A 144,179-nucleotide genomic window follows, 5' to 3' on the forward strand; every position below is an offset into this window, starting at 1 on the left:
GGGCCAAAATACATGGAAATACAGTTTTCACCAACAATAAATAAAATATGATTCCATAAATATGTGTTTTCTTGGATTCCGATCGATCCCTGCCAATTCTTCTGTGTTTTTTTTGGCCGATTCTGACCGATTTCAACCGATTCAGATTGAAATCGATACTATCCGATTCGACCCTCGATTCCATTTTTAAAACCTTGGATGGGAGAGGGAGGCGGCGAGCAGCAACACAACGATTGTGGTGATGCAAAATTTTTTGTAACTAAGTGATAGGAGGGGGCAACGGTGATAGTTTTTTACTCTAATACCAATGTAGTATCTATACTTAGGTAGGAGATTCCTTAGAAGTAGCGCTGAACGATTCTTAGAGTGCGTTTGGTAACGTTCAGAACAGCGTTTTGAACAGTTCTTTTGTTCAAAAAGAACAAAAAAACATGAAAAAGTGTTTGGCTTTGCGGTTCATTTTTTCGTTCTTTTAGAACGAACCGGAGGTCTTGAGCACCAAAAGAAAGAACGACGAGCGACGGACAAAAGTCACAAAACCCGTGATTTTTTGAGAGAAATCACGAAACTCATCTCTTGCTCTGCTAGCATCAATTTGAGAGACGACGAAGGAAGGACTCGCTCTGCAACCCTAGGTGAGATCTCTCACTCTCTCTCGCTCTCTCTCCCTCTCTATCTCTCGCATGCTCTGGTAACGTTCGTTCGCTGTTTCCCTCTCTCTGTTTCTGTCTCTCCCTCTCTATCTCTCGCACTATCTGCACCTCTCTCTCACTCTTTCCCTTTCTCCGTCTCTCTCTGTCCTTCTCATACTCTCTGTGTAGTTTTTTGGCTCTTTCCCTCTCTCTGTCTCTCTCTCTCCCTCTCATCGTCTGTGTGTGGAGATTATGGAAGATTGATCCAATTTGTTTCCGATTTTGTCTCAGGAAGTGGATCAGCACCCCTTTAATCAGCAACCTACAACCGAAAAGGTATGGAGAACAACCCCTTTGTTTCCCATTTTGTCTCTGCAGAAATCGATCCTCTATTGGTGTCTCTCCTAAGTTTTGTTCTGTACAGGATTTTGGGGTTTTATTTCACCCTCTAAGAGGGCTGCTCGAACTCAGTCTTGGCTCCTTTTTCCCATTGCTGCTGCTACTTCTGTTATTCCCCTGTGGTTATCAAACGTTTTCTCTTTTTAGCCCTAATGTTCAGATTTTGGTTGATTACTTCTTCTAATTAAATCTTAGTCTGTTCTTCCTAAGTTTCCTAATAATGTTTATGACTCTTTCCAACTTTGTCAGATTGAGAAACAGAAGCTGGTTACATCCAATATTGGTTCAGATATACTTCTTTCAGATGTAATTTCTAATTGCCTCACATCTATATAGTGTAGAAACAAAGGAATTCATCTTTTGATCAAAATTCAAATACAAGGCAGTTGTAAATCATTTCCATGCTTAAGGTAATTGGGTTTCAGCACTTGAAATTATTTATTCTCCATAAACCACCGAATACTCAACACAACTCAACTAATCTTTGACCCAACTACAACTACTTTTTCCTACATGAGTACTGTTGTGTTGGTCCTCTATTTAGCACTTCAAATCATAGGCACACATGTCCTTTCTTACTATTGCAGCCCAAATCATTTTTTCCCCTGTACCCATATTAATATAAGAAATTCCAATTTGCCCTGTAGCATAAATCTACTAATAATACTTCCAATTTATCCTTTTGAGATGACTGCAGCCCAAGTAATTTTCGATTACCCCCTTATCCTTTTAACACTTTCAACCTTCCTCTTCTCCTAATGGTTACAGTGGGGTTCAAAGTCACCTGAGGATTAGGGATCAGAATATCCAATAAAATTCCAGAATCTTAGAGATAGGAACAACCAGATTTCAGGAGAAATTAAACATCAGAAAATCAAAGGGTCTGATCTAGTTGATAAGCTGTTCAAATTCTGAGATATGAAAGAACCGTACTAAGGTTAGGTCTGTTGGATATTCAAAAACAGAATTCTAGAACCAGAACTCGATAACAGGAAACAAGGAAATCAAAACTGAATTATTACGAATGTCATAAATTGAAGCATGAACAAATAGCAGAAGTCATATTTCAATAAACAAACCCAAAAACCTGATAATTATACTAGAATTAGGATAATTTGGAATTCGATGGATGTGCAGGCCTAAGAACAGATCAGAACTAATATTCAGATGCAGCAGGAATAGCAGAACAATATTATGCTACTGTTCAACATGGAAAGACATGTCTGAACAATATTATGCTATTGCCCAGTTAGAGCTGTCCAAGTAGCATAACATAACTTTATAAGTCCACGTGTGCAAAAACTGATTTACAGTCTAAATTAGGGACTTCTTTTGATAAATTTATATATTCTATATGCTATTAATCTGTTTAGTAAATGATGTACATGGTTGCTGCATAATGAATGTATATGTCTCTACTGAATTTTTGCAAATGAACACCAAAAAGAGTGGTTTAGTGCTCATGTAGTCAATTTAACATCTCAAAATGCTTATTATGTATCAATAGTTTCCTTTTGGTTTCACCCATTTCCTTTTTAAACATCCAATCTTATTCAAGTCATGCTTCTCATGCAGCACTAGGACTTTCCTTACACAGCACTGAACCATCTCAGTCAACTTCCTTCATCTTACCAATTGGTGTTAACACTAGGTTCCAAGGAATGCATTCAGTGTCAGTTCTATGCTTTATAGTTTCACCCTTGATCTGTTTAGCCTTTTTCAGCCTTGGGGTGGGTTTGCATTTTGAGTGAAAGTGAGTGAAAGAGTGAGAGAGTGAAGGAGAGTTTTTTTCTTAGTAAATATTGTCATAGTCTATGGCATGAACTATTTTCAAGTTGGCAAGGTAGTCTTGAACAGATGTGTTTTTATAAGTAGTGGTTTTCAACACATCAAGCCAAGAAACTGGTGGGCCCATGATCGGAAAGGCACTGTGTAAGACCACCAATGTGAATTGCTGGTCTACTTTTCCTTCCATTCCAGCATCTCTCTCTCTCTCTCTCTTTGGGGGGTGGAGAGGGGGGGGGGGGAAGGGTTGCAGGGAAGTGGAAGGAAAAGTTAGGGAAGGTGGTCATCCTAGTCAAGTCATTTTCTTCTTTTTGGTTTCTGCTAACTCCCTCTCTCTCCCCTGCCATGTGTATGTGTGTTTGTCTGTGTGCATGGTTGAATGATGTAAATTGGAATCTGCAGTCTTAGAGGAGTTTGGTGTCATTCATCCACAAGTTTTGATACTTGGGTTTAGCTGGATTGATAAACATTTTTTTTTGGGGGCGGGGGGGGGGGGGGGGGGGAGAAGGGTTTCTTATTTTGTTGTCAATTGATTTCAGGTTGTTATAGTTAGTAGATTGAGTTGCAAAAAACATGATTTATGATTACCTTATATGAGTATGTAGATAGACAAACAAAATACAAAGGAAAGAAAACTGGGCTGGTGGAGTTGGGAGTATAATAATGATGGAAGAAAGAAGAAGAAGAAAGGGGTTGCACTCAGTTTTGATGGGTCTTTAGCTCAAATTGGTAGAGCACTTGGAACATGAGTATGTTCCAAGAGGAGGATGGTGGTTCGAGTCCACCAAGGCCCTCTTTATTCAACTGTTCATAGCATAGTCAGTTATGCCACTAATCCACACAACAACCCAATTTTAATGGCATCTTTGAAATTTGACATATTTTTATACTTACTTTGGATATGTTAATGAGATATTTTAATTTTATGCTAAGGTTGGTAAGAGAAAAGGATTTTACAAGTCTTTTTTTTGGTATAATTGACAAAGAAATGACATTATTGTAATTAATATCAAATAGGAAAGAATAGGTTTTACCAAACACCATTTTCGTTTTGAATGACGTTCTTGAGACCGTTATCAAATGGTCATTTTTGGTCTCAGAACGTCATTCTAGACCAGGAACGCAAAAGAACGTTTCTAGTCAAGAACGGACCTTCTTTGTTCAGACCGTTACCAAACGCAGCCTAGTCATCTCTTTGTAGACTCATGTTTATAGCCGTTGCATATATTGTTGTTATATAACTGTTGAATTACCTTTATTCCCTTTGACCAAAAAAAAAAAAGATTACCTTTATTCCGTAGTGGCTATATGTTTTTTTTGATAAAGCCCTAGTGGCTATATTTCACAACTAGGAATTGCCCTCCCCTTTTATGTTTATTAAATAAAAGATCCATTAACCCATTTCTCATGGAAAGTGGGTGACCCCTCTCTTTCTCTCTCTCTCTCTCAAAAGAGGAAACCGTCACTCATGGAAAGACCTCGATTCGATTATCGGGGGGTATTAAAATCCTCTATAGTACCGGCGGGGCGGCAATGCACATTCGACGGCACAGCAGAGGCCATATGTGCCACTTGGCCTCTGCTGTGCTGTCGGATGTGCACTGCCGCCCTGCCGATACTGCAAAGGATCCTGGTCCGGGGGGGTGTTCCACTGTTTCACCCCCTTTGAAATGATTCCCTACCCCTCTTGTATGACACCCCATCCCACACCCCCATTGGTGCCACACATTAGTTTACTGCACTGCACATGGGCGGTGTGCTTATCCCTTTCCCATTGCTTAAAATAAAGATTCGGTGGTTAATTTTGTAAAGTGATTTTTTTTAAGGCCGAGTTTCCCTCTGCCCTTGGTGAATAGGGGCCCATGGTGAATGGGATCCTATTCACCAAGGGGTTGGAGAGGGCAGGAATAAGTATCGAGAAGGTATTTTTGAACATAACAAAATCCTAGGAGGGGTTTGTGAACCCTAGGATGATGGGTGAACCGTCCTCTATAGGTGGAGGAAAACTTTGTCCTAATTTTTTTTATTAATCTTGTAAGTTTCTCTAATTGTTATCCCTTTTATCAATCTCAACATTTTGATTCCTACTTCTTTTCTCGACAACCAAACAACATGTCAAACTTCACTTTCCCTCACTCTCTCACCAAGCAAACACAGCTTAACAACATCTTTCTAGAAAATTCTAGTCCTAGACTCCGACTAGTTCCATCCTCTATTCCCAAGGTTTTAAGAATCGGGAATCAGATCAGTGAATCAGTTGATTCAGATTGGAAAAAGATTGTGACTGATCTCGATTTCCACTGATCTAACACATCTGATTCACAGCCAAAAACCCTAGAAATTCTTTGTTTTTGAATATGAGAGACCGATTCTAAGGTTCTTAAGCACCTATTCCAACCAGGGTTTTGGTAATCGGTATTAGTTTGATACCGATTTGATGTCTATCTAGATCGGTCTGGATCAGTTAAGTGTTACCCCTGTTTTCTTTAAAAAATTAATTTTTTTTTTTATATTTTCGCCCTTGTCCATCTGATACACCGAAACACGATCGTCCTCAACCAATACCGATACGAATTGGCCAATTTGATACCGATTCCTTAAATCATGGTTCCGACTTCCGACTGATTCTTATCCGGATCGGATCGGATCGGCGTTGCCGCTGACCGATTCCGTGTTTTGAAGCCCTGTCTATTTACTCTCTATCTTAAAGGATACACTTTTATCGTCAGATCGTCTTCTTATAGATCCCCTCAAAAGCCTTATCTGTTTGGGCCAATAAAAAGAACTCCGAACCAGCAAATGATCTCTCTGTTCTCGCAACCCAACGATGTAGGAAGAGGTAAGGCATGGAAGAAACCTTCCATTTCTCCCATATCAATGGCCTCCGACGCATCCCCAGACCCTATTTTCCCTTTTCCAACCTTCAATTCTCCTTTGTTTCCCGAACAGTGCCTCTTCACTGTCGCACTCTCTGCTCCAAAACTTCAATCTCCCTCCCCAACAAGCCCTCCAAAACCCCCAAATTCCCTTCCTTAATCCCTGAACCCCAATCCGACACTGACCCCAACTCTCAGTTCCGAGAGAAACTTCTCTACTTGGAGTCCATTGGCATCGACCTCTTCTCCCTTGTCGACGACTACCCTCCTATCGTCTCTTCATCTCTCGACGATATTAAATCCACAGTCGATTTCATGAGCTCTATGGGTTTTACTCCGCCTGAGTTCCGTCGAATCTGTGGTATGTGCCCAGAGATTTTGAATTCCAAGGTTTCAGATATCATTCCTGTCTTCACATTCCTCCTCAGAGAAGCCAATGTGAAGGGCTCTGATCTCCGAAGAGTCATAAACAGACGGCCCAGATTGCTCGTCTGCAACGTCGAGAAGCGACTCCGTCCGACCCTTTACTTCCTTCAAGGGATCGGTATTGCAGAGATGGATAAGCACACGTCGTTGTTATCTTGTAGTGTCGAGGACAAGTTCATTCCGAGGATCGAATACTTGGAGAAGATTGGGTTTTCTCATAAAGACGCCATTTCTATGGTGGCGAGGTTTCCGCAGCTGTTGTGTTACAGTATCAGAGGAAATTTCGAGCCAAAATTCGATTACTTTATGGTAGAGATGGGGAGAGATTTGAAGGAATTGAAGGAGTTTCCGCACTATTTCTCGTTTAGTTTGGAGAGAAGGATAAAGCCGAGGCACCGGTCTTGTGTGGAGAAAGGGGTTTTCTTTCCTCTTCCTGTGATGTTGAAGACCAACGAGAAGCAGTTTCGTGATAGGTTAGAGGTATGTTGTAGCTCTTCGCAACCGTTGAGAATTTCTCCTTTATGGTGTACAAATTTGGATAGTAATTCAATGTCGATCTAATTTGATTTCATACCTGAATGGGTCTTTACAAGTGATTCAGGATTTTCCCCTGTTTATTTGGTTATTATTAAATGTATGTATGTGCATGTAAAGTTCTCAAGATTTTGTAGATGTAAATGCATACCAAACCAGTTGGAATGTAGATTACATGACAAGGTTTTCCGATACGTATTATTGATAAACATAAGTTAAAATTGTGGGTGGGAAGTCTGGCATTTCCAAATGCAATCTTACCTTGGAGGCTCTGTGAAGTGTTCTTCTAGTTGTGTTTGTCTGAATTAATTTAGGTTTTGTCTCATAACTTTAGTTTTGGAATACCCCATGTGTACATCCTGACTTCTGAATTGAAGTTGGTTTTGAAGCTATCTTCTTACAGAGCTGCTTTACAGTCTCTTCAGAAATATGTTTGACCATAGTGCAACATGAGATGTTTCTGGGAAATTTTGAGGAGAATGTTGCAGACAATTTTATTTTGTTTCTCTTTCTATTGTCAAAGAACTGTAAGAAAGAAAGAGGAGCAATCAGCCAAACATTAAATTGGATTGTAGCTTCTGGAGCTCAATTTTATTTCACCTTGAAAGTCAAGTCTGTCCATGAGTGTGGCTTCTACATAATTAACTCGTCACATAAAGTTCATGTTATTTTGCGAGTTAAGCTGTGAATGCATGTTGGGGATCGGGCTCCTCTATGATGCACCCCCAAGCTGGAGGATGTCCGGTGCGGCACCGGAGCTCGACACGTGGCCGAGGTGCTGTTCAGATGGCGGGGATGGATGCGCATCTCTAAGCGTGGTGCACATGAGATGGAGAGAAGGACTTCCAGCTCGGTGGTGCTCATCCATCCCCGCCGTCTGAATGGCACCTTGGCCATGTGTCGAGCTGGGGTGCCACCCAGACATCTTCCAGCACATCCCGAGCCATAGAGGAGCTCGATCCGCATGTGTGGAGGTTGATTGCACTCCTTTTGCTATAATGGCACCAAAAACTCTTTTATAACGTTGGTATGTTGAGGCTATTTACTAGTACTGGTGAACTTTTTGAGCTTCCTTTCATGAGATGTGTATTGGGGATAGTTGAGATCAATATATAAGAGAACTTATAGCAAGTGTAGCAAAATTTGCTACTCAACAATCAGTCATTTGGCGGTGACAAGGCTAGTCATTTACTGGGCATAATCACCAAGGCAAAAGGAATTAATGATATTTAATAAATAACTAAGAAATTATATATATTTTAATAAATATACATTAAGCTATAAAAGAAATGACAAGGTCATGAATATAACACTTTCAAAATATTATCTTTAATCATTTGAGGCATTTTTTATGTTCGCTACTGCAAAGTTGTACATTGATGTAAAGATATATGACACCCAAAATGCCTTATAACAAAGAGCAGCATGATATATACAATAGGATGACAGTATTATGTAAAACAACATTCAAAGTACTTGGTGTATATTAAAAGAGCAACACCTTATCTACATCATGCGGTGTAACAAGTAGCTACCTTGAAAACATATGAAAAATAGTTGACCTAATCAGCAAGGTTTTAGATCTCGGTTTCGCCACTGGTTTGGCCGATTCGAGATCTTGTATTTTTTTTTTCTCAACTCGATGGTTGGTTTCGGTGGCCATATGGCCAAGATAGGTCTTGAAACTTGACATTCACCTTATTTTAGGCCTTTTAAACACAGTAGAATCATTAGTTTTTACAAATTCAAACCCAAAATGGTACATTGACTACGGACCCTAGGTTTGTAGTCTACGGCGTGCGTGAGATCTACCCTAGGCTATTCCACACAATAGTAGAACTCATATAATTAAAGTAGAGGTGTAAAACAACTTATATAAGCATTAAGAATTAAAATACATCAAACCATAAACCATTTAAGCATTCGGCATCATATTCATATTTCATTATCATACATAGTGATGATTCGACTGTTTGTTCATAATTGTTTGAAACTTGGAAAGAGACATAGTCACATAGATTAAATAAATACAAGTTAGTACTGAAACGAGTGTCGGGCCGCATAATAACCACGTTGTTGTTGTTGTTGTCGAATCAACCTCAATCAATAGATCGGTGGACATTGTATAACATATAATAATTTCATAGTCAACATTACAAGGTTAGATCATGTTTCTATGAAAAAAATTGTTTTTTAGAAGGAATTTTTACCTAAAAGTGTTCTTGAGATGCAATGCAACTCCCAAGAGAGATGTTGAAGCTTCAATCTTCAGTTGGTAGTGAGATTTGCCCCAAAAAGTCACAAAACTTCCACTTTGTATGAGTTTTCCCTTCACAGCAAACCAACAGAGGCGAGATTTCGACTCCAAGGGGGGATTTTATAAGACTTAAGTTGTTTTGGTTCAACCGAGTTGAACTGAGACCGAGATATTTGGCGAGATCTCGGCTGAGATATTGTAGTATTTAGGTATCGACTGTGATCTCGTCTCGAGATCCATCTAAACCGAGATATTAGCGTCTCGGCGAGATCTCGGCGAGATCTTGTACCATGCTAATCAGTCAAAATAAGACTTTTTACTGTTTGATGAATTGACAGATAATACACTGTATTGAGGTTACGTGACTGGGCTCTCTCCTACTTCCTCTCTATTTGTTCGATTTCAGAAATCCCCCCTCCTCCAGGTCTGTGTACATCTGTCTCTCTCATTATTCTTCTTCCTCTGTCTTGTTATTATTTTGTTTATTTATCCCTTCCTGCTACTGTTCCTTTTCTTTTCTTGCTAGTGGTAGCATATGTTGAGTTGAGTGACTTGCGGATCTGTCATAACAGCCCCGTTGAACCTGAGATTCTAGGCATAGGGTGTCCTCCCTAGGATGATTCAAGCCTTTCAACCCCTCAAATCTTACTCATTGAATCCCCCTTTACTAGGAGTTAAAAGACCTGCAACTGAAATACCTCGTCTGAAACTTCCGCCAAGTTTGATTTCAGCAGCTTATTTTCAAACTAATCTTTGGTTGTTGGAACTGTGATTGGCTGGAATCAAGAGGGATTTGAGTGATGATTCTTCACCCAATGCTTCATTTTGATTGGACTTCTCTTGAGGGAGATCTCCTCTTTGAAACAAACTCCTCTTCTGCCGAGAGGTTGAAGATAGCCTCTCTACGATATGATTTAACACTATTGTGTCTAATTTACATAAAACCCCCTTCTACTTCTTTATCTATTGTCTTCATTCCATCCTTTTGTTAGTTCCCAGGAATAATCCATACCTAATTATCGGATTCCAGATAAGTCCATGTCACCCTTGAACTTCAAATTATTTACAGCTAGCAGGATTGTTTTGATAAAGTGCCAACCGAAGTGCCCAATCTTGATAACTTAAATGAACATCCGAAGCAGGCAACATAGAATTGCACTACTTTCTTATATTTGGATTGATTCATTCTTGTGGGTCCATAGCGATCCAAATTTCAGGGTTTTGAAACCCAGTATTGCATCAGAAACTCAGATTATGTTCTATTTTGAGTGCTAACAAAGGTTCTTGTGGCATTGTTTTCTCTCAAGCAAAGAAGTCACAGAACTTGGTTTGCTAACTTCCAGAACAAAAAAGCAAGGAAGTAGGTGATGGTATCTCAATTTACTTTCCAACTGAATTGGGTTTATCTTTTCTAGCTGCGGAAAATTCGTAGTATTTGGATAATTAGGAGAAAAAAGTTACATTAACAGGATTGATTGTTTGAGATTGAATAATCACCTTGTGGTGTTGTTCTCCATCCACTGTAATTTTGACAGGATTCTATTCTTCACAGCTCAATCCTGTTTCCCTATTAATTTTGAGAGTCTTCAATATCCCTTACTTGGTATTCAGGGTACTAGGTTCACTACTTCACTCTCAAAAACTATTATCATTCTATTTAGTTTGATATTATTTATTTTCTAGGTCAGTTTCTTGATTTGTTTTTGGTTATCCTTGTGCTTGCCATTGCTAATATTCTCTGTACGATTCCAATTTGTAACCATCATTCTTAAAACTTTTTTGCCAAGTGATTATCCCTGCCACATGGAGGGCTAATTCAGTCATTCTGACTTAGTAACCTTTTGATTGGGTACCTGTCAAACTTACTGGCGCTAGAGTACCACGTCTGCGAAATTTGGGTTCAACTTTGAACCAAGTCGGGTTGGGCTTGGCTAGGCTAAGGCTCAGTATGGTTCGCAATAGGCACCAGACAATGAATCGCTTCCTTCTCTACCTGAGGCTCCCTTACCATTATTGTTATTGTAATTATGATGATTATGCTGGTTGATGATTCTAACTGGCTCAAGACTCTGGTACACAGTAGCTAGCTGACACAGTGGCTTTTCTGGACATCTTGGCAAGTGTTATCCCAAAAAGTTTTTCATGTCAAAATAAATAAAAAAATAAAAAAGTCAGAAAGCGAATTTAAAAAAAAATAATAATTTGATGGCTGCAAATACAAGGAGAGAGTAGTCAATACTAAGTGGGCCATCTCTCTCTCTCTCTCTCTCTCTCTCTCTCTGGGGGAGGGGTGAGGGGGTGGGAGCCTAGCCTTATGGGGAAGTTGGGTGGCTGCTTCAATGGTTTCTTACCTATCCATTGATTGGAATGCTTTTCTTGCATTCTTTCATGTATGTAAAATGAACCAGAGGAATTGAGACTTACGATGTCTCATTAAAATCTAGAATTCAAGACTCATAAGATAGCTTAGATTTTGGAGTGGATGATGCACTAACTACTTTGATTCATTTTCAATATGTGACATAGCAATTTCTGGTTAACATTGATTATTGGTGGATTTGTGCTGAAAATGTTTTTTTTTTTGTTAACTTATTTTGCTCATTTAGGCTGTATTTGGTATGCATTCTTGCAACGCATTCTAGGTCAATTTTGCATTCATCGATCCAATTCTGGTTTTTAAATCCATGGTAAGGATCCATGGAGAGTAACGACATTTGTATTTAGGATCGGCTGAATCAGAATTGGTCTGAAAAAGTGCTGGAATGGATTTATTCGAGGAATATTCCAATGATTCTGGTGTTATTATCTAGGAATTACCATATCGTCTCGTTAAGAATCTGGATCGGTGACTACCGATTCCAATCTGACTCGGACGATTCCCGATTTGATTTGCCGAATCTTGAAACCCTACTTATTAACCCAATTAAAAAAAAGGGTTGAGGGTTTTTCATGTTGCCAGTGTAGGAAAATCTCTTACATCGCACCATTGGGATCTATATAGCAAGAATTTTTTAAAAAAAATACAGTTACAGGGACATACAAACATATCTAGGTTTACATGGAAATAAAGCATCATTTAGATATGGCCTGAGTGATCATTTCCACCAAGTCCATGTCCTTCTCCGTCTCACACTGCAACTGTGAATCCATATCAAATGGCAATTCCATCTCGAAATTTGTATCAATGATAGATGTGCCTGGCATCTCATCAAATATAGATGCGAGACTGTCCCTCTTCGTCTCACACTGTAACTGCGAATCCATATCAAATGGTAATTCCATCTCGAAATTTGTATCATCAACAACAGATGCGCTTGGCATCTGATCAAATATAGATGCAAGACTGTAATTCTCAGGAAACGTCTGTGTACTGACGGAAAAAAAATCTGAGACGTTGCTAAAATCATAACTGGGCACTAAGCCATCACTTGCAAAAAATTCAACACTATCTGCAAGCTGAGTCGAAGGTCCAATCATGGCATTAAAAGTATGCATGTTGGCATCGGTGCATGCATTGCTTTCATTATTTGTTCTGTTTGAAGCTTCAATCAAGCTGTTGATGTAACTTTCCAGGAGAGAATTTGATTTTTGATGTTTTGAGCTTCGGAATCTTTGACTTGATAATATCTTTCTTTTAACTGCATTCCAGTGGTTCTTCAAGGAATTTTCAGTCCTCCCTTCCAGTTTCTTTGCAATTTCTGCCCATTTATTTCCTAATTCACCATGAGCCTTAATTATAATCTGGTCCTCCTCCTCACTCCATTCACCTTTCTGCAAGTAAAATACAATTACAATTTATAAGTATGTATGTTACCACGTAAAAACATGTTTCTATACATTGATGAGATGAAAGTACATGGTGTAAAACCACCAATTTTGGACTTTTACTTTGTAATAACATATCTATCCATAAAGAATTAACACGTAGACAAACGACTGAGTGGTCAAGGATTTCATATGTACATTCTATAGTGCGCGGCTGTTTGTGTATGCACTTGAAATGCATGGGTGTGTTGGATTCAATGAATTCCATATACAGAAAATAAAAAACAAAGAGGTAGAAGAAGAAGAAGAACCGTGATGTTCGGCTTCAGATGATTTATCCATCTTTCCCTGCATTGTTTTCCTAATCTTCCTCTAAACTTTTGAGCAATTTGAGACCAGTTTTTCAATCCATGCTTCCCCACCAAGTGCTCTAAAAATCTGCACATAAACAGTTTTGTGATCAATATTTGTTCTTGAAGAAGAAAGAAGGAAAGAAAGAAACCAATTTTTATTTTTTTAATGAAAACTAGACATCCTATACAAGATGGTTTATCATTCATGGTAAAAAAAAAAAAAAAAAAAAAAAAAAAAACAAAAAACAAAAAACAAAAAACTTTTTACTTGTCTTCTTCAGCTGTCCATCTCCCTTTGATCTGATTAGCCTTCTTCTGCTCTTTGTCTGTCCTCATAATTTGAAAATTCTTTCTAACCATGTCGATCTTCTTGCAAAACCTATTTTTTGAAGTAATGGATGCCATCTGATCAGGCGAAAATGGCAAGTTAGGCAACCCGAGTTCTTGAGAATTCAAAGAGGGGTTCCTATCTTGGGCAATCACGACCTCGGACGTGATTCTAGGGGGGAAATTCATGAAGGCTGAGTTTTTAGATTTCTCCATGGCAACGCCTTGTATAGGCAGCATTTGGTCAAAGATATTAAAATTCGAAGAAGATCCATTCGCTAAAGTTTTGAATTGATCGAAATAAGGACTGACCCCGGATTCTGAATTTGGCAATAAGCCATCAACATGAAACTGATCATTTTGGTGGAAATCTTGGAGATATCCTTTAGATGAGCAAGCATCTAAGGGAAACCCGTCTCCAATCACGACCTCGGACGTGATTCTAGGGGGAAAATTCATGAAGGCTGAGTTTTGAGATTTCTCCATGGCAATGCCTTGTATAGGGGGCATCGGGTCAAAAATATTAAAATTCGAAGAAGATCCATTTACTAAAGTTTCGAATTGATCAAAATAAGGACTGACCCCGGATTCCGAATTTGGCACTAAGCCATCGACATGAAACTGATCATTTTGGTGGAAATCTTGGAGATATCCTTTAGATGAGCAAACATCTAAGGGAAACCCGTCTCCAAATCCCAGTTTCATGTAATTTTCTGACAAAGTTGTCGGCCGGAAAGTGAGATCATTTATGTCTATGGTATCAAACTCCATGGGAGAGAGAATAGGAGAGATATTTGATGAGAGAGCAACAAAAACCAAAGAAAATAGCTAGAGCGGTGTTGGAGTTGTGGGTTGTCTTTAGTTCCTTCTTAGTACTTTATAGGAGGGAGTGGGTGTCATTCACAACTCTTTTCTTAGTACTGTCAAGTGAAATAAGGGCAGTAATGATTGCGTTCTTTGGAAGATTTTATTTTTGGAAAGTTTTTAGTCAAGGGATTCCACGTGATAGCTGTACAAAGATTTTTAGGAAATATCAAGGTAACGATGTACGGAGAGTTATTAAACGATATTTAAATTAGTTTTTTAATTCAAAATTGGGATATATTTAATTAAAGCTTTGCTGGCAAGTGAGAAGAATACCCAAACAAGCTTCTAAAACGATATGTTTTTCCAAATGAATAGTTTGACCAAACCTAAAAACTAATAACTCTATTTGCTGGTGAATTTTTAAATTATTATATTTTGGAGCAATTAAGACCCATTTATTGCTACCCTTTTTTTTGTTGGAATAACAAATGAGTAGTTTGACCAAGCTCTCTCTCTTTCATTTTTTTTTTTGGTTCCATAGCTCCAATTATGGAAGAAAGTTCTATTTTATGTGAAAGCACAAAGGAAATAAAGTGTGGAAAACCCAAAACATGGTCTTTTTTTTGTTTAAACCAAAAACATGGTATTGAGACTGTAGCATCAATGACTAATGTTTTTGGTTGTAGTATAAATATGAATAACTTATATTGAGAGAACCAAATTTTGTTTGTAAGGTTAGTCAATCAGAATAGTATTTCATCGCCAAAGTTTAAGAACTCCTATTATGAATTCGGTGAAACTACAATAGGTATACATGTCGAAGTCGTAGGTGGGTTAAGTTGTGTCAGTTGACATTGTTTGTAAGACCAATGACACTACTAATTGTGCAACCGGGAAAAGCATGAATGAATCTCCAATATAAAACAACCCTATAATATTCACTAGTAGTTTCGCACTTACCTCTTGTGCCCATTTAAGTACTTCAGAGTTGTGCTCAAACAAAAATTTTTTACAAAGGGTAATCGGTAAACAAAGAACTCTTGTACGTTTCTTGAACATACACACTCACTAATGAGAATGTGAGAGATTATGAATGTTGGATGAGAGAGAGTTAGGAGAGAGAACGAAATAGAGTGATAAAAATGAAGCCAGACAACCCTTTTATTTATAAATGATAACTACCATTGTAGATACATGTTTGAAAAGACCACACCGATCGATGTCTCACAATCTATCTAATGTTCAAGTCCATGTCCGCGCCGCATCAAAAAACTCTAACTTGATGTCGAATAATCCTATCTAGACGTTGGACAAACAGCATTCCACACAATGTCGAACGTTCAATACAATTTTGCCGACATTAACGACGCATGAAAAAACTCTCATTTGGCGTCAGAAAATCATGTCCAAATGTTGGATAGAGAGCATTCCACACAGTATAACTGGTGTTCCGTGCAATTTTGCCAATGTAAATGACATATCAAAAAACTCTCATCCAATGTTAAACAATTCTGTCCAGAAGTTGGAAAGAGAGAATTCCATGTCACGAGAAGATTTTTATAAAATATTTGGATAAATGCCAAAAGGCCTTTGCTCGATGTCCAACAAACAATTACCAACTTAGTGTAGATGCTGAAAATTTTCACCCTCCTCCGGCGATGACAACAACCGGACCTGGATGAAGGATGATATCTCTCTCATAGTTGCTCAGAAATTCGCGAAAACACACAAGAAACCTATAAATAGCATTTCAAACCCAATTGCACTAGAGTGTACTCCAATTATGCGAAAACCGATGTATGGTGCCGAAGACTAGTACCTTAAAACTGCGCGACACTCACTCAATGGCGTTGCTGAAGTACCACCTTACAAAGGCGGCACCAAGGAGCTCAATGGTGTGGACGTCACTACCCGGAACCGCTTATGGTCCTGGGCTGCGCCCCCGAAGCTTGTAGAGGACCCCCTCCCCATTGTGCCATAAGCCTTAGGAGGCGTGCCATAGCGTCCCAAAGTCCGTTTTCCTCTTTTTAGCTCCCCTAGGCCAGTTTTTTTATCCATTTTGACCCCTATTGTCCTGTCATTTCAATACCCGCATCACCATTACTCTGTCCGCTCCTCGTCTGAGCTTTTGCCCTCCTTTTTTCATCTATTTTTATCCAATTTCCATCACTTTCCCTACCCATATCCTTTTGGATAAGCCTTCTTAGTCCAATGTGACACAGTCATTCTGTCCGAAGATCGATCAATAGGCTCCCTAAGTCCCTAGTAATGCTGTTACTGTGCCGAAGTTTGAGTAACAAAAGTTCATTTTATGGTCGTTACTCTATCAGAAGTCTGAGTAGCAAAAGTCCATTTTACAGCTATTACTATACATGAAGTCTGAGTTGCGAAATACTCATTTTACAGGCATTACTCTGCCTGAAGTCTAAATTGTGAAATTCCCTCTTACATAGCTGTTACTCTGTCCGACAAGAGAGAGGTGGGTCGTTCATCCATCTCCACCTGAGCTGGGGAGAAACCTCACATTTCACATTTTCCTTTACTTTCTTGATTTCGTTGGTGAGGGTGGGCCTTGGTGCAACAGTAAAAGTTGCTCCATTGTGACCAAGTGGTCACGGGTTTGAGTCTGGAATCAGCCTCTCTGCAAAAGCAGAGGTAAGGTTGCGCATGATTGTATCATGATTGCTCGTCTGCAACGTCGAGAAGCATCTTCGTCCGGCCCTTTACTTCCTTCAAGGGATCGGTATTGCAGAGGTGGATAAGCACATGTCATTGTTATCTTGTAGTGTCGAGGACAAGTTCATTCCGAGGATCGAATACTTGGAGAAGATTGGGTTTTCTTATAAGATGCCAGTTCTTTGGTAACGAGGTTTCCGCAGCTGTTGTGTTACAGTATCAGAGGCAATTTGCCAAAATTTGATTACTTTATGGTAGAGATGGGAAGAGATTTGAAGGAATTGAAGCAGTTTCCGCACTATTTCTCGTTTAGTTTGGAGAAAAAGATAAAACCAAGGCACCGGTCTTGTGTGGAGAAAGGGGCTTTCTTTCCTCTTCCTCTGATGTTGAAGATCAATGAGAAGCAGTTTCATGATAGGTTAGAGGTATGTTGTAGCTCTTCGCAACTGTTGAAAATTTCTCCTTTGTGGGGTACAAATTTGGATGGTAATTCAATGTTGATCTAATTTGAATTGATATCTGAAATGGTCTTTACAATTGATTCAGGATTTTTCCCTGTTTATTTGGTTACTATTAAATGTATGTATGTGCATGTAAAGTTCTCAAGATTTTGTAGGTGTTAGGATGTAAATGCATACCAAACCAGTCGGAATGTAGATTGCATAACAAGGTTTTCTGATATGTATTATTGATGAACGTAAGTTAAAATTGTGGGTGGGAAGTCTGGCATTTCCAAATGCAATCTTACCTTGGAGGATCTGTGAAGTGTTCTTCTAGTTGTGTTTGTCTGAAGTAATTTAGGTTTTGGCTCATAACTTTAGTTATGGAATACCCCATGTGTACATCCTGGCTTCTGAATTGAAGTTGGTTTTGAAGATATCTTCTTTCAGAGCTGCTTTACAGTCTCTTCAGAAATATGTTTGACCATAGTGCAACATGAGATGTTTCTGGGAATATTTGAGGAGAATATTGCAGACAATTTTATTTTGTTTCTCTTTCTATTGTCAAAGAACTGTAAGAAAGAAAGAGGAGCAATCAACCAAACATTAAATTGGATTGTAGCTTCTGGAGCTCAATTTTATTTCACCTTGAAAGTCAAGTCTGTCCATGAGTGTGGCTTCTACATATTTAACTTGTCACATAAAGCACATGTTATTTTGTGAGTTAAGCTGTGACTGCATGTCAGAGGTCGATTGCACTCCTTTTGCTATAATGGCACCAAAAAACTCTTTTATAATGTTGGTATGTTGAGGCTATTTTCTAGTACTGGTGAACTTTTTGAGCTTCCTTTCATGAGATATGTACTGGGGATAGTTGAGATCAATATATAATAGAACTTGTAACCAGCATAGCAAATTTGCTACTCAACAATCAGTCATTTGGCTGTGGCAAGTCTGGTCGTTTACTGGGCATAATAGCCAAGGCAAAAGTAATTAATGATATTTAATAAATATCTAAGAAATTGTTTATGTTTTAATAAATATACATTAAGCTATAAAAGAAATGACAAGGTCATGAATATAACACTTTCAAAATATCATCTTTAATCCCTTGAGGCTTTTTTTTTATGTTCCCTACTGCAAATTTGTACATTAATGAAAAGATATATGACAACCAAATTGCCTTATAACAAAGAGCATGATATATACAATAAGATGACAGTATTATGTAAAACAACATTCAAAGTACTTGATATATATGAAAAGAGCAATGCCATATCTACAGCATGCAGCATATTATCAAGTAGCTACCTTGAAAACATATGAAAAATAGTTGGCCTAGTCAGTCAAAGTAAGACTTTTTACTGTTTGATGTCTAGTCAATTTTAGTTGACCGAGTTAACATTCCCAACTTGTACCTATGTATGCATACAAAACCATAAGTAAATTTTTTAATAGAGTGCTTGTAGTTACAATCCAAAAAGAAAAAAAGATGTACCCTGGTGCTTTGAAGGGAGGAAAAAGACCAAATGACTGGAAGTAAGTCACTTCAAGGTTTGATGCAGATTACAACTAGGGATGGTTAGGGGTTATCTAGTTATTTAGGGTTATTGTAAATTGTTGTTTATTTATTTATTATTGGAGATAACCATATGTAGGAGAAGAGTCCTATTTGTTTCGAGTTTTTGTTTCAGTTTGAGATAACGTTAGGAATTTGAGTTGGTGTCAAAGTTTGTTTCAGGTCATGGTTGGGATTAGGATTTCTTTTGTTTAGTCTATATATTTGATGAGGGAGGCTGATCCCATTCAGTTGGGACAAGGCTGAGTTAAATTGAGTATATATTTGATGTAATCCATTGATGGATGATGAATTTACACAAATCCCTCCTCCTCCCGGTCTGGGTATGTCCGTCTCTCTCACTATTTTTTCCTCCCATTTATTCTTCTTCCTCTGTCTTCTTATTATTTTGTTTATTTCTCCCTTCCTGCTACTGTTCCTTTTCTTTTCTTGCTAGTGGTAGCATATGCTGAGTTGTGTGACTTGCAGATCTGTCATAACAGCCCCTTTGAACCTGAGATTCTAGGCATAGGGTGATTCAAGTCTTTCAAGCCCTTGAATCTTACTCATTAAATCCCCTTTTACTAGGAGTTAAAAGACCTGCAACTGACAAACCTCATCTGAAGCTTCCGCCAGGTTTGTTTTCAGCAGCTTATTTTCAAACTAATGTTTGGTTGTTGGAACTGCCATTGGCTGGAATCAAGAGGTATTTGAGTGGTGATTCTTCACCCAAACTTTCATTTTCTCTTCTGCTGGCCTGCCGTCGAGAGGTTGAAGATAGCCTTTCTATGATATGATTTAACTTTATTGTGTCTAATTTATGTAAAAGTCCCTTCTACTTCTTTATCTATTGTCTTCATTCCATCCTTTTGTTAGTTCACAGGAATAATCCCCACCTAATTATCTGATTCCAGTCAAGTTCATGTCACCCTTGAACTTCAAATTATTTACAGAATTGCAATACTTTCTTATATTTGGATTGATTCATTCTTTTGGGTCCATAGCGATCCAACTTTAAGGGTTTTGGAACCCAGTGTCGCATCAGAAACTCAGATTGTGTTCTATTTTCAGTGCTAACAAAGGTTCTTGTGGCATTGTTTTCTTTCAAGCAAAGAAGTCACAGAACTTGGTTTGCTAACTTCCAGAGCAAAAAAGCAAGGAAATAGGTGATGGTAACTCAAATTTATTTTTCCAACTGAATTGCGTTTATCTTTTCTAGCTGTGGAAAATTTGTAGTATTTGGATAATTAAGAGAAAAAAGTTACATTAACAGGATTGATTGTTTGAGATTGAATAATCACCTTGCGGTGTTGTTCTCCATCCACTGTAATTTTGACAGGATTCTATTCTTCACAGCTCAATCCTGTTTCCTTATTAATTTTGAGTCTTCAATATCCCCTCCATGGTATTCAGGGTACTAGGTTCACTACTTAACTCTCAAAAACTATTATCATCCTATGTAGTTTGATTTTATTTATTTTCTAGGTCAGTTTCTTGATTTGTTTTTGGTTATCCTTGTGCTTGCCATTGCTAATATTCTCTGTAGTATTCCAATTTGTAACCATCATTCTTAAAACTTTTTGGCCAAGTGATTATTCCCTGCCACATGGAGGGCTAATTCAGTCATTCTGACTTAGTAACCTTTTGATTGGCTACCTATCAAACTTACTGGCCCTAGAGTACTACGTCTGCGAAATTTGGGTTCAAGTTTGAACCAAGTCGGGTTGGGCTTGGTTAGGCTAAGGCTCAGTATGGTTCGCAATAGGCACCATACAATGAATCGCTTCCTTCTGTATCTGAGGCTCCCTTACCATTATTGTTATTGTAATTATGATGATTACGGTGGTTTATGATTCTTACTGGCTCAGGACTCTGGTACACAGTAGCTAGTAGGCACATTGGCTTTTCTGGACATCTTGGCAAGTGTTATCCCAAAAAGTTTTCCTTGACAAAATAAATAAATTAAAAAGCCAGAAAGTGAATTTAAAAAAATAATAATAATTTGAAGGCTAAAAATACAAAGAGAGTAGTTAATACTAAGTGGGTCATCTCCCCCTCGGAAAATAATCCTCTCCAATTCTCTTTGGGGGAGGAGGGATGGGGTGGGAGCCCAGGAAAATTATCACGCCAAGTACTTGACGCGGTCAAGTGCGCATCGTGCGCCTGGGCACCACCCATGTGCGCATAGTGGGCCCCACCGTGTACACATGGGCGATGCCCAGCCGCACGATGCATACTTGACCGCGCCAAGTACTTGACGCGATAATTATCTTGGGAGCCTAGCCATATGGGGAAGTTGGGCGGCTGATTCAATGGTTTCTTACCTATCCATTGATTGGAATGCTTTTCTTGCATTCTTTCATATATGTAAAATGAACCAGAGGAATTTAGACTTGCGATGTCTCATTAAAATCTAGAATTCAAGACTCAAAAGATAGCTTAGATTTTTAAGTGGATCATGCACTAGCTACTTTGATTCATTTTCAGTATGTGATGATTATTTGTTAACTTATTTTGCTCACTTAGGCTGTGTTTGGTATGTATTCTTGGAACGCATTTTAGGTCGATTTCACGGTCATCGATCCGATTCTGGTTTTTAAATCCATGGAGAGTAACGACATTTGTATTTAGGATCGACTGAATTGGAATCGGAGTTGGTTTGAATTGGTCTGAAAAAGTCCTGGAATGGATTGATTTGAGGAAAATTCCAATGATCCTGGTGTTATTATCTAGGAATGACTGTATCATCCTGTTAAGAATTGGAATCATTTACTGTCGATTCCAATCTGAATCGGATGATTCCTGATCTGATGTGCCGATTTTTGAAACCCTACTTATTAACCCAATTAAAAAAAAGGTTGTGGGTTTCCCATGTTGCTAGTGTAGGAAAATCTCTTACATCGCACCAATGGGATCTATATAGCAAGGAAAAAAAAAGTGAAAATACATAAAAACATTTCTAGTTCTATATGGAAATAAAACATCATTTAGATATGGCTTGAGTGATCATTTCCACCAAGTCTATGTCCCTCTTCGTCTCACACTACAACTGCGGATCTATATCAAATGGCAATTCCATCTCGAAGTTTGTATCATCGACAGATGTGCCTGGCATCTCATCAAATATAGATGCAAGATTGTCCCTCTTCTTCTCACACTGCAATTGCAAATCCATATCAAATGGCAATTCCATCTCGAAATTTGTATCATCAATAATAGATGTGCCTGGCATCTCATAAAATATAGATGTAAGATTGTCCCTCTTCGTCTCACATTGCAACTGTGAATCCATATCAAATGGCAATTCCATCTTAGAATTTGTATCATCAATAACATATGTGCCTGGCATCTCATCAAATATATTAGATGCAAGATTGTAATTCTCAAGAAACGTCTTTGCATTGACAAAAGAAAAATCTGAGACGTTGCTAAAATCATAATTGGGAACTAAGTCATCACTTACAAAAAATTCAACACTATCTGCAAGCTGAGTCGAAGGTCCAATCATGGCATTAAAAGTATGCATGTTGGCACTGATGCATGCATTGCTTTCATTATTTGTTCTGTTTGAAGTTTCAATCAAGCTATTGATGTAACTTTCCAGGAGAGAATTTGATTTTTGATGTTTTGAGCTTTGGAATCTTTGACTTGCTAATATCTTTCTTTTAACTGCATTCCAGTGGTTCTTCAAGGAATTTTCAGTCCTCCCTTCTAGTTTCTTTGCAATTTCTGCCCATTTGTTTCCTAATTCACCATGAGCCTCAATTATAATCTTGTCCTTCTCCTCACTCCATTCACCTTTCTGCAAGTTAAATACAATTACAATTTATAAGTATGTATGTTACCACGTAAAAACATGTTTCTATACATTGATGAGATGAAAGTACATGGTGTAAAACCACCAATTTTGGACTGTTACTCTTTAATAACTTATTTATCCACAAAGAATTGACACGTAGACAAACGACGAAGTGGTCGATGATTTCATAAGTACATTCTATAGTGCGCGGCTATGTATGTATGCACTTGAAATGCATGGATGTGTTAGATTCAATGAGTTCCATATATAGAAAATAAAAAACAAAGAGGAAGAAGAACCGTGATGTTTGGCTTGAGATGGTTCTGCCATCTTTCTCGGCATTGTTTTCCTGTTCTTCCGTTAAACTTATGAGCAATTTGAGACCAGTTTTTCAATCCATGCTCCCCCACCAAGTGCTCTAGAAATCTGCACATAAACAGTTTTGTGATCAATATGTGTTCTTGAAGAAGAAAGAAGGAAAGAAAGATATATATATATATATATATATATTTTAATGAAAGCTAAACATTTCATACAAAATGATTCATCATTCACGATAATAAACCCAAATAAATAAATAAAAGTCTTTTAACCTATCTTCTTCAGTTGTCCATCTCCCTTTGATCCAATTAGCCTTCTTCTGGGCTTCTTTTGTCCTCCTAATTGGAAAATTCTTTCTAATCATGTCGATCTTCCTACAAAACCTATTTTTTGAAGTAATGCATGCCATTTGATCAGGTGAAAATGCCAAGTTAGGCGACCCGAGTTCTTGAAAATTTAAAGAGGGGTTCCTATCTTGGGCAATCACGACCTCAGATGTGATACTAGGGGGAAAATTCATGAAGGCCGAGTTTTGAAATTTCTCCATGGCAACGCCTTGCATAGGGAACATCGAATCAAAGATATTCAAATTTGAAGAAGATCCATTCACTAAAGTTTCAAACTGATCGAAATAAGGATTGACCCCGGATTCTGAATTTGGCAATAAGCCGTTAACATGAAATTGATTATTTTGGTGGAAATCGTGGAGATATCCTTTAGATGAGAAAACATCTAAGAGAAATCCGTCTCCAAATCCCGGTTTCATGTAATTTTTTGACATAGTTGTCGGCCGAAAAGTGAGATCATCTATGTCTATGGTATCAAACTCCATGGGGGAGAGAATTAGAGAGATATTTGATGAGAGAGCAACAAAACCCAAAAGAAAACAGCTAGAGCGGTTTTGGAGCTGTGGGTTGTCTTTAGTTCCTTTAAGTACTTTATAGGAGGGAGGGGGTGTCATTCACAACTCTTTTCTTTGTACTGTCAAGTGCAATAAGGGCAGTAATGATTGCGTTCTTTGCAAGGTCTTATTTATGGAAAGTTTCAGTAAGGGGGATTCCACTTAATAGCTGTACAGAGATTTTTAGGAAATATCAAGGTAACGTTGTACAGAGAGTTATTATAGGATATTTAAATTATTTTTTAATTTAAAATTGTGATGTATTTAATTAAAGCTTTGGTGGAAGGTGAGAAGAATACCGAGACAAGCTCTTAAAACGATATCTTTTTCCAAATGAATAGTTTGACCAAACCTAAAATCTAATAACTCGATTTGTTGGTGAAATTTTAAATTATTATATTTTTGAGCAATTAAGACCCATTTATTGTTACCTTTTTTTTTTCGAATAACACATTAGTAGTTTGACCAAGCTCTCTCGTTTTTATTTTTTGGCTCCATAGCTCCAATTCTAGAAAAAAGTTCTATTTTATGTGAAAGCACAAAGGAAATAAAGTGTGGAAAACCCAAAAACATGGTCTTTTTTTTTTTTTGTTTAAACCAAAAACATGGTATTTAGACTTTAGCATCAATGACTCATGTTTTTGGTTGCAGTATAAATATGAATAACTTATATTGAGAGAACAAAATTTCATTTGTAAGGTTAGTCAATCAAAATAGTATTTCATCGCTAAAGTTTGAGAACTCCAATTATGAATTCAATGAAACTGCAACATATATACACGTCAAAGTCGTAGGTTGGTTGAGTTGTGTCAATTGACATTGTCTGTAAGACCAATGACACCGCTAATGGTGCAATTGGTAAAAGCATGAATGGATCTCCAATATAAAACAACCCTATAGCATTCACTAGTAGTTATGCACTCACCTATTGTGCCCATTCAAGTACTTCAAAGTTGTGCTCAAATCAAAATTTTTTACAAAGGATAATCGGTAAAACAAAGCCTTAAAAAAACAAGAACTCCTATACATTTCTTGAACACACACACTCACTAATGAGAATGTGAGAGATAATGAATGTTGGATGAGAGAGAGGTAGAAGAGAGAGAATGAAATAGAGTGATAAAAATCAAGCCCGACAACCCTTTTATTTATAAATGATAAGTACCATTGTAGATACACATGTTTGAAAAGACCACACCGATCGACGTCTCTCACAATCTGTCTAACGTTCAAGTCCATATCCACGTCACATAAAAAAACTCTCACTTGATGTTGAAAAATCCTATCCAGACATTGGACAAAGAGCCCACACAATCTGTCGACTATTCAATACAATTTTGCCAACATTGATGATGCATAAAAAAATTCTCATTTGGCATCAGAAAATCATGTCCAGATGTTGAATAGAGAGCATTCCACACAATATATCCGGTATTCAGTGCAATTTTGCCAATGTCAATGACATATCGAAAAGCTCTCATCCAATGTAAAAAATTATGTCCATAAGTTGGTAAGAGAGAATTCCATGTCACGAGAATATTTTTATCAAATATTTGGACAAACCTAATGCCAAAAGGCCTCTGCTCGATGTCCAACAAACAATTGCCAATTTAGTGTAGACGTGGAAAATTTTCACCCTCCCCCAGCAATGACAACAATCGGACATGGATGAACGACAGTATCTCTCTCATAGTTGCTCAAAAATTTGCGAAAACATCCAAGAAACCTAAAATGACATTTCAAACCCAATTGCACTAAAGTGCACTCCAACGATGCGAAAATCGATGTATGATGTCGAAGACTAGTACCATAAAACTGGGCGACACTCACTCAATGGCGCCACTGAAGCCCCAGTGTCCATAGGCGGCACCAAGGAGCTCAATGGTGTGGATGTTGCCACCCGGAACCGCGTATGGTCTTGGGCGGCGCCGCCGAAGCCTATGGAGGCATGCCATCACATGTCAAAGTCCGTTTTCCTCTTTTTAGCTCCCCTAGGCTAGTTTTTTTACCCATTTTGACCCCTATTGTCTTGCCATTTCAATACCCACATCACCATTACTCTGTCTGCTCCTCGTCTAAGCCTTTGCCCCCTTTTTTAGATCTATTTTTGACCAGTATCTCTCACTTTCCCTACCCATATCCTTTTGGATAAGCCTTCTTAGTCCCATATGATGCCATCATTCTGTCCGAAGATCGAGCAATAGGCTCCCCAAGTCCCTAGTAATGCCGTTACTCTGCACGAAGTTTGAGTAACAAAAGTTCATTTTATAGCCGTTACTCTATCCAAAGTCTAAGTTGCGAAATACTCATTTTACAGTTGTTACTCTGCCTGAAGTCTAACTTGTGAAATTCCCTCTTACATAGTCGTTACTCTATCCGACAAGAGAGAGGCAGGTCGTTCATCCATCTCCACCTAAGCTGGGGAGACACCTCATGTTATACCCGCACCCAAGATTCTACTAATTTATTGCTATTCTTGTACCGTATAGATGAAGCAATAGGCTAAACCTGTGAGTTGTTTGTGATGGTAATAAAACCAACCCACAAGATCATCGATCAACACACGTGGTTGGTAGTCGAGGATAGATTCTTCAATTGGGAGTGGGGAAAGTTCATCAACGATGATTTTATCGATTATTCATGTCACACCCCGAACCCACCCCCTAGGAGGATCCGGTTAGTGACCCGGATATCCAACAATCCTTTAGGATCCAGAAGTAATACTTACATGTCACAAACCACACAAAAAGAGTAGATAGATAATAAGTGAATATCAGAGTGCAACGGATGACTTGAACTACCCAAAAGATGGGTTATATCATTTACAGTAAGATTCCAAATATTTATGTTATAATATACATATTCATTTATGCTAAAAAAGTATAGTAACTTGATAATTACACTTCTGAAAGAAAGGAAATTAAAATAACCGCGAGATTGTCATAGAACAGTAAGATAAGGAAGATCTACAGTTCCATCAACATCATCATCACCCATTGGTAAACCAGTACTTGCAAAATCATCCAACAAGGGGGTTTTCTCGAAGTGTGAGCTCCTCTAAGCCCAATGAGTGAACTAAACCATGTAAGCAAGCACAACAAATATGAATCCTATATGCATGAGATTCAATTCTATCGTTTAATCCACCTAACATCAATATCTAAGTCACTAGGCTTCTGCTACTGCAACACCCTAGGTAGCATCCCCCTCACTGGCGATGAAAAACCTGAGTTGCGTTGGGAGCCTGTCGATCCTGGTCTTCATTCAGAATCGCCGGTCCCAGGACTTCGTCCGGAATCATTGGTTTACCCAGCAAACCCCCAATGTTTAGTCCATTACCACAATTCTGGTACCTCAATTAGAATCGCCGTTCCTAGTACCTCAATTGGTTTCACTAGTTTCCCCGGGAGGACTATCCAACACGTAGACCCCTGTTGGTAAGGGTCGTAGCATACATGTATATCATCCCTAGCCACATACATTTCTACATAGCATAGTATGAAGTGTACGATATCCCTGCATCCCATTCTACGGGCCACCATATCCCTCATTTCCAAGCCGGCTACGACATCTAATCTAGCACAGTACTAACTCACATTCCAATAATTAACAATAATTCAATTAAAATTCCATAACTGAAAGTAAACAATAAAAGTATAACATAATAATCCATAAGCAAGCAATTGTAAAAGAATATTCACATCCATGTATGTATGGCATACAATGCATTTAAAGAAACACTCATAAAATTTCAATGCTTATCCCACTCACCTTGTTTAAGACTTGGTTGTACAATTTGATTTGATTTCTGAAGCATTGCTCAATAGGCTTCGCCGTTCAATTGGTCCTATTATACATTTGTTAAATTGAGTTTGAAAGAATAATTGGGTCCTAGGGTACAAGTGGGCCCATGTTGGAACAAGCTTAAACCCAAAACAGGGCTGACAGCACTCTGGTTGATGTCTCTGGTTGATCCGGATCGACCAAAGGCTATCAACTAGAGAGAGTCAGTAGTTGTAGAAATTTAAAGGGAAAATGGGGGGATTTTGCATGAAAATTTTGGCTCACTTAGAGGCAGAATTGGATAGTGGTTCCTTCTAACAAAAGGAAGCTCTATGGGTCTAGTTTCTAACAAATCAAGAATCAAAGCATTCGAAGTTCGGATGATGAAGTTATATCATGTTAACTAGACAGAGGTCAACCTGCCAGAATAGAAGAACTCGATCTTCTGACAGAACATATCTCCCAACTTGAAGTGAAATTTCAGCTCTCTTATAGACAGAATTGGACAAATTCTATTTCTATACAAATTAAAGCCTTTTGAGTCTATTTTTCTAAAAAAATTGGAATCACCTAGTTCTGAGTTAAAAAGAGGGAGATATTGTCTCTGGAATACAGAAAGGTCATTCTACCAAAACTGAATTTGACAAAAATCAATTTTGAGTTGGGATTTATCATGCATGCATGGAATTGAGTTCTCATCATGCCAATTCATACATTCAAGGGTTTGGGTAAGGGTAGTGTTCTAGGGTTCACTTAGGTTTAGGTTTGAATAGGGTTCAGATTCAAAATAGAGCTGACAGCAGCTCTGGTTGATATGAGTGGTTGATAGGACATCAACTAGAGTCCGCAACTGCAAAATTTCAAAGAGGAATTTGGGGTTTTGCATGGATTCATTCAATTGACCTAAGGGATGATGTTTACTCAAATCAATCCATGTAATTGACACCCTAATTTGGCCTATGGGATGGGGGATTGAGAAGATGGGAATTGGGGTATGCAAGTGGGTTGGGTTTCAAACTCATCAAAATAAGTATGCAAAGCTTGTAATGGGTTTTCCATTGTTTCAATTCATCATACAACATGAGGGATGGTTATGATTGGCTTAAAAACAAAATTAGTTTCAAACTAGTAGGTTCGGATTAGACATGCATGAAAGGAACTTGGTTTACAAATACTTAATTTCATAAATTTATTCGATTCTAGGTCTAAGAAAAGAATTAGAAGATGGGAAGTTGACTAGGTTAGGGTTTTACCTTGGAATTGGAAGCAAAAGAGATGGGTTCCAACTTGGTTCTTCACACCCAAGCTAAGAAATGGAAAAGAACCTTGATTCAGTGAAGGTTCATGGAAAAACACAAAAGAAATGAAGGAGAGAGTGAGGAAGATGAGGTTCTTACCTCAATTGGCAGCCTAAGCCTCTCTTCCTTCTTCTCTTCTCCTATCTTCTGTTTCTTCGCAACGATTTGGGCTGGAAATGTGTTTTAGAGGTGAAGTCTTGGTTATATAGTAGTGGCCTAAGGGCCTGTTTGGCTAGGAGTCCAATTACCCAAAACAGCTTATTTCCCAATTCCCGATATACAAGTCCCGCTTACCCACATCGTCAGGAAATACCTCTATTAGGTATTTGGGACACGAAAATGAGATCCCTGGCTTGCAACATCAGGCCCCGCACTCACGGGATAGAGATTTGTGCAGTATAGCACTCTGGTTGATGGGAGTGGTTGATAGGACATCAACCAGAGTGTGTTACCTTGTTGTTTTAGTTTCGAATCACCCCGATTGTTAATGCCTTTGTGTAGTAACCTTTCCAACATGTTTCATAGGCCTAATGTATCATGTATTCGGATGGGGCCTTAGAAATCAAGGGATGATACCTACCTTAGGTTGTACATTTGGTGGTGAGTTGTACAGTTACAAAGAGTTGGTGACCTTCTTAACGGTATGTATACAACATGATCTCAAACCCCCTGTCGCCAAGGGACCCCGATAAATAACAATGCTTTGGAAGCAACCACTTACAAGGCGATGTAGACACCTCATTTTATCTTTCCCCTCAGAGGTTTCCCGTAACGATGATGAACACCCTCTAAGTCCTAGAGCCGGTGTGTCTATGGATGTACCGTTAATGTGCACTGCCTGAATTCGTTTATCGATCGTCAATTCCCTTGGTTGGAGCCCAAACTAGAGCCTTCAAGCCCTTCAAGAACCCCTGGAAAGGCTAGCCTAGTCCCAGACCCTTGGAACTAGCCTGGCCCAGCACAGATACTGGCCCAAATCATGCCTGTCGACACTGAAACCTAAATTGACACTCAAAGGCCTCGAGTCGACATTGAACCCACCTTCCATTGACATCGACATATGTCCTTTGACTGTCGGGCAGAACATCCCTACTGTCTAACTTGCTTCGACATTCAAATTATTTTTTTGACACCCAAACACCAACCTTCGATGTCAAGTGTTGTTCATCGACAGCCACTCGATGTCGACCTTACCCTTCTTCGATGTCGACTCGAGCAATTTCAATGTCAGATCTCTGCAAATCCAAGAAGCCAAAACTTGCCATATTTAGCCCCACTTTCGATTCCTTTCGTGCCCAAACCTATTTTTGGCACCTTGGATGCGTATATTGGCTTCCTTAGGCCACAAGAAACATCCCTTAAGGTAACAAAACACATGCCCACCCCCCATTAGCTCCTACCTTGACTTTACACCCATCGTCAATACAAAGACCGTAACTTTGGACGATCCAGATCAAATCAAGGTCTCTACACGAATTTGGAAGTACACACACCCCTCTACATCTATAAATACACCTCCTCTCATGTTGAGGAGGGTCCCTAGTCGAATTACCCATTGTTTAGAACTTACTTTCCCCAACCATAACTCCCCAATCCAAGAGCCTCGAGTTCTAGCGTTTGTCCCCTTACTTGGCCTTAGCCTATTGCGTCTTCCACCTCTTGAGTGATACACACCCCTTTGAAACTTCAAGACCAAAGCCTATAGACATCAATCTGGTGATCTCAGTGCTTGGGTGACAAAGTGTTCGCTTAGAAAGAGAAAAGAGAAGCCCCCTACAAGCGGTGAAACTTGCTCTATGTACAAATCTCCAGAGTTACAAAAGGGAAACCTCCACACCTCCGTTTTGGTCTTCTTCTACTAGGTAGGTTCTCTTTCATCCTTGAATTTTCTTTAATTTACACGGTTTTCACTTTTTATTTCGTTTTGCATCTCCAGAGGAGAGTGATCCCACCTCTCTAGATGGTGATCACACGTACTCTTTTACATTTTCATCACTTTTATATTGTATCTCATTTCCATGTACGCATATCCACATGACCCCCATCCCCCGTAGTCTAAGACTCCCCATGCTAGCATTCATATTGTTGATTCCCACGTGCCTCACATATTCTTTCGTGTTTTGATCTTGATCTTCATGTTTCTCCATACACATGTATTAATCTGCCATTTTATTTCCATACATCCGTCATCTTGCCATGTTTAACCTAGAATCGATCATGTTTAGACTACTTAGGTTACAAGTCCTTTACTTTTTATGTATACTAACCCTTACCCTTTAGCCAAACCTCCGGGTATGTGTTTCTTTACTCCACTTGTACTTTACTTTCTTACAATTTTCCTTGTATTTTGCATTCCTTCTTAAAAGCATATTATGACCCAACTTTGCCTAGCAATAGAGAGACCGGCAAGTCCGGGCAGACTAGGGTGCCTAATGTAGGTTGGTGCTACGGTCCATGGGATCATGATGGTTCACCATGGAAAACCAATACACAATATACTGTGAGTTCCCAACTCTTGGGCTCTCCAAGGTTGTCCCTAGGGTTGCCCTAGGGCACCCTAATCTGGCTTGGGCATCCTATTTTCAATTTTAGGGTTTTCTATGGTCACCCATGGTGCCCTAATGGAACCCTATTAGGGGTTGGTATGACAAACCAATGCCCAGTCCATCTCTTTGACGTCCTATAAAATTATTGGGATCCATATCATAGAAAAAGTCATCTCTATTCCATCCCATGGATAGAAGGATCCATCCCATACCCAAATGTGCAGCGGAAAATAATCGATTTGAGTTACTTTCACACCCCATGAATAATCAATAAAATTAAATCAACAGAAATTAACATAGAATTGCTAACTTGATGAGCCTTAAGTGTTGCTTCTCCAATAGACAATGGTTCTTCCTCCAATGAGCACTCCAAGTAAACAGATCTGAACCTCCAATGGTGCAATCAAGGTTCTTCAAGCCAATCCTAGATGCTCTTCAGTTCTTCAAGCATAGATCTAGGTTTCCAAAACCCTACCTCTCAAATAATAGAAAGCAAGAAGAAGGAGAAGAAGAGATCACAAGAGAAAGAGGAGACCCAAAAATCATCCAGAAGGGGGGGGGGGGGGAACCAAAAACGTGGAGCTCTGCCCCCCCCCCCCTTTGCATTTTTTGGTGTTTTATAATGCTAGGGTTTCTAAAACACTAGATGGGAAAAATCTCAGTGAAAGTGACTCTCTCTCTGCTTGTTGGCTTTCCAGTTTAAACTCAAAGTGCTTCTAATTGGTGAAGAAGCAAAATCTAATAGGGAATGATATAATTAATTAATTATTTTAATTTATGGATAATTATAATTAGCACCATATCCATTAATAAAATAAATAACCAATTATTTTAACAAGTTCCAAATAACTCCCTACATGATAATAAATTATCATGTACAACCCCCCACTAATCAACACCATCATTATGGAATCCAGGGCATATACACTTGTATTGTCAAACCCCATTCCATAGTACATGTCCATATAAGAGTGCATGTGAATCTGATCGGATCCCGTAACACCCGATAAAACACTTTAATCAAATAACTATATATAATTGTAAGTACCGTGGTCCTCGGGACGAGGGTTCCTCAGCCTTATGGGTGACATGGGTTTGATATATATATATGGATGGATAATAGACAATATTGTCAATGTATAATATTGATAAATGGGGATTAGGATCATGCATTAAAATATGCTAATATAATGTGAAGTCGCCACCTAGGGTTAGGGCCTAGGACCCATTAAGTGTAGCCCTATCCGTTGTGAACGGAATCGGGCTACATGACTCCATATGGTCTGACCAAAGGTTTGGGTAAGGGATCAGGTTACGAGTGTGGGAAGGTGTTAGACACCCACCTCACCTGGCCGAAGTCGGTCTCTCTGTATTAAATGCTACATAAAGATGAATGTTCTCTCTCTTTTATTACGGGGATGGGGGATATTATGAACTACATTCAGATGCTATGAATTGAACTAAAACATAATAAACTACATTACATATATGAGAAATACGGACTAAAACGATGAAATACGAAAGGACTACATTGAATCAACAAGAATGCAGTAATTATACCTGTATGGTTGTATTCCCTTGGCTCAGGGGAGATAGACGAATGGACTGACGCCGATTCTTTTTGGACAGAGCAACGGCTCTTTCAAATGATTTGGAGAGGAGAAAACAGACAAAATAACATCTGAAATAAAGGGGTTTTGATGGTTATCCGTGCACTGACGGGATAACAATGACTAGGAGCAGGAGTGCTCTATGCTCGAAGGGATAATCGAAGGATCTATCCACGACCAAGAAAATTTCACTCACTCACACTCTCATAAGAGAAAGGAGAGAAAAGAGGGTAAAAAAATGAGACAAAGAGGGTGGAAATCACTTGGGGAGGGTCTCTTTACCCAAAATTCCTTGGAAAATGTGGGAGGCGACCCTCCTATTTTTAGGGAGGGACCCCCTCTCTCTCCTGGCCAGATAAGTCCTCCACGGCGCCGTGGAAATGTCCACGGTGCCATGGGGGACTTTTCCACGACGCCATGGGTGACGTCAGCAAGTTGATGTCACACCCCCTCATGGCGCCGTGGAAATCCGGTACACATCCCCACGGTGTCGTGGGAAGGAGTCCACGGCGCCGTGGAGGCGCAGTGCCATTTTTCATTGTTTTTTGGCCTAAAATGGGTCATTTTGTTCTCAGCATGGTTCTTGGCCTTATGGGTCAGGTATCTTGGGTCTAGAAAGAGGGAGAGGGCGTCGTCCATTGTCCATGTCCCATTGTCATCATCGCTAATCAGGGGGTGACAAAAATCAGTATCTACAATAATCTATTATTTTATGTAAATAAGTTTTACAAAAATCATTTCCAAAATGGCCTAGATCAAGATTCCGATCCAACCATACACAGACAACCTCAATCTCGGTGTTCCTCAATCGGGTAGTGATGACCATGTTGAGTAACTCCTTCACTCACAAAGTGTTCACGCATTCCCAGAACACCGGCTTTGACTCACTTGAGTCTTGGTCATTGATGAACCAAAGAATGCGGTTACACTTTGCAGTGACAGGGTTCCCTTAGGTACAGGGTCTCGGTGACACATGTTTATCTCTTCCTACATCTGGCAGTAATACATGAGGGAATCGACGAAATAGATTCTTTGCCAATACACACATCGATCATGTGAGTACTTGCATTCGTACCCTGACATCACATGTCTAGGCATACCCAATGCGACGACTATATGATAAGGGTGCCCAGCCCAAACCTTAGTCGTGACTACCATTTTAAGTAATACTTACGAACACATAATGCTCAAAAAGTTTATATCGCATATAATAATATTAAACCAAAATATATAAAGGTTGAATACAAAGTAAAATCGGATTGAACCGGACCGAATCGGGTTTGATGGACACATAAATCTAACACCTAATACCTTCCCTAGACCATAACTTGGCCCATACCTAGACCAACGGACCATTTGTCCCCAAAAGGGTGTTTCATGAGAGTCATTAATTATAATTTTGGGTCCTAGACCCTCCTCTAGGTGGCGACTTCCTGCATTCAATTCACCTCTCTCCTCTCCCCAAAGAGGGATGAGGTAGAGGGCACGTGGCGATCCCCCGTCCTTTCTCCATTTATCCTTACAGGCGGATCGAATCCCCACATTCCAAAGGTCACGCGGTACCCACAATAGCGACTCCACTGGGAAATAATCATGGTCAAGCTTTTAACACTAGATACTACCGTTGAACACAAGAATGTTCTCCCTCATGCATTACTTGTATGATAACATGCTTTGCTAACCCCATTGTTGTATCATGATTGTACTAATTGCATCTTGTATCGTGTTCAATATGAAATCAAATGATGAGGATACTCCCTATTGTCCCTCTACCCTCGAGAGATGGGGCACATCACACTAAGTACTTTTAGATCGGATAATAGCCACTTCCTACACCACTTTCTTATACACACACAAACAGCATGGAAACACTCAACCTTGTGGTTAGCCATTGGACTCCATGTGTAATCATGGGTAATTCGCTGCAAAGCCACACCCCTTGATATCGTATCACTTGGTATATCAAAGGAACTACATACCCACGACTCGCTTTGTATATACAAGCGTTAGGTATATCGGGTTCTATTAAGGGTAACCTTTATGTCCTAATAGCCTACCTATTACATATATCATGTAGGAAATTCGACCACATATATTTAGGATACATCACAAACTAACTCAGTAGTTTTTTTGAGGCCCAAATTAGGATTCTCAATGGTCCCCTCCTAATATGATGTGTCTATCAGAAGAGAGCTCTGCTTGTCCCTCGATGATATTTGTATCTTGTATAGTATGTGACAAGTGAAGCTCAAATTGTCCCTAAAAAAAAGGCACACTATCTAGCATAGCGTGTCAATGAAAGAGTTCGAATTGTCCCTCTATAAATGACACTTTATATTAGTACAGGGTTAACCACTGGGTTATTCTTGATCGGGCCATTTTGCTTGTTCTTATGTTATGATTCAAGCTTTAACACAAGAACCATCAAACGATGAAGGATTCATGGTATGGTTACACCAATTGCTTTGGTAGTATTGGTTTTTGTGGCTAGAGGAATCTTTTCAAACTTGTCTTGGATTCTGATGTTTCCATGGTATGAGACGATGTAACCATACCATCAATTACCCGAGTAACATGGAATCAAAAGGTCAACAATGTGTCATCACATGAACTGACTTTGTTTGTATATATATCTATGTATATATGTAATAATGATTGTATATATTCATACATAAATAAAAAAACAAAGAGGTCTTGTAGATAATGGGTAAGTCCTCCTATGATCTAAGATAAGTTTTCTTGCTTATGCAAGGCACAATTTCACATAGAAAAAGTTTCTCGTTACTTGTGTGGACCCGTCATGGTAACCGATTAGCCCGAGTCAGTTTGCTCCGGTCTCCACTTTCTCCATACATTTAAGGCTCTAGAATCTCCTTTTCTCTGCTTAATCCCACAAGACAGAGTCCAATCAAATTGTTATCCAACACAGGCACCATGGATCCATCTAGCAGTGATCTACCAGAAGAACAGTTGGGTTAGCAGATGAATCAGTTGTAGATTGAGATGGTAGAAATGAGGTAGTTAGTGACACAAATGTTATAGACAATGCAAGGTCAGTCTTGAGTGGACACGACACCCATCTTTGGTGAACTTAGGACAGCCCAGACAGCCTAGGCTTGTGATAGAAGAAAGGGAGATGCTACAGTCAATGCACCTCAGGATTATCCCGAAATTGAAAGGGAACGCAAGATGAGAGAGAAGGTTGAGAAGTTGGAAGTTGCTTTTAAGGGCAAGGATCTTGAAAAACTTGAAGATGACTTGGTATTCTTTATGGAAGGGAAGATATTGGAGGATTTCAAGTGGAAACTTGATAAATTTGATGGAACAAGAGATCCTAAGGCTCACATCAAGATCTTCATTACTATGGTGAAGACTTGGAATCTTGCAGAGAACCAGATGGGTTAGGTTTTTCTTTACTTACTTGTTGGATCAGCTTTGCGATGGTTGACACAACTAGACTAGACACAAACTCAGACATAGTCAATAGTTGTGAAGGATTTCACGGAGTAGTATTCATATAACAATAAAGTGGATTTCACTCGACAGGACTTTAGACCTTAAGGCAAGGGTCGACTGAAGGGTTCTCCAACTTCATCATGAGATTTAGAGAGAAGGCAACAAAGATGTGGAATCGCCCAACCGAGGCAGAATAGGTAGAAATGATCATGGAGAACCTGTATGGGGAATACCATGATCGCCTCCACTATCAATATCTTAAAACCTTTGAAGCACTCATGGCCATTGGCAAATGTATTGAAGATAAGTTGTTCAAAGGAAAGCAAGCCTAGAGTATCTTTAGGGAGGTTACTGGATCCTACTCTAGAAAATTTTCAAAGGGAGGTAAAGGTAAAGGACAGGACATGAATCCGATAGAGTCAAGACAGCAGTTGGGAATGCAGATCGTTGCAACATCATCTCCTCCACTGACGATATAAGCTAACTCTCCAGCACCGCAAGCTTCCAATAAACGTGTTTTTTATTTCGGGGGTATGCCACCTACTCTTCTTTTCACCAAATTAAAGAATGAAGGGATGATGAGCACAGTGCCACCTTGTCAAGTCGATATGGAAAATATACCAGCATGGTAAAAGCCTTTGTATTGCCACCTTGTCATGACCAGAAGGGTCATCGAACTAATAAGTGTATACATCTCCAGCACGCAATCCAAGATCTAATAGATGCAGGCAAGATTTAAATTCCTATTTCCACCTTACTCTCTAGAACCATTAACATGACTAGTAAATGCCTTGGAAGAAGAGTAGCCATCATTGGACCCTATCTTTCTGATTTGCCCAGTGAATCTACCCTTGAAGGTTCTGAAAAGCATGTGGAGAGATAAGGCACGACTAGCATGGCAGTTAGATCTCCCCACTGAGGTGAAAACTCATATTATCACTCTCTTGAAGGAAGCTTATCGTCAGGAAATGAAGGAAAATCAACCCCCTCTGTTCCAAAGCAGAAGTCAATACACTCAGAAAAGGAAAGCCAGAAGAATAAAGGTGTGTTCTTATTATGCTAGGGTAAATTGCAATGGAAAAACCCAACAAGGCAGACAACGTTGTGACCGAGGTCAAGGAACGGCTTCCAACAGACAATTGAAGAAGTTGGAATTCCTCAAGAATGGCTTGGAAAGCCTTGGACCAGAGGCTTCTTTAAGAAAGTTTGGTTCATTGACCAGGAGATCAGTCATCTTACCTTCATAGAAGATGCAGATTAGGAAGAAGGGTATGAAGATTCCACCACACTAATCAGAATGATTGAAGAAGTTACTCCAAGCTTCATCAGGGTAATATCAACACTAGCCCTTGGTGAATCAGTAGCAAGAGAGACCTTCCTCATCCACATGGGAGGGGATACAAATGACAATGAGGTTAAGGCTAAGGGAGCTGATTTTGAAGATGATCTCTTTGCTATTCCATTCACGAGATCTAATGAGTAGATAAACAATATTGATGCAAATGATAGGTGGATCCTATAAATCTCACCTGACCTCTCTAGGAAAATGGAAATGGAGATAATGATGATGATATCAATTCATTCGTAGATCCCAGGGGGAATTGGTGTATAAAGGGGGGAGAATTTGATAAATGGAATGAAAATATTTATTGACAGATAGAAGATGCCTTGGAATAACTTCCTTTACCCACAAGATCCTCTACAAGGCCACACTAAATAACCGGACATTCCTTACACTTTCTATGTTGAGTAGTGCGAGCAGTTAATAATGGCGGAAGAAGATGATCTCCTTCTAAGACTCTTACATGAGTTGAAGAACATGACCTAGTTGAAAAATGCCCTAGCTAAAGACTTGTTTGGGAAACCCCCTCAATTCCCAATCCTAAATTCAAATATATTAAATTAGCCTAAGCCACCAAGGGTAGTGGAAGAATGGGAAACATGGCTGAACTACATCAACACAGATGGTCCCTTTTCTGATCCTATAGGATACATTTTTATCCGTTCATCCCTGATGACGAAGGATGAAATTTTGGAGTTGATGGGACATATTCTGAATTAATGGAGATCTTCAAAAGTGGACTAGAATGACTTCTCATGAAGACTCAAAGATATGAAGAGTATTTTGAGACCATTTATGAGTAGCTAAAAGATGTCCAATAAGTATTCGGTAACGCATTGATCACGCTCCATCAATTAGTACCATCACACGAAATGTACTAAGGACTGTTCCAATATCTCACCTTGACAAATGAAGATTCATTGATGCCCCGAGTGATACATTTGTTGGATAATGACATGGCATTGCTCTACGCTTGGCCAAAGATTTACGTAGAGGCCCCTCAGATTCACAAGTCTTGATGATTGAGGATGTTGTTGGGAATGTCAATACGGTGACCGATTCTTTGACCCTATAGAGAAGATTCACCCAGTCATCCCCTCTGATGATGAAGAGGAAGATTCAGAAGACGAGGAAGAAGATTCTGATCTAGAAGAAAGCCTCGAGGAAGGATCCTATGATGATGACTTTGAGGAGATGGAATCTTTGAATTCAGAAGCGAAAATACTCATGACCAATGATAATTTCTATGATTATTGCAAAACTCTGTCAGATGCAGTGGAAATCCAAAAAATGGTAGATGAAACTTGAAGGACCAAAATATCAAAAGCAATGTCAGCAACTTAGCAAAATTGATGAGGAAGAGAAGGTTATGCACTTTTGCCAAGAATCTTGTAGAGAGCAAAAAATAAAATCTCCCTCTTAAAAGCCAAGGTGCAAGATCTACTTGGAAGTCCTTCAAATCTAGGACAAGGCAAAGGTGATTCTATGGTTGATGCCATAGTCATTACAAATAGTGACTTAGACGAGAAGGAGCATTGTCTTGTTGAGTTGATTATCAAGGACAAGAATCCCAAAGTGATGGAAACCCGAAGTGGAAAAACTTTAAAGGGAAGGGTCTGGTAGTAGAAAAATTGACACCGCCAATCCAACCACAAGTTCAGGCCAACACTTACAGTAAGCTAAAAAATCAAGTGTTGAACCAACTGAAGAAGGTGCAAGCTAATATTTCTATCTAGGGATTGGTAATGGCTTCACCGGCACATAGGGAAACAGTGCTCAAGTCCTTTATCTAAGTCCCGATAGAGATAAACCCAGAGCAACTCTCACATATTGTGTGTGCCACATATGCAATTCAGCCACTCCTGTTCTTTCATGCAGATTTGCTGCCGGGAGGAGGAAAACACAACTGTGCTCTTTACATCACTGTGGAGTGTAATGGGAATCATGTTCTACGGATGTTAATTGACAATGGGTCTGCCTCAAATGTACTGGCTCTCAAAGTTGTAAACTGCATGGGATTAGACCTTGCTCAGATGAACCCTTTCATTCAGATTTGCTGCCGGGAGGAGGAAAATACAACTATGCCCTTTACATCATTGTGGAGTGTAATGGGAATCAGGTTCTGCAGATGTTAATTGACAATGGGTCTGCCTTAAATGTACTGGCTCTCAAAGTTGCAAACTGCATGGGATTAGACCTTGCTCAGATGAAGCCCTCAACTCAAAGCATTCAGGTGTATGATAATACTCGAAGGGAAATACCGGGAGTTCTCACTACCATCATCCGAGTAGGAGCCGCTCAATTCAATGTTGACTTTCAGGTAATTGACATTCAGGCCTCCTTTAATATGTTCTTGGGGTGTCTATGGCTTCACCAAGTTAATGCGGTAGTGTGGGTACCGCAGTTTGGAGATCGAGTTTTGGGGTCCCTTGGCGATAAAAGGGGTTTGGGATCATGAAATGCATGTATTAAAAATGGAGTCGCTACCTAGGATTCGGGCCTAGGACCTAATGAGTGGTAGCCCTATCCCTAGTGAGTGGGAAGGACTACGCGTGATTCCATATGATCTGGTCAGAGAGTCTAGGTAAGTAGTCAAGTTACGAGAATGGGAAGGTATTAGCAACTCATCTCACTTAGTTAAACCGGTTTTTTTACTAGATGCTAGATTTCAAACATTCTCCCCTAGTAATATGTCTTATACTAATATGCAAGGCTAAACTATGATGCATCAAACATGAGGAAAGGAAGAGCAAATATGTTATTTTATAAGTTAAAAGTACTATGTACACTAAACGGAATAGTTTAATAGTCTACATTGTGCCGAGATAACGAGAAAAAGTTAAAATGTATACCTATATTCCAACAAGAGAAATACGAGATACGGGATGTCCCTCGGCTCGGGTGGAGATGAACAATCGGCTTGCCTCTCTCTTATCGGATAGGGTAATGGCTATGTAGAATGGATTTTTCTACTCAGACTTTGGGCAGAGTAATGACGTCGCGAGAGTTTTGAGAGCCAAATGTTCAATTCTCTGATAGAATAACGACATCATGGGAGATCTGGAAGCCAAATGCTCGATCTTCAAACAGAATAATGGTGTCACATTGGACTCATGGGATTTTTAGAAGAAAGATATGGGATTAGGATTATGAGACTGGGTCGGGTAGGCAGACCTAGGTGATCCGGGCCGCCAACAGGGTAACAAGGTTGAGGGTTTCAAAACTTAAGATGGGGGAAACCCCAGGACAACCAATACAGGGCTTCAAACACTGAAACTGGCAAAACAGGGGTCTAGGAGCACACTTCTCAAGAAAATATGGATGTTTTTTATTCACGGTGCTGCGATTTCTACGGCATCGCAAAAACCCTGACTGGGTCTCGTAGCTCAATTGCCCTTGTTGCAGGGTATTTTCTAGATTTAACTTCTATGGTTGGGGAAAGTTAGCAGTACTCCTTCAACATTTGTTAAAAGGATCTTTTAAATCATTTTGGGGATTAAAAGATGATATAGCTTGGGTACAGGGGTAATAGTCCTTCTTGAGAGAGATATTGATGCTTGTCTGTGTCCTGTTGTCGTCATTGTCGGAGTGGTGACAAAATTCAGCTTCTACATGTCCTAACCTACATCAAAAGGTGAAATTCATATATGAAGGAAAAGTGATCACTATTTTCGAAGACCTGGAAATAACCAATATTGAAATCGGAGGGACATCCCATCAAGAAGTCCAGTTGGGAGGATTTGAGATAGGAAACATCTGTGCAGTAATTTTTTAAAATGAAGATCCATTTCATCATTTTCCCAAACAGCATGGAGTGAGGCAACCCTTAAAATGATGAATAAGATGAAGTATTTCCCAGGACTTGAGCTAGGAAAGAATCAATAGGGTATCCCATAGTTTTCGAAATTCCCAATTAATGTCAACCACCATGGATTGGGGTATGGCCCGAAAGAAGAAAAAAAAGAAAAACCTTTGGGAAGAGGCGAGGCTATTTGTCAAAGAGGTCTAGAGAACCAAAAAGCTGCAACCTTCACTCAGAAGATGGAGAAATTTCAAGGAAAGCTGACCGCGTATTATAAGACTTTGAACGGGTACTTAATCAAAGAAAGGGAGGATTTTCCATATTGTGGGAATATTGAGTCATGGTATGACTGTAACAAAGGAAGCATGTAACCTGGATTCGAGATCTTCTTCTGAGACAACTTTGACTGGGTCACATACGAATTGGAGTAGCTAAAGGCGAAGATAGCTGAAGAGGACCTGAACATCGGTTGCCTGTTTGAAGTAGCGAGTTTCTACTAAAGATGGAAAAGGCCCCGCACCACAACTACTGATTCTTCCTGCCTGCAAGCCTCTTATGAATTGGACAAGTGTTGCTGATAATTTCCACTTTATAGAGTCTCAGGTTATAGCCAGCTCCGAGTTTATCCTGTCCAAGTCTGTTGTTGAGTCCTTGTCTAAATGTACTTTTGTTGAGGAAGTTAGTAACTTCCAGTACGTCTATCGAGTCTATTGGTATTCCAGCTTTTATCATGAAGGAAATCAATGATTCTGAGTATATCTCATCTTCTTCTTCTTCTGATGATGATGATATGTTGGAATACCACTATTTAATGAAGCAATTGAAACAAAAAAAAGAACATTCAGTCCAATAGGACACTTGCTCCATAAATTTGGGATCAAAACAATGCCCCCAAATGGTTAAAATTGGCACATCTATTGATGAAGGAGAAGTCCACCAGATGACAACCCTCCTGAAGGAATTTGAAGAAGTGTTCGTATAGTCTTATAAAGATATGCTTGGAATAGACTCGAAGATAGTACAACATTAACTGCCTACCTACACGGATTCACTACCCATCATAAAGCAGTGGAACACAGAATTCCTCCAAGTGACACAATACCCTCAATAGTTGTCTAACATTGTTCTAGTACCCAAAAAGGATGAAAGGGTAAGAGTGTGCGTTGATTTTCATAACCTTAACAAGGTCAGCCTTAATGACGATTTTCTATTGCCTCACATTGACATATTGGTTGACAATATGGCCAAACACGCCCTGTTGTCAATTATGGATGGATTTCCTCGCTTACAATCAGATCAACATATATATGTCCCAAGGAGAGGGAGAAGACAACTTTTACCATGCCATGGGGAACATATTGCTACAAGGTAATGCCTTTTAGATTGAAGAACGCCAAGGCAACTTACCAAAGAGCGGCCACTATCATCTTACATGATATGATACCCAAGGAGGTAGAAGTTTATGTCGATGATATGATAGTCAAATCAATTGATCGACAAGAGCATTTTGTGGCATTGAAGAAGTTATTTTGAAAGGATCCAGGAATATAAGCTAAGGCTAAATTCCCAGAAATGTGTATTTGGTGCAACGACATGGAAACTCTTTGGATCCCTAGTCAATGAAAGAAGAATAGGGATGGACTTAAACAAAATAAATGAAATAATGGAAATGTCAGCACTAAGAACAAAGAAAGAAATCACGGGTTTTTCTTGGTCGAATTCAATATATTAGTCAGTTCATAGCACGGTTAACAACTGTGTGCGAACCCATCTTCATACTGTTAAAGAAGGACCAACCAAAAGTATGGAATCCCTTTTGTCAAAAGGAACTCGAAAAAATAAAAGAGTACTTGATGAGTCCACCTGTGCTCATTCTGCCAATCTTAGGAGAACCACTGTTTATGTACCTCTCTGTAGGAGAGACATCCATGGGATCAATGATGGCAAGACAATACAAGGAGAAAGGTAAAGAACATGCCATTTACTATTTAAGCAAGAAGTTTTTGGAGTATGAAACTCTTTACATTCCACTGGAAAAAACTTGCATTGTTTTGGTATGGGCAACCAAGAGATTAAGACATTACATGGTGTCACATTCCATCCGTTTAATATCAAAGATGGATCCTATAAAGTACCTATTTGAAAAGCTAGTGTTGACAGGAAGAATGGCTAGGTGGCTATTGCTACTCTTTGAGTTTGACATAACTTATGCTAACCAAAAGTCTATCAAAGGACGAGCAATCTATAATCATCTGGCCGCGCATCCAGTAGGATGATTATTAACGACTTTAGAAGATTCCTTCCCTGATGAAGATTTAGCCTTGGTGGAAAATGAAGATCAAAAGATCTGTGGCAACTGTACTTCGACGGTGTTGCCAACCAGAGAGGATGCGGGGATGGAATATTGTTGATAACCCCTAACAATCTCTATTTGCCATTGGCATTCCAGCTAGACTTCCCGTGCAACTACAACATTGCTGAATATGAAGTCTGTATGATTGGTTTGGAGATGGCATTGGCCATTGGAATCAAGAAGATAAAGGTTTATGGAGATTCCTCAATTATAATCTGTCAAATCCAAGGGAGATGGAAGACAAAGAATGAAAAGTTGAAGCCATATCAGAAACATTTAGAAAGAGTGATCAAGCAGTTCGCAAAAATTTCCTTCGATTACCTGCCTAGAGATAGTAATCGGTTCGCCTATGCTCTTGCTGTTTTCGCTTCAATGGTGGAATGCGATCCTGAAGCTCAGGTCCACCCAATTTTGTTGAAAGAAGGCATGGTCCAACATACAGTGATCTGGTAAATGCTCTAACAACAGATGGAAGGCCTTGGTTTGCTCACATCATCGACTTTATACAAGATGAGTAGTATCCAGTTGATTCCACCTCGGGAGAATAGAAGTGTCTACAGAAATATGCCACTTAGTTTATCCTTCAAGATGAATTGTTATAAAAAAGGTCATATGATGACATACAATTATTATGTGTGGATGAAGAACAAGCTCAGGCAGTGATGGAAGAAATTCACCAAGGGATATGCATACCTCACATGAATGCAAAGATGCTCGCCAAGAAGATTGATGCTGAGATACTATTAGGCTAGTATGGAAGTAGATTGCTTAGTTTTTGTCAAGAAATATCGCAAGTGCTAGATATTTGCCAACATAATCCACATTCCACCAACATGGCTTCATTCTTCGAGCGCTCCTTGGCCGTTCTCTACTTGGGGCATCGATGTTATAGGGAAAGTTAATCTCAAGACATCTAATGGACACGAGTTCATCCTGGTAACTATCAACTACTTCACAAAGTGGGTGGAAACATTGTCTTACACCATTTTGATAGTTGTAAAGGTAGCAAAATTCATTAGGAAAAATATCATATGTGAATATGGAGTACCTCAAGATCTCATATCCGATCATGACACACATTATGGGGAAAAGCCGATGAAATCTGTACTAAATTTGGTATCAAGAGGAATAGATCCACAACTTATAGGCCACAAACCAATGGGATAATGGAAGCAACCAACAAGAAGATAAATGCCATATTACAGAAGATGATAGATATTCACAAGGATTGAGCCGACAAGCTTCCATATGCATTATGAGCTTATTGGACTTTAATTCGGATTTCAAAATTAAGACTTCCTCCTGTCCATCGCATGTGCAGATGTGCCCCACACTCAAAGTTTTGAGCTTGATCCGCACCATCCAAATGGGAGCTCGTCCACGTGAGTACATGACAAGTTCTGATGCCATGCCACAAGATCAGTAGCGCACCCCTGCACTACACAGGAGCCGGATCCATCATCAATCGCCCATAGTAAACTTAGCATTTGATGGTTTATTCCAACTAGAAAAGTGGGCCCCACTCGTGTAATACTCCACTTCACAACACCTACAACGAAATCCTAATAGCCATTCTTCCCCCCCGCTTTCATTATGATACCACAAGTCCACTTGGCCCCACCAGTACTTTCCATCATAACGAATCAAAACTTGCTACGTCACTCATTGGTACTTATCAAACTATTACGGTTTAGGGTTTGGAGGGAGGATGGAGAGGTTGGAGGTGGCGAAAGCGCGCCAAGGAATCGTGACATGTATAATCTTATTGACAATGACATAAAAAAAGGCGGCAATCGCCGATTCGAACCCAACTCACTTGTATTATTATTTTCCACAAACGAAAATAAACCCAAAAAAAAGATTTTTTTTTCTTTAAAAATAATAAAATTAAAATGCCACACGAGTCAGGCTTACTATCACTTTCTCACACGCGTGAATGGGGTCAGAACCTATTGTTTATTATTATTATTTTTTTCATATTTATAAAACTTTTCTATCTGTTCCCTCCATATCTATCCGAAACTAAATTCCCTCTTTCCCTCGTTTTCTGCTCTCCCAACTTTTTTAACCTTCGTTTTCTTCTCTCTTCTCATAAAAACTCTCAGATCCCGTTCTCTCTCGGATTCGCTCAATTTATGTCCTAATTTGGTTCGAACCTGTCATCTGCTTCGATCTTCGGAGACTTGAGCAGCTTTGGCTTCGAGAGGTCTCGATCTAGATCGCGTTGAAACCAAAGAAAAGGAGGGTTTTTTTGTTTGATCGTTCCATTAGACGAAAAATCGCGGGAAACCTACTCAAATTTCTGGATGTCTGGCGCCCGAGCTCCAAATCGCTCGGCGCAGCCGTCGGGGCAGATCTTCCAACAACGGCAACACCAACCTTTGAAGCGTCACCTTCCCTTCTCGTCCACGAAGCCACCATTCGTACCGCCCGATGATTACCACCGGTTCTCTGAGGGGGTTCTTGACGAGGAAGCTGAAGCTGTAATTGTTAAATCTACTGTGAGTTTTACTTGGATACGTGTTTCAGCTTGGGTTCTTTCGTTGTGGTTTTTTTCATTGCTGTTTGAGGAGAATTTTACGGTGATCGGCTTCTTTCAATGCTTATGGTTGTTCTCTGCTGTTTGGCTTCTTAGAAGTGCGGGGATTTGTTTTTCTATGCTTGTTTCTGCTGAGACTGGGTTCAATGTTCCATTTTTTGGTAATTTCATAATTCATTTTGTTCACTGCTTTGTGCTTGAATGGAATGGGGTAGCTTGGTAGAGAAATCCTTTGGTACTGAGTTGCTTAAAGGTTTAGTTTTACACAGGGTTCATGATTTTTCCAGGGCGTTTCCGGGAGAGCCTTCAATTTCTTGTGGTATTACTTCCATCTTTTCCCGATCCATGTTTTGCTTGTTAATTTGGTGCGAGAAGCTGATAGTGGTTGGGATCTATAGAGCAGTAATTGATGTCTGCAGTGCCAAATAAAAAAGAAAAAAGGCCCTGTGAATTGAGGTTGCATATGGATGCATGACGCATGATTCCAAGTTTCAAGTGGGTCAGATTGATGAATCTTGGCTTGGATTGTGAAGTGAAATAAGGGAAGAACTGTCCAGTGTTTTTAAGTGTTTTTGAGAGTGAGTCTACGATTCTGGATGAGGTAAATCACATTTGAGTGTAGTTTCGAGGGGGAATAAGGTTTAGATGGTTTGACTGAGGACAAGGAATAGTGAACAACTAGTATTGTGTGTTATATTCTGTTGTTCTTTATAATTCTTCTTTGAGTATGGCTTATAAGTCACTTTGATGAAAGGAAGTGGTTCTGTGTATGACTTAGGTAGTGATACTATGTGGGACTCTTGGAACTGGGATGTATCTTTTTGATAGACCTCTTTTGGAGTTCTTGTAAATGCATAAAACCTAAATGATACACTATCGTTGACCTTTGGGCTGAGGGTACTAATTTCAATTATTAGCTCTAAAGGTTGCACTGTTGTAGGACTATTTGTTTGCTAAGTAACATGTCTCGATTTCTAATTCCTTTGTTTGATAGGTAGATAGAAATATTTACCAAAGTAAAAGAAGGGCGGGAATGTTAGAGAGATCATGTCACTATAGAGAAGCAAGAAAGCCCTCAAAGGAATCCTATGTTGCATGGGTCTGTGTGTGTATGCGTCTAGTGGTGAATCCGACTGTTAAATCTTAGAAATGGGTATTTAGCTCAGATGGACCCAGATTGGGTGTGGATGCATTAGCACATCATATATGAAGAATACAATATGAAACAGCTTCTCATGCAAAGCAGGGGGTAAGGCCCTCCCAGACCCTGCAGTAGCGGGAGCCTCGTGCACTAGGATGCTCTTATACGGAGAATACAATATCCTAGTTGGCAGGCAACTAATAATTCTAATGCACTCTTAATTTGTATCTGCAAATGAACTCAAGACCGAAGTATGCAATGCTGGACTCTTAAACTCCAATTTGCAATTATCTAGAACCTATAAAGTTATTGGCTGCATGCAGTTGTAATAAAACAATCCCACATTTCTTTTTGTGCATATGGAAGTAATCAGCACATGACCGATCGAAGGATTTGGGTTTGGAGGATCTGAAACCTATACCCACCATATGTAGTGTCCTACTTGATACAGGTACTATGGGTGAAATGAGGAGTCCTGGTATTCCAAAATGTAACAGTTCCATGGTAGTCCACGTTAAGTCGTTAAAAAGAATAGCCAACAGCTTAATTAATCAAAGACCATCAACATAAAGTTAATATGACCAAGAAACCATCCTAGAACCTATAAAGAGAAAGTGAAAAACAGTGGCCTACTAAAACTCTGTTCAGCTATACAGCTTGCTCAAGAAACCACTCCAATCACTATGAAAGTATTTAAGAAAATGCCAATCAGTCCCTTCAACTCATCTTACTGTGAGATTTCCCTACATTGTAATCCTGCCTCGTCATATTTTATCTCACACTCAGATGAGAACGGGAACGCACTTTACTGCCTCCCTAGAATTGATATAGGATTGGTGCGTATAATTCTTAACTGCGATAATTGGAACTTGGAATGATATTGAAGACATTCCCCATATTTTTATATCGGTAGTGTTTCTCAAGTTGAACTTGTAGGGAAATACTGGATCTTTCATTCCAGAAAAAGGGATATAGGTTTTGGTATGAAAATAAAAGAAAAAGTGATCTTGGTGAAACTTTTCAGCCTTGTTTAGAAAGGGATATCCTAGGGATGTATTGAGGGAAGAAGTATTTCCTCTCTCAAATCATATGGTTCAGCTGTCCTGTAGCATGTTGGTGGGGATTACGAAATTTCTTGGTCTAAGACACTTGTTTACTTGGTTTCAACAGTTGAGATGGTAATCAGCTGAGGTGGGCTGGGATGGGATGAAGACTTTAGGGTCTGATGATGGTTGGGGGGAAAAAAGAAAGTGAACTTCAGTGATGGTCAAATGGTGGGTATGGATGTATGGTGCTGTGAGAAAATAAAGAAAATAAATAATAGAGGAAGAAGGCAAACAAAGATCTGAGCTTTGAGGAACTAGGAATCTGCCTAGAGGCTGAAGGACTTCATCTTTACCATGAATCTACATGGCTGTAGAGTGCTCTGCCTGCAACCTAATTTCGTTCAGTTCTGAGAAAAATGCTGGTGTAGACAAGCTGCATTACAAACAGTACAGCTGCAGGAATAGAAGATCTAGGCCCATACTTAGGCCCACAGTTCTTCAACTGGACTTTGGTTCATGCTAGACTAAGCCCATGGGTCTAGGTGTTTGTTGGTTCACTCAAAACCAGATCGTGGGGGCGATATTGGAGTTTTTATTTTGTTAGTTAGTAGCTGCTACAAGCAAGGTTTTAGGTCTCGGTTTTGGCCCTGGTTTCGCCAGGCCACGAAACTGAGTTTTGCTGAGATCTCGAGTTGGTGTATTTTTTCCCCGTCTTGACTTGGTGGCCATATGGCCAAGATAGGTCCTAAAACTTGACATCCACCATATTTTAAGCCTTCTAAACACAATGGAAACATTAGTTTTTACATATTCAAACCCAAAATGGTACTTTAACTTTGGACCCTAGGTTGCTTACAAAGTAGGTGAGCTCTACCCTAGGCTATTCCACACAATATGTTGAACACATAATTAAAGTAGAGGTGTAAACAACTTAATTAAGCATTAAGAATTAAAAAACATCAAACCATAAATTTTTTAAGCATTAGGCATCATATTCATAAATCATCATACATGATTATTATGAATATGATCAAGCTGTCCGACACTCATATGTAAATAATTGTTAGAAACTTGAATAGAGACATATTTTAAACAAATTCAAGTGTAAGTGTGTAAGAAATCCTTCCATTTGAGAGTAGCTAGTACTGAAACAAGTGTCGGGCTGGATCAACAAAACAACCATGTTGTTGTTGAATCAAGCTCGTGACAAGTCCTACCATTTAGATTTTTTTTTTTACCTAAAACTGTTCTTGAGATGCAATGCAACTCCTTCTCTTGATGTTGAAGCTTCAATCTTGAATCTCCAAGCTTTAATCTTCAGTTGATGTGAGATTTGCCCAAAAAAAGCACCAAAACCCTCACTTGGAGAGTTGGAGAAGTTTTTCCTTCACAGCAGAGTGAGAGAGGCAAGATTTCGATATCCGAGATCGAGATATAACTCGAGATCTCGGCGAGATACTGAGATCTTGCACAAATCCTGTATCACCTACTGTCTTGTCTTGACTCTTGAGACTTCACGAAACCAAAATTTTTACGAGATCTCACCAAGATCTTGTACTTTGGCTACAAGTAACTACTAACTAGTTTCTAATTTGGTTACTTTGTAGTATTAGGCTAGTTTCTTCTTAAGTTGTTTCTATTTTTTGTTGTTTGATGTACAAGTCTTCACCACTACATGTTTGGGCCTAATTTAGTAGTTTCTATTTTATTGCTTTCTTTTCTAGTGGTAGTAAACTCCTCTTTTTATTGTAAGGGGCCTTAGAAACTTCCCATGATTTTGATGATTAATGGATATTGGCTTTGTGCCTGCCTTTGCTGTTAGACACAGTTGTGTGGGGTGAGATGCCTATCGGTTAGTGAGTTACTAAGGCCATAGGTGAGAGGCCTTGGTCATATCCTTTCTCCTTCCCCTCTTCTTCTGCTTTATTTTATTGCAACGCTAGTTTCTATTGGAGCTGTTCAAGATCTATTCCTACGGCTGTGATCTCTGCCCTGCTGTGTTACTCTGGTGGAGTTACTGTTGGTGATATCAAGCTCTGTTGGAGCCATTCCTGCCATCCACATACCCTGCGGTATCTTGTTCTTGAAGTTCTCTCAGCAACTCTCTGTTATATTCTCCAATCTATCCAGCAGATCCTTGTGGTGCTTTGAAGAGTTCATCTACTGTTGGAAGCCTCCTATCGATCAAGAATTCAGCTCCCTTCTAATGGTTAGTTCTGTAGCAAATTAGTAAGTTACGAAGTCTGGCCCTACTTACTAATTTCATACCTATGTTGTTATCTCTCAATCTAACCATTAATTTGATGAGAATTTTTGCGAAGTGTATCCACCATTCCACCATCAGACCTCATCTTCAATTCAAGTTAGGTGTTGGTCTATCTAGCAGTTTGCTAGATTTCAATTGTTGCAAAATCTGTCACCTTAGTTTCTATTTTTTGTTCCTCCTATTATAGCCATTGATCCAACCATTGGATCCCCATCAAACTGGGGGGGGTACTGTTCCTCTAACCTAACTCCCCATTCGACCAGAACTTGGGCTTGATCTAACCCTTGGTTCTTTAGCCATCAATCTCCTTTGTTGCTTCCTACCCTATGGTTCTACTTGTGGGTTGGGTCAACATTGTCGCTGTTAAGTGAGGTTTAGCCCTATCGGATGCTTGACTACAATCTGTAATTGATCTACCTGCTACTTAACTAGAACTACTTTTATTTAGACTGACTGAAACAAATAAATAGCTAATCCTAGAAAACTGAAGCCCCTTCAAAATAAATTTGAAACCAAACTGACCCCCATGCCCAGAAATATTTTTATTTTGTCTCTAACAGTGGCTGACCTTTTATAAAAAGTGAAGTTATTCTTTTGAACTACTTTCTACCTACTTACTGAAAGTTCAACCCTATATTCTACTATTCAAAACCCTATGAACTGAAGCTAAAACCAGCCCAAATATAGTCACTTTTGGATGCTCAAGCCTCAAGCCAAAAAGAAAACACTTGTTTGGCTGGCACCTTTTGAAATTTTTTTTTTTGGGGGGGGTGGGGGGGGGGGTGGTGCGTATTCATATACAGGATGCAAGATCATCTTTTGGGTTTGGGCACCTTGGCACATAAGACGCCTTGAACCTCTTGGAGCAACTTGTCGCCTGGGGATGCCTTGACAACTATGGTCTTCTTGATAACTTCAATTTTGAACTAATGAATAGTAAATTGTTATGGTGAGATACTTTGGCTAATGTTTGACTAGTTCTGTTTACTACACTTGGTATTGTGTCTTGACTCTTGATACATAGCCTTTCTTGCATAGCCTAAGCTCTTCATGATGAGTAAACCCTGAAGCATAATTTAAAGTTGAAATATCACTTGTAGTGTTTTTCTACCATTAACATATTTTCAAGGAGAAATTCTATCTGGAAAATATATATGCGTCCATCTGTCTCTCTGCAGGTCCAAGTTTTGAGTGTTGGAACCTTGGTTTCCTTAACAGAATGAAATTTCTGTCTTGGAAGTTCCTTCTTGGGACCTGGCAAGCAATTTCCTGTTAATTTGTTTTGTCTTTTATTTCTTTTCAAACCCTGGATCATAGTGTGTAAGTCTTAACCGATCTTCCTCTCAATTACAGTGCCAACTTTCACTTCTTCATGCATTTAAGGGTTAGCAAACTATCACTTGTGCCGCCACTGAAATTCATTGTTATTGTAACAGAACTGAAGATAAAACCTAACCTGTAGCAAGAGAACTAGAAGAAGAAAGCAAAAAAGAAAGAAGAAGATCTGAGAAGAGAAGAAGTAAAAACCGAGAGAGAGAGAATAGACTTCTCACGATTTAGTTAATTCCTAAAACGTGAGAGGCAGGTTTTATTTATAATCAACCTTAAGTGAATTACAATAAGAAACACCCAAGATACCCTTGAGACATAACACTAAATAGAACTAACTAGAAAGAACCATAAAAGACAGAAATAACCCCAAATAACTAAACACGATAATCTTAACACTCCCCCTCAAGCTGGAGCGTAGACATCACCAAGATCCAGCTTGGAACAGCCACTTGCAAACTGTGGTTGAAACAAAGCTTTGGTAAACATATCTCCAAGTTGAAACTGGGATCGAACAAAAAGAGTAGTAATCAACTTCTTTAGAACAGCATCGCGAACAAAATGACAGTCAACTTTAATGTGCTTGGTTCGTTCATGAAACACTGGGTTGTTGGCAATATAGATAGCAGCCTGGTTATCATAGTACATCTCCATGGGCTGATCACTGAAATAACCAAGCTCATGAGTAAAGGAACGAACCCACATCAATTCAGCAGCTGTGTGAGCCATAGCTCTGTACTCAGCCTCTGCACTGGAACGAGCAACAGTAGTCTGTTTCTTGCTCTTCCAAGTAACTAAGTTACCACCAAAGAAAGTACAATAACCAGTAGTAGATCTATGATCACCATCAGAACCAGCCCAATCGGCATCAAAAAATCCAATAATGCTAGTGGGTAACATAAAATACGACATGCGAGCCTCCCAATGAACTAAATGCGTAGGTCCCATGAACAGGTGACTGTGATAACATCCACAACAAAAGAGATATCGGGACGAGTAATCGTAAGCTAGATAAGTCTACCGACCAGGCGCGATCTGGTGTGGATAACTAAAGGTTGTGTCATCAGAAGCACCAAACTTGACATGAGGATCCATAGGAGTATCGATAGGTTTACAACCCGTCATACCTGTCTCATCAAGTAAATCAAGAACATACTTCCTTTGGGACAAGCTTAGACCGCGAGAACTGCGAACAACTTCAATGCCAAGAAAATACCTGAGGTTACCCAAATCCTTAATCTGAAAATTGTCAAGTAGATATGTCTTCACCTGTGCAATCCCAGAAGCATCATTACCAGTGATAATAATATCATCAACATATACTGCTAAGATGACCACATTAGACCCCTGCCGTCTAACAAAGATAGAGTGATCAGAGTAGCACTAAGAAAATCCACAACTAGCAACAACACTACTAAATTTATCAAACCAGGCACGAGGAGTCCATAAATTGCCTTATGAAGGCGACAAACTCGGACACTATCCTCCCCCTGAGCAACATACCCAGGAGGTTGCTCCATATACACCTCCTCCTGCAGGTCATCATATAAGAAAGCATTCTTCACATCCATCTGAAAAAGGGGCCAGTTAAGGTTAACAACCAAAGAAAGTAAAATACGAACGGAATTCAGCCGTGCAATAGGGGAGAAAGTCTCAAAGTAATCGACCCCATAGGTCTGGGTAAACCCCTTGGCAACCAAACGGGCCTTATGCTGCTCCACAGTACCATCGGGATTGTACTTCACGGTGTACACCCAACGACATTTAACAAGATCCTTACCAGGTGGGAGATCAACCAAAGACCAAGTCTTACTAGAGATGAGAGCCTCCATCTCCACATCCATAGCATTTTTCCACTCAGGGAGAGACAGAGCAAGGGTATAAGAAGTGGGAATAAAAGTAGAATGTAATGCCGTAGCAAAAGCACGATAATGAGAGGGAAGATGCGAAACAGACACATAAGTTGCCAGAGGATAAAGAGGACGGGTAGTGCAAGTGCGAGTACCTTTTCTCTGAGCAATAGGGAGATCATCAACATCAATAGGAGGATTTGCAGGCAAAGAATCAGCTGGTGGCGGTAAAGGTGGGGCCGCAATAGGTTGAAGTGGGAGCAGCGGCTACTGTTGGTGACGACACACATAAACCTGTACAAGTGGGGCAGCTATCGGCAGAGGAAGAGGAGTAGGGGCAGCAACCCGACCAACTTCATCAAGATTAACATCAACAGAGGGACCAACAAAATAAGGGGAACTCTTGAAAAAGGTAATGTCAGCAGAAATAAACTGTTGGCGAGTAATAGGGTCAAAACAGCGATACCCCTTCTGGGTACGAGAATATCCAAGAAACAAACACTTAACAGCCTGAGGAGATAGCTTATCAAGCCCGGGGCGAAGCACATGAACAAAACACTGACACCCAAAAACACGAGGAGGAAGAGAGAAAACAGCCCGATTAGGAAACACTATTTTGAAAGGAATTTGATTATTTAGAACAGATGAAGGCATACGATTAATTAGAAAACAAGCTGTCAACACCGCATCTGCCCAATAGAGTTTGGGAACATGCATATGAAACATCAAAGAGCGAGCGACATCTAACAAATGGCGATTCTTACGCTCTGCCACACCATTTTGTTGGGGTGTATAAGAGCAAGAAGTTTGGCGAAGAATGCCATTGTCAGAACAAAACTGAGAGACCTCACGCTAAATTAATTCAAGGGCATTGTCAGTACGCAAAGTTTTTAAAGGAACACCAAACTGAACTCGAACTTCATTATAAAACTGTTTTAAGACAGATACAAATTCAGATCGATCCTTCAAGAGGTACAACCATGTCATTCGAGAATGATCATCAATAAAACTAACAAAATAAGAAAACCCTAACCGACTTTTGACCCTACAAGGACCCCAAATATCCGAATAAACCAACTGAAATAAAGAAGTACTCCTAGACTCTGGACTCAAAGGAAAAACAGTACGATGATGCTTGCCAAGCTCACAAGCTTCACATTCGATACGGGAGACAGACTTGCAACTGGGAACAAGGTGCTGCAGCTTAGAGAGAGAAGGATGTCCTAGCCGATAGTGCCAATGTAAAGGAGATACGCCAGGAGAAGTAGCAACCGCTGCAGTAAATGTAGTTCCCAAATCAAAGTAATAGAGGCCTCCCTTCTCATACCCGCCACCAATCTTCGTCTTTGTTGCAAGATCCTGAAAGACACAATAAGAAGGGTGAAAGGTTATAGAACAATTCAAAGTTTTAGTTAATTGACTAACAGACAAAAGATTAAGAGGAAGCTTGGGAACATGAAGAACATTAGTTAAAGATATGTCAGACGACAAGGAAACTTTCCCATGACCAGTGATTGGTATGGAGGATCCATCTGCAATAGAAATCCGAGAGGACATTGAAGGCTGTGTGTAAGATGAAAACAAATTAGGCTTACCGGTCATGTGAGAAGATGCTCCGGAGTCAATGACCCACGGAGAGGATGAGGACGCAAAACAAGCAGTAGTACCTGAGTGGGCAAGAACAGCTGTAGATGTAGAAGATGAAGTCTCAAGTTGCTGGACTCGTTGTAAGAGTTGAGAGACTAAATCATTAGAAGAGTTACCACCATCAGTAGAGGATCCCGGGGCAGTGTCGGAAGAGTGCACAGAATCAGCCCCTCCATCAGATACGGTAGACTTTGCAAATTGCTCACGAGCCCACTGTGGTTTGCCATGTTTGAGCCAACACTTATCAATAGTATGATTAGACCGATTACAATGAGTGCACCATCTAGAACCAGCATCAACAGAACCAGAACCAGAACCAGCACCAGCAGTGTTAGACATAGAACTTAGAAAGCAAAAAACTAGAAGAAGAGAAGAAGAAATTTCACTAATTAATTGAACTAAAAATTGAATTAAAACTAAACTAAAACTAACTTAAAAACTGAACTCGAACTAACTTGTTACAACCCAAAGGGCAAGGGGTATTTATAGGGAGAACCAGCTCCACGACTATGCCCAAAAGTAGAACCACGACCGCGAGAAGAGGTACCACCACCACCACGGCCACGCCCTCCAGTAGAAGGGAAAAGGGCAGAATTATCTTTGTTGGGAGAAGCTGAATCAGATTTCACTACTGAAGGGGATACAACTCTCTGGAGCCGACAATATGCTTCATTCATAGAGGGGATCTTCTCTCCAGTCAACAATTGACTTTTGATGGATTGAAGATCAGAGTCTAACCCAGAGAGAAATTTGGCAACCAAAAATTCAGATCGTTGGGACTTAATTACAGCAGCATCAGTAGAGATAGGCTGGTATACATTAAGTTCTTCCCACATCCCCTTCAATGAACTGTAATACTCACCAAGGGATTTTCCATCTTGTTTAAAAGAGAAGAATTTCTCATAGAGGTCATAAATTCGGGACAGATTTGTATCTTGAGAGTAGCTTTCCTTGAGTTCTTCCCAAACACCCTTGGCAGTTTTATGAAACATGACATTAGAAGCAATGGAGGGTTCCATGCTATTCCAAAGCCAGCAAAGAAGGGTTGCATTCTCAGCCTTCCAATCATCATATTTGTCATCAGTAGATTCCAGAGGTGCCATGGTAAGGTATTTCATCTTCCGGCGAGCAGTGGTATAGACCTCAAATGCTTGAGACCAAAGAAGATAATTAGAAGCACCATTCAGCTTCACACTGGTAATCTGAATATTAAAGTTGTCGGTAGAAGACTTAGAATCAGCCATTAGGGAAAATAATAGATGTAAACACCAATGTCGATAACAGCCCAAAAGAAAACCCTGATCAGGGTAAAACCGATAGCCTTGAAGAATAGGGCAGAACAGCCCAATACAGAAGTATAATCTTTGATGAAGATAACCACCAATAATGATGTATAATTACTGTAACTCCAGCAGCAAGAATGAAGAACAGATCCCAGAAGAAAAACAAATCGATTTCCACAGGGTTTTGGAATATCGATTGTCAGGGTTTTAGACAAGCAAGGAACCAATCTTCAAGTGCTTCGAACAGCAGCAGGAACATACACAATCAGTTGCAGCATAGCAGGGAACTCTAGTCCTTCATGAATATATGACTAGAGTTCAGATCAATATAAGCAGCATATGGTTGCTGTAGACCACGATAGAAATAAAAGGATGAAAAACCTTCAAAGCAGCAGCAGCAAGGAGAATCTCGTGGATCAGAATTCAATGCTCTGATACCATGTAACAGAACTGAAGATAAAACCTAACCTGTAGCAAGAGAACAAGAAGAAGAAAGCAAAAAAGAAAGAAGAAGATCTGAGGAGAGAAGAAGTAAAAACCGAGAGAGAGAGAATAGACTTCTCACGATTTAGTTAATTCCTAAAACGTGAGGCAGGTTTTATTTATAATCAACCTTAAGTGAATTACAATAAGAAACACCCAAAATACCCTTGAGACATAACACTAAATAGAACTAACTAGAAAGAACCATAAAAGACAGAAATAACCCCAAATAACTAAACACGATAATCTTAACAGTTATGTGTTCCTTCCTGACTGTCTACTCCTTTTTAATCTGTCCTTAACCAGTTCTTAACTACTTACAGATAGTCCATCAGGAATATCCTTTATATTGCAGGAAAGAAGGTGTCATCTGTAGCTTTTCCTCGACCTGAAATTCTAGGTGTAGTCAGAGAGAAACTTGTTTTTTCACTGCGTAAAAGTGGTTTCATATCTCAACATGCTTAGATAACTAAATCTGGTGCTGTTTTACTTTGTGCAAAATAAGAATTATAACAATACGTACTAATTTGAGCCTTTGAGCTAGTTAGATAGTGTGTTTCTCGGTTGGGGGCCATAGGTGTCCATGGACCTCCATACCGTTGGAATATGGGAGTATTAGAGTTAGTTAATGTCTACGGTAGTCTAGTTTGCTTTTCTATTGTAACTATGTATTAGTGTAGGTGTTAGGTTCCTATTATGCTTATGATTACGAGTTTCAGGTTGACCATGTAACCTTTATCATGCATTTATATAAATGACCAAGCTGTGACTATAGGAGTACTCTCTTCTATTGCACAACCATTCTTCCATCTCTCTCTCTCTCTCTCCCTCCCTTCTTCTTAGATTCTGGTTTCTTAAGTTCTTGAATAACTGCATGGTATCTGAACTCTTCCATTATCCATCTCTGCTATCGATTCTGGTTTGGAAGTCTAAAATGTATCTTTGTTCAAGGGTTGCAGCAACCTGTGCTTCTTGATGCTTATCTTAGGCCCTAGTTGATGATGATGATGTCAAATTACGGCCCCTGCTTCCTATGGATTGCATCTGTACTCAAATCTCTGCATGTTGAAGCTTAAAACAAGGTCTTCTCATGGAGATACTCTGTTTTTCTATCAGATTTGAGATATGATTTTATGTCACATCCAGCCACAAGTTAAGTTTCAGCTATTGGGATTTTATAGGCCCTTATACAAGGGATCTTTGACAGTGATATCAAGCCAATACCAGTTTTTGTTTGGTATTATTGTTCTTCCCCAAAATCACTTGGCAGTACTCTGTTTTCCTTCAATTGCTGGGCAGGTTTGATTCCTCATTTGCACAAGATCTGTCCATCAGATTACTGTAGGATTTTGGGGCTTTATAGGTCAACCGTAAGGTGACCTTCGATCAAAATTTGGGCCAGATCAGGTCCTTTGATACCTTCCTTCCTGAGATCTCTTATTTTTACTGGTTTTCCCTTGATAGCGTGACTAGTTGCTGCTGTCTCTACTGTGTTACCAGATTTATCAATGCTATATATGATTTGTTAGATCAGAATCTCTTTTTTCAAGTTCTATTGGACACATATACTTATTGATTTGTGCATTCAATCAAGACCTACTCACATATTGGTTGTTGAGGATTCTCATCTGGTATCGTTGGTTAGCCTTCTTTACCATTATAGAGTTGTTGAAGATTGCAATTGTTGTTAGCTTCTGTTGGGATCATTGTGCATGATGGCTGATCCTAAGCCTACCACTGACAATATCAATGTCCAGATTACCACTATCAAACTCAATGGAGTTGGTAATTATCTATTATGGGTTCAAGCTGTCAAGGTTTAAATTAATGCCAGAGGGAAATTGAAATACCTTACCTTTGATTCAAAGAACTTTCTAAAATAAAAGCATATGAGTGGATGTGTGAGAATGATACCCTCTGTATATGGCAGTGGAACAATATGAATCAGGCAATTGCTGCAAACGTTATGTTCCACCCACCCCTAAAAGGGTGGGGTGATTTGAACAGCCCTACTCCTAAAGAAAGAATACATCCCGTGTTTATGAGTTATATGATAATTGTTGAATTTCAAGCAGGGCCAAGTCATTGAATGGATACTTTATTTCCTTTACGGGTGAGAGAGAGGAGTTCAATATTCATCAATCTTTGACTACTAACCTGGAGCAGTTACAACTTCAACATGAAGATTTTTATGTAGCAAAGTTTATGGTAGGCTTAAATCCTAATTATCAGATTGTTTAAAGTCAGTTACTTGCTGGGAAGAAGATACCTACTCTCAATGAGTCCTTTGATCATCTTCAGAGCATTGTTATACCCATAGTTCAAAATCTCGCCGAGATCTTGAAAATCTCGTGAAACTCAAGCTGGTCGAGACGAGATTTGATACGAAATAAAAAACTGCAGTCTCGAAAATCTCGGTCGAGATTTCGACCGATATCTCGCAAGTTTTGAATATATCGCCGAGATATCAGCAGAGTAATACAAACCATTTTATAAAAGGCACCTAACTCGACTTCTAGTTCGAAATTTCGAATTCTCTCTCCTGAAAGACTGTTGTTTTGGTCTGGAGAAGGGGAAAAGCTTGCTTTCTTCACTTTTTGGCCACATCATCATTCCTTGCTACTGGGATACACTACGAAGAGATCGATTGTTGCCTATTCTTCCAGATTTGGCTACATTCAACCATTTCAGGTAAAGTTACTATTGACAAAATATATTTTTTGGAAAAAAGATGAGAAATACTTGTATGGGTGTGGATTTTTATATGTTACACACTGGAGGCCGATCTACGACCTCACAGTGTGGATTTTCTTTTTTAAAATTTTTTTTGGTTAAAATATTGATTTTCCTACAACAAAAATCAGAAAAAAATAAGGTTAACATAAATTGGATGGGGCTCAATTACATATATGTTTCACACCGGAGGCTGATCTACGACCTCAGGTGTCATTTTTTTTTTTCAGCAAGTAAATAATTATTTTTAATTTTAAAAATTATGAAAAATATTTAAAATATTCAAAAAAATGGGAAAAATAAGAAAAAAAATTCTGTTCTGTTTAGAAAAATTAGGGAAATTTATGGTATAGCAATTGAAGCTCATATGAGGCTCCAAATGCTGCACCATTTTTTTTTCTTTTTTGAGTATTAGGCCAATATTTATTGAAAAAATAGGGAAAAATAAGGAAAAATATTCTGTTTTGTTTAGAAAAAATAAGGGAAATTTATGGTACAACAATTTTAGCACATATGAGGCTCCAAATGCTGTACCATACTTGTTTCTTGAGTATTAGGCCAATATTTTTTTGAAAAAAAACTGAAGGGTTTTTAATTATAAAATAAATATGAGGGTTAGGAAAAATAATAAGTGCATACATAGTTGTTTTAGTGGTCTTTGATGTTTTTCATGTTTATAATGGCTTCTTTTTTCTTTATGCAACAGTAAGGAGGTGAGGTAATGACTGACAGTATAGGGGAAGAGGCAGGAGAGGAGGTAGGGGAGGTGATAGGATAGATATAGCATGGCAGCACGGTGTTGTGGCAAACGCAAAACATGATGCAACTATTGTCATAAGACAATGAATTCATGTGGGGCCACAAGATTGAAACAATATTTGGTTGGGAATGCCACAAATGTGATGGCATGCACCCAAGTACCTGTGGAGGTTGCTAGAGCTATAGGAGAGAGCATGAGGGGAGGGAAGAGGAGGAAGGCAGAAAGGGAGAAGGCGAAGCCAGCATTTCAGGAGGCAATTTGTGCGACCCCACCCAAACATAGTACAGGGGGATTATAAGAGTGATGATGATAGTAATGACCCTGCATATATGCCTGATGATGTGGAGACAAAGGCAAAGGCTAGAGATTTTAGGCAGGCACAGGCGAGGAGCATGTCCACCTTACGTGATGAGCATGGTAGATACAGAGGAGGAGTTGATCCATCTACGACAGATGGTAGTGGTAGTGGAGGAGCTGGTTCGTCTAGTAGGCAGCCTATATTTCCCTTCGGGAGATCTCAGAGTATTGGGGTTGCTCCACCTCCAGTTCCAGTGGTCCCACCATGAGTGAACCTCGTATTACAGTAGGACCCCGACAGATTTAGAAAAAATGGTGACAAGCAGCCCATAATTAAGGGGGCATGGGTAATGTGATAGGAATGATTGGGGGAAGCTTTGTCTAAGTGGTTGTTATTCCATAGCATCCCAACAAACGTCACTACGGGGCCCTATTACCAGCCGATGCTAGATGTGGTTGCTGAGGCTGGCCCATGGATCAAGGGGCCCAACGCATATATGGTGATGAATGTGTATTTACCTAAAGAGAAAAAGGGCTACAAAAATATATAGATGAGCTGAGGGTGATGTGGGAGAGCTACAAGGTCACAATTATTTGTAATGGTTGGACTGAGCCCACAAGAAAGTCCATCATCAGCTTTATGGTTTACTGTGATGGGAGGACAGTATTCCTTAAATTTATGGATGCATCTAAGGAAAAAAAAGATGCAAAATATATCTATAAGTTGTTAAAGGAGATTGTTGGGGATGTGGGAGTGGAGAATGTTGTGTAGATTGTGACGGTCAACGAAAGTAATTTTAAGAAGGCTAAGAAGTTGATGAATAACAAAAAGTACCAGCTCTTCTGGACCCTTTGTGTAGCCCATTGCATTGACTTGATGCTAAAGGATATAGGAAAGCTAAAATTGGTGTAGAGTGGTATTGAGAGAGTTAGATAGGTGAGCACCTTCGTTTACAGCCATGGGTTTGCATTGAATCTGCTTAGGGAGAAGTGTGGTGGGGGACTTGGTCAGTCCCAGAATCACTAGATTCATGACAAACTACATTGCATTAAAGAGTTTTGAGACGAAGAAGACTGGACTCAGAGCTATGTTTGCATCTGAAGAATGGTTTGGGTGGAGAGAGTCGAGTTCCCCTGGTAGGGCAGCATAAGCAACCATTGCATCTGAGGAGTTTTGGACCTAGTTGGGTAAGGTGGTAAAAGTGTTAGGCCTAGTTGTCTTGGTTTTGAGGATGGTGCAGTGTGCTTTTAGGCTCACCATGCCACAATTGTATACTGTTGTAGACATGATGAAAGACAGAGTCTACAATACACTGCCACATGGCAATGGGAAGACCGCTGGGAGCTTCAACTTATGCATCCACTATATAAGGCTGGTGAGTATTTAATTTATTTGTCTAATTCACAATAGATTTTGTTATTTGTACCTTCATAGAATATTTAATATATTGACAATATCTATTATTCTATATCAAGTAATGAAAGTAAAATATGCAAGTGAAAACTTGAAAAGGTCAGCGGAAATAATAACTTGTGTGTGCTTAGCAGGTGCTGCAGTCCATACTAGACCGGTCGCGGCACTCGGAGGGGTAACCTCGGTGGTCTACCGTTTTGCAGGTAGCCTTCTGCGTGCAAGGCGGCTGAGCCGACCAATATTTGAAGATAAAAGAGAATTAAAATCTTGAATTTTATATTACTAGGAGAATTTGAATTACACTCTTGATATACAGGACTCTTGAAGAAAGCTTGAAGAAAACTATTCACTTACGGGTTTACTTGAAGGAAACTTGAAGCCTGAGATAAAGGCTTAAACTTGCAGTTACAGACTTGACGAACACTTGATGAAACTTAGTTACAGCTTGGAGAACACTTGATGAAACTTAGTTACAGCTTGGAGAACACTTGATGAATTACACTTGAAGAAAATAAAATTAAAAACCTGAAGTAACTGGGTGTAAGAACTTGAAGAGCTGAGCTACAGCGGTGCTGCGTGCTTCTAATTTCCTCTTCCGAGATTTTCTGCTCCCCTCTTCTTCGAGAAGACAAAGGGTTTTATAGAGCTTTGGAGGTTTTGGACGCTTTACTTTTCCACCGAAAGCAAACCTTATCTTGAAGGAATCTTTGGCAGGGTGTAGAAGCATGTGGTCGTGGGCCCAGAGTCTTGACTTTGGAGGCAGGGGCGCCGAAAGTAGTCTTGGTCCGAAGTGCTACAGTAAAAAGTCATTTTTACTATTCACCACATTGTTGGTAGAACTTGGAATCTTTGAGAAGATACTTCAAAAGCCGCACCGAGGCATTCCACGTGTTGAGACACTGTTTTCCTCATTGGTTTGGTTTAGATGGTTCACTGTATTTGCATGGGCCCAGTGGTGGCTTGACTATCTAGGACCAGAGATAATAAGCGGACACGACTTTTGATACAACCACGTGTCGATTCTTGAGCCATTTTTATGATGTCGTCATGGGACGATTCTCAAAATCGGGGTTTGGAGACTAACCCTATGGGCTTAACGGCTCACTTTTCTAGAAGTTTGGCTCGTGGACCTTCCTGTGGACCTTGTTGAAGAGAGTTGTTGGTGGTAAGGTCCGCCCATCATCCGGGTCTTGAGCATATTGGCCTTCGTGAAGGTGGGTGATGGACCCAACACTTGAGTGGTTTCTTCTTTTTCTTCTTGATGATCGGGGCAGCCAGTGGGCCTCGATCTCTGCTTGTTTGGCTTTTAGTTGAGGCGTCATTATTCTTGGACTTGTCCGATCCTTGATGAGGGCGGCTGAGGTTTAGCTTTTGTGAGGGATTGGATAAGGGCCTCGGGGTGCGCCTTCTTAGATCGCACTTGTCCCACCACTTGACTCGAAGTTTCTTACTAGAAAAGGGATAGAGTAATTGAGGCCCTCAGTTGTCGATTGCATATTCCCGATATATGATCCACGCCTGATGATGGATGAAGAATCTTAGGAGATCTCGGTCATTCGGGATTTGTTCGGTGTCTTTGGCAAAAATGCTTAGAGCATCGAACATTGATCCGACAGGATGTCATTAATTGGCCCATAGGCGGCCCACCAACGAGGGAACCAATTTGGAATTGGGCTTGAGAACTTGAAGTCGAAATAAAAAAACCAGGAATGTTGGTTCTTACTATTTTGGAACAGGAAAGCATGGTGCCAAGCATCCATATAGTCAAAATAGTGATATTCCTGGGTAGTTTTGAGAGAACCTTTTTGTAGAGAGGGGATGTGTACCCCAATCCTTGGGCGATAATTTGTAAAATGGTTCTTGAAGTATGGGTAACCAAGTTTGGTTCATTTTTGTCGAAATTTTGTTTGATACGGATGGAATCGGTATCAACGAGGATGAACTCATAGAACTCTTGACCTTTTGAACTATTTGGGGAATAGAAATCCCAACCTTGGAAAAAAGCCCTTCGTGCTATTTCCACAGGAGTGTTGCGACCTTTGGAATGGTCATCGAGGGCAAAAATGTCTTGATAAGCTTGTTTGAGGACATCTGACTCTTAGGTAAGTTTTGGGAAGAAAGCTGGTTTGGACACTGTTGTGGAGGAACTTGGCCTAGAAAGTCATTGGGATGACCTTGTGTTAGGAACTATTTGAGTGGGTGACTAGCCACGACTTGGGTGAAGGGAATACTTTCAACTATTGTTTTGGAGGGGACACTTTGATTAGTTGACTTGAAGAAGTTGGTTTAGCATAGGAACCTTTTGATTTTATGCTTGGTTTGGGGGCTCCTTTGGAGCCATGATAATGAAATTGTTTTAGGACCTGCAAGAATTCACGGGTCAGAAATCATGAATTGAATTCATTTCTCCTTTTATGTAAGTTATGTCAAAATCAAAACTCGATAAAAGGGTTTGCCATCTCGCAAAATCTGTTTTGAAGCAATATTTTGAACATCATTTTTAAAACTTGTTTTTCTTGCTTGACATAATCAACTCTTACTAAAAATTTTTGTTTAGAAGATCGCTTTGAAATTTTTGGATGCAAAGAACTCCGAAAGGATTTCTTTTTAATGGTACTATAATTTTCTTTGGTGGGTTCCAAACTCCTGAAAAATGGACTAATTGTTCTTTATCATCTTGGACTTGTTTAAGAATGCCTCCGTATCCAAGTTCAGAGGCATCAGTTTCTACAATTTTGAAGAGTGTAGGATCTGCAAGTTTTAAACATGGGATTTCCTTGACTAATTTTTTAATATCTTAAACTGCTTTGGTATGGTTTGAAGTCCATGGACTTGGTTTTTTCTTGAGCCTAGAGTAAAGATCTTTACATAATTGGCTAATTTGAGGAATGAAATCTCTGACATAATTTAGGCTTCCTAGGAAACTCTATAATTGTTTTTTGTCTAGGATTTGGTCAGGGAATTTATTAGCAAAAGCTATAGATCTTTCTATTGGGATGACTTGGTTCTGGTAAATGTAATGACCTAAAAATCTAACCTTGGTTTGGAATAACTCCATCTTTTTCTGGGAAAGAACTAATCCACTAGTTTTCATGGTGTGGAAGAAGCTCCTAAGATGCTTGAAATGTTGTTCAATAGACTTGGAGAATACTAGAACATCATCAATATAGACTATTATGAACTGGCCAAATGGGTTTAGGATGTCGTTCATAATATTTTGAAATTCACTAGGGGCATTTTCTAAACCAAAAGGCATTACGTTCCATTCGTAATGACCAAATGGTGTGGTGAAGGCTGTTTTATAGCGGTCTTCTTTATGAATTTGGATTTGCCAGTATCCAGACTTGAGGTCAAACTTTGAAAAAATTGTAGCTTGATAAAGCCTCTGGAGTAACTCTTTTTTATTTGGTATAGGATATCTGATCCATTGTAAAGCTTCATTTAAAGGCTTGTAGTTTATGACAAGTCGGCGTCCCTCTTTCTATTTCGGCGTTCTTATTAACGTAGAAAGCGACACGACTCGAGGTGACTTGCTTTCTTGATTAAATTTTTATCAAGAAGGTCTTGAATTTCCTTTTTACATATTTCTTGTAGTTCTTGGGTCATTTGAATAGGTCTGGCTTTTGTAGGGATGTCCTTATCCGAAAAACTTGGTTCATAGGGAAGATGGACAATATGCCTACGTCTGCTGAGAAGGCATCGGAAACTCGAACAGAGTTCTTTTTCAATTTGGGCCTTGGTGTTAGAAATTTGTTTTTGAGTATTCTTTCTTGGAGTTTATTCAATTGTCCTATGGTTAACTTCTTGTTTTAGATATTGCGAGATGTTTTTGTTTACTTTGAATTTGACTTATAGTTGATTGTTACGAAATGGCTCTTGTTTTGAGCGAGTCTATTTCTTTTGTTTTGGCTTGTTCAAAAAGCGGAAATGGACTTGTTTACCTAGGATAGTTGTTGTAATTCCTTGATCCGAAAGCAGTGAAGGGTTTTATGAGTTCTAGGAAAGGTTGTCTTAGAATAACCCGGTGTTAAGGTCTTTTACTAATATGAATACTTGTTTTAGACAAACTCCTTGGTTGCGAGATGTGAGCGTCGATAATTTATAATTTACGTTTAGTCTTGAACCATTTGCTCTGTTAATTTTTGAGTTATCTTTTCAAAATCTTGGGTTGGGACTAACCCTTCTTGTATGCAATTCATTTGGGCTCTGAGTCGACCAGGGCTATGGTTGATCTTATGGGTCGAGGATATGACAATAGTAATATTGACATACCACTGTTGGCATTTGACTTTGTTAATAATATCAACAAAATCTTCATTATTGTTTGGTAAAGTTTGTATCTTTGTTGTCTCCTACTTCTTCTACCCTTAATTCGATCTTTTCTTGAAACTTCTTTAAACTTGCTATATGCCTTTTATATTTTTGATTTCAGTCTTTAAATCATTTGTAGTAGCTTCAGTGGCAATTTTAACTTGATCCGGATTTTGTGAGGAGTAGGAGTTTTGTCAAACTTCTTATAAATATTTTTTATATTATAAGGGGTTGCCTTAGTTTGGGGTTTTGTTGATGAGACTTGTTGTACGAGTTCTTGGGCATGTTGAAGGTATAAAGTCTTGGTATGTTTATCTTTGATTTGATCAACAAAGTTTAGAAATTCTTCTGGTTTGTTAAAGGTTTTAAGTCCTGAATTTGATTGTATCATGTTTATAGATTTTGATGATTCTGAATCATCCAATTTTTCTGAGAAAACTCCTTGGCTACAATTACGAGGAGAAGCGTTCATCATTATCATTTGTTTGACTCAATTTGGTTAAACTCATTTTCTTGGGTTTCGTTCACTCTCTGAAGCTGTTTTGACCCAATCGGCTAAGAGTTGGATTTTGGTATCATCGGGCATTATGAGTGAGTTAATCTTTTTGCTAGTCTACAATATTTGGCTATGTGGCCTGGTTTACCACGAGTTGTAACAACCCGTCTTGGTGTTTTGGGTCGGTCTTGATTTTTGGAAAGTTCTCTTGTAAGGTCTCTGTTTCTTTGGGCTAGATCTATTGTCTAAATTTTTATCCGGTTCTTTTACGGTTTTGTACTTACTTGAGTATCTATTTTTCTGTTATGCTATGACTTTTATGTTTCTTTTGAGAAATGATTTTGAATCGAAACCAAACATTCTCAGAATCCCCCTAATTCTTGTTTGTAGGATTTTGATTCTTTTCTAATTTGTTTTCTAAATTTGATATCATACGTAGGGCTAACCCTTCCTCGTGTGTCAAGACTTATGAGGTCACATAGGTGAGGGTTTGATAGGGTATTTCTCCGTTGTTTTCTTCTCTTAATTTTTGTTTGTGTTTTTCGGAAAATAAAACTGGGTAACCTTGATGAAGGAATTTTTCTTTCCAACGGGGAGATTTGCATCTTCCTTAGTTAGAACCTTGGTCGTGAATGTGTCTTTATACCACTGAAATCGTGTAATTTTTTACATTTGAGGTTTGATAATTGTTGGAAGACCTATCCTTGAGTCTTGTGGGATCTCTAAAAAATACTTGGTTATACTAAAAATTAAAGTGTTTCTTTGCATCTTATGGTTGGTCTCCTATTATAATTGGTAGACCTTGTTCATTAGTTTGAATGGCACTTAGTATGGATTCTTTTTCGGTTGGGTGAGAACATTATCCCTGACCTTTAAGTTGACTGTAAACCGAAATAATTATTTTCTGTATGGCTTGATCGGTATGTTCTTGATCCGATGAGCATTGCTCACCGTGGTCATTTCTTGGAGTTTGTTAGCGATTGTAATCGACATACCATCTATGTTCCATTCATAGATGGTACCACTTGTAATTTGCTGGGAAAATTCCCTTCTTTGTTTAATTTGAAGATCGGTATGTTGGTCTTGGATAATAGTTATTGTTCATGTATGGGCTAGTAATAGCATTTACTTGTTCTTGCTCCTCCTCATGTTTGGATGATTGAGAGGAAGCCATTTGTTGGATGTTCGCCGCATTGGAGCAGAGCTTCCTTGTGTTTCTTTTTGAGGTGTATCGAGACAATCAAGCTTTGTAATCTTGTGGAAATTTGGCTTACTAGATCTCTATTTTCTTGAGTATTTAGATTTTTTAAACTCTTGTTAGAAATTGTGAAAGGTTTGAACAGGGTTGTTGTTGAGGAAGTACTAGCTTGATTTAGAGCGTTGGTTGATAGGAGTGTCTTTTTGAACTAAGTTCTCTATTCTAATTAGTTGACTTCCTATGGTTTGTAAATCTTGGTTTGTGTAATTTGTTTGTTCAATAATTTTCTTGGATCCATCGAAACACCTTGATAGATCTAAAAGGTGTTGCCAAAATTTCCGTGTTGTTAATTTTTAATTTAACATTTGAACCAGGAGGGTGTATCGTTTATGGTCTTGTCATCGCCAATTTCGGTGTGGTACACCTTCTTACGGCATTGATGTTTGAGAAGGGATAAGGAATATTGTTATTACTTGTATAGATGTCTAAATATGTGAAAAACATAACATCTACTTTGATGGTTTTCATTTTGTCGTACTCGAGGTTCTTGATTTCTTGTTGTTTCTCTTTTGAGAAGTAGCTAAAAACCATTCTCTTTTTCAGCGTTTGAGTAACTGAAATCTACTGCGAGTTTGGGTTTGTCTATCTCATAGTCTTCTCTTTGTTATGACATGAACTCTTGCTTCGTGTTGCGTATCGAGTTTGAGTTAGTGAGGCTGGTTCATTTGGAGAAGACTTGTTAGAGTATTCTTCGTAAATTCCTTGGGTGACATTACTGTTAATTGGAGTATGCAATCCTAGAATATGTAAGGACCTTATTTGTTCATGTAACCTTTGGTTTTCTAAGTGAAGACTTGTTAGAGAGCTAGAGGTTGAAGCTCTACTTGGGACTTGACTGAGTCTTTCAAACTCTTCAGGATTTGGTTTTATTTGTTTATCTTTCCTCTGGAATGTTATAGTAACCATTCCGTCTTGATTTGGGTTTATAGATTCAACGTCACTGTTTGGCTCAACCAGTGACTCTAGGCAAGGTGCCTGGAGACACCATTTTGTCGGAAACTTAATGTCTTTCCAGCTCACCGTTTTAGGGTGAATGGTTCTTGAATGGACGAAGTCCGTTTCTATGAACGTGGTTTGTCCTTTGATAGTTCTTCTTAGAGCCTTGGGTCTTAAAGTTCTCATGGCCTTATACTGGATTCTATGGATTATGGCAATTGGTATAGAACCTTGTTTCATCTTGTAACCACTTGTAAGGATGTTAACTTTTAAGGTATCCAGAAGATTTGCATCATTCAAGGATAAATTTATGTCTGGGTAACAATTGAAATAAACTGGGCCTTTGTGAAGACTTGTTTCTATCATCCCTAGAAGGGAATCATCAAATTGCAGGAACCTTTGATCCCTGAGTGCAAGCAGGAGGGCTACGTTGAGTCCTTCCCTGTGTAGGGGTTTGATGGCTACTTGTATAAGTCCTATATGGAGATAATTAAAATCCTTTTTTAACTTGTTAAGATTTGAAGGGTCTAAGAGTTGGATCTCTTCCATATCTGGAGAGTAATTGATAGTTTGTTCTACAGTCTTGATAGTTTCAGTGAAACTATACCATTCTTGTTTGTAAACTTCTTTGGTTGGGACCTTGGGTAAGGTCCAGTTTTGAAGGGACTGATCAAGGTCACTTGTTAGAACTTCATTACTAATTACTTGACTTGGCGAACTGAAGTCGCCGACTAGTCTCGTAGACATGGTTCTACTAAGTCTACTCATAGTTTATCGGAACATATCCCCCTAACTAAGGTATACTTCCATCCACCAAAGGGTGGAGGAGATCTTAGTTGCTAATTAACCGCAATCTGGGTCTTACCTCTTGCCCAACGGCCCTAAAAGCCAACTAATACTCGCAACGCAACTCCCAGAGGACTGCCGGAAAGTAAAATAGAGAAAGAGAGAAGAACTTAAAACTAAGGGTAGCCTAAAATAGAGTTAGGCTCTGATACCAGTAGATTCCTCAGGATACTAGAATCTACTAGACATATTATTCTATATGTCAATATAACCATAGATTTGGGATGCATACGGACCTTATAGAAGTAGGGATTCAATGATGGCAGTAGTTGCGAAGTTGGAACCAAATAAAACCCAGTAGGCTATTTGCAACAATGAGGTGAGTTGTGTACTTCTTTATGAATATAATAAATAATTACTCATAATGGGTTCCTAACGTATACAATTTTTCAAATGGGTATAGATGAAAAGTTTCAGGGATGTGACAAGGAGTTTTGGATCCCCAGTCGCAGAGGTTGGCCGAAATAGTGGTGATGTTGGTAAGCAAATAAGCAATTAAGTAATATATTCTCTTACTGACATATGTATTTAAACTTGTGGAATGCAAATAACATGTGTTGTTGTAATGCAGGTGAATGGTGGTTGTTGTATGGGAGTTCGGTAGAAAATTTGAGGAGGGTAGCAATCAAGGTCCTATCCTAAACATGTTCCGCCTCCGGCTGTGAGCAAAACTGAAGTACGTTTTGGCTCATCCACTCAAAGAGGCGCAATTGATTAGGTTCCCAACGCCTAGCTGACTTGGTATATGTGCATTATAACATGAGGTTGAGGATGCAACACATACGCCTGGGTATGGAGAATGACACTTCCTAGATCGAACTCGTCGATGTTTTCCAGATCGAGTCAGATGATGAGGATCCCATTGTGGATTGGGTTAGGGATAGAGATGAGCCGGTGATGGATTAGCCTGGGGGTAGACCTGACCCACATATAGCCAGTGAGATGGTGTTAATGTGACTGAGTACATGGCTATAAAGGGTCTGATACACTCACAGACACCCCGACCATTCGAACTTACACCTGGTGTAGATGATGAGGACCCTGATTGATCTACTTCCTCAGGTAGTCAGCCGACTCAACCTCGCATACCGTTTACTAATGGAGGTGATGGAGATGACAACGGTGATGGTGACGGTGACGGTGACGGTGATGACGACGATGATGGTGGTGAGGGTGATAGATCTGAAGGAATGCGAGAGTAGTATGATCAAGGAGAGGAGATGTAGGAGGCGCAGTCGGAGTCCGTTCGATTTACTGGGGAGACCCAGTTTGATCATGCTACACAAGATACGGACCACAAAACACATCCATCCACAGCCTACACGAGAGGAAATTGTCGCCGGTTTGGAGTAAATAGGCAGGCTGATTGTATGGACATTGATAGCTTGTTTAACACTATTGGCGGGATGAGTATAGGGAAAAGCAGAGGAAGTGGGCATTGGTGTGTCCCATGTTTTATTGGAGAGCGCCCCATTTGAGAGTACAGTTCATATGGGCTTTTCCATTGGCGTTGGTGAGCATGGATCTTCTTCATCCATTATGAGTTATGATTATGATGCTTACTCACAGTTACAGGGACATATTGGATCAACCTTTGTTGAAAATTTCATTGCCTACCCAACCCACCAGCTGTACATGCATCCGTATGAATCTTATGAGAGTGGCTTAATGACTGGTTCTTCACACTACGGTGACTTGTACCCTAGGATAGGTTATATGCAGTATGTAGATGAGACCATTTATAGTGCAGCTGTGAAGGACTACTGTCGTTTCTTCTCGAACATTATGACGTGGCATTCATATGCCATGCAGACAGAGGACAATGCATGTCGTCTCCATTGGACCATAAGTGGACTCTATCCATCACGTCGTAGTTCATATTAGTAGGCAGTTACTTGTTAGGAGTTGGGACTTGGGAGACTTGTGTATTATTGTTCAATGTACTTGGTAGTTGGTATTATTGACTTATTATTGGGAGTTGGGAGTTGGGACTTATGTTATGTATTATTGACTTATTGTTCACTGTAGTAAGTAATGTAGTTTGTAGTAGAAACTTTTAGTCTAACTATTTCTTTTCAAGATGTGTCTTCATCCATTATTGCATAATTTACTTGTTTTACTTTCAAGCAATGTATAGAATAGGCAATATTACATTAGTAGGGGTTCGACCTTTACAGCCAATCAAGGGTGCAAATCCAAAACACCAAATTGGGTGTTTTTTTCTTCAATAAGCTTCCCTTAAAGTTTCGGAGCCAACTATGGCCATTTGCCAGCCAAAACATAGTGTTCTAAAAAAAAAAAAAAATTCTCATTGAGATTTCGAAAAATTCGACCTAGTCGAGACGGCTGTTCGAGACGAGTTTTCAAACCATGGTTATACTTTCTTGCCAGAATGACTCTCCTAAAGACAATTTTATATTTGTTTCTGACCGTGGTCAAGGATCTAAGCAAACACAGTGCTCCTTTTGTGTTGGTCGCTGTACAGGTGGACAACAAAGATAATGCTTCTTTTGTGGCAAGTTATATCATACTATTAATACATGTTTGGCAAAACATGGCAAACTAGATAGGGCTCTTCAAATCGCCAATACAGCTGCGCTCCTGCACCTAATGGTATTTTTGAGGTGTCTTTTGGCGACACCAATATTGCATCCTCATTTGCAGCTCCAACATCTGGTTCTGGACCACGCGATGATTACCGTCAAATTCTCCAGAACCTTCAGCTTTCCACTGGTGCTCCTCATCTATTGCTACTCTAGCTTACACAACAGGTACACCCGCCTTGCTTTCTACTACTTCATCTACTTCCTAGATAATTGATTCAAGGGCCTCTATCCATATGACCAGTTAATTTCACAGTCTCTCTTCATCTTAGAAGATTGCACATCCTTCTAGGGTCATATTTGCTGATGGCTCCTCTACTCATGTGACTGCTTCTGGATCTGTCTCTTTACCTTCTTTTCCTCCATTAACCTTTGTTCTTCATATTCTTGACTTACCTTTAAATCTTATGGTGTTAATCAATTGACAAAATCCTTAAATCGTTTAGTCACTTTTTATCATACCTGTTGTATTTTCAAGATCTCTAGACAAGGAAGATGACTGGTGGAGGGCGTGAGAAGGATGGGCTCTACTATTTTGATGACTCCACTACTATGGCTGCTTTGGTTACCTCTCCACTTCATTGGCGCTATCGGTTGGGACACCTTTCCCTTTCCAAGCTTCAACAGATGGTTCCCAGTTGAAGAAAATTACATGCCTTAAGTGTGAAGCTTGTGAGCTTGAAAAGCATCATAGGACATCATTCCCAATCGCGACTAGAGAATAGCTCGAAGGAGATGTATTGGTATTAGACTATTAGCCGGAGTTGGGCTGTTGGCATAGATGGTCAATTTTTCCATAAATGGTAGGCACAGAATCAAACAGGTCCCACTTCATAAACATTGGAGTCAAGTAGGTGTACTAGGGCCTACCCCAGGGAATGTTGGCTGGGAAACGAGGGTTCCTTGAATAAGCAACTGGATTCATTTCCCTTATTGGAGGTGGTCCGGGGAGCCAGAAGCGGCAGTCAGCAAACAATGGCTTGGTCGGCGAGATGAGAGTGACTGAGGAAGGTTAGACTCGACTCCTAAATTGCCCTAATAGCGACAGTCAGCAAACAATGGCTTGGTCGGCATGACGAGAGTGACTGAGGAAGGTCAGACTCGACTCCCAAATTGATCTAATTGCACTTCACACTCCGCGTTCTTTACGTCTTTTGGTCTACCACCAAAACTTGGCTGAACCATCAAGATACATGGCAGCTGTATTCACCGACGCCTCCTCTGACAAGCCGCTCCATATCCCATTGTTCTCTAATGCCTTAAGATCTAGGGATTTGTTGATCACTCTCGCATGACATGTTTATATTTGTTAAAGGATTGTTTTGACTTCGTAATTTGTTTTTAAACAATTTTATTCTGGAATTAAAACTCAGTTTGATGGTCAATTAAAGTCTTTTCGTTCACATTATGCCTTAGAGTATACCTAACGAAAATTATCTGATATTTGTTCTGCGTGTGGTATGATACATCAAACTAGTTTCTCTTATACTCAACAGAATGGTATTGCTAAAAAGAAAACAGGCAATGTGAAGTTGCTCGTTCGTTATTGCTTGTTATTTAATAAATCACATGCCTTTGGTTGTTCTTGGTAATAAATCTCCATTCTCTCTTGTCTTTTTTTAATGTAAATCTATGTGGATTTCCTCCACGAGTGTTTGGTTGTGTTTGTTTTGTTCATAATCTTCAACTTGGATTTGATAAATTATCTCCACATACTAAATTTATCGAACCAGGCCCGTGGACTGTTTCAACCCATATATAGTGATCATAGAAGCATTGAGTACGAACACAAAGTGATCATAGAAGCAATGAGGGGGAGTGTTAGATTGTGTGTGTCTCGGTTGGGTGTCCATGGACCTCTATACCCTTGGAATATGGGAATATTAGAGTTAGTTTATGTCTACGGCAGTTTAGTTTGCTTTCTTATTGTAACAATGTATTAGTTTAGGTGTTAGGTTCCTATTATGTTTATGATTAAGAGTTTCAGTTGAACCATGAAACATTTTAGCTTGCATTAATATAAATAACCAGGCTGTAACAATGGGAGTATTCTCTTCTATCGCACAACCATTCTTCCACCTCTCTCTCTCTCCTTTTCTAATTCTGCTTTCTTTAAGTTCTTGAATAGTTACAGAGCTTTCTTGTGGACCTCCTTCCCAGTGCGGTTTTCTTATCAATTTCTTCAACATTTGGATCTCACCCATCATTTAGGCATTTTTTTCTAATTGTGTTCTCTTAGATTGGACTCTGTAAAGAAAACCTGATTCGAATCTACCAACATGTGGAGATGGAGCAGCTGGTTCAACATAGAACCATTGAATTTGATATGCCACGTATATGGGTGTACGTGTGGGTTAAAGTGATTCACAAGGACAATAGGGGGAAATACTAAATTGTGCTTCCAGTGTGCATTGATTGTGTAAATGACTAAATCACCTTCCATGGCCTAGGTGGACAACTTCATGGGCGTTTCTGCAATTATCCTTAATTGCAAATTCTAAGGTCTGTAATCTTCCTCAATATTGCAAAGCTTTAGGTAAATCTCCCCCCCCCCCCCAAACCACCCAAAAAAAAAAAAAAGAAGAAGAAAGAAAAGAAAAGAAAATCATTGGGAGGCACACAATGGCATCAGACAAAACTCTTCATGATCAATGGTGTATTAGAGTAACATTACTAGTTTAAGCGGTATTTAATCTAGCCTTTTCTTCTTTGGAGCCTTTCATGCTCATCATACTAGTGTCAACTGCCTTGTTTGTCCATACTGAGTTGACAAAAACATCTTAAGAATGACATCTTGCACGTAGCCGACTTCAGCTGATCAACATTATTGTATTTGGAATGTAGCGTCATTGGTAATTTCCGTTTTATGTTGCTATAGAACTACTTCCAAGGATTTTCTGCTGTATGGGGGGGGGGTACTTTGTTGCAGCATTACAAATACTGGTCCGTCTTCTTTTGTCTGGAAAACGTTGGTAATACGTGCCAGCCTTCGCTTGTTTGGTTTTTAGATTTTGAGGACATACTTGTCTAACTGATATGTATACATTGCCCAACCGTCTCATTTCGTTATGCCAATGACATTTTTCTTTCTCCTGTTAGTTGCATTGCAAGCTTTTAATACTTTCTGCTTCAATTGGATTGGGTCTTTTTTTTTTAACCCGAATATTACCTGGGACCCGCGCCAGCCTCTAGCATTTTATTTATCTCCAAAAATAATCAATGAATACAAGAGGGGGACATTCCACCTTACCTCATCCCCCAGCTTACAACCACACAAGGGCCTCTCTAAGTGAAACCTCACTCCCCGTACAAGAAAAATCATGCTCGCTAAATCCTGAAGACTGGCATCCTTGCCTTGTCTTCCCTAATAATTCCTGCGAAACCCCCACCCGGCATACTGCCCTGATGGAATGTGAAGGAGTAACCCGTTTCACAAGCGTGATTAGCCAGCCAATCTGCTGCTCTGTTGCTTTCACGAAATGCGAAAGCCACATTAGCTTGAGTAATGGAGACAAGATCCAAAACTTCGTGGAACCTGTACCATCCCTTCCATAAATTACACTTTTGAGGTTGACCATTCTAACCGTGGTAGCCGGGTCAGAGTTTACCACCATCCCAGCCAAACCAAGCTCCTGGCACAGACGCAAACCATCTCTCAGCGCTCTGAGCTCAGCTATGGAATTGGATTGGGTCTTTAACATAACGATTGAAGTTAAAATAAGTGACAATTGTATCCCATTGCAAACTATTTTATCATGGAATGACACTATTATGAATGTCATCTTCAAATTGCTACTGCAATTAATTTGATTACTTAAAGCTTGCTGATTCGAATTTGGGAGTATATGACATTTTTTCCAGCCCTTGAAACGAAAGAATGAAACAGAAGACTTTGAAGCTGAGTCTAGTGAGTGGACTACCAGTCCCGGATACACTGAAGTGGTCAACAGCCCCATCCGCACACCTGTATCAGGAAAAGGGGGCAAGACCCATAACAAATCAAAAGTCTCAAAGCAAAGTAGAGCTGGGCCTCAAACTCCCATGTCAAATGCTGGTGAGAAATTTTTTTTTTCTGGATATTATATGTCGGGCCTTATTTTCATCACTAGATCTTCTCATGGATCTCTGTGAAAGCCCAGTTTCACTGCATTAGACATTTTTTCTTGTGGCAACCTAGGGGAAAAGAAACCCTAAAAAAAATAAAGGAGGAATAAAGAGGGGATATTTGATATGATTTATGTACAATTTTCAGGTTCTCCTGGAAATACTCTCACTCCACTTGGTACTTGTCGCTATGACAGTTCTCTAGGTAATATAACTTGTAGGTGTCCTTAAGTCTTTGCCTTTTATCTCTACCAATGATGATGAATGCTGCAGTTTTTGCAATATTGTGCATTTCATGGATCATTCACATTTCAAAGCAAGTTATTGACGTGCTTTGAGTTTTTTCAGGTCTCCTAACAAAGAAGTTCATCGATTTGATTAAACATGCAGAAGATGGCATTCTTGATCTAAACAAAGCTGCTGACACTCTGAAAGTGAGCATTTCAATAATCAATCCATGATGGAATGTGGTAGAATGTCAGTGTATTCCATTGATAAAAGGACTTCCAATTGTACAGGTACAGAAGAGGAGGATATATGACATAACAAATGTCTTGGAAGGAATCGGGCTTATAGAGAAGAAGCTAAAGAACAGAATACGTTGGAAGTAATTTGAAATTCTTTTTTACATTCTAAGAGGCTTTTTTTTTTTATGTTGTGGAATTGAAGCACATGGGTGGGTGTTTAACTGAGCGTTTATATTTGTTTAAATAGGGGGCTTGATGTCTCAAGACCGGGGGAGGTTGATGATGATGTTGCTATTTTACAGGTATGTACAAGCTATTTTTGGTTCACTGCCATGCAAACACTTAAACGGCTTGGGCTATCATATCTTTGAGCCATTTCTTTTTCAATTTTTTTTGGAAGTATCAGCATCTCTAGGACATTAAGAAATGCAATTTCATCAACAAATATGTAACCCAGCTCAAACAGTATGAAGGTTTTTTTCCCTCCTATAATGTGGAAATCATCGGTAGTTGCATCTACAAGGTTAGTCGTAATTGGCCACGGTCCTATCCTTATGGACATGCCCTTCTCCCAGCAAAAAAACCAAAGGTCTAACATAGCGTGCTAACACGTCAAAGCATGCTTTATCTCCTAACCATAAACCGACTGACTGACCATGCACACATGCACATGCGTACGTACCTGCACATAGTTTGATGTATTTCGATTGGTAGTCAGTCAGCAGTTTGTGGTTAGGAGATGAAGCTTGGTGATGAATCTGCATCAACTTAAGAACTTCTCAAGCCTACCAACTTAAGTAGCTAGCATCTGCAGATTGTAGAATTTTTTTATGGTATTCAGTAAAAAGAATTAATTATGTGCTTTTTCCCCCTGCAGGCAGAAGTTGAAAACCTTTCCACGGAGGAGCATAGATTAGATAATCGAATAAGGTTCTATATTTAATTCAACTGCTAGTCCAGTTGTATGATGTTGCATCTTGCAACCACTATTTGATGCTTATACTGAATTTGTTGCAGAGAAATGCAAGATAAATTGAGAGACCTCAGTGAGGATGAAAACAATCAAAAGTAGATTATTGTGCCCTCTTGCCTGCTCTGAGATTCTGTTATCAGACGCAGTATATCAATTAACTCAAGAGTCACTGACTTCTACTTCATCTGACCTGTTTAGGTGGCTTTTTGTAACTGAAGAAGACATCAAAGGCCTACCCTGCTTCCAGGTTGGTTTGTTTTTGATGCATTTTTCTGGGACATACTTTCAGTCAAGTAAATGTTCCAGTTTCCAAGTTCCCTGTTTCTGTGACATAAAATTCAAGTTACTGTTTGTAAATAATAGATGTTTTCCACATTCTATCCCTTGTTTCTGGCAGAATGAGACCTTGATAGCAATTAAAGCTCCACATGGAACAACTCTGGAAGTCCCTGATCCTGATGAGGTAGTTAGATTACAGGAATGACTAACAATGGGAAGTTCTACATTTCCTATTTTTGATGCATTATTGAATTTTGTTTTGTAACAGGCAGTTGATTATCCTCAAAGGAGATACAGAATTGTACTTAGAAGTACCATGGGTCCTATTGATGTTTACCTTGTCAGGTACTATTGCTAATACAATAATGTAACTTCTATGAGCATTGACGTTCTATCTGCAGTGCACAAAAGAGCCTTGAACAATGTGCCGATTTGGTTTTAGACAGGATGGATGATTTTTTAGGTATTTCCTCAGTGCCTCTTTGTTATTTCTTTCTATGTAGTCAATTTGAAGAGAAGTTTGAGGAGATGAATGGTGTTGAGGCACTTCCAAGCCTCCCGACTGCATCAATTTCAGGTTCCAATGAGAATACTGTAGCAGCAATGGTCACTGCAGAGAGCAGAGGGAAAGAGATAGAGCTGCAGGGACAAGATGTGCATATGATGTGCTCAGATCTGAATTCCTCGCAAGACTTTGTAGGTGGTATCATGAAGATTGTACCCTCAGATGTTGATGTACGTGATTTATCTAAACTGTGATGGTTTTTTAATTTATTCTGATCTGTTGATGCTTTCCCTTTTCTTAAATTTTTTGAAACTTTACTGAAAACATTTTTTTATCTTCTGATTTGATAAAATCTAGGGTTTTCTGCAAGCAACTTAAACATAAAGATGTATTACATTTCCATGTACTACATTAACCTACAAACAGAAATTTGTTTGTATGATGCACCCAAACTTTAACAGATAGATGCGTTACATTTCTGTGTACTACATAAATCTACTTACCGAAATTGCTGTTTGTATGACAAACACAAACTCATTACTGTTGTAGAATATTTATTATTTTCTGCCATGAATTGGGGTCTTTTGTGTGTGTGGTTCCTGCTCATGTTGAATGTCTGCCTCTTTTTAACCCCTTGCTCTGGTCATTTTAAAATCAAGTATTCTTTCCTTTTGCAGAGTGATGCAGATTACTGGCTTCTATCAGATGTTGGAGTTAGCATTACAGACATGTGGAAGACAGAGCGTATCCTTTCTTCAGCAATGTTGCCTTGTTCTTATTACTATATCATTTCCTCAGTGATTGTTTTTGTTTGGTCACCTTAACTCCTATGTAGCTGGTGTAGAATGGGGTGGTGTGGATACACTTAATACGGATGATTTTGTGATGGCTGGTGTCAGCACACCACGACCACAAACTCCACCATCTGGTGTTGCAGAAGTGCCATCTAATGGTAACTCCAATTAGAGATGATTGGGTTTTGCTGATGGACTTGATCAACCTCTCTTGTATGGCATCAGTGCCTCTAGAACCCATCCACCTTTCATATTTTATTGATTCAACCAGAGGTCGAATTGAACAATGTAGACAGGATGACAGCTGCATGCCTGTGAGAAATTGCCGCAGGAGGCCGAGGGGAAAGGTAGGTGGAAGGTAGATAGTTAAATGTACAGTTGAGTATTATTAATTAATACTGGTGATTCAGTTATCAATAAAATTTTTGTTGTTTCTAGCCTCCATTTGCATGTGCATTTTCCTGCCTCAGCTCTATTGTAGTGGTTCATCAACCTTGGTTTAAGATGATCAGCTCGCACCCATTCCTTCGCGGCAGACTTGTGGATAGTGATTACATACTGCATTCATTGGTTTTAGTAAAACAGATGATCTATTATAGTCTATGACTGGTCTACATATGTCGTGGCTGCAATGGCTGCAGGTTCACACTTCACAGCATCAGAATCATGTCATTGCGTTTACATCAGGTATGCTATGACAAAAGCTGACCTTAACCTCAGCATCATAATTTTAAATCATATTGTTGTGGTTCTCCAATTGGGTTTCTTGTCTTCTCATGTCGAAGATCTCTAAGGTAGGACCTGTTGGATGGTGGGACTGTGTCTGAGCAAGCAGTAATTTGGCCGGAATGGCATTTGTGGGTAGTTTACTGAGCATCTCCAGAGGAGTCATATTTTGGGTGCCTTTAAATGAAGAATGGTGCATGCATCTTGGTCTCCTGTGTTAAACTTCGAGCTCAGAATGATCTTCTGAATGGGCATGTAAAGAGGATCCATTTTCAATTTATTACGTTCAGCCTCACAAAATTAATCCACCAAACAAAAATGCATAGTAAGGCTGCATTTGGTAACGTTTTGTGCTGTTCTTCTGTTATTTGGACAAAAACGTTTTTTCCTGTTTCTGTGTTAGAAGATTGTTCTCCTGTTGTCAATGAGTGATTGGTAAACCTGTTCCAGAACTGTGCCCAAAACAGAAAAATAATAATTTGGCTTTTGGTAAAACCTGTTCTGGAATAGTTACATTAAAACTGTTGCTAATAATTATTGAAATGCCATTACCATCAAGATTAACCCAATTAAGACTATACATGTTATTTCCATCCAAATCAGTCTAACATAAAATTATAAATATGCCATTAAAATTTCACTACCTTAAATATTGTAAAAGGTTGTTACACAGGCCAAGTGGTTAATTCTAAAAATTTATCCAAGAAATAAAGTTTGACTAGTATCAATTTCCACCTTTGTTCCAATATAGTTTGCTAATAACATTAATGACATTTTTCAATATATTACGGTTAGCTTGACAAAATTAATCCATGAAGCACAAATGCACAACTACTCTAAGAGTGTTCATAGTTCAAATAAATTCACCCTTTCATGCTTTCAAGTTGTATGTCTGGTTCGAAGGGATGCCAATGTCATGTTTTTGGCCATTTGTGATGATGGCAAGAGATATCATCATGCTGTGAAAATATCATTCTCCTTCATTTAGAAAATGAGTTAAAATCTAAGACGATACAATCACTTGTCTTTCTTGACTTTCATGATGGGATGAATGTGGAACCACGAGGAAGTTCAAAGATTTTAAGTTTATCTAGAAAACTCTCTACACTACTTAATTTCACAAAGTGATTTCATCTTTGTTTATGTTTAGGGTTTTCCTACATTGTCGGTTTTCCTACAAAGACAATGTATAGGGAATCCAATAGTCAGATTTTTTGTATATCTAATAAAACTCTCTATATTAAACTTCACTAAGTGATTTCATCTTTGTTTATGTTTAGTGTTTTCTTACAAAGACAATGTATAGGGAATCCAAAAGACTTTAATCCCCACACAATTACAATTTTACCCCATATACATATAATGAACTCAAAACACGACCTAATTATAAATACAAGTTGAATTATAATTATGTGGACTCGTAGCATACAAGGCACACCCAATCTCAACAATCTCCATATTGACTTGGATTTTGCAAGCCACCCTAAAGTAAACTGATGTTGATATCGATTATGCAAATTCTTTCATTGTTTCTGCTTGTCTGCCATACCCAAACGACATGGCCCACACCCTCACTTGGAGTGCCATGTACAACTCACCGTTGTTGCACAATGTGATGTGACTCCTTTCTTACCACTACAACCTGCTCTAAGAGATCATTGTCACTCACCAAATCCGAAGTGAAATACATTCACTTCTTTCCAAACTTACATTTGTTCATCATATGGACCATCTATAGTCTCTGTCGTCAACTTGTACCTCTTGCTTGAGTTTCAATAGTAGCTCCACCTGTTTCAACACTCTTTATAAGTTTGTATAGATTCTCAATCATCCGTCCCTGCATCACAACACTGACCCCACTAGAAATCTTGAAAATTCCACTTTTAGATGAACATTTGAAACTTCTTGAATCTAGTGTTCCCAATGAAATCAAGTTCTTCTTTAGATTGACACATGCCTCACCCCAATTAAAGTTTGCACAATCCCATCAAACATGTGAATCTGTATGGTCTCAATCCCGGTAATATTGCTTTTCACATTTTTTATCATTTCGATAGTACCATTATCATATGTATGATATGTAGAAAATTGATTTCTGATTGAACACATATGAAATGATCAATCAGAATTATCACCATCATCACTCTAGGACCCTTCCACAATAGTAACTGTTAGAAAACTAATATGAAAGGAAGGAGAGGACGGAGAGATAGCCTGAGTCGAACGAGAACGCTCTGTCCTTAAGATAGTATTTGCACCCTATTACTGCACTAGGTTGCAGCAAATCTGCCTCCCAAGATAAAACAGGCTGGACTGATTACTGATTTGCAGAGACAGTAATCACTTGAAACTATCAGAGAATTTGTTAATGTCTGACTGACTAAAATCGTACCACAATAATTGAATGATTTGGGCTGTCCATTTCACCTCTATTTATAATGGTGGATGTATCCCTTCAAGACACCTCATGGAATGGGTGTGTCCATTGACATGAGTGGATAGGAATAAAAGATTCTAATTCAAGTACTCATATGTAAATGTCTCTTGAAGGTACCCCATGGTGTAGGTGTGTCTCTTGGAGATACCCCATGGTGTAGGTGTGTCTCTTGGTTCAATGGATTAGATTATAAGATTCCAATCCAAGTGCTATGAATGCACCTTTACAAATGGATATGTCTCTTTGAAGATATATGTCCCTTAGCCAAAAAACCAGGCCAACATTAAACCAAAGAATGACCCAAAACCGTCAAAAAATCAGACCAACATTGAACCAAAGAATGATCCAAAACCGTCCACACAATTATTGAAAAAATTCCAACAGTAACATTTGATGATTTATCGCCATTTTCCTTCTCCTTGTCCTTCTCTTTTCTATCTTCATTATGCCTTGGAGAATTCCTCTTTAAATGATTTTCCTTGCAATAATAAGTTATTTTGCGACCTTTTGACTTAGAGCAACCTTTATACTTGCCGAACTCCTCTAGTCTCTCATTTGATTTGTCTCTTCCCTGACCACCATCTGCAACTAAGACATTACCATCCTCTAATGCCCCCTCACCATTATTTTTTCGTCATGTCTCATTCATCAACAAAGTAGCAATAATCTTGTCAAGTTTAAGGTATCCTTACCAAACAATAGTGTAATCACAATGTAATCAAATGAAGTAGGTAGTGAAGCCAAAAAGAGAAGTAACCAGTAGGGGTGTCAAAACCTAGGGCGAATCGGTAACACTGACTGAAAAATCTTGACTGAACCGAATCGATCCTTATCGGATTGGTTTTGGGCTGGGAAATGACGGGACCGACTAAAAATCGGACCACATCGAACCGAATGAAACCGATACAAAATCATTAAGTATGATGAGGTTATGAATAAGTGAATTGATTATCCATTGATTTCAATGTTAGTGAGAATATTTCTTGTTGTAAATGGAATTTTTACAAATCAATATGCGGTTATGAATACCAATGCTTCAATTGATTTTATTGTTCACTATGCAAAAATTATTTAAACATTTAAATGAATGATTTGATAGTAGGATTCATTTATGATTTTAATATAAGTTGTCTTCTCACTGATTAGTTATCCATTGATTTTAATGTTAGTTATCTTCCCCTTACAATGATAAATAATTATTGATTTGTAACAATGATTTTGTTACAAACTTTATTTATCAATTGATTTCAATATTAGTTATTTTCCCTTTACAATTTATTCCCCTTTGTTCTAATTACAACATGAACACATCAAATCAATTTTTATATTCCTTGTTGTTTACTTCTTTGACTTGGGGATGATGATTTAAATTATTTTTACCGAATCTTTCCTCACTACAAGTTATGAATGTAAGATTTCATTGTGGTTCAAGCCCGAAAACAAACCGATCAGAACCTAACCCAATATTGAAAAATATAAGTAAACTGAAACTGACCGAAAACTGAAGTTCCTTAACGGTTTGGCTTTGGTTTCACTCCTTCATTCCCAGATTGAAACGGACTGAACCGACCATTTGACCCCCCTAAAGAGAAGTGTCTTGTCGTCCTCTTTGATCTGAACAACTTGAGCCGATAATTCTGTCAATATCCTAGTGAACTCATCCAAGTGTACCACAAATTTCGCTCCCTCTGACAATCGAAGGCCATATAACTGTTTCTTCAAAAAACAATCGATTTGTCAACGATCTAGACTTGGACTTGCTCTCTAGCTTTGCCTAAAATTCATTTGGATCCACCAACCCGATGACATCACTAAGAGTGTTATCCGCATGATATATCCGGATTGTGTTATTTGCTAGATCCCTTAACTCTTGCCACTCATCTTCTTTCATTTCTTCGGCTTTTTCGGTTTCTTTCTGAGAGCCATGACTATCCCCTCTCGTGTAAGAATATTTCACCCGTTGTTGCCACAAGGTGAAATCATTATGGTCATTAAAGCATTCTATGGATAAGCTTGAACCCTTCACCACCATCTGATTTACCCGACTTGTGCCCTCTATGCCTACCATTAACATCTGAACACATCCACACGATCTATACCAATAGAGCATAATTTGCCTGATTTATCCTTTCCAATGCATTCGGAATGCCAAAAACCTTGAGAACACATAACCTCTGTACCACATCTTCTATATGAAATCAGATTTTTTGTACAGAACCAAACCTACAAGCGAAAGGCTCAAAATTTTCTTAAGCCTCATACAAACTTCTTCTTTTCTGCTTTGTTTGTTTTTCCCTTCCGTGAGTTCATCCACTCCACCATTAAGAGAAAAAAAAGTCACTACCATTAAGAATCATATGCCAATCCTACTAGGGATGTCAATTACAAGCTCGCACCGGCTAGGCCGATCGATCAAAAACTAGGACCGACATGACCAATTATAATTGGGCCGGGCTTAAAAGCCGATCGATTATTAATCGGCCGTTCCCAGTCCATAGTGAGGGACCGACTGACTGACCGAAATTTTCATTGAATGATATTTTTTTAATGAAATTGCATAATGAAGAACCTCCTTTTTCATTGTTTTTTTCTCAATTTAAAAAGAAACTGCGTAGTGTTTAATGGATGTGAAAGTGACAATTGTCATATAATATATTAAATATATAATTAATGTGAGGATATCTAATTTTTAATTACAATACATTATATACCCACCGACAGAGTCATTAAAGTCAAGTTCCATCATGTTCTCTCCCATCTCTTCTTCGTTTTCTCTCTCTCTTTCTTCTCTACGTATTTCAAGTTCTAACTTCTCACTGTAATTCTGCACGGCAAGCGAAACTTGAAAAATCTCCTAATGGTGTAACTTTGAACGATGAGACCTGAAGCGTGAAAGTGATCGCCAAGGCCCAAGCACACTCAATCGTCTATCGCCTCTGATTTGAGATTTGGGATTTCCCCCTTCTTCCTTCCCATGAAAGTTGCAGGAAAGCTCGTTCCATCTGTGTAACCCAAAGTTGTAGCAAACTCCTACCATCCCTCATTCAGCCTCTTGGAGTCGATTTGGGCTTTGATTCAGCAGTGATGGAGGGTTAGCGACAGTGACGGAATGAGTTCCGTTGTTTCGTAACCCTTTATATCTCTCTTTTTCTCACTCCCAGTCAATGGCCTGTCTAGCTTCTCTTTCTCTCTCTAATGTCCATGGCTGGCTCTGCCTACTGACTCCGCTGCTCATCTTCTTGGCCTTGTTGGGATATAGCCGACTATGCCCGACAACCAACCGATTATGCACTGGTCAGCCATGGTGAAGAGATTTGGAGGACGATGTTTTAATCGGAGGTTTCAAATTGATAGGACCGATGAAGGCCCAATCGAAACTGGATGAGACCGACTGGTTGACACCCTAGTCCTACTCCTTCCTCCTTCCATATTTGGGAAGCACTTTCCTCTGAGAACAACACCGCACAAACCTCTTTCTTCTCTTTCACATTTTCGAAATCAAACTTAGGAATCATACCTCAGATTTTTTACTTCAGAAACCTCCTTCATTCTCTCTTTTTGTGAACTTTACATTTCCTGGATTTTCACGCATCTCTTGCGGCGATCCATCTAACCTTGCTTTGACACCACTTGTTAGGGACAAATGCGCAACCACGAGAAAGAAACCAAGTAAACAATCACACACAACATGAGTAATTTAACGTGGTTTGACACAAATGTCTGCATCCACCCAAGAAAATTAGAGTTTTTTCACTAATCCAAAAAACTCTCTACACCATTCTCCAACTCACAAAGTGAAATCCCGTTTACTTGTGATTAGGGTTTTCCCACAAAGAATATATAGGGAACCTAAAAAAACCTAATCCCCATACAATTATAATTTTACCTCCATACATGTAATGAACCCAAAACCCGACCTAATTAGAAATCTAAACCCAATAATAATTCTGTTGACCTACATAATACAAGATACGCCCTACCCTAACACTTCTCGATCCAACCGATGGCAATGCGAGTAAAGTTCCATGAAAGGAAAACCAAATTACTGAACACAACGTTGTTTTCATCATGGTTTTGAAACTTGAATCAGCCTAGTTGACTTGCTATTAAGCTTTTTCTTTTTTCTTTTTTTATAAAACGATTCCTATTAAAGCTGATTTTATGTATATTGAATATGATCGAGTTGGGGCAAGTCGGGCCAATTCATACCGATGGAAATCGGTATTCCAAAAGCCCATACCAAAGATTCCAATTTTGTCTTGTCTATGGGGTTTTCATTTAAAAAAATAATCTTTCTAAATTTTAAAAAATAGAAGACTCCAGAAGGAGTTGAGTTCCTAGCACATACGTTCACCTGTATGTATGGGTCAGGTGCCAACATCTATCTCTTTTGCTTCGATAAATGCCTCTCTTCACCCTTTAAAAGGTAGTAAATGAGTTGGAACAGGGTTCCCATTCCCCCTTAATGCTTAGTTCATGTAGACAACCTAGGTTCTAGGTAGGTAGGTAGCCTCAAAATTCAAGCTCTTTTAACCATACATAGTTTACCCTTTACTAAACTGGTTCTCGTGAAAGTTCACCAATCTAGCCCTTAGGCCTTTTTAAACTATTAGACAACATCTATTAATGTTATTAACACCACACTTACTAAATAATGCAACCAACAATACAATCAAAACAAAAACCTAATTGATGAGCCAATCTGAAAAAATATTTAAACTCTCAATTGGATTTTATAACAGCAAAATTCAGTAACGCATTAAACAATAAACAAGCTTATATACTTAGAGATAATCCTCTCCAAATATATTAATTAACATTATATATTAATTAACATTCATCCTAAAATTACAACAATATTATCAGTGCAATAAGTTCAATACAAACCATTTTCAATCCACTAAAATCACCTTGGATCCCACACCTTCATATCACAACATGCAAAGCAGTCCCAAATCTTTTCATCCTTATTTAAAAGAACTTGTCCTACTCATGAGCATCATCTGTGTTCTTCTTCTTCTTATATATATATATATACATACTTGGACAGGTGTTGACACCTGACCTGTACGTGTAGTGGAACTGAATACCTATAAGAATGCTAGGATAGATACAATCGTGGGCCCGCAGGTTGTCCAATTTATAATATGTGTGATCCATATAATATGTTTAAAAAAATGTTATTATATTTAAAAATAAAAAAAACCCATCAAATATTGCATTTCCCCGAGCCCAATAACCCTTCCTCTTCTTCATAAGTCTGTCTCTATTGAAAACCTTTTTCCATCCCTCTTCTCCGTCTCTGAATCTTTGCTGGAAAGTTTGTCTCCTTCCTCTCCTCTGTTTCTAATTCTCTACTAGAAGTCCTTGTACTAGTTGTCATTGTTTTCTTTGCATATGTAGAACTCTCTTCTTTGTTGGAAATCCTTTCTCTGCCGCAATTCACATATGTTTTTTTTTTTTTTTGTTCCTCTTTTGATTAGATAAAGGTCAGAAGTTGTATATAATTTTCTTTTAGAGTTGTTCTTGAGTTAGAAAGATATACACGAAAAAGAGAGAGAGAGAGAGTCTGCATGTAAATTTGTAAACATGTATTAAGATTGTGATGTTTGTTTGGTTCTAATAAAATGTGAAATATAAAAGATAATATCTCTAAAATGGTTATTTCTACTGATTGATATGGTTTGCAAGGTAGACTTTAATCGTAAAAATCAACAAGTAATATGGGGGTACTAAAAAAGAAGTACCTTGGTATACGCTATTAGTCCTGATGGGGTTTCTTGTTCAGTCCCTCCATCTTCGCATGGTCACCTTAATACCGAGTCTTTCATGGTTGGTGACTTTGAAATCATCTATGAATGACCATACTGTAGCTATTCTCACATCCATGACTTCATTATTGGTTAGCCCTAACATTTGTAGCCATACTACTTTGTCTTTGCTGGGGGCAACATTTATGAAAGTTACTAACGGCGATTCGTACACTGATTTTCAGGTCCTCTATAGACAATAGCGTTATCAAGTCTTAGATGCTACTCCATGGTGGCTGAATGAACATCTACTTCATTTATTTGTTGTTACCTTGGACCCTCATCAAGTCATAAATTTAGGGTTCAAGATGATATACCAGTATATATTCATTTAATCCAAATTCCAGAAAAATGTTTTAATGAAATTGCAATTAAGCATGCAACAGAACATGTTGTTAAGCCCATGTCCATTGTCATGAATTGGATGTCATGGGATCTCCCATTATTTTCCTATCGAAATAACAATCCTAAACTATAAGCGGTTCTCTATCCATCATAATACCGAAATAAAAAATGATAAAGTGTTTTTAACTTTTTAATTATTATGAAATATGAGCTTTTCAACCTATGTGAGATCTGCAGTAATATGTTTCACCATACAAATATTGATTGTTTTACTAAAGGAGCAATCTCTTATGTTCTTTCAGATTGTCTAACTATTCGCGACTAGGCCTAGTGGTAGTTTTCAGTTATTTGGCCCAACAATAATCTTGATTCAACTTTGCGAATTTTTTTCTAAACCCTAGTGGGAATCCTTCTATTTTTGTGTGTGGTTTCATCTACAACTATAGTTACATGTTCACCTTGTCCAGTAGGACACAATGGTGATGACGGGTCTATTTGAGGTAAGTAGTGAGAAGCATTGCCCTCAAAACTTGGATGTTGATCTTGTGTCTACATCTCAAAAAGCCCCGTATTCCCTTTCCCTACTAATGATATGAATCCTACTCATTCTAATGACGATGCTGATTCAAGGAAAAGAAAGAGAGGGAACTCTGGGGTAGAGAATGACGCTATGGAACTAGATATCTTTCGTCGTTTCTCAATGGAAACCGTATCCAAGTCTCAGAACTCTAATTCTGTGTCAAAGAAGAAAGCTTTAGTCAATAAGATGACCATAGAAACAGATTCCCTCTCCACGATAGTTAATAAAAAAAGGGTAAGATCTAATGAAGATGGAGTTGCCTTCAAGGGGATAGGAGAGATGTGTTTTAGTTACTATAAGTCAAGTGGATATGGGGCTCTTCCTTCAGCCACTTGGAAGATGTAGCAAACAAATGAGTATGAGTGGACAAATATTTTTTGTTTTGGTAAAAAGAGATGTTATTGAATAATCAAAAGCGATAGAGATGAGGCATCAGAATTACAAATTCATTGACCCAAGGAGTGGAAATAGGCCAAGATGTCATCCGCTCTAATGGCAAAGCCTTCCAGGCTAGATAGTCTGTGATATAGTTTGCCTCTCTAGGAATGTAATAGAAGATACAATCTTAGGGGAAAGTAGCCAAGTGTTTGATATCCAAGATGAAAGGGGCCACGCTGTTAGGAGTCCATTTTGAGGGGCTAATGATAAGAGAAATGAGCTCCTTATTATCTGATTCCATTTAATTTTATCAAAGCATTCAGATACACAATGAAGAAGAGCTTCTACTAGGGAAGAGTGGAAGTATAATGGTTCAAATATGACCAATTGAGGAGAACCATTATAATCACGGATGATAAAACCCAGACCCCCATTAGACTTGTCACTGTCACAAGCTACATCATAATTGACTTTAAGGAAAATAGAGGTTGACGCTTCCATTTACTTTCCGACGATGCTGGACATTTGTTCATAGTGGCTTGGTGGGAGGGATGCACCTTGCAAGAAGCTTGAGTGAGCTTAGATGAACCTTAATTGTTATCTGAATAACATCAACGGGGGTCTAAGTTCACCTTTTAGAAAGGAGGTCATTTCACACAATCCAAATATACTAGCAAAGGAAAGCGTACATCCCAGATAATTCATGATCTTTTACTTTGTTTCCACATTTTATAGATTTAATTTCATTGATTTAAAGATGCGGCTTAGGGGAATCCTCGTGGGGGACAATATAGGATAGAGGGCTTTTAAACCACACGGCTCTAACAAATCGACACACGAGAAGAATGTGGTCTAAGTTTTCAATTGAACCACACCTTTGGCAAATTGGATCAACAGGGATTTGACGATGGTGGAGGGCCTCTTCTATTGCCAGACCGTCGGCACAGGCTCTCTGCATGAAATTTTTAATTTTCGGGAGGGTATGACAGCTCTATATACTTTTCTAAACTTGATCTCGGATAAGACTCCATGAGGGATTATGTGAGATTTGAAGATGAGATAGAGTTGTTGATGTTGCTGTTACAATATTGGAAATAACATGGTAGGCCGACTTGACTATGAAGACTTTGTTCTTTGAATCCCCCCTAACCATATTGATGGTCAGTTTAAGGAAATAAGCTAAGGGTGACATCCATGATCGCCTTCGCATATGATGGTTTGAATTGAGAATGTAGCAAGTCTAACTTCTAACATCGATTTTGTTGATCGATAAACGCATCTGAGGAGTTTCAACGATCATTCCATAGACTGACTAGTTCTCTAAATCAAATTTTCTACAAAAGCCCCGCACTAAAGCTTTCCTTCCCTCCAAAAAATTGCGCCAAGCCCATGACAATTGATGTCCTAGGGGAGCAACTAGAAAATCTGATTGGGGAAAGTAGATAGTCTTGATGAATCCCATCCACAACTCTGGCTGAGACCAAAGGCTCCATGTGAACTTTGCAACGAGAGTAGAATTTTGCAAAATTGAATCCTTAAAACCAAACCCCCCCCCCTTTCTCTTTAGACCGGCAAAGTCGAGACCAAGATATCCAGTAGATCTTTTATTTTTTATTTGCTTTTTCCCAAAAGAAATTCACAGTGGCTTTCCAGATAGAGTCATGTTGGAATTTAAAGTGAGAACCTGCACAATTGGGTAATGCAAAGTCTACCAACTTGATCAAAGTCTCCTTCCACATTTGAGATAAAAACTTGCGTTTCCAATTTTTGAAAAAAAATTTCCATCTTGTCATGGATATAATTGAAGACTTAAGCCTTTAATACCCCAAATACCATCTGGAGTCCAAGGTAATTGGAAGGACCATCTCCATATGAAATTTTTTATACTCTGAAAAATCACCTCTTGAACTTTGGGGGAGTGTTATGACTGAAATTAATGCTAGATTTCTTCAAGTTTATGGCTTGACCACTATCACGATAATATAACTCCAAACAAGTCTTGAGATTGCATACTTCCTTCAACTTCAATTATGAAAAAAGTAAATAGTTATCTACAAACATCATATGAGATATAGTTGGAGCTCTATTTTTAATCTTTATACCTTTAATTAGATGGAGATTTTTAATTTGATTAATAATTGAGCTCAATCCCTAGGCACAAAGGATGAAGATGGCTGGAGAGAGAGGGTCTCCTTGGCGGATACCACACGTGGAAATGAAGGAAGCACAGACAATCCCATTAACCAACAATTTGTAGTTAACCGACTTAATACATTTCATAACGAGAGATACCCATTGAGAGCTAAAACCCAACTTTCATAATATCCTTTCAATAAAAGGTCACTCGAATCTGTTGTATGTTTTTTTCATATCTAACTTCAAGGCTAAATTTTTTTTTTTTTTTATATTGTGGAATAACTCGTGTGCCATGAGTATGTTGTTGGATATCAAAGGGGATGGGATGAACACCGATTGCATTGGGGAGATAATGTTGTTGAGGATACCATGTAAACGATTTGCTAGAATTTTTGAATGACTTTAAAAGCTACCCCACAAAGGCTTATTGAGTGGAAATGCTCCGCATTCTCCGTGTTGAAAACTTTGGGAATAATGCAAATGTAAGTGGAATTTAAATCTTTGTTCATCTGACCTGTAACAAAGAACTCAGTGGAAAAAGCTATTAAATCAGTATTAGTATAATCTCAAAATTTTTGAAAAAACATAGGGGGCAGACCGTCCAGGCCAAGAGATTTTAAAGGTCCATAGCAAGCAGAGCATTGTGAATTTCCTCAGTGGTAGGGATCCGACACAAGGATGAATTCAAATCATCATTTACTAATGCCTAGATCGTGTGGATGACCTAGTGAAACGCATCAACTTCTATAGTGTTATACTTGTGACCCAATCTGTACTTATGATACTTGTGTGCTTGTTGTAGTGTAGCTTGGACAGCCCTTCGGAGTCTCAAAGGAAGACTTTGACTAGATAAGCTTTAGACTTAGACTTTGTAACTAAATCTTGCATGATTGGTTCTTGACCATTATCTTAGTTTTTATGTGCATTAAGTACACCCTTTCATGCCCTCTTTTCATGTACAAACAATCCCTATTAAAACCCCTCTCAACCCCTACCTAATTACCCTCGAAGTAGGCGAGATCGTCGGAGTCAATTCAATTCTAGTTTGCTGTCATTGTATAACAGCCAGCTTCTAACCCAATTTCAAGGGCTTTCCCTTCTGATTTGGTCAAAAGTTTCTTCATGAAAAATGTATCCCTTTAAGTCTAGTTTATAACTCATTTTGAATCGCATAATTTTGTTATGTATTAACCGAGTTATGGCCGAAATAGTGGGCAGAGGTCAGATCTTACGGATCAAGCTTGGGCCAACCGGTGGATGATGCATCCTCCGCCCAGTGCAAAAACCTGCCCTGTGAAGGTTATTCTGATTTGGTTTCATCTTCCCTTGGTCCAGGGCTTAACCCTTGGTTATTTTAAACCATTTGTGACCCATGTGACCTAACTAAACCCTAAGACCTCTAACCTAAGGCTCATTTGGACATTAATAATTTTTAAAGCCCATTTTGGACCTTAGGCTAACTCCCAACCAAACCAGGCCTAGGATCCTTAGCTAAATAAGGAAAGAACCCAACCTCTCCTCATTTCTTGCATTTCCTAACCCTAGAGAGGAGAGAAAACGTGGGAGACTAAGAAAGGAGGAAGAAGGAAGGAGAAGAAGAACGAAGAGAAGGGAGGAGCCCTAACCTCCATTAGAGCCCCTCTCGAGTGCAAACCACCTCCCAACCAGCTTGAGAACCAAGCTTAGATCTAGGAGCTCATGGAGAAGGGGATTTACAACCCAATTCCAACCTAGAAGCTTTCCCCCTTTCTGTCCTAAGCTAACCCCATTGTAAGTAAACTAACCCATATGAAATCTAAGTAGTTTTCTTTAAGAATTGATTGAAATCCTATCTAAACCTAAGCCAAACCTTGGGGCTTCTTGTCCTACTGTGTTTAGACCTCTAATCGGATGCTAGTTGTACAACCATTGGCTTAGACCATCCATTTCCAGCCCCCACAGCTTGATTGCCATTGAACCCTCTTGAAGAACCTCCAATTTGAGGATTCTTGATGTTGGAATCCATCCAATCCCCTACCAAACATTAGAGCTTTTATTTCTAATTGTTTTACTTATCTATTTGGATGTTTAGAGCACCAATTAGAACCCTATAATGAACCTTTCCTAGCCCTTTGGCCTAGATGCCATCAAGTCCCATTGTTGACCTCCATTTTTGGGAATTTTGGTGTGAGGAATCAAATCCTTGCTTGGGGATCCTAATTGGATCAAACCCCCATGTTTTGTAGCTTCCTTGGAGGCTAAAGACATCCCACGTTGACCCCCTGCTGGCCCATTGGCCACTGGCCAAGGCTGGACTCGAGCTCAAGCCAAAAACCTGTTGTTTTGGACCTGGCAAACGATGCATCATCCACCAGGGTACAAAACATCGTTCGCCTAGGCCAATTTTGTACTGTTTTGGAGTTCCAACTCCGGGTCTTATTACCCCGACTCTCTCACTTTTTATGCACTTGTATGATGTCATGATAGGCTAGCATATGCATACGGGAGGAGCGTATACTATACAAAAACCAAGTTTACCTTCAATACAACAATGGTGAGTGGATTAGACACTTGACTTTAATTTGTGGATTATTTTTGTATGGTTTGCGTGGGATGTCATTCATGCATGTGTAATGCTAACTACGATATGCTATGAATACGTGGGGGCGTGTGTTGTCCAATTCTTTAAATTATGGAAATGAGATGGCATGATAGAATTGCAGGGTTATTCAAATCATGTTGAATGCTAGAGAATTAGGACATGCTATCCGAATATGAGAATATTATGAATATTGTGAATTGGAATATGGTGTTATTGGTGTTATGTGAAATGGCGAATGTGATAAGTATGTGAATGCATGGGAATTTCTAATGATGGGATCCAAGTGTCGTGAGTGATGCCGGACTTGGGATCACCATGAGATGGAAATATGAATGATAAGTGAGGATGTGTATTGTGATTGATATGTGAGAATGTGATTGGTGATGTATGCTGGTGATGTGGATTTAGGTTGGGATGTGACCGGCCGACCGTATTTTTGGTATCACACCTGATCTCCCGATATGCCTATGCATAAACTAGAGGGGGTGAGAGGATAGCCAGGCCACCGTGTTATGGCACTATGGACTCAGCCTCTAGGCTACACATGGGTGTGCACCTTGCATTACATTAGAATCATGCTGGTTAGGTCATATCGCACCCAGTGTTACAACCCTTACCGACAGGGGTATAGGTGTCGAGCGTACCCATGGGTCCCGACCAGTATCCGGGGTAGCCCACCGCGAAGTTCAGGCGCCGACCAGTATTTCGGCTGAACGCTAGGACGGGGTATGTATCGGGGATTTGTGAACAACCCGGTGAGTGGGTCCGGTCTCGCAGGCTTCCAAATGACATAGGTTTGACATCGAAGGATTGTCATCCAGGATCATGGCACTATATGCCGGAGATGCTACTTAAGTGTCACAGTAACACTTAACCCAGACTTAGAACTTGTTGCTTAGGTGGAAAAGCTACAAAAGCATGCTTGCATTTTATGATCATGCATCATTGTGATACTTCGTTTGGTTGTGTGGTTTAATCGCTCACTGAGTTTAGTTGGAAGCTCATCCCTCGAGGGACCGCTCTTTTTAGATATGGATGCAGGTACTGCCGAACCAATTGAGGTTGATTTGGAATACCATGGTGGTGAGGCGTATAAGGCCTGGGGAAAATTCTTGGTGAGGAGGACCATGGTACAGGATGCGTATATGAGGCTTGTGCCTGCGGTGCGTAGAAGTGCAGGTTGTGGGCCCAATGGATTGGATTTTTATTTTTATTTACTTCTATTAATTGTTTGAGAATAAGGTGACTTTTGGCAAGGTCCAACTTTTGAGCACTTATTTGCATTATTCTTTATGATTTGGTAATACTGTGACAATGGAGATAAGCCACTATTATATTTACATTATCATTTAGATTCGATCTCTAAATATCTATTGTATTCTGTTACGTACTTCCTTGTCTTCCACTGCAACTTTGAATACCGATTTGAGTGTGTGGCAATGAACGTGGCATAGCATAGTATGATCCTTGGGGTTTGGTATGAAATACTGGGGTATTCCAGTCACACGTCCCTAGGTGTAGGGACGGGGTTGTGACATATAAACTCCAAAGAGAATGTCTCTTTGAAATGTTTTGAAAGGATTTGATATACTTCGTTGTTTGATGTGGACCACTCTCCCAATGGAAATTTTAGTTGGAGAATCTTATTTAAAATGCACCTTTGCATTGTGGAAGCATGAAAGAATTTCATGTTGAGGTCACCTCCAGTCAACCAAGCAATACAAGATTTTTGAAGCCACATTTATTTTTCTTCCCCCAACTCTTCATCAAGGAGATTTCATATGAAATTTACCTTCTCTTGGGAGAAATTATTCTGACTGAGGCTTTGAAAGTATTCCAGCTCTTTCTGTAAGGATTTAATCTTTGATTGAACATGTCCGAACACCTCATGGTTCCATTTCTTAAAGACATCTTTTACAATTTTTCATCTTGGACAAGAGATTAGAGGCTACTGATCCTGAAGATAGAATGTTCCAAGCCACATGGCCTCAAAGCAGAAAGGGTGACCCCCCCTCATTTTACCTACAGTAGAATCGACTAAAATCGGATTATAGTCTGAACTGATTGTGAGACGTACAAAGATAACAACATCTACAAAATCACTCCTCCAAGCTTGGTTTGAAAGTTCCCGATCTAGCCTTATGTGAATACTGGCGTAGCCCTACTGTTTGTTAGTCCAGTTAATTGATGAACCTTTAAAGCCCATATCAATTAATCTGCATATATTTATCATATCCTGAAAGTTTTCAGAGTCATAAGATTTTGGGACTGATCCTCCCACTTTTCATGCCAAATTAAGGAGTTAAAATCTCCTACACAGAGCCAATTCTCATGCTGAGAGTCACCGATACGAATGGACAAATCTGACAATCTAGACGAACTGTGAGCAAATGGTGACATGGCTTTCTCAAGGAACAGAGGAGGGATGGCCTTAAGAGGTGTTTAATTTACTCTTAGATGTGTCGTTTTCGATAAAGTCGTCTGGTTTTATAAATATGGTGAACCAAACTAGGGATGTCATTTTTGTTGCTCATGTATGGGCAACAATGGATCATTATAAATAGGCTCTCTGAATCAGTTGTGGACAATGTTTGTAACTTTTTGTTTAGCAATTATGTTTTCCTTTTCAACAAAAAAGAAAAAGAAAGAAGAAGAAGTGCCTTCAATGAGGCTGGTTGTGCTGCTCTCTTTCTATTTCGAAATAGGTTTATTTTAGCAAAATTTGGTTGTAGTGTGATAGGAGATGAGGTCAAGACAAAAGAAGCCAATGGTTTTCTTCAAGGGATTGAAGAAGATAGGGAGATGGGATTCAATTCAATAGAGGCACAGACTGATTTTGCTAAGTTGATTTCGAAGACTAGAGAGGTGGTGTAACCATGGAGATGGAGATGTTTTTGTTCTCTACTGTTTCACCTAAGAACTCAAACTTGTAGGGAAGAACAACGTAAATGTGTACATCAACACTCCTCACACGTGCAAGCTTTCTTGGCACTGTGCACATGACACTGAGGAAAAAGAAGTGGGGGCGAAAACTCCCTTTGGCTCCCTGCTTTGATACTATGTTTGCTACCGTTTCACCTAAAAGCTCGAACTTGTTGGAAAGGGCAACGTATTTATATATATATGAACAGTTTTCATATTCTGATGGATGCTTAATTATTTGGGTTGTACTAATCTAAACAACTTTTCTTTTTAAGTATTGTAATAATTCTGTGGTAGAGCATACTCACCTTTTAGCTGTTAAAGCCGATGAGGGAAAACAAATGAAATTTTGTGTTGGGTGAGAATGCTTTGAGCTTTGTACAGTGTTATTTTTTAGAAGTTTCTAATTTTCTTCCATAAATAAAGAAGGGCCCTTCCTTCAAATCCTTGGGCGATCTCTATCTCCATTCAGTTTTGTAAGACCAAAACATTCAATTATGGGCTCATGCTCCATTGGTCATGCAATTCTCATAATCGATTGAATGCATTTTGACCAATCTTCAATCCTAAGCTTTTCACCCAACTGAGAAGATAAAATAATCTTCATTCTATGTTCAATTGTCCTGTGATTTATATATTGATTTGCTTCATGATCATTTTGTGGGATGTATAATAAGATTAAGTATTTTGTTATTATATTGTGTTTATTTTAATTGATAAACTTCCTTCTGATAAATTTGTATTTTAGATGGTATTATTGTGTTTGTGGAATGATATACATGTTCGTTGTATATTGATACAATGACTCTCTTGTATTTTTTCTTTTTTTTTCATATAGGAACCATATAAAACACATATTAAACGTGTATCATATTATTGCCCCATGCTTATGTTTTCCCGCTAAACTTTCAACTGCATTGTTGAAGTCTAGGGTCGTTTTGTATGCATCCGTACTTACTTTACCGAACTTACGATGGCTTTAATTGTTTTAACCCTTTAAATGGTGCTTTATTCCTTCCAACCATAGTTAGTGAATTCATCAAATTTTTTTCCGAACTTTTTAAAGATAAGGAAGAAAAAAATTTTGACGAATTGAAAATTGTTCCTAGGAAAAATTCTGCACTAAAAATACAAAGACAGGTGGGCGGTAGGGCGAAATCTACACCGGTGAAGGACATTCGAATGTAAGTAACCCGGTGTGAAGTCTTTTAAAAACTTGGGCACTCTCTCCTTAACGGCTAGGTTTTAAAGAAATTGGTAACTACAATGTGCCTCCAAGGATGGGAGAAAAATCCCTCAAGAAATGTCTTCTACATGCTATTATTCTGTTGGTTGAATGATATACATTAACTATATTGCATAGTGAATATATGCCATTGTAAAAAAATATATATATTATTTAGTCTAGGTTCCATTAATCCCCTATGTATCTATACCTTTTTTCTTTTTCTTTTTCTTTTTTACTGTACCCAAACTCACTAGGCTTTTCGAACATTATCTCTCCCTTTTCCCACAAACGCTTGCTTGGTCAATGCCATCTTCTGTATCGCAGATTCGCAGCTAAAGTCATGCCTGCTTCCAACTTTATGATGGCTCTGATCTCATCGGCGAACTGCTGGTATAGGCTCACTCCTGCAAGGCCAACCCACTTGATCAGGGCTGGAACAAAAGGGACCTTTATCCGCTGCTGTGCACATTGTGCGGCACAGCAGCAGCCATGTGTGCACAGTGGGACCCGCTGCTGCACCGCACGATACGCACAGCAGCGCTCCACTTACAGCAGCAGATAAAAATTCGAACAAAAGCTGCTTTGGTGCAATACTGCAATGAGACTTATAGGACCAGATGGGCTTTAGGATTTCTTCAAAGGAATGGTGTGTGTGATGCTGGATTATAAACACATCTTATTCAGACTGCTAGGTGGGAGTTGGGACATCATATAAACCATAATATGCGATAGATTTTCCAAGATTTTTAAAAATTCCCATGAGCTATCAGAGGCTTAGAGACATAAATGCATAATGGAATTTACTTAAACAACCCCTAGATAGGTAATGGGGGTAAGGTAGGTCAGTGTAAACCTCTTCTCCTTACCCTCCCTGCCTAGCCTAATTGGTATAAAATCTTTACCTTCAAATGAAGGTCGGATAAGATGGGTAAACAGGTAATAGTTCATTATGTGCTTTTTCTTCTGAAAGCAGAAGTTGAAAAACTTTCCATTGAGCAGCGCAGATTAGATTATCAAATAAGGTATTATATTTAATTTGATGATGATAATTTGTTGGAGAGAAATGCAAGAAAGCATAGAAGACTCAGAGACCTCTGTGAGTGTGAGGATGAGAACAATCAAAAGTAGAATATCTTATCCTTGTTGCCATTTGCGTTCCTCTTGGTTGCTTAGAGGCCCTAGACCCCAAGATGCCATTAAATGACTTTCCCATTAAAAATTATCAGGGACAAATTGGAATACCCAATACTGAAAGGCACTTCTAGCAGAATGAGACTTTGATAGCGATTAGAGCTCCACATGGGACTACTCTGGAAGTCCCCAGTCCTAATGAGGATTGCAGGAAGGACTGCAAGAAGAATGTTATACATTCCTGTTTCTGATGCATTAAAACTTTTCATTTCTAACGGGAAGTTAACTGTCCCTAAAGGAGATATAGAATTGGTACTGTTGGAATTTTTCCAAATAATTGATGTGGGATTTAGTTCCACATCAGTTACGGAGAAGTGTTTTCCTTTGGTTTATATATGATTGTGTTATTATCACATGTTATGTTTGGAAAAGGTTGTACGGTGCACTTGCGAGCGAGGACGGTGACCGTCTGAGCGCGTACCCGTGCGTGTGCGTGAGACGCAATGTGGCGCTTTGATGGCGCACTTGCGCATCGTCGCAGTATGTCGCCTTAATCTTTTCGGGATCGACAGTGTTTGATCAAAGGGTGTTTAGGTTCGATCCAACCGTTGGATCGGTGGCTGATCAAAGTGGGGGTGCAACCACAGCCATGAGAGCCCAGCCCAATAGACATGACCTGTCAGGGGTCAAGTCACATGAGCCAATGGGTGTGACCCATCCGATCAGGGGCCTATAAATGAGCTACGAATTCTCTCAGTCCAGAATTATTAAAAATCTCTGATAGCTTCACAGTGTTACCAGTAACAGTCCGCCTGATTTATCTTGGGAGGCAGGTTTGCTGCAACCCTTTGCAGGAATAGGAGGGTGCAAATACTGTCTTAAGGACAGAACGACCTCGTTCGACTCAGGTCATCTTTCTGTCCTCTTCCTTTTTTTGATTTCAAATTTTTAACAATCTTAAGACAGTATTTAAAATGGAAGAGACAACAGTGATGAAGATACCTGGGAACGAGATCACCAAACTGGACAAGTTTGATGGTTCGTTCTTCAAGCGTTGGAAAGGGAAGATGCATTTCTTCCTCACTGCTTTGAAGATTGCACATGTTCTGAATGAAGAGAAGCCAACAGCACCGACCAACACCACTGGAGAAACACCAGTACAGAAACAGCAGCGCGAGAAGTGGAAACAGGACGACTTCATGTGCAAGGGCTACATTCTCAATTGGTTATCAAACACACTTTATGATGTATACGAGCCCAAGTTTGCAAACAGCACCTCGAGAGAACTATGGGAGGACCTCGACAAAAAGTACAAAATTGAGGATGCTGGCAACAAGAAGTTTCCTATAAGTAAGTTATTTGATTACAGAATGGTAGGAGATAAATCTATTATTTCACAAACTTATGAGTTGCAAGATCTTATGAATCAAATAATCTCTGAGGGCCACTCTCTTGATGAGTCTTTCCAAGTATCTACAATTATCTCTAAGTTACCTTTTGTTTGGAAAGACTGTCGGAAAGAGTTGAAACAAAAGAAGGATGCAATGACTATGCAAGAATTGATTAAGTATATCCAAGTTGGAGAGAATTCTCGCAAACTGGATAAACTTGAATTGGAGGAAAAATCTCCAAAGGTTCATGTTATAGAAAATGCATCATCTAAGGACAAAAAGAGAAAGTTTGATGGAAAAGGAACTGTTTCGGATAAGAAAAAGGGTAACTTCACTACCCGTAAAGCGGCTTGCTGGAAATGGGAAAAAGCCGGTCATTTCAAGAATAAGTGTAGAGTTTATCTCAAGGAGAAGCAACAGAAGGACCAAGCCAACGTGGTTGACAATGATGATTGGACTGCTATGATATTTGAGGTATATGCAGTGGGTGATGATGAGGAATGGTGGATAGATTCCGGTGCAACCAAACACATTGCCAAGAACAAAAATCTGTTCAAAGTTTATGATCCTATAGCAGAGGACAAGATCTCTTTATGAGAAATTCTTCAACTGTTAAGGTCATTGGAAAAGGCACAGTGGTACTGAATCTTACCTCCGGAAAGAAGTTTACTTTAAATGATGTACTTCATGTTCCTGATATTAGGAAGAATCTAATTTCTGTAAGCTTGCTTGACAAACATGGATTTAAAATCCTGTTTGAGTCAGGGAATGTCATAGTGTCCAAAGGGGGAGTTTATGTTGGGAAAGGATATGCATCGAACGGGATGTATAAGTTTAATATGATTAATGGAATTTCATCTTCTGCTTATATCATTTCTACTTTTGATACATGACATTCTAGACTTGGGTATATTAATTATAAGTGCATGAGAAATATGATTAACTTAAGATTTTTACCAGAATGCACATCTTCTAGTCAAGACAAATGTTCTATATGCATCAAGTCTAAAATTGCTAGGAAGTCTTTTAAGAAAGTAGAACAGAATACACAACTCTTAGAATTGGTACATTCTAATTTGTGTGAGTTGGAAGCCATTTTAACTAGAGCTAGTAAAAGATATTTCATCACTTTTATAGATGATTGTTCAAAATATACAGATGTATACTTATTAAGGACTAAAGATGAGGCTTTGGAGAAATTCAAAATCTACAAAGCCGAAGTTGAAATCAATTAGATCGTAAGATTAAAATCTTACGAACTGATAGATGAAAGGAATACTTTTCTATTGACGATTTCTGTGAAGTTTATAGAATTATCCATCAAACAACGGCACCCTATAGTCCTCAACAGAATGGAGTAGCAGAAAGGAATAATAGGACTTTAATAGAAATGGTGAATACACTTTTACTTACTTCTGGATTACCAAAGAATTTATGGGGGGAAGCATTAATGACTGCTTGTTATATACTTAACCGTATACCCCATAAAACGACTAATATCACTCCCTATGAATATTGGATGAAGAGAAAACCTTCTCTTGGATATTTCAAAGTATGGGGATGTAGAACATTAGTAAGATTAACTGATCCTAAAGGACCTAAATTAGGTGAAAAGGCAATTGAATGTATTTTCATTGGCTATGCCCAACATAGCAAAGCCTATAGATTCCTAACGATGGAATCTACAGAGACCGTTAGCCAAAATACAATTTTGGAATCTAGAGATGTTGAGTTCTTTGAGGATTCATTCTCTAGGAAACGGAAGAATGAAGATACAAACAAGGAGGATCAGGATACAGTATAATCAAACTCTGAAAATAATGAGAGTGTTGAACTAAGAAGAAGTAAAAGAGTTAGAGTAGAAAAATCCTTTGGTCCAGATTTCTATCAATTTTTGGTAGAAGGAAATAGAAATGAAATTACATATTCTTGTGTGTATAATATTGAACATGATCCATTGACTTTTCGAGAAGCTATGAATTCTCAAGATTCTGCCTTTTGGCAAGAAGCTATAAATGATGAAATGGAGTCTCTCATGGGTAATAGAACATGGGTTTTAACAGATTTACCTCCTGAATTTAAACCTATTCGTTGTAAATGGATTTTGAAGTGAAAGCTTAAAGTTGATTGAACCATTGATAAATTTAAAGCTAGGTTTGTAGCCAAGGGCTTTAAGCAAAAGGAAGGTATCGACTATTTCGATACATATGCTCCAGTTGCTAGAATTAGTACAATTAGATTGTTAATTGCTTTAGCATCTATTAATAAACTTGTTATACACCAAATGGATGTTAAAACTGCTTTTCTAAATGGAGATTTAGAAGAAGAAGTTTACATGAAACAACCTGAAGGGTTTGTTTTGAAAGGCCAGGAAAATAAGGTTTGTAAACTAGTCAAATCTTTATATGGTCTAAAACAAGCTCCTAAACAATGGCATGATAAATTTGACCAAAGGTTGTAGCAAGTGAATTTAGAATAAATGAATTTGATAAATATGTTTATTCTAAATTTAAGAATAGATATGGTGTTATAATATGTTTATATGTTGATGATATGTTAATCTTTAGTACTAATTTAAACATTATATTAGAGACAAAGGTTTTTTTATCTTCATGTTTTGATATGAAAGATATGGGTGAAGCAAATGTAATTTTCGGAATCAAAATTGTTAGATCCTCTGATTGTATTTCTTTAACACAGTCACATTACATAAAGAAAATATTAAAGAAATTCAATCATGAGGATTGTAAACCAGTTGCTACCCCATATGATCCTTCTATTAGATTAACTTCTAATGAAGGAAAGTGTACATCTCAATTGGAATACTCTAGTATCATTGGCAGTTTAATGTATGTCATGCAGTGCACTCGTCCTGATATAGCTTTTGCAGTTGGTGTTTTGAGTAAGTTTACTCATAACCCTGGACAAATTCATTGGAATGCAGTTTCAAGAGTACTTAAGTACTTAAAGGGCACAATGAATTATGCATTAAGTTATAAGGATTTTCCCACAGTACTAGAAGAATACACAAATGCTAATTAGATTACAGGATCCGATGAATCAAAGTCCACACGTGGTTGAATATTTACCTTGGGTGGAGGATCAATTTCTTGGGGATCCAAGAAACAGATTGTGGTTTCACACTCCACTATGGAGTCTGAATTTATTGTTTTAGCAATGGTAGTAAAGGAAGCAGAATGGCTATTAACAGAGATTCCTCTGTGGCCTAAGCCAATGTCTGCTATATCAATATCTTGTGATAATGAAGCAACATTATCAATGGCTTATAATAAAGTTTACAATGGAAAGTCAAGGCATATCAGTTTAAGACATAGCTATGTAAGAGAACAACTCATCAAATGAGTTGTGACTATTAGTTATGTAAAGTCAACGAAAAATTTGGTTGATCCCTTTACAAAAGGCCCAGGTAGAAATGTGGTATGGAAGACTTTCAGGGAGATGGGTTTAAAGCTTTTAAATAAAAGGTAACCTGCAAGTGCAAACCAACTAGACACTAGACCAACGTCTAGTCAACTAGTTTAATGGAAAAATACTTGTAGTAATAACCGGTTATGCGCTCAACTAGTAGAGATAAGATCTCTTGACATCTCAAGGCATTGCATGTTTGTATGGAGAATCTGACAGAGGGTAGGATCAATCCTTTAATGAGTCTATACCTTATAGGAAATGCAAGTCATACAATTGCATTTTAATAGATTCACCTATATAAGTGCAGGAAGTGGGGCCGCTTCTGCGAGATTTCAAGCTTGTCTCTAAGGTACTTATGAAAACCTAAGATGAAAGCACAAGGCCATAAATATGCGGGTATTATTGCAACTATGTTCAAGTAAGTCATATGTCTAGTATATTAGATTTGTCGCTATAAAATACTAAGTTCAAGGCTTCGGCTACTTCGATTTTGACAAGTACTAATGTATTCTGACAACATAAATGTTCAAGTCGAAAGACACCTTTATGTAAGTATGATTTAAAGGTACAGAGAGGTTATTGACTGAGACTCAATTGTTTTTAAAATTGGGGGAAATTGTTGGAATTTTTCCAAATAATAGATGTGGGATTTAGTCCCACATCGGTTACGGAGAAGTGTTTTCCTTCGATTTATATATGATTGTGTGCTATTATCACATGTTATGTTTGGAAAGGGTTGTACGGTGCACTTGCGAGCGAGGACGGAAGCCGTCCAAGCGCGTACGCATACGCGTGGGCGTGCGTGTGCGTGAGGCGCAATGTGGCGCTTTGATGGCGCACTTCGAACTTGCGCATCGTCGCAGTATGTCGCCTTAATCTTTTCGGGATCGACAATGTCTGATCAAAGGGTGCTTAGGTTCGATCCAACCGTTGGATCGGTGGCTAATCAAAGTAGGGGTGCAACCACACGTACAGCCATGAGAGCCCAGCCCAATAGACATGACCTGTCAGGGGTCAAGCCACATGAGCCAATGGGTGTGACCCATCCGAACAGGCCCTGTGGGCCTATAAATGGGCCACGAATTCTCTCAGTCCAGAATTATTAAAAATCTCTGATAGCTTCACAATGTTACTGTCTCTGCAACCAGTAACAGTCCGCCTGATTTATCTTGGGAGGCAGGTTTGATGTAACCCTTTGCAGGAATAGGAGGGTGCAAATATTGTCTTAAGGACAGAACGACCTCGTTCGACTCAGACCATCTTTCTGTCCTCTTCCTTTTTTTTATTCCAGATTTTTAACAGGTACTTAGAAGCACCATGGGCCCTATTGATATTTACCTTGTCAGGTACTGTTGCTAATAAAATGATGCTTACTTCTATGAGCACTTATGTTTTATATGCAGTGCACAAAAGAGTCAGGACAATATGTGCCAATTTGTTTCAGATAGGATGGATGATTTTCGCAGAAATTTACACGGTGCCTCTTTGTTATTTCTTTCTTTGTAGTCAATTTGAAGAGAAGTTTGAGGAGATGAATGATGTTGAGGCACCCCCAAGCTCACCACTTACAACGAGTTGGGATCCAGTGAGAATACTGTACCAGCAACAGTCACCAAAGTTTTGAGCAGAGGAGAATAGATAGAGCTGCAGGAGCAAGATGTTCAGAGGATGTGCTCAGATCTGAATGCCTGACAAGACTTTGTAAGTGGTATCATGAAGATTGCACTCTCAATTGTTGATGTAAGTGATTGATCTAAGCACTGATGGTTAATCATGGGGTTACTAACTATGATTATGTTCTGAACAGTTGATGCTTTCCTTTTTCTTTGATTTTTGGAAAGTTGAATGAAAATTTATTTTTGCATTTTCTGATTCATAATGGATCTAGGGTTTTCATGAGTAATTTGAACATATAAATTAATAGATGTGTCACATTTCAGTTTACATGATAAACCTACTTACAGCATCTGGCTACTCTTCACAAGGATACAGAGGAGTTTTATCAAGCTGGAAAGCTAATGAATTAAACAAGAAAGGAAGACATTTGCTGAAAATGTTGCCCCATCTGATGGACCATATGGAGAGAAACATCAAAACTTTTGAAGGCACTTTAAATATGGGATCTCCTTTCATTTTGGTACCATATTACCACAAGTTCACATGAATTTCAGCTCATTTCTGGCTGGTAAATATTTATCAGAACCTAAAGTGTTTTATGGTAGATTGGAAGTTCTGTTTGTCGTCTTTGATGTAATTTTTGGCTCACTGTTTTAGGCTTTTTCCTATTACCAATTGCATCTTGTGGATTTATTGATCCCTTTCGTTCCCTAACCCTCTTAACAAAAATTCCCACTCAAAATATTTTTTTTTGGTATGACCAGCACAACCCCATCAATGTTTTTAAGATGTCTCTTATGTCCTCCATGCATTGGGGTTCCTTGTTTGTGTGACTGTGCACGCGCACGCACGTGTGCCTCTGTTTCCCCCTTTCCCTGTTCACATTAACATCAATTACTTTTTCTTTTTTTGCAGAGTAATGCAGATTACTGGCTTTTTAACATATGCCAGAGTTAGCATCACAGACATGCACAGAAGACGAGGATATCCAATCTTCCAGAATGTTGTCCTTGTCTTTATATTGATTGGTATCCTAATTCTCCTATTCAGCCTATTCAGCTGGCGTAGTATGGGGTGGTGTGGATACACTTCATGCGGATGAGTTTCGGACGGATGACATCAGCATGTCATGCCTGTAAACTAAATCTGGTATTGTAGAAGTGCCATCTAATGGTATCTACTATCAGAGGTAATTGGGCTAGGCTAATGGACTAAGTCAACTTCTCTCAAGTCATCAGAGCCTCTCATGTGCATCTACCTTTCTTGTACTCTATTAATGATTCAACTATAGAGATGGAATTTGACAATGCATATGGGAAGACAACTCTCAGATCCCATGGGAAGTCACTTCAAGATGCCAAGAGGATGTGGACAATAGCTAGTCCAATGTACAGTTGAGTAATATATTTTGAGACCTGTGATTCAGTGATGAATAAAATCTTTGTTGTTGTAAGCTCCCTCCAACAACATATACATAATTCCAGCCTCAGCTCTATTGCGTTAGTTCATTAATCTTTTCTGAGGTTCATAGCATCAGAATTATGTCACTGCTCGTAGTCTCTTACCTTGGAAGTATCCTAATGACAGAAACTGACCTTAAAACTTCAGAATATCAGAGTGTTGAATCATATTATCATGGAACTCCAATCAGGTATGTTGGCTTCTCATGTGGAATATTTCTATGGTAAGACCTAATGGATAGTGGGACTCTGTCCTGAGCATGCAGCACTCCTATGTTTGGTGCCTTTAAGTGGAAGATAGAATGGTACATGCATTATGACCAAGTGCAACGGTTGGGTTGCTCCATTGTGACCAAGTAGTAACGGGTTCGAGTCTCTGGAAACAGCCTCTCTGCGAAGCAGGGTTAAGGCTGCGTACATTATGACCCTCTCCAGACCCCACAGTGGCGGGAGCCTCATGCACTGGGTACGCCCCTTTTTAATGGTACATGCATCTTTTTCTTCTGAATTGAGTTTTCAGGACAACATGGTGTCCCAAATTAGAATGGTAAACTATAAAAGAGTTATAAACTCCATTTTCAAACTTTACTTTCAGCTGCAAGATTTTGCCTAGCTTCTTCATTATCATGGTCGATTATTCTTAAATCTCAAGTTGATGACTGAAATTTCACTCAAGATTAACAAGCTTAATCCACATATAAAATTGCATAAAACTGCTCCATGATTGTTCAGTTCCAAGTCCAAATAACTTCACCAATCCTCCCTTGTAACTTTAGTTTTTAGTATTTATTTGTTTAAGGCATTCTGATGTCATGTTTTCTGCAGCTATGATGGAAAGTAATGTTTAAATGAAACAGAAAGAGAAGAAGTAATCACCAAAAAAATAAAAAATAAAAATAATAATAAAAAACCCTGGAATATCAGAATATCATTTTCATTCAGAAGCAGTTAAAATCAATATACAAAAGAAGTATTTATGTATGACTGAAGGGGTACCAATACAACAAAATCACTTGTCTTTCTGGACTTTCTTCCCGATCCAACCGGCAACAATGGGAGTGAGAGCTACTGTGGGAGGAAACCTGATTGGAGATGCAGCCTTATGTGCAGCATATGCCAGAGCGAATATTCCAACTTTTTCTCCGTTCTCAGAAGCAGGGATTCCCACCTGAAAAACAATCCAGAATATTCAGTCTTGGGAGATTCAAGAATTGGAAGGCACGATACGCCCATTGAGAGGAGATCCCAGATTTTTTTCCTTTTAATACCTTCTGCAACAGAGCTTGAACGTCAATCCCTGCACTGACGAGGATGTAACAAAGGGAAAAGGAAATCAAGGAAAGAGTAATGGATGTGGCCAGGTATGCTCCACCGTATTTGGCCAATAGCTCTTTGGCTTGATCCCCTTTAGACTTCTCCCCTTCCCCTTCCTCTCCTTTCTCTTTCGAGCTAAATATCTGCAAATAATAAATCCATTAAATCGTGAAAGTTAAAGTACGCATCCGAAGAAGAAAAAGGTTAGAATTTTTGTAGTACCTTCCAGAGACCAGCTTCGAGGCCGAATTTCTCAGTAATTTCTGCAGCAAAGGGAGGGGTGGTTTTGGCTTCCTCTGTCTTTTCTTTGAGAGCTTTGACTCTGAAGTGCTTAAAATCGGATTTGCAGCGAAGCGGCGAGACATAGTTATACAGAACTGCTTTGTCAGTCTTCAACAGCGAAGACGAAGAAGAAGAAGAAGAAGAAGAAGATGATGGAGCAATGGAGGAGAGAAGAGGGAAGAGCAGAGCTACTGCCATTACTACCAAAATTTCTGTCTTATCTATCTATCCCCACAGCTTACGGAGCAATAGAGGGACAGAGAGAGGAGAGAGAAACGAGTAATAACTGAAAAAGAGAATGTTACTTTTTTTTACCCTTTTAACCCTCGTCTTTATAGAAATTCCTGTTGCCCCATATTGGACCGGAAATAATGGGCCTTTCCTATTGTAAGATCCAAATATGATAGCCCAATAACAATGACCACTATTCTATAGTCTAATACTATCTAACCAAGGAAGCCAATGGCTAAAACCCAAGCTGCCCTCAGTTTTCCTTCTTCTTTGATATCCTTTTCCTTATTGCTTTGCTTTCTTTGAGTTTGATGCCCCAAAATCCAAAAAACATAACAAGCCCTTAAGACTTAGGCTGTGTTTGGTTTGTATTATTGGAATGCATTCTAGGTTGATTTCGCATTCTCAAGCGATAAACACAACTATTTTCATCATCCGAGAATGTGAAATTGACCTAGAATGCATACCAAACACTGCCTCTCTCTCTCCCCTCCCCTCCCCTCCCCTTTTTACAATTTTGTCACCATATATCTTTTTTTTTTGGGTAAATTGTCACCATATATCTCGTAACACATAAAAAGAATCAAAATAAGCCGGGGGGGAGGGAAGAGAGAGAGAGAGAGAGAGAGAGAGAGAGAGAAAGAACATTTGATTACATTTAAAATTTGGTGAACATGTTGTTCAAATCACTTGGACGATATCAGACAAAGTTGACAATGGTCATAAGCACATGAATATAGTGTATTGAAAAGTGAGTCTAAAGTGTCAAGATTACACGAAACACCATTAGATTCAATTTTATGAAACTTTAATTACATTTTTGGACCGAGTTTTCCCACATGCACGGTCAACCGAGGGGTATTATTGACTTCGTATTATAAGTGATAGAACATTTACGACTTTTGATGGATGTATTTTTCTTGGGAAACTTTCTCTTAAATTTTTTTAGGCCAAATGTTCTCTGTGCCGAGGGCGCAGGCTACATCTAAACACATGGAGGTGAGCGAAATGACCACCCTGCCCCCTGAATCTTAGGCCCATGGGGTGTAGGCTGTGCTACGGTACAGAGAACATTAGCCCATTTTTTTAATCACTTCTCTTGCTTGTTTGGGTTTACATTTTGGCATATGAGATGGGTTTAAGGTCCTCTATCACATGGAGTCAATGATATCCATCTATATGTGCCACATGGTAAATGATGAATATCTAGTCATATTCCTCAAGGAAGAATTTAAGGCTGCATTTGGTATGCAATCTTAGAATGCATTCTACGTCGATTTCACATTCTTGAATGATAAAAATAAGCATTTCTATCGTTTGAGAATGCGAAATCGACCTAGAAGGCATTTTAAGAATACATACCAAACACAGCCTAAGAATGGGTTATTCTTTTTTTTTGGTCGAAAGGATCATTCTTATTTATTTAATGTATTTTTTATTTTTTTGGGTCGAAAGGATCATTCTTAATTGGGTTTGTCATATGTGTGAGGCCCAAATTGGTCATGTACATATTCCTGCAGTTAGGCTGAAATAAATACAAGTGGGCGGAAATAAGTGGGCCTAAAACTATTATAATTTGAGCTTAGGCCTAACGTAATGACAATACATTAGACATCCACATATAAATATGAAAAAGGTTGATTTGGTAATTGTAGGATATTATCTCTCAGTTTGAAACCCAAGGTCAGGAGATGGACAAGTAGCAACCTTTTAAAGCTATAACTAGGGAATGGACAAGTGCACTGCACGTGCTCTCTTGTAGTTTGATGTTTCTAATATTATATTGAGAAATATAATTTATATCGTTATGGTTATAAAAAATATGAAAGAAAGAGAATGTCACCTGGTTACGCAGCGCACGCTGCCTTTCTGCCCCGCAGGGGTGCACTAAATGACAACAACACTTATGATCATTTCGATCTTTTCAGGGGGTGTGGCAGTCATTATGTGCGCCCCTATGTCTGGGCGGAAGGGCAACTTGCAATATGCAATCGGGTGGCGTTCTTTCTCCCTTTATGAAGATCTTACTTAGCTGGGTTTACCAAAAGAGAGGGGGCTCTGTGGTTAGACACATGAATAGGGAGGCTAATTGTGTTAGATGCAGCATTGAAGTGGAATCCCCAAACCGTATTATCCTCAATGCTTGTTCGCAAAGTCAGTCTGGTTGGGGTGCTCTTTGTCCCTCAAAAATTCCTCAAGATGCTTACTTTCTCCAACAATGGATTGCAGGCTTTGCAGCTTTATTGCCTAGTTTCTCTGAATTGCTAGGAATGACCTTATGTTTGGCCACAAGATGTGGGAGCCCAGGAGATGTTATCCAGAAAGCTCAAGCTGCCCACAATGAGTTTATGAGTTCTAGATGCCTTTCAGAAAACCTAGGTAAGCAACATCCGATCGAGAGTCAGACTGAGGATCGTAATTGGAGCGCCCCTCCCCCCTCCTCCAAAAGCCTTTCTGTAAATTTAAGTGTAATGCCTCATGGAGGGAAGACCAAAGTAAGTGTAGAATTGGGATAGTTATCAAAAACAATAAAGGGAAGCCCATCTTGGCTAAGTCAGAAGTAGCTCAAGCAGATAGTTGTTTTAGTGCAGAAGCCATGGCAGTTCGTAGTGTTAGTCAAATAGTAGTCCATGGGATCATCTCCATGTTGATCATGGCTAAAACCTATGGTTGAATTTATCTGGGTCAGCCCATGGTCACCCATGGTGACTCTAGGGCAACCAATTATAAACCAATTAGGGTTTTACACCTCCTGGGTTAACCCATGGCTGCTCTATTTTAATTTTAGGATTGACCATGGTCTCTCATGGAAACCCTAGTGTAACCCAATTAGGATTTGGTATAATAAACCATTATCCAATCCTTCTCTTTCTTGTCCCATAAAATAATGAGATCCCTAAGAGAGAGAAAATTAATCTCTTTTCCATCCCATAGAAAGAGGGATCCATCCCACACCCGAATGCACAGCGGAAAGAGATCGATTCAGGTTTCTTTCATATTCTATGAATAATCATATAATTAAAACAAGAGGAATTAACAGAAGCTTACTAATCTAATGAGCCTCAAGTGTTGCTCCTCCAATAGACAATGGTTCTTCCTCCAACGAACACATCAGGTAAACAGATCTAAACCTTCAATAGTGCAGCCAAGGTTCTCCAAGTCAAAACTAGATCTTCTTCTTCAAATCTTCAAGAGCAATCCTGGGTTTCCAAAACCCTAACTCTCAAAAGCTAGAGAGCAAGAAGAATGAGAGAGAGAAGAGATCAAGAGAGAGAGAGAGAGACAAAATCGTGGAAGAGGGGGGAGGGGGAGAATCGCCCAAGGCTGAAAACATGGTCCCCCCTCCACGTTTTTTAATATTTAAATAGACAGAGCTTTGGAAAAAATCTAAGTGAGAATCTATTTCTCTCTCTTCTCTTTGACTTGAACCTGTTTAAACCTGATGGACTTCTAATTGTTGAAGAAACAGAATCTAATAGGGAATAGCAAATTAATTATTTATTTTATATTTAATGGATAAATAATAAGTTGCACTATATGTAATAAATTAAATAACTAATTAATTAATTAGAAAATTTCAATTATACCCTCACATAATAATCAATTATTATGTACCAACCCACCATTAATCAACATCATCATTATGGAATCTAGGACATGTACACATGTACTGCCAAATCCCATTCCATAGAACATGTCCATACGAGAGTGTCTGTGTACGTTATCAGATCCCACAAAACATGATAAAATATTTTAAATGAAACTACATATAATCTATCATTTTATGTAAAATAGGTTTTGCAAAAACCATTTCTAAAACGATACTAGATCCAGATTTTGATTCGATCATCCATAGACAATCACTATCTTGATGTTCCCCAATCGGCAGTGGTAACCATGTTGAGTAACTCTCTCACTCATGAAATGTTTGCGCCTTCCCAGAACACCAGCTTCGACTCTCTTGAATCTTAGTCATTGATGATCCAAAGAATGCGGTCATATTTCGTAGTGACAAGGTCCTCTCAGGTATAGGGTCTCGGTGACCCGTGTCTATTAGGACTGCAACAGGGTCAGGTTGGGCTGGGCTTTATAGAACCCTAGCTGAACCCTAAGTCCCCTTAGCTGGGCCCAGGCCCAACCCGACCCTGACTCAGGGCCAGAAAAATCCAACCCTGACCCATCCTCAAGGTCGGGCCAGGCTGACCCTAATTGGCCTTAATCATGGGGAAGGGGAAAGAAATGCATGGACTAGAATGGGCCGGGGAGAACATTATCAATTTTACATAAAATAACACTATAATAAAAAATATTATATCACTTATTGTCTTTCTTTCTTTTTTGGTAGATAGAGGCTATTCATTCATGCGCGCCCAACGCCAAACAAAGGAAAGAGAAATACATAAAACAGATAGAGGGCATGATAAACACAAGGTATGGATATACAATATCCAAAACCAAGAAGCAGAAATTGACCTGGTCTCACATGCCATTGACGGGGTCATCCAAACTAGGGGTTGAGACATAACCACTTCCCTAGAAAATAGGCTATAGCCTATGCTAATTTTACACGCATGCACAAACATGCCAATAGAAAGGGCTCCATTTGTGCTGCACAGTCCAACGCCACACTGCCCACGCGTGCCGACACGCTGACTTATTATCTTCATATATAATATATTATATAAAAAAAATGTGGGTGACATTTAAAGTTTATAATGTATATATTATATCAATATATATTTTATAGTATAACTTAAATTAGGGTCGGGCCAAGCTTAGCCTGAGGCCTCAACCCTAACCCGACCCGACCCGACCCTGACTTAGGGCCAAAAAATTTCAGCCCTGACCCGCCCTCAGGGCCAAATATCTCAGCCTAGGCGGCCCTGTTCGGGCTCAGGGCGGGCCAAGGTGGGTACAGGTCGACAAGGCCAAACTTGCACCCCTAGTGTCTATTCCATCCTACATATGGCAGTAATACATCAGAGAATTAACAAAGTAGATTTTGCGCCAATGCACAACATAATGTGTACTCACATTCGTACCCTGACATCAACATATCTAGGCATACCCAATGCGACGACCATATGATAAGGGTGCCCAACCCAAACCCTAGTCGTAAGTCGTGACTACCGTTTTAAGTAAAACTTACGGACACAATACTCAAAAAACTTATTTCGCATGAGATAATATTAAACCAAAATATATAAAAGGTTCAATACAAAGTAAACTAGACCGAACCGAGTTTGATGGACACATAAATTTAACACATAGTGAGTGGCCTATTGAAGACCATAGCCTAGTGCATGGAATTCTTTATAATCGAGTCTAACTGCAAATGGTTGATTAAACCCATCCAGGACTCAACATACAATATCCCTCTCTCAGCCCTCATCTATTATTGCAGACATTGTGCATTAGCTTCCTATTTTGTTCTGTTTAAGCTAGAAAATAGAAGCAAAGAGAAGAGATAAAGAGAAGAACACAGAGACATTTTTAATGTGGTTCGGTTTCACTGGAAACCTACATCCACAGATCTTGTATTTTCCACACTCTTACCCTTCATCTATCCACTCTATATATAGGTGATTAGAGATAGGTTTGATGAGGTTACAAGGATTAATCTCATGAGATGGGTAAGTACAGTAGGTCTTATAGTTCGAATGAATCTGATCATGATCCTTGAGCTTGGAGGAGTTTGATTGCACTTCTACAACTGCAGCAGCCTTGTGTGATGGGATGACTTCTGTGATGCTCTTATCCTCTAATCAGTTGAGCTGTTCAGGATTAGATTTGGAGGATAAAGCCTTGTGCGTTGTGGTCTTCTTATCCTTTAAGTCATTGGGCTCTTCTGGATTAGTTGTGAAGGATAAAATATTATCCTTATCTCTAACACGCCCCCGCAAGTTCAAGGGTGGCAAAACCTTGAGCTCGGAACAGAGATGGCTAAACCTCTGTCGTGATAGTGCCTTGGTCAGAATATTTGCAATCTGATCCTTGGTGGAGATGAATCGAACATCGAGATCTCCCTTTGCAACCTTATCCCTGACAAAGTGGAAGTCAATTTCCACATGTTTGGTACGAGCATGGAATACCGGGTTTGCTGTCAAGTAGGTGGCACCTACATTATTGCACCAGAGGACTGGTGTATGGGCCATGTAAAGACCAATTTCACTCATCAACGATTGTAGCCAAGTGAGTTCTGCTACTGCATTTGCTACAGCCCGATATTCCGATTCAGTGCTTGATCGTGCAACTGTGGCCTGTTTACGTGAACTCCAAGAAATTAAGTTGGTGCCATGATAGATGGCATAGCCACCAGTCGATTTCCTGTCATCAGAGCATCCAGCCCAGTCAGCATCAGAGTAGGCATAGAGTTGCAGAGTCTGTTGAGGTTGAAGATACAATCCATGATCAATGGTAGATTTGAGATATCGCAATATCCTTTTAACAGCAGACCAGTGATCAATGGTAGGCCTGTGCATAAACTGACACACTTTGTTAACTGCAAAGGCTATGTCTGGTCGAGTCAGTGTTGCATACTGCAGACCTCTTACAACACTGCGATAAAGAGTGGGATCATCCATGGGTGTCTTGGCTGCCTTTGATAGGGAGTGGGTGGTGGCTATTGGTGTAGAAATTGGCTTTCATCCAGTCATGTTGGTGCGATCGAGAAGATCAAGTATGTACCGACGTTGAGAGAGTTGCAGCCCAGTAGTTTGCCTTTCCACAGTAATGCCCAAGAAGTAACGAAGATGCCCTAGGTCCTTGATGGCAAAGGTGTCGGCAAGTTTATTAAGGAAGCTGGCAATAAATGTGGTGTTATTGCTTCTGAGGACTATATCATCAACATAGACCAATAAGAACATAGAAATCCCAGTGGAGCTGTAGATAAACAGTGATGTATCAGTTTTTGAGCCCTTGAAGCCAAAATCTTAAAGAAACATACTAAGCCGATCAAACCAGGCCCGTGGAGCCTGTTTCAGTCCATAGATAGAGTTATGAAGTTTACAGACATGAGTGGGATACTGTAAATCGGTAAATTCTTGTGGATGGGCCATGTACACCTCTTCTTGTAGCACACCATGTAAAAAGGCATTTTGGACGTCAAGTTGCCAGATTACCCACCCTTTCGATACTGCCAAAGATAAAATAAGACGAATTGTAGTTGGCTTGACAACAGGACTAAAGGTTTTTGTATAGTCTAGACCCTCTTGTTGATGGAATCCCTTTGCTACCAAGCGAGCTTTAAATCGCTCTATAGTCCCATCAGCCAGTCGTTTGACCCTGTATACCCATTTACACCCTACTACATTCATCCAGGGTTGGTAGGGAACTAGAGTCCAAGTTCCATTACGGATGAGAGCATTAAATTTTTTATCCATTGCATTACGCCAATTGGGATCCTTGGAGGCAGTTGTATAGCATGTCGGTTCCATAGAGTGAGCAACGAATTCGGTTAAGAGGGAAATTGGTAGGGGATGGCTGGTTGTGAGCAGGACTTTATGTTATACCCGTACCCTGGATTATAATTAAATAGTATTTCTTCCTCGTGACGTGTAATTACCGTTGTCATGTATGCTGGTGAGCTGTTCTCGATGGTGGTTAAACCCAGCTACAAGATCATTAACCATAGCACGGGTTTGCCTGTGGAGGAAAGATTTCCTCAACTGGCAGTGGGAAAAATTCGTCGATGGCGACTTTGTCGACTATCCTCCAAGTACCAGCCCTGGAAGCGAAGAATTCTGGAGAGAGTACCCCGGAGGGTTGCCTCACTTGGACACTTCGTTCAGTGATGAACTTGGCATTGCTGTGGGGAAACTATTCGGGGTCATGGGGGACACACCATGACAGTTGAGAAGTAAGTTCTAGCCCATTGTCTTATTTATTTACCCTTTCCTTCGATGTCCTCAAAGTGTGGGTCAAGATTAAAATCACCTAGGCTATTTTAGTTAATTAGTGAAATATTTTATTGTGGGTCCCACTTACCTTAGGAAACATGTGAGGGACTTGTATTCCATTATCATATGGACCCCACCCTTTAATAGACTTCTTTTTCTATTAGGACCAATGGGTTGACCCATTTAATCTAATTTTGACTCAAGAATGGGTTTTGTTCTATTTTGCTATCCAACCAAATGGTCCCTAAGTCCCACTTATCTTAAATAGAACCAATGGGCACTCATTATTCTTAACTCCTCCCATCTACCCTAAAACGTGGAAGAGAGCAAGAAGGAGAAAAGGAGGAAGGAGAGTGCAAAGGCTTGATTGGAGGCTTGAACGTGGAGCTCCCCTATCCTTATTAGGTAAGCCATTAAAGTCTCTTCCCTTCTTCTATTTTTCGGTTTTGGGAGCTTGGGAGATGGAAAAATATTGACCTAGGGTTCTACTTGGATCCCAAGGATCGATTGGAACCTTTAGCCTACGCTATTATGGAGTTATTACACTCCATTGCTAGCCCTAAGACTCACAATCTCATTCTACTTGAAGAACCTAGGGTTTCTACCCTGTTATGCTTTAGATTAGGTTCTTCTTGGATTCTCCTCTTGAATCCTTTGGGTTGTATGGACCTAATGAGGTCTTAGAACCCTAATGGACCTAGGAGGAAGCTCCTTTGGTGTTCCCTTGCCTTCAAACTCCTTGAAAATAGAACCCTTGGTGAAAAACCCCTTGAATCTCGGATCTAGATGTATACGATTTTACGTATGGTTTTAAGACCTACGAGAAACCACCCTTGAAACCACCTCCCTGTGTAAACCCCTGGTTAGAGAGGTTTTACGTGCGGTTTTATGTTCTAAGAAAAATCACCCATTAAATCACACTTGGCCGAGACTCTTCAGAGCCCCTGGTTAGAGAGGTTTTACCTGCGGTTTCAGGAATTGGGCATAAGACCACCCATAAAATCACCCTGCCTATGAAACCTTATACTTAGGTGATTTAAGGGATACCTTTTGGGGATTCTTTCCTTCACTTGTTTAACCTTATTCTCACTCTTTCCTTAGGTTTAAAACTCCAATCTTGTGACGTGTTACTCAATCGCGGCGACAAACTTGTAACAATGGGACATAACTTATACTGTGAGTGGGTTTGGTCGTTGTTTGGGCTTGCTATTATTAATTATACATGTACCATGCTACTAGTATACTTTATTAAGCATGATTGCGCATCTTGCATACTTTATAATGCTTGATTGATATGATGATATTGTGATTGTTTTCCATCTTTTATTGGGTTACGGTGCCGAAACCCCTGGAATATATATGTAATACCTTTTATTGAATGTCATATTGAACTGTATGTGTCGTGCCGTGCTGGCACCGGGGTGCTAGATGAAATGGGACGTTGATGCACCCGGAATACCTCTTGGGACGATAGAACTTGCATGTAGTATATCTGCGACTAGAATTTTTGTACCCTTATGCTACGACTCTTACCAACAGGGGTTTAGGTGTTGGATAGCCAGAGCCCGGATTCTGTGGTGTGAGAGAGAGCCAGTCATGGTAGTAATGGTTATTGGGGTCTGTCACTGGGAGATTTTAGTGGCTTCAACTAGTGTAGGCCCCCTAGTGACAATTGAGGTTTCATTGTGGCGATAATCGAAGTGACCCACAGTGTCTCTTGATCTGTCACAATAGCATATACCTCTGACTTAGTTTGTGTGTTAGGTGAAAATTTTATTAACATATGCATACATCATGGACTATGTGAATTGTGTGTTAGTGCATCCCCATCCCCTCATTGGCTCAGTGGAGCTAACCCCCTCCTGTATAGATTTTTTTAGATTATGATGCAAGTGGCGGAGGAACACTGCGATCGATGTCCTCGAAATGATTTTGCCTACAGGGCATAATGATGGCTGGGACTTGGTCCCCTTTTATATTTTGACTTTTGGGCCTTGTGCTTTGTAATAACATTATCTGTTTACACCAGATATTTTGTGTAGTCACTATCTGGTCAACTCAGGATGAAAACTTTAAACTATAAGCATCACTCAATAATTTGGGCATGAAATAATTATTATGGTAAACGCTTCTGCTTGTATTTCTGAACTTTCAAAATGTAATATTTCTTCCTCCGCGCTTTGATATTACTGTGTTGTTAATATTAGTTTTGACTATGTATTGGGGCACTGCATCTGTGATCCTGGCAGTGGTTGGGATGACACGTGTCGTCCTAGTGATACCCTTTTCTATATTTTATTCCTTGTCGGGATGAGGGTGTGACAGCATGGTATCAGAGCATGATGTTCTGTACCGATCACAGTCTGGCGGAGACTCCCGAATTACTCTCCATAATTAGATCTTAATCTAAAATATGCAAGACAATAAGCTATATGCTTATGAACTTAGGAAGATGACTGATTGGTGTGAAAACTGAGAATAATAGCACATAATAGGGATAACTGTACACATTAGTATAAGTTAAGTCAATAATAAAATTCCGTTGTTTGGTACTCGGCCTTCTACTGAGGCGGTTATAAAGCTTGATCAACAAGGAAAAACATATATCCGATTAGTTAGAATGCAGCTGAGAATTACTTTGACCCTGTGAGCGGGTATATTGTTTAAAAAAAAAACAAAACAAAACAAAAGATGATCTCAAAATTACAGCAAAAAATTCTATCAAAAGTTCCTTACATAGTTAAATAAAAACTACTTAAGAGTTCTAAAAGAAAGAAAAGAAACTAAAATAGCAAAATAACAATAGGAAAGAGGGACTGAAATGCTAAGGCTTAGCCTTCCCTTACCCTCCAATGTGCAGCAAAACTAATAATAATTCTGCTATCCTATTGCCAATTAAGCAATGGGCATAATACTAAGCATTAGAATAGACTTCCACAAAACTAAGCATATTGGAGGTAATACTACTTACCAAGCAAAAACAGTAATACAGAGTCATTACAGCCCAATGATAAGTTAATTAAAGAAAGTAAACTTTTATTTCACCCTCACTTGCAAACCAAAACATAATGCATATCGAAGTCAATGGTGCAAGTAATAGGGTGTGTGAATAAGTTAAACCAATAAATATATATATATATATAAATAAATAAATAATTTTTGAAGAGTTTTCAAATCCGTTCATGCAACCCATTATACTCCACCATGGGTGAATCAAGTCTCAGCCCAAATATTGATGTGTTTCTTTCCAAATCTCTATGTAGAGTAATAAAAGAGGAATGCAGTAGCAGTCTTCTATTTTATCTTTGTGATTAACTAAATACACTACTAAAACTAAGTAGTGCAAGTGTGTGCTCGAGTGTGAACAAGTGTAAGCCAGTAAAAAGGAGAATTGAGGCTATGCAAGGGCAATGTACATGAGCTAACCACAAAAAAAAAAAATTAAAAAAAATAAAGAGTACAACTGTGATTAATTGAAATAAAGGCTTAAACCCCAACAATGAAACCAAGTAATGGACTGTAATGAGTAAAGAAAAGTTCAAATGTTATATATATATATATATATATATATATATACAGCAATGAGAAATGTTATGTCTCCTAAGTGTAGTTTGAAGAGAAAAGAGGGGGTTTGTTCCCTTAGAAATATCAAAGTAATGCACTTAAGAATATTGGATTAAAAGTAAACTGAAATGCAATTCGAAGAACTATCCTTCTCTCACTTTAACTAAGAGATTTTACTTTCAGGTATTCTTTTAGAAACCTATCTCAATAGCCCAAAGCATACGTAGATGGGTCTATACAGCAAGTATATGAGAGATAAATGGTGGATGTGTGCATAAGCTTGAGGATATAGAGACGATCAAATCAAATAAACTATAAGTTGGTGTTACACACAGTGATTATTGCACACATGGTTCAAATAATAAGTAGAAATTTCAGCCAAGGGTTGGAAGTTTTTCCAAAGCAGAGTATAGAATCTAGAATAGTTGATCAAGTGTATGACTGAAATATTAAGCAACTTAAATAACTAGTAGTCTGTGGAAAGATGACCTCATACATGCCCTGTTAATTGTGAAACTAGATTGTATATTGATTTGTGTACAATGAAGAGATTACAATGAGTATTTATATACAAAAGATCGCATAAAAAGATGAGAGAATGTACAAAAAAATTATAAGAGATAAAGTGGGGGAAAATGGTTATATACATGTCATATCGGAAATTTCCCAAGGACAGTAGAGAAAATTCGGTTAGAATGGAGAAGGATCCAAAATCCTTGTCTAAACTCATGGAAGTAGTGATTAAGAGCATAAAACGTAAGAAAACATAAAAGAACTATAGATCCTAAGCTTAGGATTCCATGTCACTGTCACTGTCAGTTTCTGTGTTTGAATGTAGAAATTTTTGGGTGGTTGATCAGGCGATTGTATGATCTGCTTATAAATTGCACTTCAACCGCCCAAGCCAATAGTAAAATTTTTTACTAGCTTTCCTTGGTCAATCCAATTCTAACTCATAGTACTCCTCCTTTATGTTTTTCCCATCACTAACGACTTGTCATGCATGCATATGTGTGTGGGAACTCAATGACTTAAACCCTTCTTTTTGTGTTTTGATAATTTAACTCCTTCTAATGAGGGTGACGAATGAGCAGGTACTTTAAATGGTTTGTACCCATTCTAGTGGGAATCGTTACCCTCCCCATGATGAGGCCACGGACTCCTCAGGTGCGGTTCTGTTAGAGATGCCTCTAGTTCAAAATGATGCGGAGGTTACCGCAATGTTGGAAAACATGTTGCAAGCTATGCTACAGGATCAGCGGGCCATGCAATAAGAGCAGCACTTATTCATGCAAACCATGAAAGCCCAGCTTCAAGCAATAGCAAGGGAAAGGCAACCAGTGCCCCCATCGCAGGTGCCACCACCTGTACCTCCCTCGAAACCTACTACCACTGGTATGCAGGGCAACCCACCCCCTGCACCTGCTGCACAATCCTCCCTCACTGCTCACGATGTCACCACTATGGTGAATGATATGATGAGAAGTTTCTTGCGACGCCAAGATGAATTTTTGAAGTACACGTTCTTGGATATGCTAAAAGACCTTCAGCAACGTCAAGAACTATTCATGAATGAGGTAACTACTATAGTGCAACATCAGCAGCAGCAGTTCATGGCTAGTCTGAATACACAGTTTCATACTGTGCAACGGGCATAGGCTGTACCAGGGACTCCTCCAGTGCCGGATACACACCATGTACCTGATAAGTCTGGGAAGGACGGACAAGAGGAGGAATACGTAACTCAGCCAAGATCCAGAAGAGACCTACAAGCCCATAGGAACCTGTGGGAACCAATAAGAATTTTAAAGGGACCTACCCTGGTTCGACTCCAGTGCAGCCTGGGAGACGGAGTGCAACTCCACATAATCGGTAGTCACGGTCCACCAATACCCCTCAGGCTTGTGATCCAAATATTACTTTCTATGGGTACAGCGAGTGGGGGCATATAATTAGGAGTTACCCATACCGTAAGGCCGAGTACATGCCGTATCTGAATGTCTTGTATCCCGAGGAGTCACAGTGGGGCAGTGGGTCCCAAGGCAATGTCTCACCATGATTTTAGAGTGGACGGAGTCATCACCGAGTGCAGTGACAGGTATCTTATTCCTAATGATTGGCATGCATTATTTCCTTCACATTGCTAACATGACTTTAAGATGAAGTTTGTTGTGTCAGAAATCCCTTAGTACGTAGCCTACTATCGGTGAGGGACTCACCAAAGGACTTATTACGTAATCTAATGATTAGAAGGAGGGTTGTTCTTTTCTTTTCTTTTATTTTCTCGTGGCCTCAGTGATTGGGTCGGGCTTCTTTGGGAGATATCTGTAGTGCTAAGATTGGCTCGGATACCCTTGGGCATGCCTATCCTTGGCCTTGTTCGCCCCTGAGTAACACTTAAGATTGTTAGATAGAGATTCTGGTATTGGCCCTGAGTGTACCTCAGGAAAACTGATTCTTAAATCTTGTCTGGCCTTGAGCATCCTTAGGTGAGTCGACCGAGTTTGAGTATCCGCCCCATGCGTCCCTTTGGCATTGCTATTCTTAGAACTCTTTATTGACCGTACTAGGAGTACTGAGAGTGGTCCTGAGTTCTCTTGAGTGAGCCTATGGCACCCGTGTCACTTAGGAGTGCCATTCCTAGGACTTGTCGATAATCCTCCTGAAAATGCTAGGAATAACTTGGTATATGGGCCTAGTCCATGGACCTTGTCCTGTAGGATCCCAAATGTGTGTCTAAATTCCGGAGAGGCGGTGAAAGACTGTAAGGCATGTAGTGGAGTGTTAATACGGTTGTTCACCTACAACCGAAGGATGGTTAGAAGAGGTAGCCTAAACTGAGGATAAATAATAAGAAAGGAAAATTAATAGGCTGGTTTCAAATGGGTTAGTTGAATGATCAATAGAGACCCTGATTGGAGGTCATTTTTGACACCTCACAGACTAGCGACAACTCTATTTGAACTTTACTCGATTCATCCAAACCTTGTTTAGACTCATAGAGAAAGTCCTATACCGTGATTTGACCTTCCAAAAAGGGCTTAGCAAATCGTACCCGAGGACTTTTGTTCTTGTGGATTGACCTAGATGACTGATATGTCCATAGGGATATGAATGTAATTATTGAATTTATGCCTATGTATTGGTGTAAAAATTTAAAATATATATATATATATATATCCCTTAGAACCTTACACTTGTGTGACTAGAGTGATTCTCTGATACTATAAGTATGGTCTTGCCTTGACCTTACTATGACTGGTTAGTTGAGCCTCGACCTTGGTCATGTTGATCACGGGTTAATAGTTAATGAACTTAACAGTGATCGGGTAAGTTAATTATTTAAAGACCTAATAAAATGAATTGACTTGGATCAAAACTATTAGAAGGTTGTTAGTTCTCGAAAGAGGACTGATATGGACTTTTTCCTGTGGGATAACTGTGTAGTAGGTTTAAAGGTTGTGAAGCTGAAACTGAAGGATGTAACAAGACCTTCTCCAATGACAGATATGAATGGGGTAATGGATCACCAAATGCGTTCCCTCCGTACTGGGAGTGAAAAATAGGAGATTTCATCAATATTCTAAATCATTCTAAAGTTGGGTTAAGTAATGAGATAACCAGGTGTGAAAGCCTTTAGAATGTGAACCCTATGTTAGGAAATGGACAGGTTAAGTCCTGTAACCCAACAATAACCAGAGTAGTGAAGGCCAGAGTGGTATCACCTGATCTGGAAGACCTAGGGAACTTTTGTTCCTTGTAGCTTAGTTTAGTGTGTAAAGCCTTATGTTACCTCTAGAGTGTTGTAACCACTGACCCTTAACCCAATGAAACATAGAGTTATTGTGAACCACACCTCTGTGGTAATGTGACCCTATAAGAAAAAAGGGAATTGTAGAACTTGACCTGCTGTGCTATGTAGGTACTACCTCATCTTGACCCGATCTTTGACTTAGTTTAAGATGTGGGTGACTTGGGATGTTGTTATTCAACAGCCCTTATCCCTTGAGACCCTAGCTGCCTCAAATTTTGGGGAAGAAATTTCTTGTAAGGTGAGGGGAATGTTATACCCGCACCCGAGATTATAATTAATTATTATTTCTTCCTCGTGACATGTAATTACCGCTGTCATGTATGCTGGTGAGCTGTTCTCGATGGTGGTCAAACCCAGCTACAAGATCATTGACCATAGTACATGTTTGCTTGTGGAGGAAAGATTTCTACAACCGACAGTGGGGGAAATTCATCGATGACGACTTTGTCGACTATCCTCCAAGTACCAGCCTGGGAAACGAAGAATTCTGGAGAGAGTACCCCTGAGCGTCGCTTCACTTGGACACTTCGTTCAGTGATGAACTTGGCATTGCTGTGGAAAAACTATTTGGGGTCATGGGGGACACACTATGACAGCTGAGAAGTAAGTTCTAGCCCCTTGTCTTATTTATTTATCCTTTCCTTCGATGTCCTCGAAGTGTGGGTCAAGATTAAAACCACCTAGGCTATTTTAGCTATTTAGTGGAATATTTTATTATGGGTCCCACTTACATTGGGAAATGTGTGAGGGACTTGTATTCCATTATCATGTGGATCCCACCCTTTAATAGACTTCTTTTCCTATTAGGACCAAAGGGTTGACCCATTTAATCTAATTTTAACCCAAAAATGGGTTTTGTTCTATTTTGTTGTCCAACCAAATGGACCCTAAGTCTCACTTACCTTAAATAGAACCAATGGGCATTCATTATTTTTAACTCCTCCCATCTACCCTAAAATGTGGAAGAAAGCAAGAAGGAAGGACAAAAGGAGGAAGGAGAGTGGAATGGCTTGGTTGGAGGCTTGAGACTCCACCTCTTGGGGCCCTAAACGTGGAGCTCCCCTATCCTTGTTAGGTAAGCCATTAAACTCTCTTCCCTTCTTCTATTTTTGGGTTTTGGGAACTTGGGAGATGGGAAAACATTGACCTAGGGTTCTACTTGGAACCCAATGATCGATTGGAACCTTTAGCATATGCTATTGTGGAGTTATTACACTCTATTGCTAGCCCTAAGACTCACAATCTCATTCTACTTGAAGAACCTAGGGTTTCCACCCTATATATTATGCTTTAGATTAGGTTCTTCTTGGATTCTCCTCTTGAATCCTTTGGGTTGTATGGACCTAATGAGGTCTTAGAACCCTAATGGACCTAGGAGGAAGCTCCTTTGGTGTTCCCTTGCCTTCAAACTCCTTGGAAATGAAATCCTTGGTGAAAAACTCCTTGAATCTCAGATCTGGAGGTATACAGTTTTACGTGTGATTTTAAGACCTACGAGAAACCACCCTTAAAACCACCTCCCTGTGTAAGCCCCTGGTTAGAAAAATTTTACGTGCGATTTTATGTTCTGAGAAAAACCACCCATAAAATCGAACTTGGCCGAGACTCTTCAGAGCCCCTGGTTAGAGAGGTTTTATCTGCGGTTTCAGGAATTGGGCATAAGACCACCTATAAAACCACCCTGCCTCTGAAACCTTATACTTAGGTGATTTAAGGGATACCTTTTGGGGACCCTCTCCTTTACTTGTTTAACCTTATTCTCACTCTTTTCTTAAGTTTAAAACTCCCATCTTGTGACGTGTTACTCAATCGCGGCGACAAACTTGTAACAACGGGGCTTAACTTATATTGTGAGTGGGTTTGGTCGTTGTTTGAGCTTGTTATTATTAATTTTGCATGTACCATGCTACTAGTATACTTTATTAAGCATGATTGCGCATCTTGCATACTTTATAATACTTGATTGATATGATGATATTGTGATTGCTTTCCATCTTTTATTGGGTTACGGTGCCGAAACCCCGGGAATATATATGTAATACCTTTTATTGAATGTCATATTGAACTGTATGCGCCGTACCATGCTGGTACCCGGGTGCTAGATGGAATGGGACGTTGATGCATCCAGAATACCTCTTGGGACGATAGGACTTGCATGTAGTATATCTGCGGATAGGATTTTTGTACCCTTATCCTACAACCGTTACCAACAGGGGTTTAGGTGTTGGATAATCAGAGCCCGGATTCTGTGGTGTGAGAGAGAGCCAGTCATGGTAGTAATGGTTATCGGGGTCTGCCACTGGGTGGTTTTGGTGGCTTCGACCGGCGTAGGTCCCCTAGTGACAATTGAGGTTTCATTGTGGTAATAATCGAAGTGACCCACAGTGTCTCCCGAGTTGTCACAGTAACATATACCTCTGACTTAGTTTATGTGTTAGGTGGAAAATTTATTAAGATATGCATGCATCATGGACTATGTGAATTGTGTGTTTGTGCATCCCCATCCCCTCACTGACTCAGTGGAGCTAACCCCCTCGTGTACATATTTTTTTAGATTATGATGCAGGTGGCGGAGGAGCACTGCGATCGATGTCCTAGAAATGATTTTGCCTACTGGGCATAATGATGGTTGGGACTTGGTCCCCTTTTATATTTTGACTTTTGGGCCTTGTGCCTTGTAATAACATTATCTGTTTATACCATATATTTTGTGTAGTCACTATATGGTCAACTCAGGATGAAAACTTTAAACTATAAGTATCACTCAGTAATTTGGGCATGAAATAATTATTATGGTAAACGCTTCCGCTTGTATTTCTGAACTTTCAAAATGTAATATTTCTTTCTCCGCGTTTTGATATTACTGTGTTGTTAATATTAGTTCTAACTGTGTATTGGGACACTGCATCTGTGAGCCTGGAAGTGGTTAGGATGACACAAGTAGTCCTAGTCATACCATTTTTCTATATTTTATCTTTTGTCGGGATGGGGGTATGACATTTTAGGCCGCCTGTTGGTCTGTCGGAGAAGCATTTGTAACAGCAGGAATGTATTGAGGTGGGCAAGTGGAGACACTAGCTAGTGACCAGGTCATACAGATCATATCCTCTAAGAAGAGGGACGAATTGTGACTTCCATAACAGATAGTTTGAATCTGTTAATTTGATAGCAATCACATGACTAAGAGATGGAAAAGGAGAGGATGATGAGGAGGCCGATCCAAGAGTGGGAAGGTTACTAGCAGATCCCAAAGAACCCTGGTCGAATGATACCATGTTTAAGCTAGAAAATAGAAGCAAAGAGAAGAGATAAAGAGAAGAACACAAAGACGTTTTTAATGTGGTTCGGTTTCGCTGGAAACCTACGTCCACAGATCTTGTATTTTCCACACTCTTAGCCTTCATCTATCCTCTCTATATATAGGTGATTAGAGATAGGTTTTATGAGGTTACAAGGATTAATCTCATGAGATGGGTAAGTACAGTAGGTCTTATAGTTCGAATGAATCTGGTCATGATCCTTGAGCTTGGAGGAGTTTGATTGCACTTCTACAACTACAGTAGCCTTGTGTGATAGGATGACTTCTGTGATGCTCTTATCCTCTAATCGGTTGAGCTGTTCAGGATTAGATTTGGAGGATAAAGCCTTGTGCGTTGTGATCTTCTTATCCTTTAAGCCGTTGGGCTCTTTTGGATTAGTTGTGAAGGATAAAATATTACCCTTATAATATTATCCTTATCTCTAACATGTTCAATGTTCTTTTTCTTTTATTCCTAGAGAATCCAACCATGTAGCAAATTCTTTACATGAAAGTCATATCGGTTTCATACACTACGGATTGACCGTAGCCACTCTGTGGTTATGGGATCTTTGTAACCCATCATCCATACACGTTTTAGTTATTTTTTTTCTGGTCAAATCATGCACGTTTTATTGAATAGTGCCATACTCCCCCCCCCCCCCCTCTCTCCCCTCTCCCCTCTCCCCTCTCCCATCCAAAAAAAAAACAGAAGACCATTGATAGGGTAATTGGGTACAGAAATTTGAGTAAATATCCGTCTTGGGATTAGAAGAAGTTGATCCACTTAATCTTGCTTTTTTTTGGTGCAATCCACCTAATCTTGCTCGATAACCTCCAATCCACCTTGGTGATACGCGGTTCTCAATTCGGTCTCCAATGTCAATATATAAGAATATTCTATGGAACTTTAGCATTTTTTTTTTTTAAAGAAAAAATCTATATGATGAAAGGTCTCATTCTTTTTTTCTGTTTTTTTTAATAAAACTGAAAGGTTTCATACACATGGTATATAATAATGCTCAATACTTCATCAATGGATATTAATATTCAATTCTCGTGCACCTAATTTGAATATGTTAACTATGTTCATACATGTATGTGGTTTTATATTATATTAAAGTGGAGAGGTTCTATGAGCCGTTGGGATAAGGTATGCTAACACGGATTCAGCTCTTCTCTTAGGAGCGCATCGTTCAATGAGTGTCCAATGAGGCATCTAACGGTTGGATTGTACTGCACACATCTCGGCATGTATTCAGTCAACCATCGATATATGAGAGGAGCCCAATCCATGCTAGCACTTATATGTATTTCTTTCTTCTCCTCACATAAAATGATCTCGTTACTTATTAATATACTACACCAATCGGGATCCTCTACTTCTGCCTACCCGGTATTGTTGTGTGCACCACAGACACAGTAGGACTGCAAAAATACCATCTTACCCCTGCTGGAGCATCTTGCTCAAGCAGGGTTAAGGCGGTATTTTCCTCCTTACTATGTGTGGGGCACACGGCAGTACTGGGCAGGCATAACTAGATGATCCGGATCCTATGCGATACTGTTTTATTGCGACTCATTGGTGCTCTTCACAGAACCCTTTCTCCATATTAAATTACTAATATAACTTGCCGAAGCAAACAGGCTCTTGAGCCTCTCAAAGCTTTGACCTGTGAGAAAACTCCCTTTCTGCTACGGCTTCTTCGAAAAGATTCCGTATAAAAGAATAAAAAAAGAAAAGTTAGTGGGACCATCAATACGCAACTGCTACGTGCTGCCACGTCATTCGCTCACCACATCTCGTTCCGGTTACCGCGATCCATGTTGTCCAACAGTCTCAAAGGCATAAACAAACGAGTCAACGCATTTTTCATGTGGCACCGCCACGTGCCTAATGAAAGGGTGGTTTTGTAATTTAAGCATCAAGCAACTAATCCACTACTTAGTCAGCCATTCAATCTTGACCGTCTAATCGATCATCTAAAATCATTGAAATGGCGTCATATCCATTAGATTCTAATTATACAGTCAATATTGATCGCCCAATAACTTATTGAAAAACAGCATGAAAGAGAACCGAGAGAAGAGACAACGACCCCCAACACTCCATGCTCCCAACCACCAATAATTGGCAAGAAAATCCAATACAGAACAAAACCCAATCAGAGAGAGAGAGAGAGATTTGGAGCGCGAGGGGGATTCAAAATAAACGGTGATGATCTAATCCGGCAGTGGGGAGAAGAAATACCTTGCATAATCAAAATAAACGGCTCTGATTTGCTACAGCGGTGATTTAATATAGAAATCCTCTGAGTCTTCGGCTTCATCTTCTTCTCTTTCCGTTATTCTCAACTATGTCTCCTTCGATGATGGGGGAGCGGAAGTCCCTTATTCGACGGGGGAACTCCGTCGCAGAGTTCGATCTTTCGTCCAAGAATCAGAACTCAACCTTTCCATTCCTTAATGGTGGAAAAAAGGTCTCTCATGTTGCCGACGACCTCGAGCTTCTCTCTTTGCGATCACAGACAAAATACACTTCTTTGAGGGACTTGCGAATCCAATCTCCTACTGAGAATACTTCAGGTGCTCACTCCGGCTATGAGATCTGCATAAAAAACCCTCTTGTTAAGCAGGCTGCTTGGGCTTATTTACGGCCAAAGTCTGTATCGCCGAATTCTTCTGGTCGACCTTTCATTCTTCAGATATGGGTAAGATTTTCCTGTGAATATTTGAAGGCACCTGTCAATCTCTGTTCTGAGTTCATAAATCGACATATTGTATCGAAGATCACATGTGCCTTCCATCAATTTTTTGGATTGATTTGGGCTGGAAAGAACAAGGGGCGATAAAGGAATTGCAAGCTTCACATAATAGATTCCACTTCAATGTGACAGAGAGAGGGGAAAGAGAGATGAGAAAGAGAGAGTATAGGATTGCAAAACCTTGCAAAAATAATAAACAGAGAAAGAATTTTCAGTCAGTCAAGTCACAAACAGTTGGTGATTTTTGTTTCAAATACATCTTGTTTTTTATTTTTTTCTTTCTTTCTTTTGGCTTCATTCGTGTTGCCGGGAATGGGAACGCCGTAGTCTGATCCGAGCTGCACGTAGTGTTTCGTCCATATCGGCTTCTTCAGTAGAAGGAGGACCGGTTGTGTCATCTGATGTCGATATGGCTGTATTCACCACAGTAGCTTCTGATGGTATGATAGAAGGCTGTTGCTCTTGCACAACATCGGAATTTGGCGTTTGAAACTCTGCTCGTTTGATTCTTTTTATCGACATTTGCGAGTGTAGGGGTGTCGAGGACCACTTCTTACTTGATTGTTGAGTCTGCTTTTCAGGTGGCTGCCTTTCTGTTTCTTTTACAGGAGGTAATGAATTGAGAGGCTGTGGGTCGACCTTCTACACCAAAATTCAGAAGAAATTTGGTGGCATGAGCAGACATAATTGAACATAGGTCTAAATTTTGGATATTTTGGCTGTGTTTGATATGCATTCTAGGTCGATTTCACATTCTCGGATGATAAAAATAGTTGTTTTTATAGTCTGAGAATGCAAAATCACCTTAGAATACATTCCAAGAATGCATACCAAACACAGCCTTTGTTCGATGAACTAATGCTTATCAATCATGTACATAAGACAGTTTAACAGAGATTGAATGCATAGGTAATGTGTGGATGAGTATACAAAGTTTGATCCCCTCTTTATGATTTTGAACAATGTCTTTTGCATGTAATCTTTAGAGTTCACTTTTAAATAAAACCAGAAATGGTTCTTGGGAATAGAATGAAGCTGCTAGAAATATGAATTACCTGTGAGCTAGGGCTTTTCGCCTTTGAAGATTGAGTAGCCAAAAACTGGAGGAATTGAAAGAATGTGGTCTGCCCATAACTGGCGCAGTTCTGCCAATGAGAAATAACCAAATCCCAGGCTTTAAATCTCAGTTCCTGCAACTTCCGATCGATATCTGTCTCATGCTTTGCAATATAAGGCCGCACGAATGCTTCATAGACATAGCTTGTTCCCTAAATTCACAGCTTTAAGTTTCTAGAATTAGGAAGAAACCAGGCAATACAACAAGGGGATCTATATATTTTGTATAGGTATGTCACCTTGGTTTTTGGGTACCATAAGTAGATGTAGAATGCCAATTTTAGTTCACCATACAAGGGTAACCTTCACAAAGATTAGTGGAAAGCCCATTATAAGAACTTGATCTTTCTTAACATCTACAAATTCATAAAGAGATCTGCATACCATGAGACAAAAACATCCACAATCCTCTCTAATACTATCAGCACTGCAACAATGATCCTGCAAAATCAACTTTCATGGTTCGTTCAACAATCATTGGAAACAAGGCCTATATATTCATGCTGCTATTCATTCAGAAAATGAAGCCTAAACCACAAAATGCATAATCTTTTTTCCTTCCCTTTTAAGAGGTTAGCATTGGTAACTGATTGTGTTCATCAGGCTACTTTGAATCGGAAGCAGCATTGCATACAGGAGAAAAGAAAGAAAACAGTATCATGTTTTGACTCCAGTTCAGAGTCTTACCACCAACAGAGTAAGATTACATAATTGGGTTTCTACCAGTTCATCCAACTGGCAATTGTGAACTGAAGTTATCATTTTTTTCTTGTATTTGAGTGGTTTGATGTTCTCTCCGTTTGACGGGGACCTATGAGCTTCCAATGAAATTGATCTCTTCCTCTGTTTTCATTTAGTAAATCACATGCTGACTAATGATAGGAGTGGTTTCTACAAATCGAAATCTTAATCCTGTCTACATTTTAATAGATCAATGTTTCCTGTAGGTGCTAAGCTTATTCTGATTTCAGATTCTCTCAAGATTAACATAGTGTTCTATTATAACCTGAACTTGAAATATAGAGTATAAATGCTGAACTTGAAATGTTGAGAGATATATAATTCATAAGATGTCACAGTTTTGTCACTCAGTTTATAGAAGCAATAATACTTTCTTTTGATAATAATAACCTGAAAATTTAACCTCTAACCTCTAATATTAAATCTAAGAATCCAAGATAGCTAAAACGTAAGCTAGCTCATAAGTGAAGGTAACTCGTGAAATGCAAATCAACTCATGAGTTAGCTCACTGATTCATTCTATTGAGTCAACTCAACTCGGTATGGGTTGAACAAGTCCACACTCCGTTATTAATAATAGGGTCAAACTTGAAAGAAAGAAAATAAAAAAAAATTCGAATGCGGGTATCATTCAAACAACAAATTTCTGATATAGTGGAGAAATGAAGTGAATTACTTAAAGAGAAACTACTAAAAAATGGGAAACGAAACAATTAAACAAATCTATAAAATAGCTGAAATAGTTGACATTTTATTCCCACTATTTTCAGAAAAAAAAAATGTATTTTTGTTACCAATATTGACACCAAAACCGGAGTTGTTCAATCTCGATTCTGTTCTGTTCCACCGTTTTGTAGCACTCGAAGGCAGGGTATGCATATCCGAAAAGCAACCTTTAATCCAAAAATGATAAATTTCTCATTTGTTGATAGGAATTTAAGGAAATAAAATGAAAAGAAGATTAGAACTTCATAGAAGAATTAATACATACACAAGACCTCTATTCATGAAAGCTCCTAGCATTTCAGCCTCTTCGCCTCAGCCTCCACAAACCGCTCTGCGAAACAGAGACAATTTATCAAAATTACATCTTTCGTATCTTTCGTTCTTCTCTCCTCCATTGTTTAAGAGAAGCTACAATGAGGAAAATTTAAAGTTTTCCACATACATTTCTCCGTAAACACAAAATCTCGGGGCAAAAAGAAGAGAAAGAAACTAATAATCAAGAACAAACAAATGCAACGCAATCATACCTTGAACACGAATGAATTGAAAGATGTCGATCTACTTTCGAAGAATTCTACAATTGGAAACACAGAAACAGACCGTTCGTTCGACGTTTCCAATCCCCTGCAACCGCGATGAAACGAATTAGATCATTTAAAACAGTGGAAATTAAAAAATCCAAGAACAATTCAAATTTTCAGTTTGTAAAGAATATTTTCTTTAAACCTCCAATGATGGATCTCTATTTCTTCAATTTAGGAGAAAGAGAGAGAGATCAAAGGAGGAATATGGAATTTGCAGAACCGAGATCGAAGAAGAAAGAGGTTTGTGACAAATACTATATAGAGGAGGGAGAATAACGTTGGAAGAGAGAGAGAAGGAAGGGTTTCTTGCCACGAATGAATTTTACCCGTATTTTTTAAATAGAAAAATGGAGTTCTCCTTCTCCTGGGATTTTTCGTTAGCCCTTTGGCGCCTTTGGCAGTTAGGTTCGGTAAGGCTATTTTTGTCATTTCACTTGTTTTCCAATTATGTTCTAGAATCTTTGATTGGATAAAGCCCGTTTGTTCCGACTTTTTGACTTCAGGTTCCGTAAAGCTCGACGATGGACGGATGGACCCAGAAATTCTATCTCGCCAAATCCACACCGTCTGATAGTGAAATCCCAAAGACGACGGACATCGACCTACGATAAATCAAGACGGCGCGCTTAATGCGCGGTGAGTAAATAGGGATGCGGTAGACTAAGTATCTTATATAAGGAAAAAGAACGTTAATCGGTGCCGTAGGGTGGTGTGTATTTACATCCAGATATAGTCACGTGTGAAATGATCAGTGCACATCTGGTCCTTTTCGCCTTTCAGGGGGTGCATCGATCATTTCACAGCTACACCTAAACACAGGTACATGCCGCACTGCTGCACTGGTTAGTGCTCTTTCTCCCCAACCACCCCCCCTCCCCCCCCAAAAAAAAAAAAGAAAAGAAGGATTACGATAGAGGTAGACTATATAACCATGAAGAAAAAGTATCTTATTTTACTATTTCTGGAAAAATTACAACTTACACCTTTTATCCTTTCCAATAGTATACATGGGTTTCACTTCACAAGGAATCTTATACATTGTATAAGTCTCACAATTATTCTTTACACATCCAAAGAGAATCTACATTTATTCTGAGCTCTATAATCTCTGATTTGCTTTGTGTTTCTATATATTTTCTTTCATTCTCTTCTTCGTCTCCTTATATATATAGGAGAGGGAAGAAGTCGTGCATCGAGTGCATTGCGTGCACCGAAATGTGTGTCTTGTTAACAAGGATGGTAGGTTTACCAAAAAAAAAAAAAAAAAAAAAGATGGTAGCACTACTGTCATGTTCCTTTTCTCTCAATACCTCCCATTTCTCTGTCACCTAATAATGTTGGCAATATTTATTCACATTCTCTCACTTGAAGATTAATTTTTAAATTTTCTTCACTACTTCGATGTAACAAATTATTACCTATCATTAGGTCATAACAAGCCCAAGAGAAGTTTTTTATCATTAAAACTTTCCTTCACAATAGGGGCTTCCTTAGCATACCTACTACATTGTGGTTAATGTAAATCTTCAGTAGTTAGATTACTCCATCTTTCACTAAGTTGTGAACAAAATGATATTTATCATCAATAGACCTAATTTGACCATAAAACGTAGGATTTATAGTCAAATGTAACGTACTCTCACTATCCCAATGAATAAATCACATTTTTCTTGATTCTCAACTCCTCAAGCAACTTCTTTAACTAGATACCTTATTTGCATACATGTGTATCTACAATGTGATAGTTATTCAATGTAACAAACCAATGGATCTGGATCCTTTACAATGAGGAGATTGCCCAATGAGGTATCCAACAATTGGGTTTTCTGACACACATCCCGGCATGTGTCCAGTCTGCTCAACTGTTGGATGCTCATTGGGCGATCCCCTCATTGGAAAGGGTCCCGATCCCAAACCAATACATAAGAATTAAAATACCTTTACCAATATAAAGTGATTGAAGGATAATATATAAAAAAAATTTAACCGAATATTCCTCAAGGCACGGTAAAGGAGGAATTCCTTCAGTGAAAGCATTAATGGGGGGGGGGGGGGGTAGGATGGGTGTGATAATGGTTTAAGGGATATTTCAGACCTTTAACTAGTTTTAATACTGGCTATAACTTTGTGGTTGAATCCTTCTCCATGGGAGAAAGAAGACTTTCTCCTAAATTTTGAATTTAACCTTTGGTTAATGATTATGTGGTCGTATGGTCGTGGTGGAAGATAACATTCTCCATGATGTTGATGCTACATAGAAATATATATACATATATTAAAATAAGCGAAGGCTAAGTTGGGTCAACTCTTAAACAGTTTTTATTAACTAACTATATAATATAAGATATTTGGAGGTGTTTCACGGGATGAAGTTTACCTAATCAATCCACCATAATGGTGAAGATTTATGGAGAAGATATTATTTAAGGGGCATGGTTCCCTATGAGCTCAGTGTGGGGAAGATTCTGAAACAAACATCAATGGCGGTGTGGATAACCGAATCACTCATATGGTGCATAGTTGGAAAATCGGGTTTTGATTGGACCAAGACGCAGGAGTCAAGTCAAAATTTTGAAAAACCTAGTCAAGAGTCACGTAGACTAGGTCAAGGTAAAAATTGACGAGACTCAATCATATTTCTTCTGAGTCAAATAAGAATCAGTATTTTTACCTGAGTCATGACAAACTTATAGAGTTTAGTCGTTTTTTACAAAACCACAAATCCGATTCAATCCATATTCTAAAACAGTAAGAAACCCTCAACTCCTCGTCCCCCTTCTCTTGTTCAATGGTATAAACTCAAAAATGCATTGAGATGTGATTCCTTGGTTTTTTTTTCCCCTTGTTTTTCCATATTTTTCTGTCTTTTTTTTTATTATTAATTTATAAATATTTATTATATTAAAAAATAAGAAAAAAACATGACTCACCTTGACCGGATTTGAAAACGCTGAATTACTAGGTTTTTCTTAAAGACTGGTTGAGTTAGAAAACCTGGTTTTCCAACTATGCTCTAGTGTCGTGAGAAAATTTTCCTTTTATTTAATCATGAGTTGATTTGCATGCTTAGTTTTTCTTTTGTGACTTGTAACCTGTTCACTTGTGATGGCTATTAATTGGACTGGTTCAAGCTACGACCAAGTTTTTTTTTTTTTTTTGATGAAATAAAGTAAACTATAAATAAATATAGCAAGTTAGAGAGTTCCAAGTCGTGGAAAAGGACTAGTTGACTCCTTCTCCGGTAAGTAGTGAAATGTAATGTTCATAAACTTGTTTGATACTTCAGCTATAAGCAAAAAGAGGGGTAGGGAAAGCCACGAGATGTTGGCAGCATCTGGATTGGTGAACCACGAAAGTAACTCCATATCTTGCAACCAGACATGATGGAGAACAATTCCCTCCTATCGAAATTTCTTCCAGCCCTGTAGTAATCCATAAAGAGCCGCAGTAGTTGAATCATGTACATTGATACAACCTGCATCGGTGACAAAACTTTTGCCATCTATCAAAAGGTTAAATGTCCACTTGGCTAAATTAAGTTCAGGTTCAAGGAGGCCTGCAACCATTAAACCAGTCATGTGGGTCATAGTGTTAGTAAGGTATCATAAAGTCAGTGGATGAGAAGAACTGGAAGTTAAACAAGATGGAGATACAGATGGGGGGCAGATTCATAGATCATTAGCCCACTTAATAACATTGTTGATAACAAACATAGGGTCTGCCTTAGCAACCTGCATTAGAACCTTGTTCCTTACATGCTAGAGAAAATAACAAGTAATGACAAAAATAAAAAAAAACAAATGAGAGATTGCTTGTCCATAGCCAACGATGCATGAAGAGTAGTGCAGAGATTGAGGAAGGATGAGCTTGAGAGATGCTTAGTTCTTAGTCCAAGTGGACCAGAAGCCCAAATATGTTTAGACCAATCACATGCAAGGAATAAATGCCAGATCGATTCATCACTATTGCCACAAAGAACACATGATGGGTTGATAGTGATCCATTTGGCAATGATAGCCCTAACAGGGAGCCCTGCATACAAGAGACGCCAAAAAAAATCTTTAAATCGTGGATATAACTTAAGTTTCCAAATAAACATCCACCATTTAGTAATTTGAGGCTGCTGAGGTGGGAAATTGGATATGTAGTTGGCAGCCATTTTAACAGAAAATTTGCCATTTCGATTAAGAGAGCAGGTCCAGGTATCATCATCTAAAGAAATAGGTAGTCTATGAATGGCATTACTCATAGATAAACCAAAGCATTCATGGAGCCTATTAGTATTCCAAGGGTTTCCAGAAATGAAATCCGAAACAAGAGAATAAGAATAATTAGGATTTAAAACAGAGGGGGAGATGGTAATACCTGTGTCTGTTGGAATCCAAGGGTCCAACAAAACGTAGAACATCCATTGCCAGTCTTCCTAGTAACCACATGTTTAAGTGTGGGGGCAAGTTTAGCAATTCCATTCCAAATCCACGATCCCCTTCGTGCAAGAGTACGATTATCAAACAAAGAGGATCTTGAATAGTACTTGGCCTTGATATCCCTGGCCCAAATAGAATGTGGTTCAGAAATTAATCTCCAACCAAGTTTAAGAATAAGGGCCTTATTATGGGTTTCAGTTTTTCGAAGGCCTAATCCTCCATGACTCAGAGGTCTGCAGATATTACCCCTTGCAATGAGGTGACACTTCCTTTTGGAGCAGTCATCATTCCAAAATTTGAGGTTGATGGAATCAAGCTCCTCACATACCTTGGTGGGGAAGAGGAAGCAGGACATGTGGTAAGAAGGGTTGGATGCAAGTACAGATTGAATCAAAACACGTCTACCAGCAAAAGACAGGAAATGTGCTTTCCAAGAGGCCAAATTTTTCCTAACTTTAGATATCAAGGCACCAAGATCTTTGTATTTAGATTTAGAGTGGAAGAGGTTCGTGCCTAGATAGGTAGACTTAGAGCTCATCGAAGGAGAAGAGAGCATAAGTGTCTTCTAGTCTCGGGTGAGATGTTTTTACTAAAGAAAATTTCATTTTTATCCGACTTCTTGACCAGTAAGGTCGGCAAACAAATCAAGGGTAGACTTAATGGAGAGGAGGTCCTCGTCTAAAGCCCTACAAAAAATGAAGGTATCATCCGCGAAAAGGAGGTGGGAAATTTGATAGGGTCTAACATGGTTTTAACAGATCAGCTCCGACCGAGTTGAGTTGGGCTGAGTTGGGCAATTTTAATGAACTTTAAATTGGACTTGCAAGGAAATTTGGATTTAAAACAGAACTACACCAGGCTGGGCTTATCTGGGCTAAATTTCCAGTCCTGGGCTCTTTTTGGGCCTTGAGGTGTTTCCAGTCCAAAAGCACGTACTTTGTCCTCTCTGGTCTAGTTAGACAATCTCAACTTCAATCCAATCAGCCTTGCTAGCTCTAAATGTTGGGTCTTGCCGTCATGGGAAGATGGATTTCTATCTTGTTTGATAACATTGTTATTTTTTTCTTTTTTTTGGGTACTCTTGCTCTTCGTTTAGTAGGGGTGTCAATTGGGCGGTTCGGTTCGGTTTTTGTTAGTTCTCGATGTGAGTTTCAAGGAAACCGAAACAAACCAATATGGACTTTTCGGTTTTGGTTCGATTTGGCTTGAAAACCGGATATAGAATTGTTTTGGTAGGAATTTTAGTGTTCGGGGTTCGTTTCAATGTTTGGTTTGGTTTGGTTCAAGTTCGGTCCTATCGATCAGGCCCGTCGATTTGGATCAGGCACAATCGAGCGGGGCCGTTTGACCGGTTCGGTTTAGGTTTTGACACCCTTAGTTTATAGTCTCTCCTAATTGAATGTTCTTTTCTACCATTGCCTCTTCCCATTATCAAGTCGATCCCTTCTAAGAGGCAAGTAAGAAGGATCCACATCCTCTACTTCCAAAAGTCTTACTTCCATCCTACTTCTGTGAGGTTATGATGCGCCACCTGGCCTGACATGCATCCAACGGTTGAGATTTAAAAAATTCAAAATATTTTGAAAATCACATGAGATGGTTGTTTGAACCACCTTGAACCCCAAACCAAACCCACCCAACTGGTTCTCAAACACATCAAACCAAAACAAAAATCCAAACCCTAACCCAATCCATTTCACTTTATGAGAAATCCAAACCCAAACTTCTTGTCGATCTGTTCAGTTGGCAGCGGTAGCCATGGTGTCTGCAGGTTTGGTTAAGCTGAACGCCTCGTCCTCGCAATGGATGGACTGGGTGGGTTCTCAAACACATCAAACCAAAATAAAAATCCAAACCCTAACCCAATCCATTTCACTTTATGAGAAATCCAAATCCAAACTTCTTGTCGATCTATTCAGTTGGCAGCGGCAGCCATGGCGTCTGTAGGTTTGGTTAAGCTGAACACCTTGTCCTCACAGTGGATGGACAAAAAGGGTACACCGATAGGAAATTAAGACTTATGCTGCCGTAAAACTATATGCAGCCCAAATTTCACCCTAATCAATCCTAATAATGTCCTCTCTTCTCTCTTCCTCACCCCGCCATTCCACCCCTTCATCTCTAACTGCGGATTTCCCCTTCCTCTCTCACTCCTCTCCTCTCTCCAGCCTCACCTCGCTATGGAAAAATATGGTTACCTTAAAACGTAGGAAAGGAGCTTGATTGGTTACAGAGCAAGGACTCTCTCGTGCACACATAGTAGAACAGAGGACAAAATAAGAAAGAAAGAAAGAGCGAGAGATGGACAGAAGCTCTCAATGGATTGAAGCAAGACTTCTGGAAAAGGCACTACATAACGAAAGCCTGACAGGCGACGACATCTTTTAATGGGAAAAATCCCAGATCTAAGAAGTCTCTCAATGATATCCCTACGTTTTTATGTCATCATCATCTGGTCAAGAGATAGAACAAAAATAAGTGCAACTTGTTCTTCCGTTCCGGCAAAACACAGATGATGGAATGAATCAGGTGGATTGCCAAATCTTCAATCTTTTGAACTTTAATGATCAATAACATGGCCAAATAAATTCAAACCAAGTTAAAAAGTTCAGGATTTTCTCCCATCATGGAAAAAGAACTCAAATAGACAACAAATTAAGAATGAGATTTGAGGGTCGAAACACAACAACAATGAAATGCTGGTTTAAGAGAATGTGATGCACAAGGCATTGAAAGAGAACTTTTTCGCTTCGTTGGATTTTTCCTTTTTAAGTCTTCCTTCGATGTTCATCACTGCTAAATACTTTTTATTGGAAAGAGAACTTTTTCGCTTCGTTGGATGCAAATGAAAACTCTGTGATCTCGAGCTATGGATTTAAGAGTAATGCATCTGCTGGGTTGAGCGAGATCTATTAATCTGGGCCTTGTTGCTTAGGTGCTGCTTCTTTGGATCTCGTTCTGTTGAGTTTGGATTTCATGTCGTCTCCCCGAGAACTACTCCGGCAGCAGGGTTCTTCTTCAACGGAGGGTTGAGGCGAGAAGAAGAGCCCTGTTTATACCTTCGAACCTTACCTTTGAAAACCTGTTTGATGATCCCACTCCCAGTCCTAGGGATATCCTCCGATTTATTTCTTCTAAGTTTTTCCTTCAAGCACCCATTTGCAATGATCCTCTTCGGTACCGCCGTCATCGATGATTGCTCCGGCGATATCTGCGTCTTCGTGGGATTCTGAAACTCTAGATGAGAGAGGTTTGGGTTTAGTTTTAGTGAAATGGGTTTGGGTTGATGAGCCGAACCAGTTAGGTGGGTTTGGTTTGAAGTTCAAGGTGGTTCAAACAACCATCTCATGTGGTTTTCAAAATATTTTGAATTTTTTAAATCTCAACCGTTGGATGCATGTCAGGCCAGGTGGCGCATCATAAGCTCACAAAAGTAGGATGGAAGTAAGACTTTTGGAAGTAGAGGATGTGGATCCTAAGTAAGAAACAATTATAGATTGTGTTTTTTTCTTAATACATTAAATAGAACCCCAAAGAGCTTTCAAATAGCAAAATTTAGATAGGCCCCTTCCAAAAAAAAAAAAACAAAAAAGATCAGTTTTCTTCTCCGTCGTTAGCCTAGTGAAATATAATGCTTCACTATTTGTCACTTGACAGTAAATGAATTAATCCATATAACCCCAAGGACCAAATTTTAATCCAAAATAATGAAGGAAAGTTGCTTACACTTTTGATTCAAAGTTTCAGTAAAATTACCAAAATATCATCGGATGGAGATGAATATATAAAATACAAATTGACATCTTTTGTAATTTTAGATACTTTCTCTACTCATTTTAACTTGAAATTGTATTAATGAGATGCTTGGCTAGTCCTAAGGATGTCAATTTGAAACCTACATCGAATACGAAACTATAATGAAACGATCCAAAGAAGGATCAATGCTGTTTCAGTATCTAAAAAAATAATCTTGCTCAATAGGATCTAGTTTCGATGTGGCAAAACTGTTTATCTATTCCCGAACCGCATAAAAAATACACATATATAATAAAATAATATATAATGTATCTCAGTATATAGATTCGGATGCTTAATTTAATAAGCAATAGTGGGAGACAATTACATTGGTGATGGTTAATTTAATAAGAATACACATGTATAATAATTATAGGGAAATTTATGAAACACCCCTTGAAAATGGGTCAAAACTCAGATTACCCCCTGAAATTTGAAAATACTCAGATCACCCCCTGTATTAGAGCCCTGTACTCAAATTAGACCCTACTGTTAGTTACTTGATGAAGTCAGCTAGTTAAAATTTTTAAAAACCCTAAACTACCCTTGAGAAGAGTAAATTACTATTTTACCCTTAGATCTAAAAACTTAACATGTACAATTAAATTTACAATACTACCCTTCCTTCATCTTCAACCTAAAATACCCCACCCTTTTCCTGCAACTCTGTTTGCAGCACCGTCGCCGCCGCCGCTGTTGGCGTACCTCGTGGAGAAAGGTGAAGATTCAACAAACCAGCTTGAAGGGAAAATCCTGTACAGCCAAATCTCAATATTACCCCTGCTCCTTTCATCTTCTCTGTCTTCGTTCCTGATCGATTGCACCGGCTGGAGCATACTCTCCGTTCCTCTTCTCTATCTGCTCTCTGATATTCTCTCTCCCATCCCAGGTAACGTTTCTCTTCTGTTCTCTTTATTTCTTCTTCTTCCCTTTTCTCTTTTTTATTTCTGTTTCTATTAAACCTACACTGTTACTTTGTTTTCCATGTAACACCGATAGCCACAAAGTTGGATCAATCTCCCTTGATCCTCCAGTTCTACTCAGATT

At 39.1% G+C, this 144,179-nt stretch overlaps 6 protein-coding genes across 7 annotated transcripts; 3 read left to right on the forward strand and 3 right to left on the reverse strand.

Annotated features, from left to right (window-relative positions):
• Positions 1–5,562: 5,562 nt before the first annotated feature.
• Positions 5,563–6,710, forward strand: LOC122638271 (transcription termination factor MTEF1, chloroplastic-like). The gene has a single exon (XM_043831152.1). It carries the CDS (start codon positions 5,663–5,665, stop codon positions 6,677–6,679), a length of 1,017 nt encoding a protein of 338 aa, XP_043687087.1. The 5' UTR covers positions 5,563–5,662; the 3' UTR covers positions 6,680–6,710.
• Positions 6,711–21,878: 15,168 nt separating this feature from the next.
• On the reverse strand, positions 21,879–27,157 carry LOC122672377 (transcription factor MYB64-like). The gene is made up of 2 exons (XM_043869862.1): positions 27,083–27,157; positions 21,879–22,637 (listed from the first exon to the last, which is right to left on the reverse strand). The coding sequence occupies exons 1-2, from the start codon at positions 27,155–27,157 to the stop codon at positions 21,879–21,881; spliced, it is 834 nt and encodes a 277-aa protein (XP_043725797.1).
• An 18,918-nt stretch (positions 27,158–46,075) lies between these two features.
• On the forward strand, positions 46,076–108,572 carry LOC122671656 (transcription factor E2FA-like). The gene is made up of 15 exons (XM_043869010.1): positions 46,076–46,547; positions 77,146–77,338; positions 77,537–77,593; positions 77,737–77,822; positions 77,907–77,995; positions 78,103–78,157; positions 78,733–78,785; positions 78,873–78,923; positions 79,027–79,075; positions 79,226–79,291; positions 79,376–79,452; positions 79,611–79,842; positions 80,290–80,356; positions 80,448–80,606; positions 108,253–108,572. Exons 1-14 carry the CDS (start codon positions 46,353–46,355, stop codon positions 80,576–80,578), a joined length of 1,401 nt encoding a protein of 466 aa, XP_043724945.1. The 5' UTR covers positions 46,076–46,352; the 3' UTR covers positions 80,579–80,606; positions 108,253–108,572.
• On the reverse strand, positions 99,880–110,418 carry LOC122671657. Of its 2 annotated transcripts, XM_043869012.1 has the most exons (5): positions 110,114–110,418; positions 109,846–110,034; positions 109,573–109,745; positions 107,434–107,439; positions 99,880–99,946 (listed from the first exon to the last, which is right to left on the reverse strand). In XM_043869012.1, the coding sequence occupies exons 1-3, from the start codon at positions 110,369–110,371 to the stop codon at positions 109,587–109,589; spliced, it is 606 nt and encodes a 201-aa protein (XP_043724947.1). In that variant the 5' UTR covers positions 110,372–110,418; the 3' UTR covers positions 99,880–99,946; positions 107,434–107,439; positions 109,573–109,586. The 2 variants fall into 2 exon arrangements, with proteins under 2 accessions (XP_043724947.1, XP_043724946.1); XM_043869011.1 differs by lacking the exons at positions 99,880–99,946; positions 107,434–107,439 and having other exon boundaries at positions 109,496–109,745.
• LOC122672378 lies at positions 101,655–102,668 on the forward strand. The gene has a single exon (XM_043869863.1). It carries the CDS (start codon positions 101,655–101,657, stop codon positions 102,666–102,668), a length of 1,014 nt encoding a protein of 337 aa, XP_043725798.1.
• Positions 110,419–132,037: 21,619 nt separating the features above from the next.
• On the reverse strand, positions 132,038–134,695 carry LOC122672379 (putative HVA22-like protein g). The gene is made up of 6 exons (XM_043869864.1): positions 134,592–134,695; positions 134,395–134,493; positions 133,244–133,300; positions 133,099–133,162; positions 132,799–133,011; positions 132,038–132,385 (listed from the first exon to the last, which is right to left on the reverse strand). The coding sequence occupies exons 1-6, from the start codon at positions 134,621–134,623 to the stop codon at positions 132,038–132,040; spliced, it is 813 nt and encodes a 270-aa protein (XP_043725799.1). The 5' UTR covers positions 134,624–134,695.
• Positions 134,696–144,179: the final 9,484 nt, after the last annotated feature.

Source organism: Telopea speciosissima, chromosome 8 (assembly GCF_018873765.1).
Source record: "Telopea speciosissima isolate NSW1024214 ecotype Mountain lineage chromosome 8, Tspe_v1, whole genome shotgun sequence".
NCBI classification, from domain to species: domain Eukaryota; kingdom Viridiplantae; phylum Streptophyta; class Magnoliopsida; order Proteales; family Proteaceae; genus Telopea; species Telopea speciosissima.

Bases quoted from the DNA above. Each gene is read 5' to 3' on its own strand.
- LOC122671656 (XM_043869010.1), top strand. From the start codon at position 46,353: ATGTCTGGCGCCCGAGCTCCAAATCGCTCGGCGCAGCCGTCGGGGCAG. The intron at 77,823-77,906 runs GTGAGCATTTCA...CCAATTGTACAG, and splicing joins AAGCTGCTGACACTCTGAAA to GTACAGAAGAGGAGGATATA. The intron at 78,924-79,026 runs GTAGATTATTGT...TGACCTGTTTAG, and splicing joins GAGGATGAAAACAATCAAAA to GTGGCTTTTTGTAACTGAAG.
- LOC122638271 (XM_043831152.1), top strand. From the start codon at position 5,663: ATGGAAGAAACCTTCCATTTCTCCCATATCAATGGCCTCCGACGCATC.
- LOC122671657 (XM_043869012.1), bottom strand. From the start codon at position 110,371: ATGGCAGTAGCTCTGCTCTTCCCTCTTCTCTCCTCCATTGCTCCATCA. The intron at 110,035-110,113 runs GTACTACAAAAA...TATTATTTGCAG, and splicing joins TCGAAGCTGGTCTCTGGAAG to ATATTTAGCTCGAAAGAGAA. The intron at 109,746-109,845 runs GTATTAAAAGGA...ATTGTTTTTCAG, and splicing joins TTCAAGCTCTGTTGCAGAAG to GTGGGAATCCCTGCTTCTGA.
- LOC122672378 (XM_043869863.1), top strand. From the start codon at position 101,655: ATGGAAGAGACAACAGTGATGAAGATACCTGGGAACGAGATCACCAAA.
- LOC122672377 (XM_043869862.1), bottom strand. From the start codon at position 27,157: ATGATTCCGGACGAAGTCCTGGGACCGGCGATTCTGAATGAAGACCAG. The intron at 22,638-27,082 runs GTTTTTCATCGC...TTTAACTTGCAG, and splicing joins AGGCTCCCAACGCAACTCAG to AAAGGTGAATGGAGTGAGGA.
- LOC122672379 (XM_043869864.1), bottom strand. From the start codon at position 134,623: ATGCTAGGAGCTTTCATGAATAGAGGTCTTGT. The intron at 133,301-134,394 runs GTAACAAAAATA...TTGATTTTGCAG, and splicing joins CGGTTTTGGTGTCAATATTG to GATCATTGTTGCAGTGCTGA. The intron at 132,386-132,798 runs GTAATTCATATT...ATTTTGGTGTAG, and splicing joins CGAAAAGCCCTAGCTCACAG to AAGGTCGACCCACAGCCTCT.